The sequence below is a fragment of the Salvia hispanica genome, chromosome 4 (genome assembly GCF_029641045.1).
Source record: "Salvia hispanica isolate PSC_SH4W2 chromosome 4, Shi_PSC_v1, whole genome shotgun sequence".
In the NCBI taxonomy this organism is placed as follows: domain Eukaryota; kingdom Viridiplantae; phylum Streptophyta; class Magnoliopsida; order Lamiales; family Lamiaceae; genus Salvia; species Salvia hispanica.
The window spans coordinates 55,973,103-56,109,457 of record NC_142695.1 but is presented as its reverse complement, the minus strand read 5'-3'; the positions used below and the strand labels follow the sequence as shown (position 1 = coordinate 56,109,457).

General features: G+C 37.7%; 9 protein-coding genes, 1 non-coding gene and 2 pseudogenes across 20 annotated transcripts; 3 read left to right on the top strand and 9 right to left on the bottom strand.

Moving 5' to 3' along the window:
• Positions 1–55,165: 55,165 nt before the first annotated feature.
• Positions 55,166–60,685, bottom strand: LOC125195893 (putative late blight resistance protein homolog R1A-3). Its single transcript, XM_089056939.1, has 5 exons — positions 59,966–60,685; positions 59,602–59,681; positions 59,319–59,370; positions 59,055–59,268; positions 55,166–57,788 (listed from the first exon to the last, which is right to left on the bottom strand). Exons 1-5 carry the CDS (start codon positions 60,658–60,660, stop codon positions 55,215–55,217), a joined length of 3,615 nt encoding a protein of 1,204 aa, XP_088913065.1. The 5' UTR covers positions 60,661–60,685; the 3' UTR covers positions 55,166–55,214.
• A 369-nt stretch (positions 60,686–61,054) lies between these two features.
• On the top strand, positions 61,055–63,736 carry LOC125193732 (uncharacterized). The gene is made up of 7 exons (XM_089056938.1): positions 61,055–61,069; positions 61,128–61,199; positions 61,402–61,728; positions 62,026–62,210; positions 62,625–62,680; positions 63,228–63,288; positions 63,468–63,736. The coding sequence occupies exons 1-6, from the start codon at positions 61,055–61,057 to the stop codon at positions 63,236–63,238; spliced, it is 666 nt and encodes a 221-aa protein (XP_088913064.1). The 3' UTR covers positions 63,239–63,288; positions 63,468–63,736.
• Positions 63,737–76,623: 12,887 nt separating this feature from the next.
• On the bottom strand, positions 76,624–78,212 carry LOC148929577 (uncharacterized). Its single transcript, XM_089056937.1, has 2 exons — positions 77,174–78,212; positions 76,624–76,661 (listed from the first exon to the last, which is right to left on the bottom strand). Exons 1-2 carry the CDS (start codon positions 78,210–78,212, stop codon positions 76,624–76,626), a joined length of 1,077 nt encoding a protein of 358 aa, XP_088913063.1.
• Positions 78,122–81,038, top strand: LOC148929576 (uncharacterized). 11 transcript variants are annotated; one of them, XM_089056314.1, is made up of 7 exons: positions 78,122–78,260; positions 78,493–78,594; positions 79,028–79,336; positions 79,429–79,560; positions 79,657–79,761; positions 79,843–80,330; positions 80,439–81,038. In XM_089056314.1, exons 6-7 carry the CDS (start codon positions 80,269–80,271, stop codon positions 80,794–80,796), a joined length of 420 nt encoding a protein of 139 aa, XP_088912440.1. In that variant the 5' UTR covers positions 78,122–78,260; positions 78,493–78,594; positions 79,028–79,336; positions 79,429–79,560; positions 79,657–79,761; positions 79,843–80,268; the 3' UTR covers positions 80,797–81,038. The 11 variants fall into 11 exon arrangements, with proteins under 11 accessions (XP_088912440.1, XP_088912439.1, XP_088912436.1 ...); XM_089056313.1 differs by having other exon boundaries at positions 78,493–78,618; XM_089056310.1 differs by lacking the exon at positions 78,122–78,260 and adding an exon at positions 78,268–78,419 and having other exon boundaries at positions 78,493–79,336.
• A 7,919-nt stretch (positions 81,039–88,957) lies between these two features.
• Positions 88,958–89,894, bottom strand: LOC125197274 (putative F-box/LRR-repeat protein 23; annotated as a pseudogene).
• A 9,156-nt stretch (positions 89,895–99,050) lies between these two features.
• On the top strand, positions 99,051–99,733 carry LOC148929575 (dirigent protein 21 pseudogene; annotated as a pseudogene).
• A 5,881-nt stretch (positions 99,734–105,614) lies between these two features.
• LOC148929574 (signal recognition particle RNA) lies at positions 105,615–105,917 on the bottom strand. Its single transcript, XR_016129997.1, has one exon.
• A 330-nt stretch (positions 105,918–106,247) lies between these two features.
• Positions 106,248–107,742, bottom strand: LOC148929573 (putative F-box/LRR-repeat protein 9). Its single transcript, XM_089056936.1, has 2 exons — positions 107,345–107,742; positions 106,248–106,743 (listed from the first exon to the last, which is right to left on the bottom strand). The coding sequence occupies exons 1-2, from the start codon at positions 107,740–107,742 to the stop codon at positions 106,248–106,250; spliced, it is 894 nt and encodes a 297-aa protein (XP_088913062.1).
• Positions 107,743–113,475: 5,733 nt separating this feature from the next.
• On the bottom strand, positions 113,476–114,348 carry LOC125195430 (putative F-box/LRR-repeat protein 9). The gene is made up of 2 exons (XM_089056935.1): positions 114,017–114,348; positions 113,476–113,947 (listed from the first exon to the last, which is right to left on the bottom strand). The coding sequence occupies exons 1-2, from the start codon at positions 114,346–114,348 to the stop codon at positions 113,476–113,478; spliced, it is 804 nt and encodes a 267-aa protein (XP_088913061.1).
• A 7,482-nt stretch (positions 114,349–121,830) lies between these two features.
• Positions 121,831–123,129, bottom strand: LOC148929572 (putative F-box/LRR-repeat protein 9). Its single transcript, XM_089056934.1, has 2 exons — positions 122,735–123,129; positions 121,831–122,452 (listed from the first exon to the last, which is right to left on the bottom strand). Exons 1-2 carry the CDS (start codon positions 123,127–123,129, stop codon positions 121,831–121,833), a joined length of 1,017 nt encoding a protein of 338 aa, XP_088913060.1.
• Positions 123,130–125,676: 2,547 nt separating this feature from the next.
• Positions 125,677–127,494, bottom strand: LOC148929571 (putative F-box/LRR-repeat protein 9). Its single transcript, XM_089056933.1, has 3 exons — positions 127,468–127,494; positions 126,561–126,988; positions 125,677–126,417 (listed from the first exon to the last, which is right to left on the bottom strand). Exons 1-3 carry the CDS (start codon positions 127,492–127,494, stop codon positions 125,868–125,870), a joined length of 1,005 nt encoding a protein of 334 aa, XP_088913059.1. The 3' UTR covers positions 125,677–125,867.
• A 2,147-nt stretch (positions 127,495–129,641) lies between these two features.
• Positions 129,642–131,258, bottom strand: LOC148929570 (putative F-box/LRR-repeat protein 9). Its single transcript, XM_089056256.1, has 2 exons — positions 130,749–131,258; positions 129,642–130,493 (listed from the first exon to the last, which is right to left on the bottom strand). Exons 1-2 carry the CDS (start codon positions 131,246–131,248, stop codon positions 129,920–129,922), a joined length of 1,074 nt encoding a protein of 357 aa, XP_088912382.1. The 5' UTR covers positions 131,249–131,258; the 3' UTR covers positions 129,642–129,919.
• Positions 131,259–136,355: the final 5,097 nt, after the last annotated feature.

Here is a 136,355-nt window from a genome sequence, read left to right as displayed (position 1 = left end):
CATGCATATTCGATGTAGATTCGATTGTTACCTCATAATCCATCATTGGATTGACGTTGCTAGCTGCACCACCCGGAGATCCTTGGTTTATCGACCACGAATCTTCCTCACTATTCCCTCGTCCTTGATTCTCCATCCGTGTGGGCGGATCTTAGAAAACCAATTAAATAACTTTGAACGGATCTAGGGAAACCCAATACAAACACGAAATTGTCTAGATCTAATCCTATGAATTAGGATAGATCAAGAACAATAATCAAAAACCCTAATTCTCCCACAACTATGGCTCGAAAATCGAGACCAAGAGGAAGAGGGTGGAGGCGCCGATTTCTAAGCACTAGGGTTAGGGTTTGTGTTGTCTTGGATTGTATGCTAGGGTTTCCCATTCATTCATTATTTATAGTGGACCTTATTGGGCTAGTAAGGGGATCCATGGAATGACTTAAGTGTTGGGCTCACTGATAAGGCTCGTTTCATGCATCGGTTTAGGGTTAAAATTCTGTGCATTTGGGGCACTAATGTGCGTTATTGAGTTCAGGTGCGTAGTAAATCTACCAGGCCTAGGAGTTGCTGTAACCTGACCTGGCAGATGCAAAAGAGATGGATTGAAGCAAAAATCGGAAGTCGTCGCTCGGACCTGGGAGAATCAAAAGTGGGCGACAGGAGCAGAGTGGAGGAAGAGCAGATCATTTTAAAAGAGTCTTACTCAAGGGCAAGAGCGTAAATTCACCAAGGGATACCCTAGGGATCAGAACCTCACCTATATAAAGAGCTCAACCTTGAAGAGCAAGACATCCACGAACAGCCACTTTTCGATGCTTTTCCTAGCTCTAGTTCCACATTTAATCTTTTCCATCTCGTCTACTGCACACTTGGATATGGAAAGCTCTGGCCACCGTGGTTCTCATCGTTGCCGTTGTCATTTTGCTGTGTAACACCGCCTCGTGGAGGCGAAGAAACAATTTCATTTGCTTTCGTTTAGTACTTTGTTGTTTTTTTTAGTTTCGCAACTCTTGTTTTCACTTAGATCTGCTGGATTCAGACTCATTAGCAGTTATTATGGAAAGCTCTGGCCACCGTGGTTCTCATCGTTGCCGTTGTCATTTTGCTGTATAACACCGCCTCGTGGAGGCGAAGAAACAATTTCATTTGCTTTCGTTTAGTACTTTGTTGTTTTTTTTTTAGTTTCGCAACTCTTGTTTTCACTTAGATCTGCTGGATTCAGACTCATTAGCAGTTATTATGGAAGTTCATGTTTGCTTTTGGTTGGATATCTCTGAGTTTGTGTTAATCTTTTGTGCTTAGTTTTCGTTTTTTTGGTTTGTTGTTGGATGTTCGGAGTTGAAGTCTATTGCATGTTGATGGAGGTTGGGGATTTGTGTTTGGAGATGTCTGGAGTTGTTGAGATTTGACGCATCTGAGTTGGAGTTTCGCATATTGATGTTTGATGTTTACGATTGTGCATGATTATGGCTATTTGCTTTCTGTTTATGCATCCTTTAGGTCCAGTAGCGTAGATCTGTTAATTTAGGCTTTAAATTCTTGTTTTACACTTGAATCGGAAGTTTGCTCTGTTCTCATGGTGCTTATTAATCTGTTTTTCTCTGCTATCCTCGTTCGATTTCCGAAGAAGATGAAGTTGTTGGTAGTTAGAAACAGATCTGCTTTGTGTCAGCTACTTTCTGCATGTACTTTACTTTTTCTGCATTTCCTCCAGATCATGTCAGTACAATCTGAATTGTCCTTTTACTTTTCTGCATGCTTTTCCAGTACCTGGTAGTTTAGGGAAATTTGCTTTGCTCTTCGCTTTATGCTTGTTTACCCAAATTTGGAAAGTCTTTCTAGTTAAGTTTCTTCCAGTCATGCATGCTCCGTACGTTTCAGTTCTTAGACCCAGTAGGTCTCTAGAGTAGCTCAATTCTCTTAAACCCAGTAGATTAAGTTCTCAACCCACAAAAATTGCGTGGCAGCAGCTAACCCTTCCTTTCCAAAATGTCCGCAAATGCAGTTTCGTAGCACCTTCGTCCTCGTGGGATCGATCCTTTACTTCCATGTACTAGTTGTAGTATAGTGGGTTGAGGTTTTGAGAAGAATAGAGTGCACCCAACGACCCCTTTCTGATAGTCTCAAGATCGCCTAGATTTGGAAGCCTAGCCAAATCCCTTGGACCTGTTAGATCGAGTGACATCACACCACACCTGCACTGCACGCTATCACCTCTAGTAACTTCTCAAATGGCGCCGTTGCCGGGGACGCATGGTGTTATTTATGTATTTGCGAATGTTTTGGTGTAAATAATTTATTTAATATGCTTCTTTTTGTTTCTTTTTTCAGTTTATGAACAAGAGCTACCGGTTCGGACACTGGAACAACTCACCTGGTTGGAGAAGCGCCCAAACTAGTTGGCGGGTCAAGGAAACTATATTCCCAGTCACCACCAGATCGGGGCTTACAACAGGGAATCCAGTTCAACTGAGTTCGGAGAGCGACGAGGAGTCAACTTCGTCAGTAAAAAAAGAACCAAAGTCAGAGGAGGAAAACGTTGAAGACATGGCCAATGCAGGCGATGACGACCCTGAGATCGGCTGGCTCACTGCCCATTTAGACGGAGAGCCTGCCCAGGCCATTGTCTCTACCCAGCGCCAGAGGGCAATCGACATCAAAACTAATGAGCTGAGCATTCTCCCCACTTTCTCGGGTCGGAGGAATGAGTGTCCCTAGTTCCTCAATGAATTCAGTAAGCTTTGTAGCATTCAGAAGAGGCCCAACGATGCAACAGAGGAGGATTATCGATTGCGCGCGATCCCGTTCGCGCTAAAAGGGGAAGCTAACACGTGGTTGTTACGGCTGCCACCCGACTCAATCAATACGTGGAAAGACTTCAAGTTGGAGTTCCTGGATTACTTCTTCCCTTCTAACAAAACGAATGCTCTCAAGAAGGAGATCCAAGAATGTAAGCAGGAATATGATGAATCGCTGAGTCAGTATTTGTCTAGGTTCAAGGGGTTGCTCGACGCTTGCCCAAACCACCGGATGATGGAAGCCGAAACCTACTATCTATTCTGTGAAGGGGCGAAACCTGAGTCCAAAGATCTGATGAACACCGCTAGTGGAGGAAATTTCACCAAGAGGAAGGTGAGCGAGGCCCGAGAGATACTGGGAAGATTAATTGATGCAAAAAAAGCATACGATTCACCTCGTACTATTCTAAGGAGAGGGACTGCGGATGCAGTCACAGTGCAAAATGAAGAAAGGGTGGATGCCTGAGTGGATGCAAGGATGGATGTCAGAATGGAGCAGCTCGAGAAAACTATCCTAGCTGCCCTAGGGAAGAATGAGTCACCGGGTCCAACAGAGAAAGAAAAACAAGCACTGGGTCCAGAGGATGGTTACCATTATTGTGGATCTCAAGGAGGGATGGATTGTCCAGCCCATATAAATGCAGTAGGAAATTGGAACCAAAATAATCAAGACAACAATTGGAACCAGTGGAGAATCAAAGACGCTCCATGGAGGAACAATCCATGCTTCAGATGGTCCGAGGGGAATCAAAACCCTCAACTCCAGATTACTAACTCGGAAGGAAACCAGGGAAACCAAGGGAACCAACCCAACTGGTCCCAAAGAAGTCAAGAGGGGCAAGGCAACTGGAATCAAGGAGGACAAGGTAATTGGAGTCAAGGAGGTCAAGGACATCAATCCAGCTGGAACAATAGGAACCAAAATAACCAAGGAAGCTCATATGTACCCCCACATCAAAGGAACAACAACTATCAGGGGCCAGGGAATCAGTACAACAATAACCAAGGAGGTCAAGGGAATTTTCGACCGCATCAAGGGGGTGGACCGAATCATGGTCAAGGGCCAAGTGGTAGTCAACCCAACACTCGGGTCCAGAGGAATTGAAAGAAAAGAAGAAGGAGAGGCGGGAGAACCTTCTAAGGAAGATCCTACCAGCACGATAAAGAGGGTGAAACCTTTTCCCTACAGAGGGGATGCCAAGAAGAAAAAGGACAACCCCGTGGATTTCATGGAGATCTTTGGAAAGCTGGAGATCAATCTCCCGTTCCTGGAGGCTTTGAAGCTTCCCCCGTTCAGCAAATTCATCAAGGAATTCGTTGCGGGCAAGGCAAAATCTGACGGGAAGATCGTGATCGGGGAGAATGTGTCTGCAGTAATTCAGAAAAGGATAATGCCTTCGAAGCAAACTGATCCAGGTATGTTTACCTTACCTATCACTATAGGAGGTGTCAGGATCGAGCATGCAATGTGTGATTTAGGTGCATCTATTAATGTGTTACCGCTTTCCATATACAAAAAACTGGTAGGAGCGAGAATGACTGGTACGAAAGTGGTGATCCAACTAGCTGATAGATCATGCATTAGCCCTGAAGGAGTGTTAGAAAATGTGATAGTAAAAGTCCATAATTTTTTATACCCTGCTGATTTTCATGTGATAAAGATGAGTGAAAATGAAACAGCTGAGTCTAGTGGCGTTCTTTTAGGGAGACCATTTATGAGGACCGCTAAAACTATAATCGATGTTTTTGACGGCACCATCTGTTTGGATTACCATGGGGAGAAATTTACTCTCAGCATTGACGAAGCCATGAGGAAACCACTAGACGTGGAAAACCTCCATTTTGTTGATGTCATTAACCCCCTGGTCCAGGAGTTTCTTGAGACCGAACTATTGCAGGAACAGGTGGACACCTCGGAAATGACTGAATCCATGAGGAAAGAAGTTGCAGGATGGTGCGAAGCAATTATGGGACAAGGGCTATCTGACGGAGAGATCACAAGGGCAATAATGGATTTCTGCGGCAAGGCCAGATCCCCTGGGTCCAAGGAATCAGTTCAACTGGCCAGTGTGGAAAAGTTGCCAGAGTTGGATAAGCTGGTCAAGAAAGGTCTGGAGAAAAATCCACTACCCCCTGAAGTACCCTCTCCAAAGAAGGAATTGAAGAATCTTCCTCCGGGCCTGAAGTATGCTTACTTAGGAGAAGGCGAATCTCTGCCTGTCATAATCAACAGCCTTCTGACCCAGGAGCAAGAAGTTAAGCTATTAAAAGTGCTGGGGAGGAACCAGAAAGCAATAGGATGGACTCTGTCTGACCTAGTGGGGATCAGCCCCGATCTGTGCATGCATCACATCCGTTTGGAAGAAGGAGCCAAAGCATATCGAGATCCACAAAGAAAACTCAACCCCAATATGAGGGAGGAGGTCCTAAAGGAAATATTGAAACTGCTAGCCCTGGGGATCATTTACTCTATTCCCGATAGTGAATGGGTGAGTCCTGTCCACATGGTGCCGAAGAAATCAGGAATACAAGTATTCAAAAATGACCGCAAGGAAACTCAATGCAGCCACACGCAAGGATCATTTCCCACTACCCTTCATCGACCAAATGCTGGAGAGGTTGGCGGGAAAGCAATACTTCTGTTTTCTAGATGGTTATAGTGGGTACTTCCAAATATATGTCAATCCAGAGGATCAGGAGAAGACAACATTTACCTGCCCCTTTGGAACATACGCTTACCGGAGAATGCCTTTTGGTCTGTGCAATGCACCTGGGACGTTTCAGCGATGCATGATGAGCATTTTCTCGGATCTACTGGAGGACTGCATAGAAATTTTTATGGATGACTTCACCGTCTATGGAGACTCTTTCGAAGCTTGCCTGGGGCACCTAGATATTGTTTTGGAGAGATGCAGGAAGAAGAACCTGGTACTAAACTACGAGAAGTGTCACTTCATGGTCAAAGAGGGGATAGTGCTGGGACATGTTGTATCAGAGAGGGGAATCGAGGTAGATCAAGCGAAGGTGGAAGTTATCTCTAAGCTTCCATACCCAACGAATCAGAAGGAAATTCGTGGATTCTTGGGACATGCAGGGTTCTACCGAAGGTTCATAAAAGACTTCGCAAAAATTGCCCAGCCCCTCACACGACTTTTGCAGAATGATGTGGAGTTTAAATTTGATGATAAATGTGAAAAAGCCTTCCAGCTACTCAAGGATCGTTTGGTCACGGCCCCGATAATCCGCTCGCCCAACTGGGATTACCCCTTCGAGGTGATGTGCGATGCAAGTGATTATGCCATAGGAGCAGTTTTAGGTCAGAGAATCGAGGGAAGAAGTTATGTCATATTTTACGCCTCGAAGACTCTCAACCAGGCCCAGAAGAATTATGACACCACCGAGAAGGAAATGCTGGCAGTGGTGTACTCATTTGAAAAATTTAGACCATATCTACTGGGGTCAAGGGCCATAGTGTTCACTGACCATGCAGCCATTAAGTATCTTTTAGCCAAGAGGGAATCAAAGCCAAGGCTAATCCGATGGGTGCTGTTATTGCAAGAATTCGATTGGGAAGTCAGAGACAAGAGAGGGACAGAGAATAGAGTGGCGGACCATTTAAGCAGAATTACCCAGGGAGAAGATGAGGAAGCCGTCCCCGATGCTTTTCCAGAGGAACACTTGTACTACTTAGGGGAATCCACTAGACCAATCAGATGGGTAGCAGTATTAGCATTAACTGGACCCGAGGAGTCAGAGATACGGAAAGGCAAGCTGAATGACGAGCCTTGGTTTGCTGACCTGGCGAATTATTTGGTCACTGGAGAACTACCTACCGCACAAGAAGTCACTAGGGCCCAGAGGATGAAGATTAAAAGCGATTCCAAGTACTACTTTTGGGATGACCCATACCTCTGGAAAATGGGTCCAGATCAAGTAATAAGAAGGTGTATTCCAGAGTGGGAACAAAGAGACGTGCTAAACCATTGCCATGCACTGGCATGTGGTGGACATTTCGGCCCAAGGAAAACGGCGAGAAAAGTTCTGGATAGCGGGTTCTACTGGCCTTCGCTGAATAGAGATGCTTATGAGTTCTGCCAGCACTGCAGTAGGTGCCAACTGACCGGAGGGATTTCTAGGAGAGATGAGATGCCACATAATCCAATAATAGTTTGCGAGATCTTTGATGTTTGGGGCATGGACTTCATGGGCCCATTCCCATCTTCGTATGGAAATACGTACATATTGGTTGCTGTAGATTATGTGTCCAAGTGGATCGAGGCCAAAGCTACGAGTTCGAGCGACGCGAAGGAAGTCTCAAGATTCCTGAAGGCGAATATATTCAACCGGTATGGCGTGCCCCGAGCAATCATCTCCGACCAAGGGACTCATTTCTATAATAGGACGATTGAAGCGCTGATGAGAAAATATGGAGTCCACCATAGGTTATCTACTGCGCATCATCCCCAGTCCAATGGACAGGCTGAAATCTCGAATCGAGAAATAAAGGGCATCCTAGAGAAGACAGTGAATACCTCAAGAAAAGACTGGAGCAAACGTCTAGAAGACGCTCTCCGGGCCTACAGAACCGCTTACAAGACACCAATAGGAATGTCACCCTACAGATTGGTATTTGGAAAAATGTGCCACCTGCCCGTGGAGATAGAACACAAAGCATATTGGTCAGTCAAGGAAATGAACATGAAGGCTCATGCCTGTGAGGAAGAAAGGAAGATGCAACTGCAGGAACTGGAGGAATTGAGGATTGAATCATACGACTCAGCCATGTGGTATAAGGAGAGGACCAAACTCTGGCACGATAAAAACCTCCGGATCAAGGAGCTGCAGGTTGGACAGAAAGTACTCCTTTTTCAATCAAAACTCAAGCTCATGCATGGGAAGCTGAAGTCAAAATGGATAGGGCCTTACACAATCGTTGGCATTCGACCGCATGGAGCAGTGGAAATTCAGGGAGTCAATGCTAACTCTGTTCCGTTCCTTGTTAATGGCCATAGAGTGAAAGTGTTTAGGGATAGTTCGGAGTTGTGTGAAGCGGAAGAAATTCCACTCCACACACCTTCCAATATTGCCTAGTAAGCATTGTTTAAATATTCTTCGGGAATTACTGGGTCAGGTAGATAGAGTAAAATTTTCGATCAGCCGACTAGACCGGTTAATTCCCAAGAATATTTAAACATTTAGGTGTAAATAACATGAATAAGTTTTTTTTTATGAAAATACAAAAAAATTTATATACTTCTAAAACCCAAAAAGATTTTTGAAAATTCTGATCGTCTGTGGAAATGCACAAGTATGAAAGGCTCATTTCTTTGACCCAGAAGTTCAGAAAATTTCGTTATTTTTACTAAGTGTTTCGTGTTACCAGGTCTGAGGGAAGTGAGAAAAATCAGGGGGAAGTTTGAAATTTTGAATTTCAAAAAAACTGGCGAGGCGTACGGTTGCTTGCGTCAGAGACGCGACCGTTCGCCTGCAGCAAATCATAATATTCCTTTCCTTATTTTTATTTTAATTTTCCTTCATTTTCTTTATTTTCCTTTTTATTTCCTTTTTCCTAAAATAACTTCCCTAAAAATCCAATAACTTCCCTCACCTAAAATTATTTTCTCACAACTCCTAATTCCCAAACTTTCTTTTCTCTCTGCAGATCCGAGAACATCAACCACCACCGTAAAACAACCGCCGCAAAACCATCACCGTTAACCACAGCCGTATACAAACATGCAGAAAAATCAAGTGTCACGCACAACCCGCGGGAAGAACCCGCCGAGGGAAAAACCCAAGAAGAAAACAATGGAGGCGGCGAGTTCGACTCCTGCGGCCGAAAAAGCACCCACGCCACCACCAGAAGAAAACCCCACTCCACCGGAAGTTCCACCACAGCCCATGCCGACCGAAGCGCAACCGCAGCCAGACGTCGAACAAAAGAATCCCGCCGAGGCGAAATCCGACAAAGCCGAACAAGATCGCGAGGAAATTATATGAGAATTCATGAGGAAGTTCGGGAAGGGGCCAAAGGCGAGCAAGTTCTTTGCCGAAATGTCGGAAGCATGCCGGATACAAGAAGAGGTACTTCCTGCCCTAACCCCACTTACAATTCCACCAAGACCCCATACATTAATAGAAACACCCACTGCACAAGCCCTAACCACACACACAGAAAACCCCCAAATCTTACCCGAAACCCTAACTCAAGAGACGAACCCCCCGCATACGAGTCCCCAAAAAGAAACTGAGTCCTATGCCGAACCCTCTGTACATGAAGAAGGAACTGAAGAGGATGAGGGTGATAGGATGGAGACAGAGGAAGCGAAGAAAGAGGAGGGAGGGGGTAGTCTAGGTGAGCAAGAAGATATGTCGGATGTAGAAGCCGCTGGGTCAGGGGATGAAAAGGAACAGGAGGAGGGTAGAGAGGGTGAGGAGGGCGATAGAACAGAGGAAGTGGGTCAGGAAGAAACTGGGGATGTGGAAGAGACGGAGGAACAGGGTGTGGATGAGACTGAGGACGAGGGGAAGGGTAGCGAAGGTAGCGTAGGGGAAGAGGGTGAGGCAGTTGTGGACAAGGAGGCTGAGAAGGAAGGTGGAAGTTTTGATGAGGAAACTGTTGTAGAGGGGACTGAGGAGAAAGGAGAGACTGAGGGGGAGGATGATGAGAAGGAGGAAGAAGGAAACGGCAATGAGCAAGATGCCGAGGAAGTTTGTGACGAGGTCGAGACTGATATAGTCGTGGTGGACGACACGACCACTGATGATCAAGAAACTCCGACGGACGAGAAGACGACGAGGAGGACATCCCGTCGGAATAGAAAGCAAGTGGATGAGGCAGAGGCAGGCAGGTCCAAGCGCCTGAGGCTGGAAGATATTGAGGAGACTGGGGATGATATCCCCCAGGTCCAGGAAACTTCGCCAGCCGAGGAGGAGATCTCTCCTGAGGCCTTAGAGACGAGATATGAGACAGAAAGGAAGAGAAAGGGTAAGCATGATGCTAAGCCCCAACAGAAGAAGTCTCGCCCCGCGAACACCACTGTGGTGATTAGCGAGCCGGAGGCGATCAGTGTGCCGTTTGCCCATCCAGCAAATGAAAAGGAGGCTGAGATACCAGCCGGTGAAGAAAGCCAGTTTGAGATGATGGGGGTCCTTGTGACCAAAAGATTGTTGGAAGCCATGGTCCAGTTTGAGGACCCAAAGCTGCAGAAGGCATGTGATGGCCGAGCTACGAACGGGAAGTCGGCGAAGTCCGGCAAGAAGTTGTGCCTCTCGGACCTGGAGGAATTAGGAGTGGAGAAGAAGTTCATCTCCTACTTCAAAAGCATCGGGTTTGAGTGGCTCCTCAACCACAGCAATACGGAAGTGCCGGTAGCTCTGGCCAAGGAGTTCTTCACATCATTCAAGTTCAAGCAATCTACAGATCTCGACGCGGACACAATCTCTTTCAGGATATTCAACGAAGAGATGGAGATGAGTATAAGGGAGTGGTCGTTGAGATTGGGACTACTGACATCCGAGGAAGAAGAAGAGGGAGCGTGGAATGAGAGAGAGATCGGCGCGCCCAAAAATACAGCTGGCTTCGATGCTGAAGAGGTCTGGAGGATGGTTGCCCACAAGAAGGTGGCCAAGTTCAAGACAAGTGCATCAAAGGGGATGCACATCACTGACCCTGTACTCCGATTGGCACAAGTATATATCGGGTACAATCTCTTGGGTCAAGTGGGTGCAACCCTCACTACTCCAGAGCTATATTTCATGTGGTGCATGCTGAACAATGTGAAGGTCCACCTCGGGTACTGGACTGCCTATGCATGCCAGAGAGTCAGAACTCACTCCGACCGCCATCTCTATACGTGCAACATGCTGGGAGCATACCTCCAGAGAAATGTGTCAATGAAGATAGCCAACTCAGTCACCAACATGCCAATGTGTTGCGACCCAGGGTACTTCGATCTTCCGTTCTTCTTCAACAAGGGATTGACGATAATGAAGGACGGCGTGTTGAGATTTTATGAAGTAGGGAAAGCTGATGGAGTGAAGATAAAGACAGAGAAGGCAGATGATGAAGGTGAAGAGAAAGTGACAAATGAAGGGTGGCAGAAAAGAATGGAGGAGACGATGTTGAAGCTGGGAGCAAACACGGTGCAGCAACAAGAGATCTTGCTGAAGCTGCACCAAGAGGCGGTGGCACAGAGGGAGATGATGGCCGCGCAAGCTGACAAGATGGCCCAGGCCGTGGAGACAATGATGAAGATGGTCACTGTGGTTGACCAAAAGATCCTCCGGGCCCAGCAGCAGCGCATGCCTCCCATGTCAACCGCAGCATCTCAGCAGCTGATCTCAGGAGTCACCCCAGAAAAACCAGCCCCCAGCGCCCAAGGAATGCCGACAGAGAAGAAGAGAAAGGACAGTGAGACCACAACCAGCGTACCAGTGAAGAGGAATACCCCCAGGCCAGGGGATGATGAACCCAAACCCAGTCAGAAGAAAGCAAAGACGGTGCCCAAGAATTCTGGTCCCGCAGGGGACCAGAGCCAGAATTGAACCCCCCCCCCAACCAAGTAATTTTAAATTTTAGTTTTTTTTTATGTTTTAGTTCGCTTTTTTTTCCAAGCATGCCGTTTTTATGTCTGTGAATACTTGTGTTATTAATATGTATATATGTGTTAGTTATCTTCTCCCACTTAGCCCGATGCTCGGTCTAAGTGTGAGAAGTTTGTTTTTTTAGCATGCTTTTGTGTCTGTTCATTTGTGTATCTTCTCCCACTTAGCCCGAGCATCGGGCTAAGTGTGAGAAGTTTGTTTTTCATATATAATATGTGTTTTGTGAGTCTGTAGGTGTCGCACTAACTTAGCCCTGTTTTCCACTTCACAAAAATGCTTGGGGACAAGCATGGTGCAGTGGGAGGGGGGAGGGAGTTAGTGCAAGTTAGTGTCGGTTTACTAGGTCTAGGAGTTAGCAGTAGTTAGTTAAGTAGGAAATTTTGTGTGTATGCATAACTGGTAAATAGAAAGCAAAAGCCCCTTAGTGAGAGTAATTGAAGAGAAAATGCATGTCAACTTTGATGCCCTTTTCCTTAATAAGTCAAAATCGGTTTGGATGAAGTAAGGACGATAGAACATGCCTCGACTGATCTAGTTGTGAAGCCCTCCATAAAAGCGAGTTATAAGCCTTAAACACTTTATACTAACACATAAAAGAGAGGGCTGCCACTTGATGCTTAGGGAAAGAACTTAGAAGGAGAAAATTTTTGGTGATAGAAGTAACCCCTCGGGCCTAGGGGAATGGTACTGGAGGTATAAGCTGGACGAAGTCCAGGGTCTAAAAAGGAGGAATAAACTGGACAAGGTCCAGATAAAAAAAAAAATAAATAAATAAATTTGGAGTTATAAGCTGGACGAAGTCCAGGGTGGAAGGAGAAAATTTTAATAAGAGCTAAGACAGGGGAACCATCTGACCCGAGGCATCAGTGGTATGGCATATAAAGAGCGAACGATCCTAACATCCCTGGTGAGGAATGAGTGATCGAGCGAATCCAACAGTTAGTGAAGTTAGGGGCTATCTTGACGAACTGACAAACCGATTAGATAGAAGAAGGGGAGGGGATGATTCGGAGACTGTAGGTTCTTGAATTGACCTTAATCTTGTGGGGATGACTGCTAGAAATAAACCAGTTTATGCATTTATGTGTTTATGTGTTAATGTTTGTTTTTATCTTCTTTCTTTGTCTAAGTCCTTAGCGTCTAGGTCTAGTAGTCTGAGTTTTTTTTTAGTAGTGGAGTCGGTCAAGGGGAAACCATGCATTGAAACGCGCCTTATTCTTTTTTTTTTTTTTTTTTTTCTTGTCTTCATACTTGAGGGCAAGTATGGTTTAAGTGTGAGCAGTTTGATAAGGCTCGTTTCATGCATCGGTTTAGGGTTAAAATTCTGTGCATTTGGGGCACTAATGTGCGTTATTGAGTTCAGGTGCGTAGTAAATCTACCAGGCCTAGGAGTTGCTGTAACCTGACCTGGCAGATGCAAAAGAGATGGATTGAAGCAAAAATCGGAAGTCGTCGCTCGGACCTGGGAGAATCAAAAGTGGGCGACAGGAGCAGAGTGGAGGAAGAGCAGATCATTTTAAAAGAGTCTTACTCAAGGGCAAGAGCGTAAATTCACCAAGGGATACCCTAGGGATCAGAACCTCACCTATATAAAGAGCTCAACCTTGAAGAGCAAGACATCCATGAACAGCCACTTTTCGATGCTTTTCCTAGCTCCAGTTCCACATTTAATCTTTTCCATCTCGTCTACTGCACACTTGGATATGGAAAGCTCTGGCCACCGTGGTTCTCATCGTTGCCGTTGTCATTTTGCTGTGTAACACCGCCTCGTGGAGGCGAAGAAACAATTTCATTTGCTTTCGTTTAGTACTTTGTTGTTTTTTTTAGTTTCGCAACTCTTGTTTTCACTTAGATCTGCTGGATTCAGACTCATTAGCAGTTATTATGGAAAGCTCTGGCCACCGTGGTTCTCATCGTTGCCGTTGTCATTTTGCTGTGTAACACCGCCTCGTGGAGGCGAAGAAACAATTTCATTTGCTTTCGTTTAGTACTTTGTTGTTTTTTTTTAGTTTCGCAACTCTTGTTTTCACTTAGATCTGCTGGATTCAGACTCATTAGCAGTTATTATGGAAGTTCATGTTTGCTTTTGGTTGGATATCTCTGAGTTTGTGTTAATCTTTTGTGCTTAGTTTTCGTTTTTTTGGTTTGTTGTTGGATGTTCGGAGTTGAAGTCTATTGCATGTTGATGGAGGTTGGGGATTTGTGTTTGGAGATGTCCGGAGTTGTTGAGATTTGACGCATCTGAGTTGGAGTTTCGCATATTGATGTTTGATGTTTACGATTGTGCATGATTATGGCTATTTGCTTTCTGTTTATGCATCCTTTAGGTCCAGTAGCGTAGATCTGTTAATTTAGGCTTTAAATTCTTGTTTTACACTTGAATCGAAAGTTTGCTCTGTTCTCATGGTGCTTATTAATCTGTTTTTCTCTGCTATCCTCGTTCGATTTCCGAAGAAGATGAAGTTGTTGGTAGTTAGAAACAGATCTGCTTTGTGTCAGCTACTTTCTGCATGTACTTTACTTTTTCTGCATTTCCTCCAGATCATGTCAGTACAATCTGAATTGTCCTTTTACTTTTCTGCATGCTTTTCCAGTACCTGGTAGTTTAGGGAAATTTGCTTTGCTCTTCGCTTTATGCTTGTTTACCCAAATTTGGAAAGTCTTTCTAGTTAAGTTTCTTCCAGTCATGCATGCTCCGTACGTTTCAGTTCTTAGACCCAGTAGGTAGAGTAGAGTAGCTCAATTCTCTTAGACCCAGTAGATTAAGTTCTCAACCCACAAAAATTGCGTGGCAGCAGCCAACCCTTCCTTTCCAAAATGTCCGCAAATGCAATTTCGTAGCACCTTCGTCCTCGTGGGATCGATCCTTTACTTCCCTGTACTAGTTGTAGTATAGTGGGTTGAGGTTTTGAGAAGAATAGATTGCACCCAACGACCCCTTTCTGATAGTCTCAAGATCGCCTAGATTTGGAAGCCTAGCCGAATCCCTTGGACCTGTTAGATCGAGTGACATCACACCGCACCTGCACTGCACGCTATCACCTCTAGTAACTTCTCACTCACCCATTAGATAAATTACTAATTAAATCAAATGACCCATGATTTAATATATTATCAATGGAATATTATTTTATTCCACTAAAGAATAATATTGCACTCCCACTTAAATCACCAAATTACAAATAACTTGGGTCCATTTTATTTTATAATATTTCCCGCGTTTAAGATTATCTTGATCCGTCAATTTAATTCTTTTGTCTGCTATGTGACTAGAATTAAATTAATTCTCCAAAGAGTTTTTCTAGTTTGAAACTTTATTTATTATTCGTGGAATAAATTCCAACTGCGCAGTTTTCTGAATAATAAATTCCTTTTTCAAACACCTCTTGGGGATCACCCCTTAGGGATTTAATCATACCACACTGGGCACGCGAATTCTATAAAATAATATTCCAATACCTTCATGTTATTCAACTACTACCACCCAAGATATCTTGAACTTGAGTTACGTACAAACTCTCACATATTGATAAGTCAAAGTGGCGTTTGATTGAATAAAAAATATTGATATTAATATCATAGACTAGAAAATACAAAACTTTCTGAAATATATTCTTTCAGTAGATAGCAATAAAGAATACATCTCGGATTAGATCCTTTCAGTGCTTTACCACACCGGTGTTACTAATCTCTTCTTAGGTAAGAGAGAATTATCACAAACACCGCAACCGTACCAATAGGTAGCCAAAGCCTATCTAGGTTGTGAATACGTTTTTCTTCTTACTAGATCTGGCCAAGTCCCCTACTGGAAAACTCATGAGGAGATTCATCGAATTTCCCTACTTGACCTTCTTAGTAAAAAGCCTTAGACTTGTTTATCATATTTCAACAATAAACCATTATATTATATTATTTATTCTCATAATTAGGTAAACAAGTGGATGTGGCGCTTCTCGTATACATGCACAAGCTGACTGTACAAGGGCATGTACGCTCGAAGCATCTTTTAGTATACAAACCCCAACAATACCTTGATAGATATTGAATAATGCCTTCTTGTCTCGTTTCCTTGCATCTCTGAGGGCATTCTTCTGGTTGTTCGTCAGTGCATCTTCGGCTTCTTGGGAAGCAGGTTCGGTGTCGCCGTCTTGAACAATATCCCACAACTCTTGTGATTGCAACAAGACTCGCATCTGAATACTCCAATTTCCATAGTTGTGTTTCTCCAATTTGGGAATTTGGGGCTGGACCATGTTCAACGTTGCTGCCATAGGTAGGATCGAGTGGCTCTGATACCAGATTTGTTGGATATTTGACACACAAAATATAGAAACACTCAACAAATATGAATATGGAGGATAAATATTTATAGATTTCTCACGAAAAGATTACAAAATACAATCAAAGTGCTTCAGCACTACAAAGCTTTCTTCTCTCTTTCTCACTTGAGCTACGGCTCTTTTCTCTCCAACTCACTCACTTTTTATTCTTTCTTGATTGATTTTATAATGAACTACAACTACCTACAACTACCTATTTATAGATTTGAAAGATAATAAAGTAGTCAACTATGTATGGCTAACTATTATACACATACATGCTACGTCACCTCCTCATAATCATTCTAAGAGACAATTTACTTAGCCATGAAGAGATTAAAGATTGATCACTCATCCCACCGCCATGTGACGTAGAGAGATTGTGGCCTTCTCTTAAGCCATGAAGAAACAAAATTTCATCCACATATGATAAGTAGGTGATGCACCTACTTCATCACTTCCACCGAGCCTTTTCTTAATATTGAAGTAATTGAATTTAATAACTCAACAGATAGTACCTCCAGTATTGAAATTAAGGAATTGATAGGTTGAGTTTAGAGAACAAAGATTGAAACATAATAAAATTGGAGAGAGAATAAAGTTTTTCCTTAAAAGGAAATGGAATATGCAGAGGGGTAACTAGTAAGGATTGTATTTTCATTTTTTGAATTAGTAATGCTTGTATTAATTATATTTGCATAGGTCTTGCTAAACATTCTAATTTTGGATGAAGGAGAAGCGTCTTATAGATTAACACTACTACAAAATCACTGATATAGTCTTTTGACAGATCAAGTAAGCTCCGATGCCTTACACTCGCATGGTATGAGAAAATTGATATTGGTTTGACTGATGCAATAGAAAAGCTCCCATGGTTGGAAGAATTGCACCTTATCAGAATGCCATCTCTGAGTGTAGAAGAATTTGAAAGCATAGGCATGTCTTGCCCCAAGTTGAAATCATTTACATATATAGATCATTGGCTTACGGATCACCCTATTGAGGGAAGATTTGGCACTGACCATGCTGTTGCAATTGGAGAAACCATGCCTAATCTGCACCATCTCGGACTTTGGGGGCAACCCATGACGAATCAAGGACTGGAAGCTATTCTCGATGGCTTCCCCCATCTTGAATCACTCGATCTTCGGAGATGCATTGGTCTTGATCTGGAAGGTGCTCTGGGTAAAAGATGTTCTGACTACAGTATTAGTGATTGGGTTATCAAATATCCTGCGTATGAAGATAATAAATCTGAATATAAATATGAATATGAAAATGGAAATAAATATGAATGTGAATATGATATTGACTATGACGGTTGGCTTATTTATAAGAGTATGATGAATATGTTTTTTATATAACTTTTATGTCATGTTGGTGAACTATGATAGTACTTCCTACTTTGTTTTTTAAATGCTTTATTTGGCAGCATATTTTATTCTATCTTTCTCCTTCTAATTCCTTTGTTTGGATCTCGATTGAGTTTCTTGGCATTTAAATTCACAAAATTTGTCAATTAGTGACATTATGATACGAGCCCGAGACCGTGTGCCCGTATTGTCTCTTTATACTACATTAAATTTCCTAATGTATCAATAGAAATACTTTAGAAATACTACATTAAAGTGATACTAGTATTTAAATTAAATACTTTCTCCATCCAATAAAAGTAGAGACTCTTTCCATTTTTGTATGTCCTAAGAGAGCAGTGAGCAGCGAAATCATTCGTAGATGGAAGAATTATACAGCTCGGCATCAACATGAAAATCGAAAAGCTTTAGCTCGACCAATTGTCCTGGCTACGATCCACTGCGCAACGGAAATACAGCTCACGAAGACACGACCCTTCGTGTTCTAAATCAGAAGTAAGAAATGATGAAAGTGAACAAACGGAGTAGTTTTTGAAGTGAATGACCGTTAACAACGGTCAAATTTAACTAAGATGAGGCATCTCGGTTTGACTTCAATTATTGAGATTAAGATCAATGTTTTTTATGTCAACCGTCTAATTCTAACTTTTACTCCATTTAGTAGTACTACTATGAAAAGAAAAGTCACGTGAGAACATGATAAGGGCATCCGCAGCGTGGCTCGCCACCGGTTCGGTCTCGTCCCGGCGAGACGCGACGGCGGCGAGACCGCGTTGCAATAGATATCTCGTCCTGACGAGATGGGACATCCCATCGCGCGTCGCGCGCGGAAGGGGCGGCCTCGAGCTGTCTCGCCACGCACGCGGGCCACGTGGCGCACGCTGGCATGCGGCGTGATGCTCACTCGCCGGCACGCGAGTGGGCGACGTAATAATGACGTCATAATTCGATTTTTTTAAAAAAAAATGATTTTTCGAAAAAAAAAAGGTAATATGACCGTTCAACGGTCGATTTTAAAAAAAAATTTATTTATTTTATATTTAATAAATACTCTTCTCATTTTCCATTTTACACACAAACACACATCTATTCTTCTCTATCTCTCTTTCTTTCCTCCCCAATCACTTCTATAAATCATTCATTTATATTTTTCTTCTCCCAAATTTAATTCATTCATGGATCCATTTGAGCAAATGCATCGAATAATGGACGAATCGCTAGAAGAAGATCGACGTAGGGAGGAGGAAGCCGTCGCGTCTCCTCAAAGGCGACCCCGGACTTACATCCATCGTAACCGGGAGGAAGCCGCCGCAAGGTTGGAACGTGATTACTTCAGTCAGAACCCGGTATGTGGAGATATCTACTTACGTCGTTGTTTCCGTATGTCACGCGCGTTATTTTTGCATATCGCGAATACATTGGTGGCACAGGAAGAGTACTTCAAAAAAGGGTTCGACGCTGTTGGTCGTCTTAGTCACACGACGCTCAAGAAATGTCCTGCAGCAATTCAGTCATCTTGCTACTGGACAAACGGCGGATTCGTTCGACGAATACCTGCTCGTCGGAGAATCCCCTGGGAGACTTTGTTTGTTGAACTTCTGCAAAGGCGTGTGGGCAGCCTTCACCGACGAATTTCTGAAGAAGCCAACCACCACAGATTGTCAGTTTATGCTCCAACTTCACGAACAAGCACACGGATTCCCCGGGATGCTTGGGAGCGTCGATTGTATGCATTGACAATGGAAGAATTGCCATGTGGCGTGAAAGGGGTCATACACGAGCGGCCACAAAGGCACCCACCCCACCGTTATACTCGAGGCCGTCGCCGACTACCGGCTATGGATTTGGCATGCGTGTTTCGGAGTCCCCGGCTCGAACAACGACGTCAACGTGCTCAACAATTCCAACCTCTTTAGCGAAGTTTTGAATGGTAAAGCGCCGGCCATCAACTTCATCGCTAACAATCGCCAGTATAAAATGGGGTACTATCTTGCCGATGGCTTCTATCCGAAGTGGCCAACCTTCGTGAAGACGTTCAACAGGCCTGCGAACGAAAAACAGTCTCTTTTTGCGCAGAACTAAGAGGCTGCTCGCAAGGATGTGGAGAGAGCGTTTGGGGTTCTCCAAGCTCGATTTAACATTATCAAAGCCCCGGCTCGTACGTGGTATATGGATAATATGGTCGACATCATGTATACGTGCATAATCTTGCACAACATGATTGTCACCGATGAAGGACCTGGGGTGGGAAATTGGTTCGATCCTGAAATCCCGGGAAGCTCTACCGCAAGTAGTCCGCCACAAAGTGGAGTGCATCCGTCTTTGCAAGAGCGGTTGTCTATTCGGGCAAGGACACGTGATTCTACCGCCCACGCCCAACTCCAGGAAGATCTAATGGAACACATTTGGGCAAAATTTGGCAACCGTTAGATGATCGTCACTAGAGAACTCCTTCTACTTCTTTGCCTCCATTTTTTTGTGATTTGAAATTAAGTGTGTAATTTGTAATTTCTAGTCTTTTAAATTATGTCTTTTTTATTTTTTTAGGTATTTAAATTGTAATTTTATTTTATTTAATGAAGTGTGTTTTTATTAATTGAATTTGTTGGAAATAAAATTGAATGAATAGTTAAGGTATGAGATGGTTAAGAGATGGAGGGATACAGGTGTTGTCTCTTAGTTAAGAGATGAGCTGAAAAGTACAGTGAGGCCATGAATAGTTAAGGAATGAGATGGTTAAGGGATGAATAAGAAATAGGGATGTGGATGGCCTAAGTTCGAGTGACCCGCTCGTCTACGAGCTCATCCGTTGACTTGCAATGGCTGGACGAGCTCGAACGACGTCGCAGACGATCGATCGTCCGGAAAAAAATTGAGCCGTTGTGGATGCTCTAACATGTTAGAACAAATTTAAGCATGGAAGATTAACCAAAGTGATAAAGAATACACGTAAGCTATGGAAAAAGTCTATTTCCTACATCCCACAATAGATGACACATTTGGGTAATAGCACTAGATTTTAGGAAATATTCCCTCTGTCCTATAGAAATAGACCTTTTAGGGCTGACACGGATTTTAATGTGCAATTGGTAAAGTAAGAGAAAAAGGAGTTTAGAGCGTCTCTGGTGGCGCCCCTCCTACTAGGACTTCCCACAAAAACTGTCTGCCACGTCATCACTAGCCCTTCCCATTCCACTGCCACATCACTAGGACTTCCACTAGGACTTCCCGCAATTATTCAATTTACGGACTTAAAATTTACGGAATTAAAATGTCAACACGGAATACGGAAAAATTCATTAAGAAAATTACATAATACTTAAAAAAAATACATAATTTAAAAATAAAATTACATAATACCCTCGGCTCTCACTCCTCTTCGTCCTCGTCCCCGCCCCCAATGTCGACACCATAATCATCAATGGGTGGCATTCCTAAATCGCGCCGACATGCATCAACCACATCCTTGCACATCCTTTTATGCACAGGATATTGCGTGCTAAACCACTTACTCGTGCTCTGCATCAGGGTCTTCGTTAGCTGCGCGCGGGCGAGACGGTCGTTCTCTGGGCCTTCTGGGGCCTCCGATTCGACCTCGTAGGACCCGCTGCTACTGCCGCTTCCCCTCGCCATCCGCTACGCAGCCTTTTGCCCCATCGGGCGACGACGACGGCGAGAGTCTGATCGTGGTAGCGGGGCCACTCCCTCGGCTTCAGGGAGCTCGTGCGAACCAGCACTGCTGCTGTACTCACCGGATGATTTGATCTTCGTCCGCTTCCAGCCCGAGTCGACACCAATCGCAAACTTTTGCATTCCCTGACCACGAGAAACGCCTCCCATTTTTCAAACTCTTTGAACTTCAATTCTTTGTCGGGGTACTGGGCCAAGGCTCGTTTCTTCACATCATCCTCAGACATGCCGCCGGTTGCCATGCGCATGTTGTTTTGGTAGAGGGCGGCAAAACGACTGAGCTTAGGCCTCAACCGAAGCCACTGTTTCCGGCATTGCTCGGGAGTGCGAGGCTTCGCCCCAGACGATTTGACTATGAGGTAGGCCTCACTAATGCGATGCCACATTCGGTCAACATATTGGTTCGGCCCGACATAGGTATCCTCTACTACACCGATCCATGCCCTCGCAAGCGCGACATTTTCCCACATGGTCCAGATCGTCCTCCTCTCCGGCTCATCCTCACCCTCTTCCTCCTCTTCCCCCGTGTGCAAGGAAGAGCTCGGGACTTTGCCCTTGCCCCTACCCCCACCCCTGGCCTTGCCCTTGCCTTTGCTCCTGCCCCTTGCAGCAGGCTCTGCCTCACCAGGAGTCTCGCGGATCGGCGATAGCCCCAACTCCTCAAAAGAAAAAGTCTCGAGGCCGGCGTACTGAGCCTCCGGAACAGTGGGAATCATCGGCCAACAAATCTATATATGGACGATAGACAGATTCCTCAGGCGTCATCGGGCTCCTGTGCTGCATCGACCCACCCACCGCCATATTTGGCGGCGTACCGCCCATCCACACTGCCCCGGGCATCATCCCACCCACCCCCTGTTAGGTTTGGTATACTGAAAAGCATGTTTCGAGCAAGTTTCGCTCGAATAGAATCTTGCTTGTATACGTAAAACTCTATAATCCACTTTTAACCCGATTCAGTATTATTCGAGCAGTTTCGCACGAATAGAATCAATATATTATTACATTGTGTTTGCTTGTGCATTTAGAAGATGTTTTATAAACATTTGAATGTATAAGAAGCAAACAAAGTCTAAGTCTTTTGCTTAGTAGACTGGTTGTGGGCGTCGTCCACTTTAAGGTAACACAGTCGGTTCTATGCAATGCTTTGCAAAAGAAAAAGAAGAATTTCACAACCCAGATAGGCTTAGACTACCTATCGTGAAAGGTTGCAATGTCAGTCCGATTATTTCTAAGCCTTACTGAAATAAGATGACGTTGGTGTGGTATAGCACTGAATGGATCTAACAGCAAGACGTGTCTTTATGCTATCTACTGAAAGACTAGGTCTTGATAAAATGCTATTTCTTAATCTACATACGTTAGCATTGAGCATACGGTATTGATTATGCACTACTTTGACTTATCAAATGGTGCGGGTTTTTCGCAACCCAATAATCCTGATATATTGGGTAGTGGTGATTAATATCTAGCGGTGCTAGGATTGCTATTATGTTGAATCGCGCACGAGGTGAGTCTCGTTTGATAATGTCCTCAAGAGGAGCTCGAACAAGGTTTTATTATTCGGGAAACTGGCCAGTTGGAGTTTTATTACTCTATGAATAATAAATAAGTGTTTCTTGCTAAGTCCACTCTTGGAATTAATAAGATGTTAATTAATTAAGTCCATAGCAGACATTAATTAATTAATGGACATTTATATCTTAAGCGCGGGAAATAAATAATATAAATAATGGAAACCCGGATTACTTGTAATTTCGGATTTGGATGGGGAGTGCAATATTACTTCTGTAGTGGCTGCTCGTAATATTCCAATATAAGCTTATATTAAATTGGGGTTCAATTTAATTAGTAAAAAGCTAATTGGGCGAGCCCATATCCAAAACCTTCCATAGATCCCTGTCTGGGCCCATAAGGAACTTAATATAAATAGGAGAATAAAGGAGACAGAAGAATCACAATTTCATTTTTTGAGATTTTCGAAAATTTCAGCTCCTCCAGCTGAAGAGATTTTCGAATTCTACTCCTTTTCCCAAAAGGATTTCTTCTGTCTTCTTTATTTAAGTCCTAGTATTCTAGTGAGATCAGCCCACACTGATATTGGAATACAGTTCGGGAACCAGAGAGAAGATCCGTGGTCTAGTATTGAAGATCATCACGTGGAGAAGGCGCGAGCAATCGTCGATTCTTTGGAGAATCAAATCGGTAACTCTAAACCGTAGAATTCATGTTTAGGATTTACTTTCTATGAGCATGAATTATTTGCGTTCTAGCATGCAATTATCTGTTTAACATGTGAATTGATTAATCGCATAATCGGTCAAATAGATCCGTATCTGATTTATTTGTTTTGTACAAGTCTTCCGCTGTGCAAGGGGCTACAAACCCCAGCAATTGGTATCAGAGCCAATTTTTGGCTCTGATTATGTGGATTAATTTCATGTTATGTGATTTGATTGAACGCATGTTTAGGACGACAACGAGAGCACATTCGGTGAGGACGCGCAGCCGGCGCTCGCGCCGGGGCTGCGCGTCACCGAACACGCAAGTCTTGATGTCGAGAGCTAAAGATTTCTTTATGCGTTTTTCCCCTAATTGTTTGTAATGATTATATGCAATCATTGCGTGCTTGATTAAAAGTTCGATTGTCTCTTGATTCTAATTGGAATTGGCGTGAACTTGGTTTAATCAACACATACGTGTATTATCTTTGTGATATACATGAGTCTTTCAAATCGACGGCAAATTCAAGAACTGCTGCGCGTTCGCCGCCTTCGGTGAAAGCTGGTCGGGAATTCGCGACGGCTGCGGAGAGGTGTCGACGCGGCAGCGTCGGAGATCACCGGGCAGCAGCGCCGGCGGCTGTAGGGACGACGTCGCACAAGCGACGACGTAGCAGCAGCGCCAGAGGCGCTGAAACAGCAGTGGGCAACAGCGGCAAACGGACAGCGACGGTGCGACGTCACTGCGACAGCAGCGACGGCATCTCGCGGTGCAGCGCCGGAGCTGCGACATCGACGCAGCAGCGTCGGAGATGTCCTGCAGCGGCCGCTATGGGTGGAGTTTCGGGCAGCGAGAGGTGCAGATTTCAGTGGGAGTACGTCGGCGCTAGATTAGGGCTTACCCTATGCGCGACGCTTGCACGGGTAGACGTCGCATTGCCTCGTTCTCGTGACTTCGCTTTCCAAAATTGATTAGGATTTCCAAATCCTTGGATTCAATTTGGAAATAATTCAAGATTAATATGAAATAAGATTTGAATATATTTTTGTGGATTTTATATATTATGTGAGATTTAATTATGAATTAAATCATGGATTAATTAGATTCTTTCCTTATTTAAATGGATTTATATGGATTTTATTCCTAGATGAATCCTAGTTATATTTGGAAAATAATAATCTAAGTTTTTATCTATATCCTATAGATTTATGTGGATTTAATCCTAGATGAATCTTAGTTGGATTTAGATAATGATAATATTATTTTATTCTTATCCTATGAATTTATATGAATTTATTCATAGATAAATTCTAGATGGATTTGGAGAGTAATAATATAGAATTTTATTCTTATCCTATGAATTTATATGGATTTATTCATATATGAGTTCTAGATGGATTTGAATAATTATAATATAATATTATCTAATTCTATGGATTTATATGGATTCACTCCAAGTTAAATCCTAGATGGATTAGGAATAATATTAATATTAATTTATTTTATCCTATGGATTTGAATGGATTTAATTCTATTAAGACAAATCCTAGATGGATTAAAATAAGTGTTAATCCAAGTTATCCTTATCTTTTGGATGTATCTCCTAGATAGATTAGGATAAAGATATATATAAGAAAATCCTTATTTAATTGGATTTAGATGAATTTATTCATCTAAGAAATCCTAAGTAATATTTGATATATTCTAGATATCTATTCTAAATAGAATTAAGATTTGTATAAATCTGGGTTGGTAGGATTTTATTTTTATCTTATGGATTATGATGGAATTGTTTCTATCTAGTAATATCCTAGTGTGATTTAAATAATGATAATCCTAGATCAACGTTATCTTGAATTGAAGGATTTGATTTTATCTAGAACAATCCTAAATGGATTTAGATAGTTAACACTATCTTGATAAATCCTAAATGAGTTTGGATAATTATTATCCAAGATAAAACTTAATTATTTAATTGATTCTCCCTTGACTAGATTAAATAATTTTTGATAATTATCCAGTGTGTTTAAATGCCATGCATTAAATGGACTTATCTGTTTATTTGGTGTTTATCTATTTTAAGTGGATTATCTGCTTTATCTGCTTATGTGATAATTATGCAAAAACCATATAAAAATATCTAAGTGATAATTACAACAAGTGCGTTCTATACGGTCTCCATCGATTGGTTTGCAAATTTATGAAGCCATTTTCTAATATTATCGCCACCCATGCTGTGGGGACAATAATCCTAAGAAATAGCAACTTCATAAGGGCAGACTTCTCAAACATAAATAGTATGAACTAGAAAGTGGTTTCTAATATTATCGCCACCCATGCTGTGGGGACAATAATCCTAAGAAATTACAAGTTTCAGAAGTTCAAACAGAATTTATGAGATAGCTTGGTTTTGTTATCAACACATGAGCATTGTTATGGGAGTGTGTTGTAGAAACAGGATTCTGTAATGCTAAATCTGATGGTCGAGCTTAGGCAACATTTGGCGGCCATGCCGTGCTGCGGTCTCTGGACTATTCGTCGGTGTTGTGACCAGTAAAATTGCTAAAATTTTAATGCGTATTGACCTCTGCTTGAGGGTACAAAATTTTAATTTTACAGTTGCAAGATACATAATTGTTTTGTGGTTATTTGTGATTATGTATTGAGCATGAGTATGTGATAATAAGTTTATTTGCCAAATCTTCATTATGTCATTTAATATTTGTCTGCGATCCTTAAAGAAAGTAAACTCGAATGCCGAAATTATGTAGACAGGAAACGAAAATGGATAAGATTCTCATCGCTATAAGCTTGGAGTTTATACTCAATAGTTCATGTCCTCCATTTCCTCGACATAATTCCATGAAGAATGTTCGAGAATGCATTATGCATGTACTTGACAAGCTCTTTGAGGAATAAGGTCGAGCTACTTTCCTTTAAGTAGCTCGATAAGTCTTGGTAAACGACGATGAAAGATGGATATCAATAGAATCTGTCAAGATGATTCGATTTGGAATATCCTAGAGTGACAGAATGTTTTGAGGATCTTTTGATCCCTCAAATAGTTTCTGACACAAGTCATCGCCTAAAGTAATAAGAAATGACTACAAGAAGGTTTAACTGAAAAGTAGAAAATCTTCAGATTAATAGTCGTTATATTATTGTTAGAGGAAAGTAACATGATAGATGACGAATTCATAAAGGCTGCATTTTTTTTAAGTCCTAGTTCATTTGAACAAAAGACTAGATATGAAAATGGGAGAGCCTGAATTGTCATCAAAGTTAGTTTAAAGCGAGAAAAGATGCTTCGTGAGTTGGATTGACCTATTTTATAGAAGGACAATGACTTACATGACAATGCAACTTCTAAGTTAGAGATCTTGATCCAGTTAGGTTTTTGTTGCAGTGGGAGCTATTAATGCTCTAGTATTGTTTTATGGTTGATGCTTAAGGCATCATAGTATTAAAATAATATAAGTGCGACAAGGTTGAGTATTAAACAACACATCAACTTCTTAATCATTCAATGATAAAGCATTTATGGCTCTTAGTCTTAAGGCCATGAAAATACTTAGCAATTGTTCGAACTGATCTAGACTATCAAAATTTTAACATTTCGTTAAATAGCTTGAGAGTTGAGAAAGTCTGCTTGATGCACTATGAGTTAGAATCATTTGATTTATCAAGAGATTCAGAATACTTATAGAAGTGCAACATAGAAAGACTAGCAAGTCTCAATGGTTTACACCATAAGGAGACGAGCAAAGGGTTATGATCAGTAGTGGGAGTATAATCTCCATTAACGAATCCAAGCATTCATCTAATGAATGGGATAGTTATGAAAGAAGGAATCGAAGTCTTTCTAAGACAAGTTTGATTAAGTGATGAGTTGTACTCATTAAAATCTTATCATTGATGGGATAAACATTAAAGAAACTACCAACATCAGTACCTTCTACAAAACACAAGTTGTGGACTAGAGCGTCTCTAGTCTAGCACATCTCAAGGTGTAATGTTGTTCCAACACGTGTCGGAAAAGTGTCCAAGAAATTGGAGTTGAGTACTGAGGCATGTTTTAAGGTTTGTCCCAAGTGATGTAAGGTTATAAGTTCTGTAATCTTCAAAGATATAATTCTTGCATGAAGATCAAGAGATGAACTTCAAGCCTAACAGCGTGATAACTCTCTAAGTAAAGAGAGAGATATCGGTTTTTCCACATTACCAAGAACTCATACCATTAGAAACTTTTGCACTAATAAAATCAACTTCAGTACCTAAGATTGTAAGAACCATGTCGTAATGGGAGCGTTCCACTGGAACACAACAAGTTCATGGGTCTAAGAGTGTCGTAAGACTCAGTCTTAGATTAACTTGAACATAATCCCTTTAACTACAATGTAGTATTGGTTAATTTGGATAACCATCTTTGAAAAGGTGATAGATTCCATATTACAATCTAAGATAGACAACATATTTTACAAGACTTGCAATACTACCTACAGGCTGTGTCAGTCAGTGGGAGCAAGTATCTTTGCAAGTGTAAATGTGGATCTCAAATGGCTAGACAATGACAATGGGTTATGCCCAAAGAGAATTATCTTCTCGCTATCGTTGTGCCAAGATTTATTTGATCATATTGTCTATTAGAACTTACATAAATTAGAATGTATGTGTTATGATTGTCAAGGCAGCCTTCTATGAATAGAAGTCTTGAGGAAATCATCTACTAGGACATTCTAATGGATATGTAATTAAGGGCAAGAAACGCATGATTGGAAGCTAATATAGGCCTTCGTGGTCTTAGGAAAGCATCAATCAGAGTATATGTGTTTTATCAAAATAGTCAAATATTTGGAATTTGACTTGTGTCCTTATTAGTGCTATAAGCACAAGGAAGTTGAAAGTGCATTACATATGGTATTATTGGTACTCTACGATGATGAAATCTACAAAAGTTGCAAACAACTAAGATTGGCATCTGACGTAGGAAACTGGTTGTCTACCCAGTTTAAGATAAATGATTTAAGAGAAGCTAATTACATTCTTAGCATCTAAGTCCTTTTAAGATGCTAGAAAGAATGTTGAGATTCTCTTAGGAATCCTATATCTACACATTGCTTGGAACATTTAAGCATTAGAATTTCCATGCAAGGGTTTTACCTTTCAAGATGGAATTTTCTTGTCTCTAGTCAAGTGTCGTTTGACGCTTAGTGAGATCAAGAATTATGAGACTAGTTTCGGAGATAGTTGTCTCATGTATGCTATAATGTGTACTAAGTTTGATATTAGTTGTGCTTATGCATGACAAGTGTATATCATATTGACCATGGCAAAGGACTTTGATTGAGGTAAAGAGTATACCATAGTGCTTGAGAAAGACTAATTGCTATATTCTAGTTTACCAGTCATTCATGTAATGTCCTTGGGGTTACACTGACTTAGTTTTATGACTAATCAGTGATCGAGTAAGTCATCCTCTGAAAATGTGTTCACCTTAGGAGTATCTTCCTAATAGCTTTAATCGTAAGTTTGAGTATGCCTATGAGTATTACATTTGGAGTATGACTCTAGTGAAGGCTAACTCAAGGGACACACGAGCTAATAAAGCTAAGCAATCACATAGAGAGATGAAATTAATTAAAGATCAAGTACGCAGCAAAGACATTATGGTGGAAGAGATATGATCAGAGAACAACCAAGCAGATTTTTCACATAAAATGCCTTTGTGGCATCATGTTCAAACATGATGTGAAATGAATGGTGGTTCGATATATCTAGTACCAAGACCTGCTTTGTGTATAAGTGGGAGAGTTTTTGGCAGTGGGTATACTCGAAAGCATGTCTTGAGTATAAGTGGGAGATTGTTAGGTTTGGTATACTGAAAAGCATGTTTCGAGCAAGTTTCGCTCGAATAGAATCTTGCTTGTATACGTAAAACTCTATAATCCACTTTTAACCCGATTCAGTATTATTCGAGCAGTTTCGCACGAATAGAATCAATATATTATTACATTGTGTTTGCTTGTGCATTTAGAAGATGTTTTATAAACATTTGAATGTATAAGAAGCAAACAAAGTCTAAGTCTTTTGCTTAGTAGACTGGTTGTGGGCGTCGTCCACTTTAAGGTAACACAGTCGGTTCTATGCAATGCTTTGCAAAAGAAAAAGAAGAATTTCACAACCCAGATAGGCTTAGACTACCTATCGTGAAAGGTTGCAATGTCAGTCCGATTATTTCTAAGCCTTACTGAAATAAGATGACGTTGGTGTGGTATAGCACTGAATGGATCTAACAGCAAGACGTGTCTTTATGCTATCTACTGAAAGACTAGGTCTTGATAAAATGCTATTTCTTAATCTACATACGTTAGCATTGAGCATACGGTATTGATTATGCACTACTTTGACTTATCAAATGGTGCGGGTTTTTCGCAACCCAATAATCCTGATATATTGGGTAGTGGTGATTAATATCTAGCGGTGCTAGGATTGCTATTATGTTGAATCGCGCACGAGGTGAGTCTCGTTTGATAATGTCCTCAAGAGGAGCTCGAACAAGGTTTTATTATTCGGGAAACTGGCCAGTTGGAGTTTTATTACTCTATGAATAATAAATAAGTGTTTCTTGCTAAGTCCACTCTTGGAATTAATAAGATGTTAATTAATTAAGTCCATAGCAGACATTAATTAATTAATGGACATTTATATCTTAAGCGCGGGAAATAAATAATATAAATAATGGAAACCCGGATTACTTGTAATTTCGGATTTGGATGGGGAGTGCAATATTACTTCTGTAGTGGCTGCTCGTAATATTCCAATATAAGCTTATATTAAATTGGGGTTCAATTTAATTAGTAAAAAGCTAATTGGGCGAGCCCATATCCAAAACCTTCCATAGATCCCTGTCTGGGCCCATAAGGAACTTAATATAAATAGGAGAATAAAGGAGACAGAAGAATCACAATTTCATTTTTTGAGATTTTCGAAAATTTCAGCTCCTCCAGCTGAAGAGATTTTCGAATTCTACTCCTTTTCCCAAAAGGATTTCTTCTGTCTTCTTTATTTAAGTCCTAGTATTCTAGTGAGATCAGCCCACACTGATATTGGAATACAGTTCGGGAACCAGAGAGAAGATCCGTGGTCTAGTATTGAAGATCATCACGTGGAGAAGGCGCGAGCAATCGTCGATTCTTTGGAGAATCAAATCGGTAACTCTAAACCGTAGAATTCATGTTTAGGATTTACTTTCTATGAGCATGAATTATTTGCGTTCTAGCATGCAATTATCTGTTTAACATGTGAATTGATTAATCGCATAATCGGTCAAATAGATCCGTATCTGATTTATTTGTTTTGTACAAGTCTTCCGCTGTGCAAGGGGCTACAAACCCCAGCACCCCCGCCATATTTGGCGGCATACCGCCCATCCCCGCTGCCCCTGGCATCATCCCACCCATCCCCGCCATATTTGGCGGCATACCGCCCATCCCCGCTGCCCCGGACATCATCCCACCCATCTGACTCATCCAAGTATACATATTGTAGAACATTTGAGGAGTTATCCCCGCCATTTGGGGATTCATCCCCGCCAAGTTTCCCTCCGTTCCGGTGGGAATCGTGGGTGTGTTTCTTCCGCTCGTGGTGGGGAAGTTCCTATTGTACTCCATTGTAGTAGAAATGAAATTTGTAGATTTAGAGAGAGAAATTTGTCAACACAAGTGGTGTGAATGAAATGAAGTTCAATGAGCCCTATTTATAGAGTTTTTTTTTTTTTAAATATTTAAAACTCAGACGTCCGAGTGGGACGTCCGACCTTCGCCACAGTGGCGGACGTCCGCTCGGACGTGGGGGTGACGGGCGAGCCCATGGAACGGGCATATGGCACGGGCGTGGGCGCCCTTCCCGTTCACTACGGCGGACGTCCGGTCGGACGTCGGCGACGTCCTACCGCGACGTCCGCCATTGGAGACGCTCTTAAGTATTTGAAATTATGTAGTGGATGATGAGGCCTATAAATATTAAAATAAAAAAAGAAGGAAAAATGTTTCCATAAATGAATACGAAGTATTTTTATGGGACAGATGAAAAAAAAATGTGATATATTTCTATAATATTGAGGGATTATTGTTTTGTGTGTTTGGTGGAAAAAGAAAATAATATAATTTATTAATATATGAGAGAATTTTTTTTATAAAAAGAAATATGCTTAAATAATGTTGCTATTAATATTGTACGTATTGAAAATTGAAATAAGTGGCTCCTCGGTTACTCTGCCTCGATCCCTTAATAATCAAGTTGTCAAATGGAATGCATGAGTTATTGAAAATTGAAATGAGAGGATTCTCTATTCACCCGCCCAAGAAACCCTTTTTATTCACACGGTCAAATCGAAACAAATGAACTGGCTCTTTTTAAATTTTCTCAGACGTCGGGTCCTTCAGGATTCTATTTTTCTTTATATCATAAAAAATCCAGGAATGATGCTAAATGACCACATTATAGCCAGTTATACAGAATTAGTTTAATTAATTTAAAGGTATTCGAAAATTAAAGTTATTTAAATGTCCTTCCCTATTTTTAGTCTTTGTTTCCCTCCAAATCATCATTGGTAGATAATTCACCCTCTTTAAAATTTTAAATTTTGAATTAAAGATTTCATTAAATACTACTCGACATAATAACAAATTTAATTACTATCCTCGTTATTTACTACTCCATTTAATAGCAGATTCATTAGTACCTAATAGCGATTGAAAATTAAAGAAAATATTCTATCCTCATTATTTCTTGTACTCCCTCCGTCCCACAAAGATTGTCCCATTTTTCCATTTCCGTCCGTCCCACAAAGTTTGTCCCATTTCATTTTTACCATTTTTGGTAGTGGACCCCACATTCCACCAACTCATTCATACTCACATTTTATTATAAAACTAATACTTTAAAAGTAGGCCCCACATCCCACCAACTTTTTCAACTCACTTTTCATTACATTTCTTAAAACCCGTGCCGGGTCAAAGTGGGACTATCTTTGTGGGACGGAGGGAGTACATGTTAGTAAGATACGATGGCTGTCATTTTAGTAATTCTAAGATTTTTCTTTCTTAATACTATGAAATTAAATTAGAAATTAACAAAATCTATTTATAAAATTAAAATATATAACTACGAATATTAGTTGTAACTCTTAAAATAAAATTTTATAATTGTATTAGTAAACTCATTAAAGAAATTCAATCCTATTGGAAATTACAATTATGGTAATTTTTAGAGTTCAATTAGATTTGTAAGCTTAAAAAAATTCAATATGCGGTATGCCAACAAATATGCAACATATTTATTTCTTTGCATTTTTAATATTATCTTAATTTTTGTACTATATAGATTTATTTTATTTTTTCTGATATAATTAATTTTACTATGGAACACTTTTATATTTTAAAATTCAATTAGATTTATAAGCTAAAACACTCATAAATCCGATTACAATATCATCAAGTATATATTATTTTTTATTCTGTAATTTATTTTATCTGACACTTTTACTTTTTTGTTAATATTTTAATTATTTTCTAAAACACATATTTTCTTTAAATACTAAAGTCTAATATAAATTATTCTAAAATTAATATGTGATGTCGTAATTAAAGTATGTTAAGTTCTTGATTTAATTAAAATTATATTCCCTTCCTTTGTCCTATAAGAATATGAACTCTTTCTTTTTTAGTCCGTCCCTAAAAATATGTACTTTCTAATTTGGAAATTATGTTCTCTCTAATGAGGTGAGACTCATTCTCACTGATAGTACTTTATTTGCTTTTTCTCTCTACCTTTCTCTTACTAAACCAATTTTGCATTTAAACTCGTGTCGATTCCAAAGTGCATATTATTCTTTTTTGTTTGTCTCGAATTCGGTCAGGGGGAGTAACCAGGCTCGAATTCGGCTCATTCCTTTTTGTTTGTCTTCACGCTTGAGGACAAGCATGTGGTAAGTGTGAGCAGTTTGATGAGTCGTGTTCTAAGCCTTGGTTACTGGTCAGTATGTCGTGAAATACATGTATTATCTGCAAAACAGTTGTTTAAGTGTGCAGGATTGAAGGATCCAAGTCAGTAGGTGACGATTCGTGTGACGCAAGTGAAAAGGGCACTAGAAGGGTGCGATACTGACCAGAATGCATGCCAGAGAAAAGGCTCGAGATGGAGAAGGAGGATAGCTGGGATGATTATTTCACAAGGGGGCAAAAAGGTCAAAATGCGGGAGAAGTCTACCCTAAAAGCAAGGGCAAGCCTCCCTATAAAAGAAGACACTTGGAGAGAGAGTAGGAGTTCGGCTCGGAGTTTGAAAAATCACTTAGTAGAATTCTCTCTAAAAGATCCATCCTTCAGCACTATCTTACCTCTTGTTCCTCGCCACAGCCATGGTCACTTGACGTCCGAAGAGTCTGCCGGAGAAGCCATCAGTTCGCCTTTCCAGCCAGTTATCACAGTAGTATAGTAGTATCATCGCCCGGAGTGGCACAAACAATCTTAATCGCTTTCTTAGTTAAAGTTTACTTGTTTCCATCGCTAGTTATTCTGCAAACACTCATCGTTGTTGCTCTTTTGAAGTACTTTGTTAAATTCCAGCTTTTACATTATGAAGTTTCTATTTCGCATGTCACTTTGGTTTGAGTTTGCTTCATTCTGCCTAGGGAAGTTAGATTTAGTCATTGCTTTCCATTTCTAAGTGTTTCTATTCGGGAGTTGTTGATTTGAAGTTGTAGCTAAGTTAGTCAAATTTCGTGTGTGAGTTTCTTTTCTGCGCCATGATTACCACCTTGCATGCCAGTCAGTAGAAGTAAAAGTCGCAGTTTACCGTTTAATTCAAGTTTAAGCATTTTTATCGATGGATCTCGAGTTTGAATTCATGAATCTGAAGTTTAGTTATGGTGTCTGTGTTCATATGATTTTTGTCAATACTTGGTGAAGAAGAAAACGTCAAAATCAACTTTAGTGTGAACCACTTTTACTTTTAGGTTACTTTTTACTTTTGTTCCCTACTTTTCAGAATGTACTGCCCAGATCTGTCAGAAAGCCCCAGCCATCAGATACACATTGTTACCTAATTTTCCTCTTTTAGTAACTGTCTACTTTCCATATGTCTCTGATACACCTTGTCCCCTATTCTTACGAACACCCCCACATGTCTGTTATTTTTCCCGCCTACTAGTCAGTAGAGTACTTCTTTATTTCCTGTCTAGGTAAAATCTCAACCCAAGCGTGGTAGCTAACCAACACACCCATGAAAGTCGCCACAGTTATCTAAACGTATCCATCCTCGTGGGATTCGACCCTTACCTCCATTATGCTAATCAGTAGTAGTGGGTTGAGGAAATTTGTTTGAAGTCAGGTCTTGGTCGTCGTGACAACGACCCAGCTAGGTTCGGGAATCTCTTCCTGATCAGTTGGATACACTCCAATTTACTTGCAAAACCATCGAGGACACAGAACTGACGATCATCACGTCTCTGCATAAGCCTTAAACACCTTGAACTTGTCAAAAGCTTCAGACTTAAAACGCATCAAATAAACATATCCGACTTTCGAGTAATCATCAATAAAAATGATGAAATAGCGAAAGCCGCCTCTTGCCTCGGTTGAAATTGGTCCACACACATCAGTATGAACGAGTTCTAGTGCTTCCTTGGCCCTATTACCTTTCACTCTAAAAGGTCTTTTGGTCATCTTGCCTTCCAAACAGGATTCGCACGTGGAAAATGATTCAGTATCTAGTCCTTTAAGAAGGTCTTGTTCCACGAGTGTTTGAATCCTCTTTTGGTTGGCATGACCAAGTCTAAGGTGCCATAAGTACGTTTCGTTCATTGAACTTGAAGGTTCTTTTCTTTTCTTTGAAATTTTTGATGCATTATTGAGTTCTAATTTGCGATCATTATATTGTGTAGATACGATTGTGTACAGATTGTTTTCCATGATACCACGACAGATATAAGAACCATCTTTCTTAATAACACAACTGTCATTAAAAGAAATCGAATATCCATCAAAAACTAATTTAGAAACTGAAATTAAATTTCTTCTAAAAGAAGGTATCAACAAAACATTCTTCATAATAAAAAATCTATCACTACTAAAACGCAAATAAACGTCTCCCACTGCAACGGCCGCCACTTTAGTAGCGTCGCCCAGCTGGACTTCGATCTCTCCATCATATAACCGTCTTGTCACCTGCATTAATTCAGGATCAAAACAAATATGATCAGTAGCTCCAGTGTCAATAACCCAAGTATGAGAAGAAGTCGAAGCCAAACATGACTCAACAACTAGAGCTTGGTGCATACCTGTAGCCTTGCTCCTTTTAGGGCAATCTGGCTTCCAATGCCCTTTCTCTCCACACTTGAAACACTTTCCGGTTTGCTTCTTTCCCGACCTCCTCTTTTTCTTTCCCTTAGCATCTTTAGGTGCGACCTGGTTTGTCACTTTCTTCTTTCCTGCGCCAGGCCTAGGGCCAGAGGAACGATGTGATGAACTAACCATCGCAACCTTAGCTTGGTTCATGAGATCTTCCGCCGACTGAAGTTCAGTCAACAACTCAGCCAAGGTGTAATTCCTTTTGTTCATCTCAAAGTTGAGCTTGAACTGCGGGAAGCTAGGGGCCAGACTCTGAAGGATAATAGTAACTTGGGACTCGGCATCAATGACGCCTCCCAAAACCTCAATTTGATTGAGATGGCTCATCATCTCGAGGAAATGATCCCTCACAGACGAGCCTTCCTTCATAGTCTTGCACATGATACTCCGAAAGGCTTGAGACTTAGCCGTTCGATTCTGAGTACCAAAGAGATTCGTGAGATTTTCCATAATCTCGGTGGCAGTTGCCATGGCTGCATGCTGATGTCTAAGCACTGTTGACATGGAGGCCAACATATAACACTTAGCCATCTCATTCGCCTTGTGCCACCGTCCATGGGCATCTCGCGCTGCCTGCGCGGCGTTAGCCGCCGGCACTGGGGGCCGAGGAGTAGTGAGCACAAACTTGTACTCATCAGCCGTGAGAACGATGTCCAAATTTTGTTTCCATTCTATGTAATTTTGGCCCTCGAGTTTGTTTTCTTTAAGAATTGCAGAAAGAGGATTAAGAGACATGTTGACGATTTAGGTTGCACTGCAAAACAGAATATTTACTATCTGTCATAAACTTATGTGAAGAAATTGAGTAGATTAAACCATAAAACTTTTCAAATTCTCACAAAATTAAAATTAAAATTTTGTACCCTCAAGCAGAGGTCAATACGCATTAAAATTATAACATTTTTACTGGTCACAACACCGACGAATAGTCCAGAGACCGCAGCACGGCATGGCCGCCAAATGTTGCCTAAGCTCGACCATCAGATTTAGCATTACAGAATCTCGTTTCTACAACACACTCCCATAACAATGCTCATGTGTTGATAACAAGACCAAGCTATCTCGTAAATTCTGTTTGAACTCCTGAAACTTGTAATTTCTTAGGATTATTGTCCCCACAGCATGGGTGACGATAATATTGGAAACTATTTGCTAGTTCATACTATTTACATTTGAGAAGTCCACCTATGCTATTTCTTAGGAATATTGTCCCCACAGCATGGGTGGCGATAATATTATAAATTAGCTTCATAAGTTGTGGACCAATCGATGGAGACCATATACAAACTTAGTTCGTAATTATCGCTTAGATATTTAAGTTATGGTTTTTCATTAATTATCCTTAGCCTTAGTGCAGATTAAAGGCTTAATTAAATTCTATTGGTATTTAATTTACTGGATAATTAAATCTTTTATAATCTTTTAAACATCTTATTAAAGGATAATATATTAATTACTAAAGTTTAATCCATATTCATGTCTTCTATAAGATTTATCTAAAATAAATGATTATTTATATCTTTTACGGACATGAATAAATAAACTTAAATTAATTCCTTATTAAGATTGGGAAGAGTATATATTTTATTATTTAATGAAATCTTACATATCTATCCTTATTAGGATTTTAGATATATAATATAATTTAGGAAACTATTTAATTATTCTCATCTATATCATCTAGGATATAAAATATTCATAGATATAGAAAATAATCAAAATATTCCTAAAATCTAGGGAAATCTTCCCAAAATATTTTATTTCAATTAAATAATAATATTTTAATGATTTCTATTAATTTAGGAATTAAATAATCAATAAAATAATATTTCATCGTTATCTCGTGGTCGAGGTTGGCACGATCCACGTCGATGATGACCTGCCGGAGTTCGACCGCCGGGCCGGCGAGTTCGCCGCCCAGCCATCTCCGGCAGCCCGCGCAAGGCGGCTGCTTCCTTTCTCCCACTGCGGTGCTAAGGCGCCGCTTTCTCACTTCCGTCGACGATACTCCGCGCGCGGCTGACGCCGCGCAGCTCCGGCGACGTGCTCCCTCCGACGGCGATCCTGCCCAAACCAGCGACAACCGCACGCGGCGGTGTAGCTCTCGGTTCAGCCTCGCTTAGGGCTGGGTTCGACTAGGGTTAGGTTTAGGGTTTAGGCTAGGGTTAGGGTTCCGGTTTGGAGAAACCGCCACTACTCTCGGACGAGCAGCGGCCTCCGACAACCACCGCTATCGCCGTTCGCCGCATCATCCGAGAAGGAGGCCCCGCGGTCTTGCCGGCGGCGTGGACGAGCCCACGCTCGTGTTCGCGTCGCCAGATGATCGCGCCCTAGCTCCCACTCGATCGGCGATTAGTGCTTGGAGATCACCGGATCTAGTGGTCACGCCGGCGGCGCACACGAGGCCACTCTCGCCCGTGCGTCGCCGGTCGATCACCCTCCGTACTCCCACTTTCACGACAAACCTAGATTGGATCGCGTGTCGCGCGATTCGTCTCGGCGCAAGCGCCGACGAATCGCACGTCTCTAGCGTTCCAAAATTTGAGTTCTTTGTTTCGATAGTTCTTGAGTTCATCATGCATAAAAATATAACAACTAAAAACAAGAACATGCTTCGAGAACAAAAACGCATGCATACATGAATTTCGCGAAATTTAAATCCAAATAATCAGAGCCAAAGACTGGCTCTGATACTAATTGAAGGGGTTGGCAGCGGAAGCGCGTGCAAAAATCAATTACATAATAATCAGATCTATTTAGCGGATTATTTAGACAAATTCTATTCACGAAATTATCCCACGTATCATGCTGATAACTCAAATAATAACATGCTTTAAAATAATAGAAACCTTAAACATGTTGTTCTAAGGTTCAGCCATTATACCTTGATGATTCTCCAAAGAATCGAAGATAGCTAGCGCCTTCTCCACGTGAAGATCTTCAGTACAAAACCACGGATCTTCTGACTGGTTCCCGGACTGTGAACTGATATCAGGGTGGGCTGATCTCACCAGCGCACTAGGACTTAAATAGAGAAGACAGAAATCCTTTCCCTCGGAGGAGAGAAAATTTCGACTACTACTAGGAGTAGGGGGCCGAAAATTTTGAGAAAATAATTAGTGTATTTTCTGTCTCCTTTATTCTCCTATTTATAATAAGTCACATATTGGGCCCAGACAGGGATCTATGGAAGGCTTTGGATATGGGCTCCTCCAATTAGCTTTTTACTAATTAAATTAAACCCAATTTAATATAAGCTTAAAATTGGAATATTACGAGCAGCCACTACAGAAGTAATACTGCACTCCCCATCCAAATCCGAAATTACAAGTACTTCGGGTTTCCAATACTTTATGTTTATTTCCCGCACTTAAGATAGAAACATCCATTAATTAATTATTGTCTGCTATGGACTTAATTAATTAATATCTTATTTATTATTCATAGAGTAGTTAAACTCCAACTAGCTAGGTTCCGAATAATAAAACCTTATTTCAAGCTTCTCTTGAGGATGTTATCAAACGAGACTCACCTCGCGTACGATTCAACATAATAGCAATCCTAGCACCGCTAGATATTAATCACCACTACCCAATATACCAGGCTTATTGGGTTGCGAAAAACCCGCACCATTTGGTAAGTCAAAGTAGTGCATAATCAATACCGTATGCTCAATGCTAACGTACATTGATTGAGAAATAATTTACGAGACCTCGTCTTTCAGTAGATAGCATAAAGACTGTCTCGCTGTTAGATCCATTCAGTGCTATACCACACCAACGTCATCTTATTTCAGTAACGCTTAGAAATAATCGGACTGACATTGCAACCTTTCACGATAGGTAGTCTAAGCCTATCTAGGTTGTGAAATTATTCTTTTTCTTTGTTTAGAACTGACCGTGTTACCTTAAAGTGGACGACGCCCACAACCGGTCTACTAAAACAAAGACTTAGACTTTGTTAAATTACTTATACATTTAAATATGCAATTAACATCCATTAAATGTAAAATATAACAACATTATGACAAAAATAATCTGTTTATTCATTTGGAAAATAAAATGAGAGTTTTAACAGTATTCAATCACTTGAAAGGTGATTTCTAATATACAAACTCTAACATTTACTTCACCGAGATGAAAAAATAGTTCACTATAAGCAAGGATCACAAACACTTCACTCTAACCATGGAATACTTCACTCTATGCACGTTTTACTTCACTGAGATGAAAAAATAGTGCATTATAAGCATGAATCACAAACACTTTACTCTAACACTAACACTAGAATACTTCACTCTAAGCAAGTTTTACTTCACTGAAATGGAAAAACAAAGCACTATAAGCATATATCACAAACACTTCACTCTAACACTAGAATACTTCACTTTAATCATGTTTTACTTCACTGAAATGAAAAAACAAAGCACTATAAGCATGATGACAAACATTTCACTCTAACACTAGAATACTTCACTCTAAACAAGTTTACTTCACTGAAATGGAAAAACAAAGCACTATAAGCATATATCACAAACACTTCACTCTAACACTAGAATACTTCACTTTAATCAAGTTTTACTTCACTGAAATGGAAAAACAAAGCATTATAAGCATAGATGACAAACGTTTCACTCTAACACTAGAATACTTCACTCTAAGCATGTTTTCCTTCACTGAAATGGAAAAACAAAGCACTATAAGCATGGATGACAAACACTTCATTCTAACACTAGAATATTTCACTCTAAGCATGTTTCACTTCACTGAAATGGAAAAACAAAGCACTATAAGCATGGATGACAAACATTTCACTCTAACATTAGCATACTTCACTCCAACATTAGAATACTTCACTCTAAGCATGTTCCGGTCAGAAACCCTAGATTCAATGATTCCTCATCCGATTTGCCGGTAAATAATTCAACTTAAGAATCAGAAGATGCGGTTCGATTGACGCAGACAGAAAAACCAAAGGGAAAAAAGGAGAAATAGAATCAATGAAACAATAGTCATTTAATTTAACGAAAAGCTTCGAAACTCAAACATATTAGTGAATGCTTGTTAATCAGAGTTTTACTCTATTAAAGAAATGGATTGAAATCGGAATGAGAAATATAAATCAGTAGAAGAAACCAGTTAAACAACTCACATTTTGAAAAAAATTTCTGATTTGAATCCACCTGTTTGACGACAGATTGCAGCGACAAAATTTCGAGAATGGAAGAGAAGACGGGAAGAGGAGTGATGGCGGGAGATGAATTCTGAAAATGAGAAATTAATTCAAATGTTAACCCTACTTTTATTTGTGAAATGTCCATTATAACCCCGCCTTCTTATAGTGAAGTAAATCTGTGATAGAGTGAAATGATTTCTCCTTCAAATTCAAAAATCACATGTGTTAATACTAGCCCTTGATTTTTTTAATCTCGTGGCTGTGATTTGTTCTCTAGTTATGTACTTAATGGGCACTTGCCCTATATCACTACTCTATAGGAATATGTTACAACTATTTTAAACCTTAAATAAATAGTAGTAGTACAAAAGATGAATTGATAAGATTAAAATATACTCCCTCCGTCCCAATAAATATGAAACATTTAGTTCCTGGCACAAGGTTTTATGCAAGTGTTGTTTTGTGAGTTAATGAAGAGAGAGTAAAGTAAAAGAGAGGAAAAAGTAGAGATAGTGATGTTTCCATTTTAGAAAACGTTTCATTTTTAGTGGGACAACCCAAAAAGGAAAACGTTGCATTTCTAATGGGACAGAGAGAGTATTTTCTTTCTATATATTATAAATTTATAATTCTACTAGATGATTCAGGATTTAAAAAAGAAAAACAATTATAACTCGTCTACATAATTATGCAATTTCTTGAATTATTTAGGACTTATTGATTAATGAATGTAATCAAATACAAACTCTAAATATTGTACAAACTCTAAACTATAATTTGGACCGTTAGAAAATATCAACAGATGATAAAATAGTAGCAATAAAATATAAGTTTGCATTTTATCACTATCCAATTGATCAATATATATATATATTAGTATTTTTAACATAATAGATACTCTGGGAATGTTACGGTGAATATTTACTAGTAGTCGGTTTCATTTTGTTTTGGAAATTAATTTGATTTTGATTGAAAGTGGAAAACAAAGGTACATAGACATCATTTATAATGACTAAATTAGATTGAATCTAACAATTCAAATTGAATATGAATAGTTTGAGTAAAGCCTTGCGATTATAGAGTAGCATATTACCTCAAATAAAAACTAAATCGTATACAATTTTCACCTATCACAATTTATACCACTCTCGTACTCTTTCGATTCATCTCACTCTATTTGATAGTATATTTCTTGTCCAATGTATAAGATTTTATACAATGTTATTTCATAAATTAAATGCATTAAAAAAGGTAAACAAAGTAATGTTTTTGTTCAAGAAAATAATTCATGTTATATCTCATAAACAAAAATGCTTCGAATAAAGTGGGATGGAATGAGTATTATTTTTCATTCAATCCACGTATCCCAATAAAATTTGCATCTTTTAATTTAATTTAATAAAATTTGCATCAATATCATCATGTTGGTTTAATAATTAAATTCAATTTATCTCGTGTGGTTTGCGTGTTATTGTATATTTTGTATTGGAACATAGTTTACTCAATGCTCAACGAAGGTAGCGAGCTTGTGAGTTTTCAATTTTCATGAACGAAAATGGCAAATTAATAGAAACAAAAGGGTAACGGCTTTTAAAGTCACCAACTTTCCATGAATTCTTGTTTATCCCACAAACTTTTAAAAGTTCGTGTAATGTCACGAACTATATTGTCGGTTGCCATTTTTCCATGTCAGGTTTTCGGGTCTGATTCAAACTGTTCGTTTCCTATTAAGACAATGTCCAAATTCTTTTATATTACTATCGTTATCTTCGTCTTTGAAATAACATCGCGTGGGTACCTTGTACGCCTCAATCGGAACTCGGATGAAGAAGTTATGGCCATTTGATGAAGGTTGCGACCTTTGTGCGACCTTGTACTATATTAATGGTCATAACTTCTTCATCCGAGTTTCAATTGAGGCGTACAAGGTACCCACGCGAAGTTATTTCAAAGACGAAGATAACAATAGTAAGATAAAAGAATTTGGACATTGTCTCAATAGGAAACGAACAGTTTGAATTAGACCGGAAAACCTGACATGGGAAAATGACAACTGACAATAAAGTTCGTGACATTACACGAACTTTTTAAAATTCGTGGGAAAAACCAGAATTCATGAAAAGTTGGTAACTTTAAAAGCAATTATCCCAAAAAAAAATTATGAAATCTACTAAAAAATTTGGTCTGTCGCACTACTTTATAAATATATCTACTCTTTTTTGTTGAGAAAAAAAAAGTGTTTTCGTTTAAAAAAATAGAGCTATAAATAAACTTCGATGTCGATTATATGTGCACTATAATTTTGATTTTTGAATGCTTATATAGGTTAGACAATTATGTTATTTTTGTCTAGACCTGTCAAAACGGGTAGCCGCTGATATCCGATCTGAAAATTTCAGCTACCCGATCCCGAATTTCCCAAAATCTAATATCCGATACTCGATCCGAAAATAATTTCGGGTATCCAAATACCCGACTCGGGTATCCAATCCGGAAAAATCGGGTATCCAATCCCTATTTTAAATTTAAATTTAAAATTTTTAACAAAAATAACTACAAACTTCTAGAAATACACACTTGTAGTGGTTAGAATTTGATACAAACTTGAAATAGTTCGAATTTAAGAGAAAAAAACTACTACAAATTTTTAGAAATAAAAAATTCATAAACTATACTCCCTCCGTCCACAAAAAATAGATCACTTTGTGTATGACACGGGTTTTAATGTAGAATTAGTAAAGTAAGAGAGAGGAGGAGAAAAAGTAGGTTTAGTAAGAGAGATGGGGAGAAAAAGTGAGTAAAGTATGAGAGAGGGAAGAAAAAAGTGGGAAAAATATGAGAGATAAACTTTCCATTTTAAGAAAGTGATCTATTTTTGTGGACGTCCCAAAATGGCAAAAATGATCTATTTTTTGTGGACGGAGGGAGTAGCATCCATCATTCATCAATAATAAACATCACAATTCATATTCTAACCCTAAATGTGACTTAAGAGTGAAAGATTTTCAGAGTACATTTAATTTTTTAATTAATAGACAAATACATAATTTATTAAATTTTTCTAAAAAAAATTAAAAATAGGATAATTCGGGTAATTTGGGTATACCCGATCGGGTATCGGGTTATCCGATACCCGATAATCCAACAATCTTAAACCCGAACCCGATCCCGAAGAATCAGATATCGGATATCCAATTACCCGATATTTCGGGTTTGGATATCGGGTATCTAATACCCGATATCCATTTTGACACCCCTAACTTTTGTGTTTTGGGTTTATAATTGTGAATCATATTTATAGTACTAATTATGATTTGTTTGGAGTTTGCACAAGTGTTTAGGGGTGGGAATACGGGTATCCGTGGATATCCGACCCGAAAAAACCGGGAACCAATACCCGAAAATTATCTAAATATTTATCCAAAATCCGACCGATATATTTTCGAATACTCCAATACCCATCTTGGGTATCTGTACCCGACGTATCGGGTTCCCAAATACTCGACTCTTTACATGTGTTAATAACTAATAAAAAAATTTAAAATTTATATACTAATATAAATATAGTAATATTTTGTCACGACCGCATTTTCTAAGGACAGAAAACACGGTTGATCGCGACTAATGGGGGATTAAAGAAGCGGGGAAGAAAGGGGAAAACAACACAACTCGGCCATAGCTCGAAATAAATGAGAATAGCTCGAATAAAATTAGAGTATCATTTCAATAATGAACAACTCGAAACGAATATTATCTCAATAACACATGAAATCAAAAGAAAAATTGTTTAGCGGAAGCATTCGAGAGTAGAATAATATTATGTATGAAGACATAATATATATTCGGAACTATTTATTAGCTATCTTCCTCACTTTCATGCTCAACATCCACTGCTCGTCACAGCTCAAAACCTGCACATATGGAAAAAACATGCAGGGCTGAGTACTTGATGCACTCAGTGAACTCATGCCAAATATATTTTCATCAATAAAGTTATGTCAAGCCACCGTTGAGTAAATCTCGGGTTTTACTTTAAAAAAAATGCCGAGAACAATAAAATCGTTTCCATCGTAAAACTTGGTTGCGCAACCATCTATCATAATCATCATCCATCATCCATATCTATCATAATCATCATCCAATCATATACCATATCTGAACCATCGTGAAACGAGAATGTGGCAACAAACTCGATCACTGGACCGGCCGACCCAAAAAACGGCTCATGATCCCTATCAGTGCACTAGTAGGGGTTCAAACCCTAGTTAGACTCGAATTCATTAACTATAAAAGTCTAGTAGGATGTTATCCTAGTAGACAATCAGATAGGCAATTCAAAACATAAAAATACAGCATGACATAACATTTAAACCACCCTTATATCACCATATTCATATCTTTGGAAAATAAATAATTTAAGAAATAAAGCCCACCTCATTTGCTTATTCCGTCATCTTGACACTCCGTTCCGGCTTTAAAATAGCGTGCAAGAAAATCACCTTTTTTTGAATATAAAGACGAAACAAAAATCAGACATTAAGAGAATAAATTATTTAAACACAAAGCATGCATCCTATGTGAAGTTTATTTTACCCTTCAATCTTTTTTAGGAACTTCTGAAATTATCCGTGACTTCAAAATTTCGTCTTCATCTCTATTTCATCTTTCGCGGCCGCCCGAGCCGACGCTGGCGTCATCGGCAGGCCATTCGAGCTCCCAAAATATAGTTCAACTGCCATCGGCCTCTCTTCCTTTCTCATAGCTCAAAATTGAAAAGAACTTCTCTCCCATTGTTATGACAAATAGGGCAATTGTGAATCGAGAAACAAAAGAACGTAAATAGACACGGAATTTACGTGGTCCACCAACGTTGTGTTGGCTACGACCACGGGCAAAAACGGAGAACAAATTGTATTATGACTGCGGTTTTCAGATACAAATTGGATCTGTCAGATCTCAGATCACAGAATTATGTGCTCTACTCCCATATATATAGGCACACATGAGACAGACTGGGCCTAGGAAATATAATCCTATCCCAATTAGGAAACCTAATCCTATACAAATTCAAGGCATACTAACAAATCTCCACCTTGACTTGAATTCTCCCTTGCAGACGCATCATCATAACACCAGACGAACAAATTTCTCCATTCTTGCCTCAGATTTGCCCTCCACGGGCAACTAATAGCTCTTCTCATCTCTTAGAAAATGATACCTCACATCAATATGCTTAGTCCTTTCATGATGGATTTGATCCTTGGCTAAACAAATAGCGCTCTGACTGTCACAGAACACAACAGCTTGATCTTGATGTAAACCAAGATCACCAACTAGCCCTTGCAACCATATTCCCTCTTTAGCAGCTTCTGTCAATGCCATATACTCTGCTTCAGTAGTAGACAAAGTAACTGCAGCCTGCAAAGTTGCTTTCCAACTAACAACAGAACCACTAAGAGTGAAAACATAACCGGTCATAGATCTTCTACTATCGACATCTCCAGCGTAGTCAGAATCAGAATAACCAGTCACTAAACAGTGAGTACCACCTCCATAAATGAGACCAACATCAGACGTACCTCTCAAGTAACAAAAAATCCTCTTCACAGCCTGCCAGTGCTCCTTTCCAGGATTTCCCATGAACCTGCTAACAATGCTGACAGCATGCGCTATATCTGGCCTAGTACAGACCATGGCGTACATCAAACTCCCTACTGCATTAGAGTACGGGACTCGAGACATGTACTCCTCCTCAACTTCAACTTCAACATTACGCAAATCTAGCAAAATTTTATTCAAAATTTCCAGATGATCCCGAAGGGGCGTACCTTCCTGCATGCGTAACCGAAACAAACGTTGCTTCAAGAGCAATTTGTTGGTTAGAGACTTCGTCATGTATAGACTCTCCAACTTCGCCCAAAGAGCAGCAGCCGTCTCCTGATCCGCAACTTCGATGATAACATCGTCAGACAGGCTCAATATGATGGTCGAGTGGGCCTTTTCGTCTAGGGTTGTCCACTCCTTATCATCCTCTGTAGCCTTCTTTGTTTTGAGCGGCTCCCACAAACCCTGCTGCTTTAGCAGAGATCGCATCTTGATCTGCCATAAACCAAAACTATTTCTCCCGGTGAATTTGTCAACCTTCACGTTCAGAGCAGACATCTCGATTTACCAGACAAAACCCTCGCAGCGGAATTCAAAACCCTAGTTCGAAAACCAAGGCTCTGATACCAGTTTGTTATGACAAATAGGGCAATTGTGAATCGAGAAACAAAAGAACGTAAATAGACACAGAATTTACGTGGTTCACCAACGTTGTGTTGGCTACGACCACGGGCAAAAACGGAGAACAAATTGTATTATGACTGCGGTTTTCAGATACAAATTGGATCTGTCAGATCTCAGATCACAGAATTATGTGCTCTACTCCCATATATATAGGCACACATGAGACAGACTTGACCTAGAAAACATAATCATATCCCAATTAGGAAACCTAATCCTATACAAATTCAAGGCATACTAACACCCATCTTCTCTCTAACATCGTCACCACCATCCACTACTTCTCTCTTCTCTGTACCTTTAATCTCAAATGGAAACCTTTGCTTTATCTTCTCTCTTCTCTTTCCCTCAAATCAATTTCAAACACAAGGGTCCTAGCAACAAACTTCTTTCCCTCATTTCTCTCTCACTACGCCTGCGTCGTCCCTAGGCTTTTGTCACCGTCGCCGACTCCACTGCGGTTGTTACTGCTGTCCTCGCGTACCACCCGCCGCCACCGAGATTCGCCATTCGATTCATGGCACCGTCGTCACGCCTCGTCATTGTCGACCTGCACTCCCTTCAGCACCGCCGCCGCTGCCGCTGCCGCTGCCGCTGCTGCTGTTGCCATTCATCCGCCGTCACTGTCCAGTTTGAGGAGCAGCCAACAGTCCGTCTCTTCCTCGAAAACAGTCAGCGACAGCTCCTGCCCGTCGCTGCTCGAGCGACTCCATAACGCCACTGCCACCATCGCTGATGTACGGTGGCCTGCGCTGCCCTCTCCTCTCTTTCGCGCAGTCTTCTGCACTGCATCGAGACCAGCCCCTCACCGCTCCAGGCTGCTGCTCGCCCTCGGTCAGAATGCAGCGCCGCTGCTGTCACGGTCCAGTTGGCGTCGTCTCGGGCAGCCTCTGTGTTAAATATTGGCCTACAATATTTGACTTTTTGTCAAAAATTTTCATACCACATCGAAGGGGAGTTAGAAGCTGGGGGGAGTAGCTGCCTATAAAAGGAGCACTCCTCCCTCATTTGTAATACATCCTAAATTTGTAATCTCTTCTTCGTTTAAATATAATCGGGCTCTGCAGAGGGTGCTCGGAGACGTAGGCAATTTGGCCGAACTCCGTTATCAAAGTTTCGGGTGTATTCTTTCTTTATTACTTATTTTGTTCCGCATTTATTTCTGGGTTTGCTTTTCTGCTGTTATATTGTATTCAATATTATTTGCGGGTTTGTAGTAGTGTTTTGTACACGGACTGATAAATTCTTTTTGGAGTCTGGTAATTAAGAGAGGACAGTGTCCCCACCAGTCTTTCCAGAGAATTTATTTGGGGAAGTAATTTTATCGAGGTAGACCCCATTGGGTTAACTCTAAAATTACTGAATCGGTTCATTTCACTATTTGAGAGAAAATTTGCCCGGTTTTCTCAACAAGTGGTATCAGAGCCAAGGTTCGTCCTTGGTTCTATTTGTTTGTAATATTGAATACTTTATTTTGAGTCTGTAATGGCGGGTAATGATCAAGAAGTCAAGGCTAGTTCGTCATCATGGTCGAGGCTTCCACTGTCAAATATGAAATTGACGGTGGAGATATTTGACGGTACTGGCCATTTTGGTATGTGGCAGGGGGAGGTTCTGGACTCTCTTTTCCAGCAGGGTCTTGACATTGCCATTGAAGAAAAGAAACCAGAAGATATAGATGATAAAGATTGGAGTACCATAAATCGGTTAGCTTGTGGAACAATTCGGTCGTGTCTGTCCAGGGAGCAGAAGTATGCTGTCAAGAATGAGACTTCTGCACATAGATTGTGGAAGACACTGGAGGACAAATTTCTGAAGAAGAGTGGTCAGAATAAGCTCCTTATGAAGAAAAGGTTGTTCCGATTTGAATACCGGTCAGGTACCACTATGAATGAACACATTACTTTGTTTAATCAGTTAGTAGCAGACCTGCTAAATTTAGATGTGAAATTTGAGGATGAGGATCTGGCATTGATGTTGTTGTCGTCTCTTCCTGATGAATTTGAACATCTGGAGACCACATTGCTCCATGGTAAAGAGAATGTGTCTTTAGATACTGTATGTTCTGCTTTGTATAGTCATGAATTGCGAAAGGCAGATAAAATGAAAGGCAAAGCAGTTACAGATGAAGCATTAGTAGCAAGGGGTCGTCAACAAAGCCGATCAAAGGAGAGAAGAGGAAGGTCCAAATCGAAAAGACGAGCTGCCAAAGATGAGTGTGCTTTCTGTTATGAGAAAGGACATTGGAAGAAAGACTGCCCAAAGTTGAAGAAGAAAGAAAAGGCTTCGCAGGATGCAAATGTTGCTGAATGCAAAAATGATGCGGAGTCGGATTGTTCTTTGACGGTTTCACCTACAACATCGCATCCAGACGAATGGATATTGGATTCAGGTTGCACCTATCATATGTGTCCCATCAGGGAGTGGTTCTTTGATTTCGAAGAACTCAATGGCGGACTTGTTTACATGGGAAATGACAGTCCATGTAAGACAGCCGGGATAGGCTCAATCAAGCTGCAAAATCAGGATGGATCCACCAGAATTTTAAAGGATGTACGGTATGTGCCCCAGTTGAAGAAGAATCTCATCTCATTGGGGGCCTTAGAATCTAAAGGCCTAGTTGTGATGATGCGAGATGAAATTCTTAAAGCAACTTCAGGAGCATTGGTGATGTTGAAAGGCGTGAGGAAGAACAATTTGTATTACTACCAAGGTAGTACAGTTGTTGGGACAGTAGCAACTGCAACTTCGAGTAACAAGAAGGATGCAGAGGCGACGAAGCTTTGGCATTTGCGATTGGGACATGCTGGTGAGAGATCATTGCAAATTCTCGCCAAGCAAGAATTGCTGAAAGGTACGAAGTCTTGCAAATTAGAGTTTTGCGAGCATTGTGTTCTGGGAAAACAACGAAGAGTGAATTTGGCACTGCAATCCATAATACAAAGGGAATTCTGGATTACGTGCACTCTGATGTGTGGGGACCTGCCAAGACTCCGTCACTTGGAGGTAGACACTATTTTGTCACTTTTGTTGATGATTTTTCCAGAAGAGTTTGGGTGTACACTATGAAGAGCAAAGATGAAGTACTTGGGATTTTTCTAAAATGGAAAGCTCAAGTTGAAAATCAGGTGGGAAGGAAGATCAAGGTTCTCCGATCAGACAACGGTGGAGAATACAAGAGTGATCCTTTCCAAGATGTATGCCAGGAGTGTGGCATAGTTCGGCACTTCACAGTGAGAAATACACCACAACAGAATGGAGTGTCAGAGCGTATGAACCGAACACTAGTGGAGAAAGTTCGTTGTATGCTGTCTAATGCTGGGCTAGACAGGAAATTTTGGGCTGAGGCCATCACATACGCTCAACACATTTTCAATCGTTTGCCATGTTCTGCCATTGATGGCAAGACTCCTTTAGAGGTATGGTCCGGTAAACCTGCAACTGATTATGATTCTTTGCGTATTTTTGGTTCTGTTGCATATTATCATGTCACTGAATCAAAATTGGATCCACGTGCAAAGAAGGCTTTGTTTATGGGTTTCAGTGCTGGTGTTAAAGGATATCGGTTATGGTGTTTGGAGTCTAAGAAGACGATTGTAAATAGGGATGTTACCTTTGATGAATCTTCCATGTTGAATAAGGTAAATCCAAATAGTAGTGATACTTCGCAGCAGGTGGAGTATACACCGAAGCAGGTGGAGTTCGAAGATGCAGTTGTGATCCCGACTACGAACACCACAAATGACTCTCCTACGGAAGAAGAAGAGTCAGGTGATGAAGAGGTTCCACCCCAAGAACCTTCGCAGCAATCAGAGCCAATTGCAGTCAGGCGAACGAGGCGGGAAAATAAGAGACCTGCTCGTTTTGCGGATATGGTAGCATATGCACTTCCAGTTGTTGATGATGTTCCAGGTATCTTTTCGAAAGCTATTGAAAGTTCAGAAAGCGATGGTTGGAAAGGTGCTTTGGAAGAAGAGATGCAATCTCTTCAGAAGAATAAGGTGTGGAAGCTGATGCCATTGCCGAAAGGCAAGAAGGCAATTGGATGCAAATGGGTTTTTGCAAAGAAAGAGGGATTTCCTCACAAAGATGATGTTCGCTACAAAGCAAGATTGGTAGCTAAAGGCTACGCCCAGAAGGAGGGAATTGATTACAATGAGGTATTTTCACCTGTTGTTAAACATTCCTCCATTAGAATTTTGTTGGCTTTGGTAGCGCAGTTGAATTTGGAGCTAGCTCAACTTGATGTGAAGACCGCGTTTTTTACACGGTGATTTGAAGGAGGAAATCTATATGACCCAACCAGAGGGATTCAAGGTTGCTGGTAAAGAAAACTGGGTTTGCAAGTTGAACAAATCGTTGTACGGATTGAAGCAGTCTTCAAGACAGTGGTACAAACGGTTTGACAAATTTATGAAGGGTCAGATGTACACAAGAAGCAAATACGACCACTGTGTGTATTTGCGCAGACTTCAAGATGAGTCCTACATCTACCTACTCTTATACGTTGATGATATGCTAATAGCATCAAAGAGCCAAGTTGAAATTGACAGATTGAAGGCTCAGTTGAGTAAAGAGTTCGAGATGAAGGATTGGGGGGAAGCCAAGAAGATTCTCGGCATGGAGATTACAAGGGATAGAGAGGGAGGCAAGCTTTGGCTGACACAGAAGCAGTATTTGACCAAAGTACTTCAGCGTTTTGGTATAAACGATGATTCCAAACCTGTAAGTACCCCCACTTGCTCCTCATTTGAAACTTAGTTCTCAGTTATCTCCAAATACGGATGATGAGCGAGAATATATGGCGAAAGTTCCCTATGCTAACGCAGTTGGAAGCTTGATGTATGCAATGGTGTGTACAAGACCCGACATTTCACATGCCGTTGGTATTGTGAGCAGATACATGCATGATCCAGGTAAGGGTCATTGGCAAGCTGTGAAATGGATTCTGCGGTATATCAAAGATACTGTAGATATTGGTTTGTTGTTTGAGCAGGATAAATCACTTGGTCATTTTGTAGTCGGATATTGTGATTCCGACTATGCTGGTGATTTGGATAAGCGAAGATCTACTACTGGCTATTTGTTTACTTTAGCGAGTGCGCCAGTTAGTTGGAAGTCTACCTTGCAGTCAACGGTAGCTTTGTCTACGACAGAGGCAGAGTATATGGCTATTACTGAAGCTGTAAAGGAGGCAATTTGGCTTCATGGGTTGCTGAAAGAATTGGGTGTTGGTCAGAAACAACTTGAAGTATATTCTGACAGCCAGAGTGCTATTCATTTAGCAAAGAATCAGGTCTTCCATGCAAGGACGAAGCATATTGATGTTCGCTATCATTTTGTGCGGGAAATTCTAGAAGAAGAGGAAATTGTCATCAGAAAGGTTCCGACTTTGGAGAATCCTGCAGATATGTTGACCAAGGTGGTGACGAGAGCCAAGTTTGAACATTGTTTGGACTTGGTTAATATTCTGCGATTTGGAGCTGGCGCTTGACTGCGCCAATATGAAAGCACCGCGAGTCGGTTTGTTTGGATGGAGAAGATTTGTGTCCAGTGGGATTTGAAATTTTGCCAAGGTGGAGATTTGTTAAATATTGGCCTACAATATTTGACTTTTTGTCAAAAATTTTCATCCCACATCGAAGGGGAGTTAGAAGCTGGGGGGAGTAGCTGCCTATAAAAGGAGCACTCCTCCCTCATTTGTAATACATCCCAAATTTGTAATCTCTTCTCCGTTTAAATATAATCGGGCTCTGCAGAGGGTGCTCGGAGACGTAGGCAATTTGGCCGAACTCCGTTATCAAAGTTTCGGGTGTATTCTTTCTTTATTACTTATTTTGTTCCGCATTTATTTCTGGGTTTGCTTTTCTGCTGTTATATTGTATTCAATATTATTTGCGGTTTGTAGTAGTGTTTTGTACACCGACTGATAAATTCTTTTTGGAGTCTGGTAATTAAGAGAGGACAGTGTCCCCACCAGTCTTTCCAGAGAATTTATTTGGGGAAGTAATTTTATCGAGGTAGACCCCATTGGGTTAACTCTAAAATTACTGAATCGGTTCATTTCACTATTTGAGAGAAAATTTGCCCGGTTTTCTCAACACTCTGGACTCACCAGCAGCCCCGTTCTCCGTCTCTGCTGCCCTCAAGTCCGCCGCTATGTCGAGTTCAGACATGAATTGTTGTTCGGCAGTCCCGAACCCGCCTGAAAACTAGGATTGAATCCTTCTTCCAAAGTTAGTTTCTTGAAACTTGTATATGAATTGGTGGAGGTGGAATTGTTTGTAACAGCTTCTTTCTTTCTTTGCTACAAAGTGAACTATGGATATATTTTGTGTAGGTGCGTAGCAGCGTGAGTTTCACTTTTGCGAGATGAAGAAATAAGAATGATGAGTAATTGAGGTGTTAAATTTGGTGTCTTTTGATTTTAGAGTGAGGGAGATCAGAAGTCACGGCGCTGGAGTAGAAAAGGCGCCACTCTTGGGCTCAACAAGTTGATTTGATGATTAGGCTCAAAAGATTGTAAATTAATTCCTTAAGCCCATGTTACTTGTAAATAAATTAACTGGGCTTTATATTTATTCTATAAATCCAAAATAAATAGATTCCAATTAAATCCTTTAGCAAGGCCTAAATAAAATTTTCGGCTTGAAAACTTGTCGTCCTTTCGAGAATTAAAAGATAGCAAAAAGTCGGGGTGTTACATATTTAAATTGACTAATATCTTTAATGTTGCATATATTTTGTAGTATAAAACTATAAAAAAATGAGTCACTTTTATTTTAAAATATATGATTATATTTATGGGGATTGGTTATGCAATATGTAAGTAATATAATAAAATTTGCGCATTTAATTAAACAGTAGAAGCAACCAATAATATAATTCAAAAGTCAAAATGATTAACTAAAATATAAAAACCATATGATCTGGTTATGCAATACGTAAAACTTGAGAGTTTGGAGAAACCGTGACTTAGAGTAAGAGAGATTGACTTATTTATATAAGTTTAGAGAAAGTTAACCTAGTAATTTTTAATTAGTAAATAAATTAGCCTAGCTCTTAAAGCCCAAAATGGCTAAACCTAATTAAAAATTGCTTTAAATAATAAATTGGATATTTGGGTAATAACCGATAACTATTCGGGTACTCAATACCCAATTTATCTTAAATTTCAATATCCAATCTCATACTCAGTCCCATAAAATTGAATATTGGGTATCCGATACTCGGCGGATATCGGATCGGTTATGGGTAAACCCAATATCCGATATCCATATTTTCACCCCTAGAAGTGTTAGTGATTGCCATTGAGAACCCAAAACGTATCATCTTCTTGGAATGGACATTTTTGTTATAAAAAAAGTATTGTTGACTAATACTCTCTCCGTCCCTGAAAATTTGTCACCTATTTTTTTTTTGTCCGTCCCTAAAAATTTGTCACCTTTCACTTTTACCATTTTTGGTAGTGAACCCTATATTCCACTAACTCATTCTCACTCACATTTTATTATAAAACTAATATATAAAAGTAGACCCACATGCCACTAACTTTTTCAGCCCACTTTCTATTATATTTTTTAAAATCCGTGCCGAATCAAATGGTGACAAATTATGGGGGATAGAGGGAGTACATTTTTTGTTAAAACTTACAAAAAATGTACATTATATTCTACAAATGTGTACTAGCCAATCTACGTAGTCATTAATCAACTTCCTATATTTCAAACAGGCAAATTCAATTTTATTTGTGGTTCCATGGAAAATGATTGGCAATATCTTTTAGATCTTAAACCTACAAATTGCCACAGAAAAGTAATCTAATTATAAGAAGTTTAAGTTAAATATTTAATATCACACCAAACCAAATCTTTACTTTGATAAAATTATAAAATTATTGATTTTGTTTACATTTTTATTGCAAAACTATATCATCAGTTAAAAATAGAAAATTTTATATTCTAAAAATCATGAAGACAAAATACTACTACACAAAAAATTGTCTCTAACAAAGTTTTTTTTATAAAATAAATTAAAAATCATATCACTAACATCACTAAAACAACAAAAAATTAAATACAAATAAACATTTGTTTATAGCCATGGAAGAATCTCCCTCCACCGTCACCGTCGACTCCCTTCACCGCGCCACCAATCTCCGGCCATTCTCCCTCTTCTCCGTCCCTCTTCTCCACAATGAGAGCAAGCAAACAACACTGACAGAAATATGAGCTCATATGTAAATCCTCTTTTGCACTCCAATTGTTTATCAAATGAAAAAAGATTTGAAAACGAATTACATAAAATAAGATTGAAAACAAATTACATGTTTATTACACACAAATGTCTAATTGATCTCCATATAGATCCTCACGTTCTTCAACTATCTTTTTCACTGATGCCACAGCTGCTTCACTGCACCGAAACAATGAAATCGATTTCAGTGTTGCTATTTCTCCAACTTCAGATGGGATTTCCTTGAGTTCGGATAAAAAATTGAGACTAAGCTTCTCGAGAAGTGGAAAGTGCGAGATGTCTGACACAATCCAATTTACTAGACCTTCACATGAATACAACTGTAGAAACTTGAGCTTCTGGAACTGGCCTTCATTTGTTTCCCACTTGCCGGTTCTGAAGACACCATATTTTAATACGAGCTTCTCAAGAAGAGGTAACGAACCGATTTTAGGTAATATGTCTTCCAACTTAGAGCCAAACTTCGTGACTAAAACATCTTCAACATACAACTTCTTGATAGAGTTGGGGAAATTAATCCTCAGCAAAAAGTTACCACTTTGATTAAAGGTTCTCCAGCGTAAGCTTTCCAATTTATTGAAGCATTGAAGATAGCTTAGACAGTTTTCTCCCTCCTTTTGATCCGAATAGAACGCTAAATGCAATTTCTTCACATTGGGAATTCTTTTAACCACCTCCTCATTCAATAACAAATCCTCAACTCCTTTGAGTGTTTGCAGATTCTCCATAATGACAATGTCACTATCGTCACTAGGAGGATTCGGGAGAATCAATTCGATCGCCGGAAATTCAAGATGCCGAAGTTGATGCAGTTTCCAAATTTCATTTGGTACATGTAGATTCCGAAAAGATGAACAAATAATCAATGTCTGTAGATTCCAAAGAAGATCAATTGAACTAGAGAATCTGGACTCATCATGAACACTTATAGCAAGGTACCGTGAGTTCACCAATTCAAACACATTTTCTAGGAAATAAGCATCATTCTTGTAAACATACCCCCTAGAAACATGTGCCCTGAATGTCCTCAACAATCTAAGATCGCGAAACGGCAGAACTTTCTCATCACTTGTTGTTTTATCATACTGACATATTATGGAACGAGTATGTGACAACGATCCAACCAACCTTCCTGTTTTAAGAATGACTCGACGCTCCCTAATACTGGCTGGAGGATCATCTCTTATGACAAAGTAAAATCTTTCTCTTTCAGCTTCTTTTAAACACAAATCTCTCAACAAATCATGAATTTTACAATACTTAATGTTTCCTATAGACCCCAATTCATCAACTAAAACAAGATTTCGATCAGCCAATTCCTTAAAATACTCTCGTGCAAGTGTTTCCAAACATTTTCCACTCCTCGGTTTTAAAAATCCTTCAGAAACCCATAACTTATCAAGCATTGACACACGGATACGGTAATCTTCCTCGAAAACACCCAGATACAAAAAGCATGGCTTTAAATAGTTCGGCAGATATATATAGCTCATCCTCAGTATTTTCAAGCAAAATCCATCGTTACTGTTAATAACAATTGAATTTAAATTTTGCTCTATACGCTCCCAACTTTCTTTTGTGCGCTCAGATTTTGCCAAAAGACCTCCTATCGTAGCAATTGATAAAGGAAGTCCTTTACAATTTGCTACAACATTCTTTCCAATCTTCTCCAACTCAATTGGACAACTTTCTTTCCCGAACACGGTCTTACAAAATAAATCCCAACTACTAGCCTCATCTAGAAATTTCATGGCAACTATACAAGACTCATTCAACTTTGAACTCAAGTCAGACAGCCTAGTTGTTACGATTATTCGACTGCCATTTTGGTTATCAGGAAAGAAAAATTTTATCTTCTCCCACACCTCTATGCTCCACATATCATCCATTATTACGAGATATCTCCTACCAAACAAAAACTGGTATAATTTTTGTCCCAATTTATCCTCACTCAAAGCACTACTTGAATCTCCACTTGCTCTAAAAAGAACTTTTCTAAGTATTTCTCTAACATTATAAGTTTGAGAAATCGTAGTCCATGCACGAATATTAAAGCGCTCCTTAACAAGTGCATTCTCAAATAGATTCATGGCAAGAGTGGTCTTACCAATTCCACCCATCCCCGTGATGGGGATGATTTGGAGGTTGAGTTGATTTCCAGCGAGCTTATCTAGAACTTCAAAAAACACTTCTTTAGAGCCCACGATCACGTTTTCTTTCACAGTGGGAGAAGACTCCGACAAGGCAGCAACGGGTTTCTGCTTGGTCTGAGCTTCAATTGCAATGCTCATCACCTCTTTGTTGATCAGATCCATTTCTTCTATCACTTTCTGAAGATTGTGATAGAAGTCATGATCTTCAACGATTATGCATCCATTGTGAATTTGATCGACAATATGGGATTCGATAACATCCTCAGCCGCGTAAACTGCATCAGCAATGCGACGCTCCAATGGATCAGCTTCGTGGCTCTCAGCAAAAGGGGAAATATAGCCATCAAGAAAATCCTGCAAGAAGGTAATGTTTTGAGTGAGGGATTGAACTTGTGTTTCGTCGATAGAAATGGGAGGGGAAGGATGTTTCTCGAGGGTATTGATGATATGCATAAGAGAAACCAGAGCTCCATAAGCAGCCATGATTAACAACTCTCTCTATGTGAATGAAAATGAAGAACTGTAATAGATAGAAAACTTATCTTGTATTGTGAAGGATGCATATGTGGCATCTTGAAATCCACAAAAAATGCTGCACTTATCCTATCGAATATGTACATTTTAATTTACATGGATCTTAGTTACACTCCCTCCGGTATCGTTAGAAGTCCCATTTTTTATTTGTGAGGGTTTTTAATAATTATTTGACTCTTTAAACAAAAGTGGAAAAAGTTAGTAGAATTTGAGTCTATGTTTATTATTGATTTTATAATATAATATGAGTAGAGTGAGTAAGTAGATTGTGGGTTTACTTGCCTAAAATAGTAAAATAGTGGAGGCTGTTGGGAGGTGGCCACCTTCCCGGCTGGAGAAAGATGTAGCTGACCGTGGGAGAACACCATCTCCACAACACTTGGTGTTCAGATATGGCTAAAGTTCAAAAGAACTTAGACTGATCAGTCGAACTTTAGCTCATAAAGAATTTAGTAAGCTCGGGCGTTTTAAGAGAAAACTATAAGTGTTACTGTGATGGCATGAAAATATTTTCAACAGATATGTTTATATTTCGGCAATGTGTTCACTGAGTATCTTTGTACTCAGCCCTGCATATATTTCTATATGTGCAGGTTGAGGTGATGGTGGGTGAGTAGAGTTTACGATTTTCATTTTATTTATGTAGAGGCTCTCGGAGGTGCATGGCTCCATACATGTTATCATGTTCATCTCGCTACATACTAAGGGTCTAGATAACATTGGCTGTTCTTCCATATTGTGATAAATATCTATTGATGAATAAGGTTTTAAATCAACAGCAGTCTGCCTGCCATGTGGCCCATGGCCATCGGCATGCCGCCTCACTCACCACCGCCATTCCATCAGCCGCGCCTCGGGTCCGACCCAATAAAGTGCACCGTTTTGTGTACCCTAACGCCATTTCAAAACGCATTGGCATGACTTATCCAAGAATAACTACTCTTATAAAATCTAGTATATACCTCTCAACTTTTAGAAATTTCAGATACAAAACTATCAGCAGCAAACCTTGCTCCAAAATCCCATTTTTTTTAACTACAAAAAGACGTTAAAATTCACAATAATCTTACTCAAAATTGTGTGGAAATTCACAAATAATATTAGCTCATTTCTTCTCTAAATATATGTATATCACAAAAGGGATATTCAAAAATATGATTCTTTTTCAATATTCAAAATCTGCAAAATCCATTTATCATGAGTTTCATCCTATGAATAAAACAGATACACTCTGTTTCTCAGCTCCAACCAACTGCAACCCCCACTCTTCTTGATCCCCTTCCGGCTCATCACATCTCTCGTCTTCATCGCATCGACCCATCTCCCTCCCAAGGCATTGCTATTTGACAGCAGGACATATGCCCCAGGCTTCGCCTCCGCAAGCTCTGAGAGCTTCTTAGACACCCTCGACCCCAACTCTTTGTCCCTGTCGGTTCTGCAGCCGCTGAGCAAAGCAGACTATGCGTTCTCCTCGGGTTCACATGGCATGCTCACCACGCACGTGTAGTGCTCTCCATCGAGTCGAAGTAAGCAAGCCCATTTTCGACTAGACCACAGTGAGAGCAAACAACAACACTGACAGAAATAAGAGCTCATATGCAAATCCAATATTTATCAAATGAAAAACAAGATGGAGAACAAATTACATAGAAACACAATGCATGATCTTACAGTAGAGCATAAGTAAGAAATATAATGCTTGCTCTTAAAAATTACAACTCTAATACATTCTGAGCTACCTCGGTCTTGACAGTTTTCGGCATCTTCTAGTACTTACGAACACAAAGGTCTAATTGCTCTCCATAAAGATCCACATGTTCTTCTACTATCTTTTTCGCTGACGCCACAGCTGCTTCACTGCATTTATACAATGAAATCGATTTCAGCCAGACAACTTTCTTTCCCAAACACAATTTTACAAAATAAATCCCAACTTATCTATAAATTTCATGCTAACTATATAACACTCGTTCAACTGAGAACTTAAGTCTGTTAGCCTAGTTGTTACGATTATTCGACTCCCATTATGGTTATCAGGAAAGAAAAATTTAATCTTCTCCCAAACCTCTATGCTTCACATATCATCCATTATTACAAGATATCTCCTACCGAACAAAAGCTGGTATAATTTTTGTCCCAACTCATTCTCAGTCAGATCACTACTAGAATCTCCACTTGCTCGAGAAAGAACTTTTCTAAGTGTTTCTCTAACATTATAAGTTTGAGAAATTGTAGTCCAAGCACGTATATTAAAGCGTTCCTTAACTAGTGCATTCTCAAATAGATTCATGGCAAGAGTGGTCTTACCAATGCCACCCTTCCCCGTGATGGGGATGATTCGGAGGTTGAGTTGATTTCCAGCGAGCGTATCTAGAACTTCAAAAAACACTTCTTTAGAGCCCACGATGACGTTTTCTTTCACAGTGGGAGAAGACGCCGACAAGGCAGCAACGGGCTTCTGCTTGGTCTGAGCTTCAACTGCAATGCTCATCACCTCTTTGTTGATCAGATCCATTTCTTCTATCACTTTCTGAAGATTTTGATAGAAGTCATGATCTTCAACGATTGTGCATCCATTGTGAATTTGATCGACAATATGGGATTCGATAACATCCTCAGCCGCGTAAACTGCATCAGCAATGCGACGCTCCAATGGATCAGCTTCGTGGCTCTCAGCAAAAGGGGAAATATAGCCATCAAGAAAATCCTGCAAGAAGGTAATGTTTTGAGTGAGGGATTGAACTTGTGTTTCGTCGATAGAAATGGGAGGGGAAGGATGTTTCTCGAGGGTATTGATGATATGCATAAGAGAAACCAGAGCTCCATAAGCAGCCATGATTAACTACTCTCTCTATGTGAATGAAAATGAAGAACTGTAATAGATAGACAACCAATCTTGTATTGTGAAGGATGCATATGTGGCATCTTGAGATCCACAAAAAATGCTGCACTTATCCTATCGGATATGTACTTTTTAATTTACATGGATCTTAATTTAACTCCCTCTGGTCCCTATTAGAAGTCCCATTTTTTATTGTGAGGGTTTTAAAAATTATTTAACTCTGTAAATAAAAGTGGAAAAAGTTGATGTTAATTGATGCACGCAGGCTTGGGTTCATGTTCTTAATTATGGAGTAAGATTAGGGAAGATTATTTTCGATTTTTAGCGAATTTTGTTTATGAGGATACTGTTTTGCTAAATCTCCCAAGTGTGTGTGTATTCACTCAGTATGAATCAGAACTGTGTAATCAAATAGTTTTTTGATATGATCATGTGCGACTAGAGATCCAGTGAGGAGTTAGAGAACTAACGGTTACACTTTTTTCCATTTAAACTTTCTGTTGCAGGTGCGATATTTGCTGGAGCCAAATGTGGTACACTGTCACACTCCTCTTAGGACTTGTTATTTGAGTGCTCTTATAGGTTCATGTGTAGGGCACAAGTAGTACATTATTTCTTGTATTCTATTTCTGCATATCTCTTTAGAAGTCATATCCTTTTGACATTGACAGAGGACTTTCTGTTGGCATGTTATCTGTTGGCATCGCGTTTACCCATCGTCCTCCCGAAGCATAGCTATTCAACAGAAGGACATACGCGCCAGGCTTTGCCTCCGCATGCTCTGAGAGCTTCTCAGATGCCCTCGAGCCCAACTCCTCGTCATGGAAAGGACTGGTTGATGGTAAAGGACTGGTTGATGGTAAGACTGGAAATCTATACTTCTGGAACCCAGTGACCAACGTCACCCAGTATGAGAAACCTGTTGCCTCCCCTGTTTTGAGCTCGGCAGTTGTTAGTGATGCTTTGGGTTCATCTGCTCAAAAGGACTCACAGTGCCGTGATGAAGGCAGAAACAACAATGCTGGTTCATTGAAGCCTGCTTCAGATCCGGGAGCTGATCAGGTGCTTCAAGTTTTTATATATATATATATATATATAGGGTAGTGTTAAGCTACTTTTACACCTTAGAGTACTATTTCCTTCCTTATATCATCCACTAGATTATAGTAGTGGACGGTCAAGATCAATCTTGGTAAATGGATCCCGGCTTGCATTATTTGTCATATGTTGTGCATTATGAGGGTGTATTAGTAATCACACCATAGCTCAGAAACGTTTTAAAACGGAAAGGCCGAGAAATTAGCGGGATTTTGTTATTCCTTCCATCTGCTCATTCTCTCTCACTCCATCCCATCAAAGCACAACTTCTCCCCTCATTCAAAGCCCAAAAACCCTAGCCGCCAAAAGGGAAGCTGCAGATTCCGAGCGCCGCCGTCAATCGTGTCAGTGAATCGCGACGCCGAGCGTCGATTCGGAGTCACCGAGTTCAGGGTTTTGTACGCTTGCGCCGGTGGACGTCGATTCAACGAATTTATACAGAAAAGGTGTGTTTTTAAGTCTTGATTTGTAGTTTGAAACACTTCAAATCGCGGTTTTTTTGTCAGGTAAGGCTCCGCACAGTAATCGTCGTTCGTTTTTTTGGGCGATGGAGTTCCTTTTTGCTGTAATGCACAAAACTTTTGTTTTTTTTATAAAAAAATTACAAATTTCTGAGTAGCAGTGGTTGGGTTATCCCAATTTTCAAGTATATTCATGGTTTCTATGTTGAATTTTGTTTGGTCTTTGAAATTGGCATTTGAAACGTACTGCAGTGGTTGAATTTGCTCTAAGACTACAAGTTTTCTTTTACATCTTTTGTAGGTGATAGATTTTGGACAAGATTTGGGGGTTTGTTGACGAATTAACTTTGGTTATGGTGTAAAATCTAAAGTGTGTTCTGTTCTTCTTGCGTTTGTTAGTGTGGGAATGTCGAAAAGATGGCGCCCCTTCAGAAGCCAGCTAACGCAGGCCGAACGTGAGAATGCCTTGCCTTTTAACTAATTTGATAGTATTTTTTTACACTTATTATAGTGCATTGTTCAGTATTTGTTATGCATTTGTGTCATTATTATTTGCATTATAATTCTATTTTTTCTCTGTTGAATTGTTGTCACATTATTAAGCGCATTAGCTGCATTATATTGATAGATTTCACCATTGTTGATGTATGTGCTCTGTAATAGTCATTATTAGGTTGGAATTGTGCAGTATTGGTTATTTGGAATCACAGATGTACATTATTAGGTTGAAGTTATGCATTATTAAATGGTCTATTAGCATTACTGTAAGGTCATACAGCGGAAATTTTAACAATGACATAGTATGATGTTGTCACTTATTATGTTGCATTATTCAGTGATTGTTGTGCATTTTTATCATTATTATTTGCCAGAACTGAAAGTAATGTTATTGATCTCGATCCTGTAAAATTGTGACGTTTTCAGTAGCTTTCTGAATTTTTTCTGGGTTTGTAGTGGATTTCGATCCGGGACTGAAAGTGATGTCGATTTTGTGTCTTACAGAGAACAAATGACGAAGAGAGGTAGAGTAGAGCATACAATACCCCACCAACAGACTACGAAGGTTACATACTAGTGCCCCTGTGTTGATGCATTATTTATAGGTTTTGTGAATTATGAAGGCTTTTCTTTGCATTATGACTGATACTAAATTAATATTAGCCATTATTAGATTATTATGTTGCATTACCCAGTGGACATGATTGCATTATGTTTCTGATTTATTGCATTATACATTGACAGACATGTGTTACTGTGAGTTAAGTTATACAACCAGAGATATGCCACCGGGTTTTGGAAGGAGAGGCCGCCAAAGTTCGTCTTCGAGAAGTGGGTCGAAGATTACGAGCTGAATTGATCACATGAGTAGTCATTGAAACGCTCTTTAGTTTATTTTGAACAATGTGGTTTTTTTTAGGATAGCACATTTTGGAATGAAAAAAGACAAATTATTTGTTGGTCAATTTTGAACAATACTTAGCTCTTGCTAAATGAAACATATTGTGGTGCTAGTGTGTGCTGTCGTAATCAGAACATATATAATGTATGTAATGAGCCAAGTAATGCCAATGTATTGATTAATAATGTCAAAAAGGGTAAGACGTTAACAGGATTTTACTGAACTCTTGCTAGGCTGGCTATGCAATAATGAAACAAATGATTCGAATAATGTACAGAATGTGCTTAATGATGCAGAAATAAAATCTACAACAAGTTCTGTCGTGGCATGTAATAATGCACATAATCATGAACGATAATGCATGGAACAAGAAGGTTAATAATGCAAGGCTAATAAAATATTTTTAATATAAAGTTCATCGCTACAACTATTTAATGCAAACTATATGTATTCAAAATGCACATTATCAGAATAAAATGCAAATGTAGTATGCATGGAATGTTCACTGTAGTATGTACAGTAGTAAGTTAACGGCTAGAACAAAAAAATGAACAATTTTTTCATTTATAATGCACATTAACGTGCAAAAAATGCAAACGTATTACCCCTAGAGTGTTTACATTGGTAGGATTACTAACAATAACATCAAGCTTTCTTCTTTCCCTTACTCAGCTTTTTCTCCTTCAACATCTCCTTAAGCATAGGACAATTTCTAGAGTCGTGATGCCCCATCTCATGGCACGCCTCACACTGTCTTAGAGGCCTAGAAGCGTCCTTCAAAGCCTTTACAAAATATGCATTACAAAGTCTATTATATGCATTATAGAAAGATACATGTCCCTTATGTGTATAGGTTAAGAGAACTCCATAACCCAGACGAATTGTAAACCATATAGTATGATTTAATGAAACTCGTTCACTTTGAAGAAGACAGTGGTACTTAGTATATACTAAACCCTAGCCCCCAATGGTTCACTGCACGGGCATACACATCGTAGAAGGCGAAACAAAAATCCAGAGATTTGAACTTCTGCCCAACCACAGGTTTCAAATCATTCGAGCATTCAGGTACACAACCACTGCACACGATCAAAAAAAATCTCAGCTAATAAACAATAGCCCGTGCATTATCTATCAAATATTTTACAGGTATACAGTAATGACTCTACATTATATGTATCTTAACACACAGCACGAAGTGTAATTAACGCGTCTCCACCATAAACAATACAAAATAAAACGTGCATTATCTATATAATTATTTACATTATACTGTATTAAATCTACATTATTTGTATCTAATAACACAACACTCTATATTACTTAACGTGTAAACCAAAAGCAAAACCCAAAAAAATTGGAAGAAGTTTGGGTTAGTATGTGCAATTTGAAAATTAACGAAACTTTGATACAATAAACTATGACTTATCTGAAAGAATTACCTTCGTCCAAATAAGCTTCATCTATAGTGGAAGAACCACCTTCTTCCATTGAATTAACGAAAAACGCACACAATGCAGACGTCCGGGAACAATTGAAAGAGAAGAAAGAACAATGATAGAGAAGAAAGAACAAATAAAGAGAAGAAAAGAACGATGGAATTCTGGGAGAAGAAGAAATAAAATCAACGCAATATTTGCTGAAGAGAAATTTATGGACTTTCCATAACCACCTAAATTGTCATTACCTTTTAAGCCCTTTTCGTTATTTTTAATTAAAAAAAAAATGCACAATCAGGCCTTAATTTAGGCCATTAGATGTTAATAATGAAAGGATGAGATTAAAAAGGAAAAAGCATATAACATAGGAAAAGCATTTGAATACACCTCTATATATATATATATATATATATATATATATATATATATATATATATATAGGGATGTATTCAAATCCTTTTCATATCTTTTGTCCTTTTTCCTTCTTAACCCTAGCCCCACGATTTTGTCATCTGACGGTTAAATTAATGTCACGTGTCATTTAATAATGCACATTTTCATTCTAATAATGCACAGCGGCTAATAATGCAACATCATAGACTAATAATGCACATTTTCATTCTAATAATGCATAACGGCTAATAATGCAACATTATAGACTAATAATGCATTGATCACAACCATCCAATTCAAGGATCCAAGGGCTGAGATTAAGAAGGAAATAGGACACTTAGAGTGCAAAGGAGCCTAATGCACCCCTATATATATATATATATATATATATATATATAGGGGCGCACTATGGTCCATAAGACAAATTCTGTCAAAAATCAAAGCAAATCTCAGCCCTTGGATCCTTAGATTGGATGGTTGTGATCATAATATCCGAGCTACATTATTACACTAAGAGCGTTACATTATTAACTGGGCTACATTATTAGACTGCACAGTCTACATTATTAGACTAAAGCGCGTTACATTATTACTCGAGCTACATTATTAGACTACACAATCTACATTATTAGATGACACGTGGCATTAATCTAACGGTTACATCACAGGATCCAATGGCTGAGATTCGCTTTGATTTTTGACAGAATTTCACTTATGGACCTGATCACATCCCTATATATATATATAGGGTTCTGTTAGGAATGAGATTTTTGGGCGTAATTGAGAAATCAGATGCAATCTCAGCCACTAATTCACAAGATTAATTTAATGTCAACAACTATCACATTATGTCAACACGGGGTATAATTGTCTTTTCATTAATTTGTGTTTGAAATCATTTTCTAAAATCATCTCTAAAACTCTAGCTGCAAAGTCTTCAAATCTTCAACATTCAAATCTTCATATCTCTTCAGCATTCAAATCTTCATATCTTCAAATCTTCAAATCTTCAACATTCAATAAAATAACACTTATTAAAATGTCAACAATTAAAAAATAACACTTAATATTCACATATCAATACCGAGAATATCGAATGTCAACAACTCGTATTAAAATGTCAACAACTAACAAATAACACTTAAAATTCACATATCGAGAATATCGAATGTCAACAACTCGTATTAAAATGTCAACAAGTAACAAATAACACTTATAATTCACTTATCAATAGCGAGATTATCGAATGCCAACAACTTGTATTTAAATGTCAACAACTAAAAAATAACACTTATAATTCACATATCAATAGTTAGATTATCGAATGTCAACAACAATGTTTTACATATAATTATGTCAACTACATTTTTCATAAAATTTATGTCAACAACAAACGTTATTATGTCAACGAGCTATATAATTCATGTCAAGAATAAACATTTTCATGTCAACGACCTATATAATTAATGTCAACATCAAAGTTTTATATATAATTAATGTCAACAACAACATTTTACGTATAAATTATGTCAATAACAACGTTTTACATATAATTGACATTGTATATATATAGTTGACATTGTTTTCGTACTCAACAACAAACATTTTCATGTCAACAACTTATATAATTTATGTCAATAATAATATTTTAGGCAATATCACAAACACCTTATCCACAACTCACAAATTCCAGCAATACAATTGAATAAAAAACTGCATCCATATATTTCACAAATTAATCGTAATTGTTCTTATATAAGATGGAACACCGTTTAATATTTCTCCAGCGGCAAGATTCGATCCACATCGAAACCGCCACCAACCGCCTGACTCAATTCGACCACATCACCTCTCTGTAGCTCGCAAAGGAGCTCCGACGTGGAGCCGGCGATAGGCTTCACATAAATTCGAATACGCCGCTAGAGGCGGCAATCGACGGAGGAGAAGAGATGGCGTGGAGATGTGTGTGTGAATGTGATCCTTTTATTTTGAAGTGATCTAAAGGAGATGGAACGATCTAACCTTTTACGTGCAATTCTTCAGATTCTCTCTCCTTTTCCCCTTTTCAACTTTTGCAGCATCACTTTATGCTAGTTTACCAATTCCATCAATTACACCTTCAATCACCTCTCTCTCTCTCTCTCTCTCTCTCTCTCTCTCTCTCTAGAAATTGATTTAGCCATGGATTCCGGCAATAGCGGGAGTACGCAATTCTCCAACGGCGGCGACGATCAGGAATTCGATTACAACTCCTCTTTTCCTCACAATTTCACCTCAATCTCGGTGCCGCAGTTTCTCTCTCATCAAACCCCCAATTTCTTCGACAGTAATCTCCCGCAGAGTCTCAATCACGCCAGCAACTGCGATTTGATCTGGTCGAGGGGGGTGAGATCCGATAATCAAGCCTTCTCCAGCCTCGGGAGCTCGCCGCTGCCAAATCTGACTCCGGTGACGCCGCAACAACAGTAGAGTAACCCTAAGATGCGGACGCGAGCGTAGAGGCGGGCGCCGACAACCGTAGTCACCACCGACAGGGGATTGGGCCGGTGAGGTTGTTGTAACTGAGATCGAGGCTGGTGAGGGAACGGGCTAAGGTCGGGGAGGGGGCTGGAGATGGAGTTGCGGCTGAGGTCGAGCCTCTGGAGGGATTTGGCGGCGGCGATTGGTGGCGGGAGAAGGAACTGGAGAGATTTTGGAGATTGGGAAGGGAAGGCGATGGAATGGAGGTGAGATTGGCAAATTATTTTGAAATTGCTATTCTATCCTTTCATAATAAATTAATTTTAAATATTTTTTGTGTGGCAAAATCTGGACCACTCATTTAATAAAAATGAGTGGCTGATATTGCATCTCATTTCTCAATTACTTTAAAAAATCTCAATTGATCATGAACCTATATATACTCCCTATATATATATATATATATATATAGGGTAGCATTAAGCTACTTTTACCCCTTAGAGTACTATTTCCTTCTTAATCACATCCATTAGATTAAAAGGGTGGATGGTCTAGATTAAGATTTCATAACTAACTCCGTGTTGCATTATTTGGTGGAATTGGTGCATTATAGGGGTAGAAATGTAAACAAATCATTTACACCACACGTTTAAATACTGCAGGTCCTATAATTAAGCAGAATTTTCCCTTCCACACTCTCTCACTCATTCCAAACGCCTCCCCCATTCCAATTTCGATCAAAACCCTTTCCCCCAATTCCACTCCTAGACAAAACCCTAGCCGCCGAGAAGAGACCACCAAAGCGGTTTTCCACGATGCTCTATCTCCGTGAAAACCTTTTGGCCAAGTGAATTCTACGTTTCTCAGTCGTTTTCAGCCTTCTTCGTCGGTGTACGGTTGCTATGGCAGTGCAGATCTGGTGAAAACTGAATCAAAGCCTGCGATTTCGGGTAAGTTATGAAGCTTCGACTTTTTTAGCAAAGTTATTATGGTGGGTTTTTCTATAAATCAGCATTTCGTCTTCATTATTATTATTTTTTTTCTGTAAATCAGCACTTCTATCCTTGATAGTGGAAGTTTGATAATTTGCAGTGCATTACTGATTTTGGATTTCGATTTTGGTTTGCTACATTACTGATTTTGGATTTTTCAATTGGGTTTTTCTTCATTATTGATTGATTGATTTGTTGTTAATTATTGTGTTTAATTTTGTGGTATTTGTTCATTAGCATTTATTTGGGTTTATATTCATCAATGATTCTAAATCCTTGATAGTGGAAGTTTGATAATTTGCAGTGCATTATTTGTGTATTTCTGTTAAATTGTGAATCGATTAATACATTATTTGTTTGATCATGTTGCATCATGTAATCAGATGCGTACATTAATTGTTCAATTTTGGTGGATCATATTAATGTACATCATTTAGCCAGTATGTGCATTGAACGGTTCTGTTTTGGTACATTATTCATACTATTTTGTACATTACATTAGTTTAATTTGATACATTATTCATCCAGTTTTGTTGCCTTTCAATCACTTCATTCCAGTACGTAAATACAGTTTCTCCGTGGCGTGCCGTTCTTTCTCTCTACAATATCTATCACCACCGCTACGGTGCTGGTATGGTGTAATAAACACATGGAATAATATAATAAATTATTTGAATGAAGTATGTGTAGAAGCATTTGAAGTCCTACTGGAATGAAGTAAAAACCTTATCCAATGAAGTAATAAAGTTTCTGAATGAAGTAATAAACTCACTCGAATAAGTTGCATTTTTTAATGTGAATAAAGTAAAAACTCATGTCAATGAATTCGAATGAAGCATATGTTGAATCATTTCAAAACCTACTTGAAGCAAGTAAAAACATGTTGTAGTTTCAAGGTATTACGTACGAAATGAAGTAATAAACCTATACAATGAAGTAAAATTGGCTTGTAATGAAGAGCGAAAAAAATTTACACAGCAACACATCTCATCAAAAAACTAGATCTAATGGCCCAGATTTGGTTACTAGTTCGGTCTTTAAGAAGGGTTCGACATTAATTACAACTCCCTCTCTCTATATATATAGGGTTTTGATCTATGCATAACTAGATTTAAATAAAGAAACGCGGAACGATATCATACGTAGGGCATTTTTAGGTCATAGTTAGTTTATGTTTAGGTCATGCTAGCAAATCATGACCTAAAATGATCTTACCATGATATTAAACCCAAATCTTATAATATGACATAAAACTGCTTAATTATGACCTTCCGTGTTTTTGCATAATTATTGACCATTAGATCATCTAATCCTATGACCAAGATCTGGGCTGCATTTTTGGGTTTAAGGGCATTCTTATTTTGATCATCTCCCTATATATATATATATATATATATATATATATATATATAGAGAGAGAGAGAGAGAGAGAGAGATAGAGAGAGAGAGTCCCATTATCCACAAACCCACTCTTAAAGACCGAACCACCGAACCATACCAAATTAGGGCTTTTAGATCTAGTTTTTTATGGATGAGATTCACAAATTTATAAATTATTTTCGCCTTCATCACTAGTCTATTTTAATTCATCTGAAGGTAAATAAATCATACTAACACGTTACAAAGATTTAACTTAATTCCAGAATATATTACTTCATTCCAGTAGGTTTTTATTTCATTCTAATAGGATTATTACTTCATTCCAGTACGTAAATACAGTTTCTCCGTGGCGTGCCGTTCTTTCTCTCTACAATATCTATCACCACCGCTACGGTGCTGGTATGGTGTAATAAACACATGGAATAATATAATAAATTATTTGAATGAAGTATGTGTAGAAGCATTTGAAGTCCTACTGGAATGAAGTAAAAACCTTATCCAATGAAGTAATAACGTTTCTGAATGAAGTAATAAACTCAATCGAATAAGTTGCATTTTTTAATGTGAATAAAGTAAAAACTCATGTCAATGAATTCGAATGAAGCATATGTTGAATCATTTCAAAACCTACTTGAAGCAAGTAAAAACATGTTGTAGTTTCAAGGTATTACGTACGAAATGAAGTAATAAACCTATACAATGAAGTAAAATTGGCTTGTAATGAAGAGCGAAAAAAATTTACACAGCAACACATCTCTTCAAAAAACTAGATCTAATGGCCCAGATTTGGTTACTAGTTCGGTCTTTAAGAAGGGTTCGACATTAATTACAACTCCCTCTCTATATATATATAGGGTTTTGATCTATGCATAACTAGATTTAAATAAAGAAACGCGGAACGATATCATACGTAGGGCATTTTTAGGTCATAGTTGGTTTATTTTTAGGTCATGCTAGCAAATCATGACCTAAAATGATCTTACCATGATATTAAACCCAAATCTTATAATATGACCTAAAACTGCTCAATTATAACCTTCCGTGTTTTTGCTTAATTATTGACCATTAGATCATCTAATCATAGGGCCAAGATTTGGGCTGCATTTCTGGGTTTAAGGGCATTCTTATTTTGATCATCTCCCTATATATATATATATATATATATATATATATATATATATATAGAGTCCTATTATCCACAAATCCACTCTTAAAGACCGAACCACCGAACCCTACCAAATTAGGGCTTTTAGATCTAGTTTTTTATGGATAAAATACAGAAATTTATAAATTATTTTCGCCTTCATCACGAGCCTATTTTAATTCATCCGAAGGTAAATAAGTCATACTAACATGTTACGAAGATTTAACTTCGTTCCAGAATGTATTACTTCATTCTAGTAGGTTTTTACTTCATTCTAGTGAGCTTTTACTTCATTCCAGTAGGTTTTTACTTCATATCAGTACGTAAATGTGGTTTCGCCGTTGCGTGTCGGTCTTTCTCTCTACAATATCTATCACCAACGCCATGACGCTAATATGGTTTAATAAACACATTGAATAATGTAATAAATTGTTGGAATGAAGTATGTGTAGAAGCATTTGAAGTACAGAATGAAGTAATAAACCTATATAATGAAGTAACATGGGCTAGTAATGAAGAAGAAAAAAATTTCGCAGCAGCATATCACATAAAAAAAACTAGATCTAATGCTTGTCGGTCTTTCTCTCTACAATATCTATCACCAACGCCATGGCGCTAATATGGTTTAATAAACACATTGAATAATGTAATAAATTGTTGGAATGAAGTATGTGTAGAAGCATTTGAAGTACAGAATGAAGTAATAAACCTATATAATGAAGTAACATGGGCTAGTAATGAAGAAGAAAAAAATTTCGCAGCAGCACATCTCATCAAAAAAACTAGATCTAATGGCCCAGATTTGGTCTCTAGTTCATTCTTTAAAATTGGTTCGACATTGATAACAACTCTATATATATATATATATAGATGCATATTCTATCACCTGCATTGTTTAGTACTAGTAATTTAGTACCATTTCTTCACATTTTTATGCATATGATTTAACCGATAATGCTTGATTCATGTGTATTATATAATGGCCTCACAGTGTATAGTTCCATTTATTTGCTACTATGAGTTAGTCTGCCAGAAACAAACCACATCATATGCCGAGCGATCAGAATGTGGCAAAAAGTGAGGTGCATACACCTATTGAATCTAAAGGTGCAGAAACTGGGTTGTCTGTAGAGGAATATTGTCGTCGTCATGAAATTACTGTAACTGTAAGCATTCTTTTATCTTGTTTGTGTAATATTTGAATACTCAATTTTTAAAGAAGTGGCTTTGTTCATCTTTGGCTTCTAGTTATTTTGTACTTGGTCTATATTAAAGATTAATCTGTATTCCTCATTTGTCTTTATGGTTATTTCCCTATGTAATTATCTTTTGTTTATTTAGTTCTGATTTGTTGTTTGTTAACTTATTTTTCAATATACCTGAATTTATTTATTGTATTCAATTGCCTAGAGAGGAAATGTGCTCCGACCATTCATCTCATTCCAATCCACTGGTTTTCCCTCAGAGATTTTAAGAGAGGTATGGGCACCACTCTTATCTCAAGAATTACATAGACAGATGCTCTCTAATGAATCAGAGTTGTCTATCAAATAGTTTTTTGATACGATCACGTGCAACTAGAGATCCAGTGAGGAGTTAGAGTTACACTTTTTTCCATTTAAACTTTGTGTTGCAGATGCGATATTTGCTCCAGGAGGAGCCAAATGTCGTACACTGTCATACTCCTCTTGGGACTTGTTATTTGAGTGTTCTTATAGGTCCTTCAATTCATGTGAAGGGCTTCTTAAGTCGCTCTGAGGAATTACATTCTTGGTGATTTATAAGTTGTAACCTGGCCTTTGGTCAGAAGAGAAGAAGAATCACACACACTCTCTCAACGATGGTAATCGAGAGAGGTAGAGCAAGAGAGGCTAAACATTGTATGTAGAGAAGAAGATTGTCGTTCTCTGTATTTCTGTGTATATAATTTGTGTACAAATATTCTCCTCTTATAGTGGAGGAATGTAACTAAGTAAGGAATAAATCAATCTATTCTAAATTACATATTATCATATCAATCACCATATCAATTAGGTGATATCCCCTGATTTTCTCCATTGTGTATCTTGATATGATTCATTTCCTTGTGTATTTTGATACTCCCCCTCAAGTTGAACGACGGCATTTCTGATGTTTAACTTGCGCAGAACTTCTTTGAATACCTTGGGATTCACCGCCTTGGTGAGTATGTCCGCAAGTTGCTCTTCTGACCTGACGAAAGGAAACTCAATCACTCCTCCGTCGAGTTTCTCTTTGATGAAGTGACGATCAACCTCCACGTGTTTTGTTCTATCGTGTTGGACTGGATTTTCGGAGATGCTAATTGCTGCCTTGTTATCACAAAAAAGTCGGCTTTTCTGAGTTGGAGGAAAGCCTATTTCGGTTAGGAGTCTCCTTACCCATATAATATCCATTAATCCACTTTTAATCCCACGAAACTCTGCTTTTGCACTGGATAAGGCAACAACCTTCTGTTTTTTGCTCCTCCACGTGACTAAATTACCTCCCACAAGGTAAAGTATCCTCCAGTAGATCTCCTGTCAACCGGATTACTTGCCCAATCGGCGTCGGTAAAACCATCAATTTCTAGGTTTTCTCTCTTCCCCAGAAATACTCCATGGCCTGCGGTTCCTTTCAAATACCTCACAATTCTTATGGCGGCTTCCATATGATCTTCTTGAGGTTGATGCATAAACTGGCTAACTATCCCAACGGCGTATGCAATGCCAGGCCGTGTATGAGAAAGATATATTAACTTGCCTACTAATCTCTGATACTGTTCTCTGTCTGTTCTTTTTGCTCCTTCTGTAACTCTTAGTCCATGGTTGACTACCATTGGTGTCTCTGCAGGCTTGCAATCCAGTAGGCCTGTCTCTGCTAGCAAGTCTAGTACATATTTCTTCTGTCTTAGGAAGATTCCACGTTCTGATCTTAGAACTTCGATTCCCAGAAAATACTTCAATGCTCCAAGATCCTTCATTTCAAATTCCTTGAAAAGGTTCATCTTTAGTTCTTCAATCTCTTCTACATCATCTCCAGTGATGATCATATCATCGACATAGATAATTAGGCACGTTACCTTATCTTCCCTCTTCTTCAGAAATAATGTGTGGTCGGAATGACTTTGTTTGAAGCCATATTTGATCATTGCCTGACAAAACCTCCCCAACCATACTCTTGGGGACTGTTTTAGTCCATACAGAGTTTTCCTGAGTCGACAGACTTCTCCGTTTCTAAACTCCCCCGAATAGCCTGGTGGAACCTCCATGTATACTTCTTTGTTTTTCTCAAGCTCCCCGTGAAGAAAGGCATTCGTAACATCGAACTGATAGAGCGGCCAATCTTTACTTGCTGCTACCGACAGTAGGGTTCGGACAGTATCCATCTTTGCTACTGGAGAGAAGGTCTCTGCATAATCAACTCCATACACTTGAGTATATCCTTTAGCCACTAATCTTGCCTTGTATCTCTCGATTGAACCATCGGCTCGCCTTTTGATAATGAAGATCCATCGACACCCTACGGGTTTCTTCCCTTCTGGCAATAAACATTTTTCCCACGTTTGATTCTTGATGAGTGCATCCATTTCTTTTTTCATGGCTTCCCTCCAATGTTTGTGCCGCATTGCCTCCTGAGCTGATTGAGGTACTTCTTCTTCCTCATAGAGTGCAGTCTCGAATGCTCGTGCCATTTCTGTGAGTTGCTCTTGAGCCAAGCTAGCGACCGAGTATGTAGTTTTCCTTCCCTTCCAATCTGGGGAGTACCTCTTTGGAGGAACACCTCTCGTACTTCTTGAAGGCATATCATACTGCCTAGCATCTGGTCTTCTTTCCTCAATGTTCTCGATAGTCTCATTCTCCTGTTCATTAGTTACAATATCTGTACTATCTTGGGGTACACTATTACAATCAGAACTTGTTACCTCAGGATCCGAGAGCGGGTTTGGCAGTTCTGGAATGTCACTTAGCGCCTCGTTCTGTATTGTAGGAATTAGTGCCTCGTTTGTACTGATAACTGTCTCAGATGGACTGACCTTAGGGACCAAATTTGGCGAAAGATTTTGATTTTCCTCACAAGTATCCCGACGGGCTTCTCCCCCTTGACTAGTTTCCCTCCGGGTGTGGTTTTGATTATATGAAGGCAACCAATCAAGTGAGTCGTCTCTCGGTTTATCTGAGTTATTCTCCCCCTGACTCTCGGATTGGTTGTAAAAGTACTCTCCCTCAATGAAATCACCATTCATGGTAGTATATAAGGTTCGTGTTTTTGGATCATAGCATCTGTAGCCTTTCTGGTTTTTTCCATATCCCAAGAAGACGCATTTAACAGCGCAAGGTGAGAATTTGGACCGGTCTTGTTTTGGAATATGAACAAACGCTGTACACCCAAACACTTTAGGTTCCATGGTAAGGGATGATGGTATTTGGGTTTGTGTAGCTAGGATTTCGAGAGGAGTTTTGAACTCGAGGATTTTTGTTGGGAGGCGATTAATAAGGTAAACAGAGGTGGCGACGGCTTCTGGCCAAAAGGTTTTTGGAATTTTTGATTCAATAAGGAACGCTCGTGTGATCTCTAGGATATATCTGTTTTTCCTTTCAGCTACCCCATTTTGTTCAGGTGTATGTGGGCAAGTGGTCTGATGGACTAACCCTTTTTCCCGAAAGAAGTTTTGCATGGCGGAATTAACAAACTCCCCCCCATTATCAGATCTAAGGATTTGGATGGTCTGTTTATATTGAGTTTGTATAAGTGTATAAAATTGAGTAAATTTCTCAAAAACCTCTGATTTTGTTTTTAAAAAATAAACCCAAGTCATACGTGTAAAATCATCTACAAACAACAAGAAATAACGAATACCTAAACCCTAAACCCTAAACCCTAAACCCTAAACCCTAAACCCTAAACCCTAACAGGAGCAGGGCCCCACACATCAGAATGAAATAAGGAAAAAGGAGTTTCTACTCGAGTATAATTTAAAGGAAAAGGATGTATGTGGCTCTTGGCCAAAAAACAAGTCTCACAATTCATAGTAAACGAAGAATTAATCTTGGGAAAAATCATACGCATATATCCTATAGATGGGTGCCCTAACCGGCGATGCCAAAGCCAAACTTGTCTTTCGGTCAGCCCATGTGTTAGTAGTGCAGTACTTTGTTGAGTTCCCTCATCCACATAATACAGTCCGCGTCGCTCAGTGCCATGCCCAACTGTCATCCCCGTCTGGGTATCCTGTAATAAACAAAAGTGAGGTTGCATCAGTAATTTACAATTTAATTCCCGAGTCGCATGACTTACTGATAGCAATTTATGAGATAATGACGGAACATATAGGCAATTGGATAAACGTAGTGTGGATGAGATATTAATAGTGCCAGATCCCTGAACCGGTGCAAGTTCCCCATTGGCTGTCTGTACAAAGGTTTTCCTAGATTTTGAGATACTTAAAAAATCAGATGGATCAAATGACATAGTATCTGTCGCTCCACAGTCAAAAATCCAATCATGATCCCGTTCCCCAATATCGGATATTCCAGAATTTGCGAAGGCTTGGAAGGAATTATGGCATGGTATAGGTGGTTGATTTCTCAAACTCGTGGGATCAGAGGGTAATATATGGCATTCTGATGGGTCGGGGTGAAAATTAGGCTTATGCAGGGGGGCTAAATAATAACTATCACAAATATGGGGTAAAAAATGTGATTTCAAGTTTTTAGAGGGATTCAAGTTAAACCCCTCTGTACCTTTCGCCCAAACCCTAGATGGGTCATTCTGGGCCGCCGTCGCATTCTCTGAGCTCTCGGCCCTAGCCGCTGCCCCGCCCCCTGACGCCTCCGTCCCGGAGTTCCACACTCTAGCCACCGTTGCCACTGCCTTGTCCTCATCTCGGACGCTATTTGGGTTTGGAGCACCATTGCTGCCCGTCGTGAAATCGATGTGGGTAGCTCGGTCTCCGACTACAGTGGCTATCGCCGCCCGTCCTCCGCCGCGACTCCGTTGCTGGCGTGCCTTCTTCATCTCCTCCCACCACTCCGGATACCCGTGAATCAAAAAACATGTTTCTCGGGTATGTTTCTTTCCTCCGCAATGACTGCAAGTGAGCTTATTCTTGTCATCTTCTCCTTTGCGGTTGGCTGGAAGGCGAGGCGGTGGGTGAGGCGGTGGGTTACTTGTTGGGCGATTTCGGTTGAATGCTCCGAGGCCAATTTCGACGCCGGACTCCTTTGGCTCATTGGTCTTCATGACCTTTTCATTTGCCGATTCTCGTCTGATAATACCGTAAGCTTCTCTCACGGTTGGTAAGGGGTCCTTGTTCAATAATTCCCTCTTTACAATATCATATTTTTCATCCAATGCCCACAAGAACTGGTAAAGTCTATGCCTTTGTGTATTTTTGTTGTATTTCTCGATTGCGATTGGGGTATCCATGGGATTTGGATCCTTCGCGTCAATTGAGATCCAGAGGTCCTGGAATTTTACCCAGAGGGCCTCTAATGTCATATTTCCTTGCTTCATTCCATATGCCTGTCTGTGCAGATCGCTAACTTGAAAAGGATCGGCGCCGCTCCCGTATGTGATAGCCAGTCCCTCCCATAGATCTCGGGCTGTTGCATACTGGGATACCTCACTCATCAAGTTGGCTCCAATGTTGTTGATTATCCAGTTGAAGCAGCAATGATCCCTTTGCTGCCATCTTGGATAGTTCGGATCATCGGTTGAGGGAGGGCCTGAAACTCCAGAGATGTGAGAAGTTAGGCCCTTCCCCCCAATCGCCCTTTCCATCAAATTTGCCCAGAAGGAGTAATTATCTCCATCCAATTTTGCCGAGAGGTGAATTTCCCCCAAATATTCAGGCTGGGCAGAGGGTTGGTTTGGTGCTTGGGTTGGTGTTGGTGTTGGTGTTGGTGTTGGTGGGGTTATTGGTGGTTGGCTGAAGCCTAGCCTCAAGAGTTCTACAAGTTGTGCAGCAAACTCTGCTGGAAAAGCCATGTTTGTTATTTGTGTGGTTTCTGTGGATTCGGTTTTGAAATCGTCTGAATCTGACATGTTTGTGGTTTTGCAGATTATGAAAAAAGGTCGGGAAAGGTATGCCTGGGACGGTGATGAGATTTTTCTGAGTCCCAAACCTGCTCTGATACCATCTCAACGATGGTAATCGAGAGAGGTAGAGCAAGAGAGGCTAAACATTGTATGTAGAGAAGAAGATTGTCGTTCTCTGTATTTCTGTGTATATAATTTGTGTACAAATATTCTCCTCTTATAGTGGAGGAATGTAACTAAGTAAGGAATAAATCAATCTATTCTAAATTACATATTATCATATCAATCACCATATCAATTAGGTGATATCCCCTGATTTTCTCCATTGTGTATCTTGATATGATTCATTTCCTTGTGTATTTTGATACACTCTTCATCACATCAGAAAATATTGCCTGATTTCACTAGAGGATGCTTCTTCTTCTTTCCTTGGAAACTTGGAAACTTTCAATAGTGCATTACCTCTGCTCATAGAGATCCTGGAGTTTATTTCTCATTTGTTTTTTTTGTTCTACTCTGCCCCCTTATCTCTCTCTCTCTCCCACCACAAATCCCAGGCACAACAAGCAGGTTTTTCTGCTCCAACTCCAATTCAGGCACAATCATGGCCAATTGCTATTCAAGGTCGTTATATAGTAGCCATTGCCAAGACAGGATCTGGGAAGACTTTGGGTTACTTAATTCCTGGATTTATTCATCTGAAAGAAAAGCGCAATAATCCTAAAATGGGTCCAACTATTTTGGTGCTATCGCCAACAAGAGAGTTGGCAATGCAGATACAAGATGAAGCAGTGAAGTGTGGGAAATCATCTAGGATATCTTGCACGGTATTACTTATCCTGGCTATGTTAAAGGAGTATTTTCAGGCATGATGTCCCAACTTTAGTTGAAATATATTTATAGCTCTCAGCTCTGTGTTGAGAAGTATTTTCAGGCATAGATGCATGATTCCTTGCAGCATCTGCTAGGGAACTGGACCACCTTGAAGATGGTTTAGTGAAGCCTTCCTCGAGTGATTCAGATGGACAAGAAGATGGTAAGAGGAACTCCGTCGTGAAAGAGAGGAACTTGAGATGCACAAAAAAAAGAGGTATGATTCATGTAATTGCTTGGTGATGGTTTATGGACGAAGAATTCTGCTCTCCAACAAAGGATTTTTAACATCTTTGCTTTCATTTAAGCAAAGAAAGCTAGGCTGCAAGCAGATGCCAAAGCTGCAGAAGATGCTCATAAGTGGGCTGCAGCTGAAGAAAAAAGGAGAAGGGAGCTGGAGAGAGAAGCTCTGCTCAAGGTTTGATTACCCCACACTTTAACTCAAATCTTATCCCTTATTCTCTTACATTTAAGCCTATATTATCGTGTAACGCTGCAGATGGAGAAGACGGTTGAAATCAACGAGAATTCTCATTTTCTTGAGGACTTGGAAACGTTGAGGACAGCCCCTACCGAGCAACTAGCACTAGCTAGCATTGACGATGAAACAACTCCACAGGATGGGTTTATGAGCTTCAAGTTCGGAAGTCATAATCCATTAGAGCAGCTTGGATTGTACATGAAGATGGACGACGACGATGAGGAACCAGAACCCCCAACAACCGATCCCAATCCTACTACATGCTCGATGTAGAGGAAGGTGAGATTGATACGCCTGCTCATTCAACTCTCGATATTCTTGGTCTTCAACTTCGAAAGTCACCCAAAAAAAAAGTCCTGAAAATGAGAATGATTCCAACCTTATTTGTGTGGGAAATACGTATAGCTGTAGTAAACTACGACTTTCCAACGGGAGTCGAGAATTATGTACACAGAATTGGAAGAACTGGTCGGGCAGGTTCCATCACCTTCTGATAGACAGGACAAGTATGTGACAGGACAAGTATGTGTTCTTTACTTTCTTTTTGATGGATTATTGATTATCTGAAGCATATATGTGGCACTCAGTTCAGTATCTTCTTCGTATTCTCGCAGGTATGGTTCTGGATCATTCGGTCATGACTCAAATGCTTCTGGAAGCTTTCATCAGAAGAGCTTTCACGAAAGCATGATGGCTGCTTCCAATAATAGAGATAGAAGCCGCAGCAGAAGCCCCAACCGGAATTCAGAATGGGCTAATAAGAACTCCAGCGCAGAGAAATTTGGTGGAGACGCCACAAGCCAGCGCAGTATTCACGAAACTATGATGGCAGCGGCTCAATCAATTAAATCTGATGCTGCAGCCATGCAATCAGGAAATGGACTTGACCACGGACATAACACTGACCACAAAGAGGATGGCAACGATGCACCAACTGAACCATCGAGGGAAGATCAACCTGTTTGGGCCTGACCCGACATGCTAGGTACTCTTGCGTTTTGTTAATATGGAATGTGTGTCATGGTCGAACCCCTGACATGCCCCCATAAACTTTTCTAGGGTGGGCAAATGTTTGCTGTACATGTTTTGGTGCACAACTTAACATGTTCTTGACAGTCTCTTTTGTTGCTCCACATGATCTCTAGTGATAGCATTTTGCTACTGATATTATGTTTTGCTCCACATGATCTAATGATGGTATTTTGCTACTGATATCCATGTTGTGTAGTACATATTTGGATTGTGTATTTTTTGAAACCCCGGTCGGAATGCACGTTTACTAAGGCGAAAATCAAGCCTGCAACCAGCTTTTTGCAGGTTTACTAAGGCGAAAATCAAGCCTGCACGTTTACTAATAACAAGGAACTTTAAGATTACATGAAACCAAAGATCTTCTCTTTGTAAATCCTCTTTGCGGTCAAATGTTTATCAAATTCAAAATGATTGAATAAATTATATAGAAACGCAATACTTGCTCTTACAGTAGAGAGCATACAATAAATTATGTAGAAACACAATACTTTCTATTACACGGTTAAAAATTTGATCACTAATAAGTCATCCTGAGTAGCTCGGTCTTCACGGTTTTCAACATCTTCTAATCACAAACATGAAGGTCTAATCGGTGTCCATATAGATCCTCGTTTTCTTCCACTATCTTTTTTGCAGATACCACAGCTGCTTTACTGCAATAATCCAACGAAATCGATCTCAGCGTTGCTATTTCTCCAACTTCTGATGGGATTTCTCCGAGTTTTAATAAATGGCTGAGGCTAAGCTTCTGGAGAAGTGGAAAGTGGGAGCTGTCCGACACAATCCAATATTCTAAACCGCGACACCGCCACACAGATTACCGGATTGACCTTCAGCGTGAGGCTTGGGCTCACTCCCCTGCACCACCATTCCCTCGGCCATGCATCAGGTCCGACCCAATAAATTGCACTGTTTGCGTACCCTAACAATGGCATTTCAAAAACCCATTGGTATGACTTAACCAAGAATAACAACTTTTTAAAAATCTAATAGGTACCTCTCAACTATTATGAATTTCAGATACAAAACTATGTGCAACTTCTTGATTCAAAAATAATGTCAGAACAATTTTCAAAAATATGATTCTCTTTCAATATTCAACATTTGCAAAATTAAACAGATGCACTCTGTTTCTCAGCTCCAACCACTCTTCCGGCTCATCTCATCTCTCGTGTTCATCGCATCGACCCATCGCCCTCCCGAGGCATAGCTTTTCGCCAGGAGGACATACGCGCCAGGCTTCGCCTCCGCAAGCTCTGGGAGATTCTCAAACGCCCTCGAGCCCAACTCCTCGTCCCCGTAGGTTCTGCAGCCGCTGAGCAGAGCAGACCACACGTTCGCCTCAGGTTCACACCGCATGCTCGCTATGAACTCCTCCGCCTCACGGAGACAACCCTGCTCGAGATATCATGCTCACCACGCACGTGTAGTGCCTGATGTTGTGTATCTTCTCCATCGAGTCGAAGTAAAAGCAAGCCCTTTTTCGACTAGACCACAGTGAGAGCAAGCAACAACACTGACAGAAATAAGAGCTCATATCATATGCAAATCCAATATTTATCAAATGAAAAAAGATTGAAAACAAATTACATGGAATCACAATGCATGTTCTTACAGTAGAGCATAAGTAAGAAACAGAATGCTTGCTCTTAAAAATTACAACTCTAGTACATTCTGAGCTACCAGAGGGATCCGGGAGGATCAATCTGTATATCCTAAATTCGAGATGGCGAAATTGATGGAGTTTCCAAATTTCACTTGGTGCATCAATCACAACAAACAATCACTGTGTGTAGATTCCAAAGGAGATCAATTGAGCTAGAGAATACGGATTCTTTATGAGCACCGATAGCAAGGTAACGTGAGTTCACGAATTCAAACACATTATCTAGGAAACAAATGTCATTATCAGAAGTTGCTCTGAATGTCCTCAACAATCTAAGATCCTGAGACGGTAGAACTTTGCCATCCTAATGTGCTGCTTTGTCGTAATCATATATTATGGAACGAGCATGTGCCAAAGTTCCTATTAAAAAATATATGTATATCACAAAAGGGATATTCAAAATTATGATTCTCTTTCAGTATTCAACAGATGCAAAATTCATTGCATTTCTCTCCATTTATCATGACATTCATCCTGTGAATAAAACAGATGCACTCTGTTTCTCAGCTCCAACCAGCTGTAACTCCCACTCTTATTGATCCCCATCCGGCTCATCACGTCTCTCGTATTCATCGCATCAGCCCATCGCCCTCCTTAGGCATAGCTATTCGACAGCAGGACATATGCCCCAGGCTTCTCCTCCGCAAGATCTGAGAGCTTCTCACACGTCCTCGTCCCTGTAGGTTCTGCAGCCGTTAAGCAAAGCAGACCACGTGTGATGTGTAATTTTAGGTCTTTTAAGTCAAAATAGATTTGCACTCAAGTTCACAAAATTATCCCTAATATTACCACCTAACTGCAAGAATACAGCTTCGTGTGTAGTAATTTAAGGTGTCGATCCTTAGGGAAGGTAAGTTTGTTTAACTCCAAATAAAAAAAACAGTAAAGATGAAGGTTTTTGTTTGAAGTTTGTTTTCTCAAAATAATGACAAAGAAGTTGAATTTAAATTAACACAAGTGAGACAATTGTTACTCCAAATTCCAAACTCCTTAGGGCATGCTTGGTATGATGGAATGGAATGGTGGAATGGAATGTGATTCCTACCTCCATTCCATTCATTTGCTTGGTGTGATGGAATGAATGAGTGAATGGATGAAAATGCAAAGGAAATTTAAGGAAATTGACATTTCATTCCTATCTTCATTCCATTCCACCCTCCATTCCATTCCACCCTCATTCCATTCCATCATACCAAGCATGCCCTTAGTGTTTGCAGATTCTCCATAATGACAATGTCACTATCGTCACTAGGAGGATTCGGGAGAATCAATTCTAACCCTGTAAATTCAAGATGCCGAAGTGGATGCAGTTTCCAAATTTCATTTGGTACATGTAGATTGTTCCAAAAATATGAATTAATAATCAATGTCTGTAGATTCCAAAGGAGATCAATTGAACTAGAGAATCTGGACTCACGACGAACATTGATAGCAAGGTACCGTGAGTTCACCAATTCAAACACATTTTCTAGGAAATAAGCATTGTTATTATAAACATACCCCTTAGAAACATATGCCCTGAATGTTCTCAACAATCTAAGATCGCGAGATGGCAGAACGTTCTCATCCTCACTTGTTGTTTCGTCATACTCACATATTATGGAATGAGTATGTGACAAAGATCCTAACAACCCTGCAGTTTTAAGAACGACTCGACGTACGCTAATACTGGCCGGAGGATCATCTCTTATGACATGGTAAAATCTTTCCTTTTAAGCTTCTTTTAAACACAAATCTCTCAACAAATCATGAATTTTACAAAACTTAACGTTTCTAGTTGATCCCAATTCATCAACTAAAACGAGATTTCTATCAACCAATTCCTTAAAATACTCTTGCGCAAGTGTTTCCAAACATTTTCCACTCCTTGGTTTTAAAAATCCTTTAGAAACCCATAACTTCTCAAGAATTGACACACGGATACGGTAATCTTCCTTGAAAACACCCATATACAAAAAGCATGGCTTTAAATAGTTCGGCAGATATATATAGCTCATCCTCAATATTTTCAAGCAAAATCCATCGTTACTATTTATAACAATAGAATTCAAATTTTGCTCTATACACTCCCAACATTCTTTTGTGCGATCAGATTTTGCCAAAAGACCTCCTATCGTAGCAATTGATAAAGGAAGTCCTTTACAATTAGCTACAATAATCTTTCCAATCTTCTCCAACTCAATTGGACACCTTTCTTTCCAGAACACAGTCTTACAAAATAAATCCCAACTATAAGCCTCATCAAGATATTTCATGCCAATTATACAAGACTCGTTCAACTGAGAACTAAAGTCAGACAGCCTAGTTGTTACGATTATTCGACTCCCATTTTGGTTATAAGGAAAGAAATTTTTTATCTTCTCCCACGCCTCTATGCTCCACATATCATCCATTATTACAAGATATCTCCTACTAATCAAAAACTGGTATAATTTTTGTCCCAACTCATTCTCACTCAGATCACTATCTGAATCTCGTCCACTAGCTCGAAAATAGTCTACTTTTGTCATTTTGGTCCGTCTCTAAAAATTAGTCAATTTCTATTTTTGAAAACTTTTTCATCATACATTATAGAGTAAAGTACTATTTTGGTCCTACATATGACCGACGCAGGCAGTGAGGAGGGAGCGGGTGTTCAATTGGCTCATCAAGAAAGTCGAATCCTCCATTGACGAACTCGACCACCTCCACCGCCCAAGACTCTGACTTTAAGCAAAATGACCTCAATTCCAACACTCCTGGGTCTCCAACCAAGCCGGCGCTATCTGAAAATCAAATTCCGAGCTCCCTCCCTCCATCTCTATATTCCGACGCCATCGCAGACACCTTCATGTCCTTTTTCCCGGTGGGCGGTGAGGCCAGCTTCTCCGCTTTGTGAGTGAAATTTCTTTTTTTTTTATTTTCTATTTTTTTTATTTAATTAATTATGTAGTATTAGCATACTAATTAGGTCAAAATTTCACTAATTGTTTTTAACAGAAACGTCACAAAAAAGACCTTACCGACCACGATTTCATTTGTTTAAGACTCGATTTTTAAAACGTGAATGTTCTAGAGCAACTTCATATTTCGGTCATATGTTTAGGACCACAATAGTACTCCATCTGTTCTCTCATAGTTGATGCAGAACTTTTAGGCACAGGGTTTAAGAAAGTAATGGTTAGCGTGTTAAGTGGATAGACAAAAAAGCAAGAAAGAGAATAAAATAGAAAAGTGAATAAAGTAGAGAGAATAAAGTAAGATAGATGAAAGTAAGAATTAGAAAAAATATTAATTATTAGCCTATATGGAAATGACTCAACTATGAGTAACTTTCCAAAATGGAAAAATGACTCCACTACGAGTGAACTTTCCAAAATGGAAAAATGACTCAACTATGAAGGAACAGAGGAAGTACTATACTCTATATTATACAACTAACAATAGTTCAATTATTTTATCTTTATATGTCTCATACTTACCAATTTCTGATTAAAACTCGTGTTGTTATAAGTATCTATTTTTAGAAGAACGAGAGAAGAATACATGTTCTAATTTTACTTTTGTATGAAATGGTCTAAATAATTGGGCCTACTCTAAAAAGTGATGAGAGTTAAAATAAATTATAGATTAATTAAGAGTAATTATAATTATAATGTTCATTTTATTAATTATAATTTCATTATATTTTTTAAAAAAAAATTATTGATAAACATCAATAAGATTAATTTTAAAATATTTAAAGATAACTTCAAGAACAAATATTTAAGTTAGAAAATAAACTATTTAAAGTAACTATTTTTTAAAAAATATTTATTTAAATATTTTATTTATTATTAGACTAAAGGCCAAAAGTGGTCTTAACATATGACGATTTTATGATTTTGGTCCAAAACATTATCTTTTGAATTTTTTGGTCCTCCACAATTGAAAACGGGCTAGATTTAGTCCTTTTTGGACGGCACCGTTAAAAATTGACGGTCAACGCATTTTAAAGCTATTTTGACTGGATTATGAGTTTAATTAGAATATTTAATTTATTTAAAACTAAATTAAGCATCAAACTCCATATATTATAAGCATTTCAAATTAGCTGAAAAAAAAAGAAGAAAATATAGTAAGAGGTGAATCTGCAGATGGGTCTGTTTTCACTTTTTCACCTTTTTCTTGTTGTTCTTGAGCTGAAACAATCCCATCAAAAATGCATCGAACAATTTGCTTCTGGGATTCCAGCATCATTTCGTTCTACTCCATCTCCATCCTCGCTGCCTCCATCTCTCGCCATCTCCATCCTCACAATCCTTCGCCCAACATTTTTATCGACGCCACGATCTCCCCCACCGCGCTCCTCAACTTAAATTAATTTGTTAATCATGAAAATCCCATTAATTTCATTAATCCAAAAGCAATGAAATAATAATGATTTGATAAATGAACGTTTACGTTGTGTGTAGCTAAATCACTGAAATTTCCGGCAATTGCTAGAACCCAAAAATTCAACTAGAAAGAACACCAATTCAACTGGAAATTGTCACAGCCTCACCAGAATCGACCCTAACAATCGAACCAAATCGAAGATAGAACAAAAAAAAATCTAACAAAAATGGGCTGACTTCCTCTAAAATGGGACATAGAAATTCAACGAAAATGGCTCAGATTTACAACAAATTGAACTTGGAGAGGCAATGGTTGCAAAGAAACTTCCTTCTTAGTTTGCCCAGCCAAGCAACGACCACCACCCAGCTGTTTTCATGAGACCGTGCTCGTGAGAGGTGTTTTACTCTAGAATTTCTAAGTAATCGATCGGGATTTGAGCTCTGGAATTGAATCTCTTATATTTGACACCGTCGGCGAATCCTAATTTGGTGTTGTTTTTCAATTTGAACTTCAATTTCACAATATTCTGATCCAGCAAAGACTTCAGTCGAGATCCGTCGCCGGAACCCTCTTGCTTCTGCTCGATTGGCGGTGGTGGGGTGTCGTTCTCCATCGCGTCCATGTTCTCGAATAAGAACTACGACGAGAAGTACCTCCCGCCGCCAGTATGGTGCGGGAACGCGGCGGTGCGCCGCCTCTCCGCCACCGCGCAGAGCTTTTTTTAGATAAATGATTAATAATACTTTAGCTTGTAGGAGTAGTTAATAAAACATAGTACTTAGTTACCTAATCCCATCAAAATAGCTTAAACATGAATTTACCGTCAATTTTTAACGTGCCGTCCAAAAAGGACTAAATCCGGCCCGTTTTCAATTGTGGAGGACCAAATAATTCAAACGATAATGTTTTGGACCAAAATCATAAAATCGTCATATGTTAAGGACTACTTTGAGCCTTTACTCTTAAAACAATGTTAAAGTTATATACACGTGAACTACTTCCTCTGTCTTTTAAAAATAAGAATTTTTAAAATAACACAAATTTTAATATAAAATTGGTAAAGTAAGAGAAATAAAAAGAAAATATATGAGACAAACTATTTTTAAGACCGGAGAAAATACTTTTTTATAAGAGACAACTGCTTGAAAAGTCATAAACTTTTTCGATTTTTTCAGTATTTCCCATGAACTTCAAACATACTCCCTCCGTCCCAAGATAAGTGACTTGTATTCCTTTTTGGGGTGTCCCACTATAAGTGACCTATTTCCATTTTTAGCAAAAAATCATCTCTCTTACTTTATTCTCCACTACTTTATTCTCTCTTCTCTCCTCTACTTTTCCATCTCTCATACTTTCTCTCTCCACTTTAACTTATTTAAATACCATTCCTTAAATCCCGTGCCCAAAAGAAGTAGGTCACTTATCTTGGGACGGAGGGAGTAGTACATAATGTCGTGAACTAATCCGATCGGTGGATAATTCCACCCAACCCAATCCAAATATTTTCTGGTAAGATTTTACTGATATGGCTGGCCTGAGTTCCTACGTGGAAACAACTGATATGGCTGGTCTGAATTCCTAAGTGGAAACAACGGAGAATTCATGGGAAAAATAGTGAGAAAGTTCAAACCTACATTTTGAGGCGGCCAATAAGCATTAAGTCCAAATTCGAGCTTCACCTTTTTTATCCAACACTTCTTATAAGATTACCAAACTTCATCGATTTAGTTTTTTTTTCTTGTTCCATTTGAATCATCGAATTATCAAACAAAATCAAAACACTAATTAACATACTAGATTTTTTCCTCTTAACCCATGGATCGGAAATGCACATTAACATCAAACCCGAATTAAAGTGAGAATCTAGATTGTGAAGGTATATAATGGGGACAGTTCAAAACAATTGAGTATTGCATTTCTTTTGTTTTATGTAGTAGTTCTATTTGAATTTTAAAAAAAATGATGGATCTCAAATATGATGCCAGCAACAATTTGATTAAAACAAAATAACATAATAGTATGATGGTAATGCAAAAGCAATGCAAAATGAGGACAGAGTCATTAGCTGTATGTTGCTACTAAAAAAAGACAGAAAGAATCCATTGAGATTATAACCAAGCAAAAGGGGAGATATAATGAAACCTCCAAAATGCTGCCTTACAACTTGAAATCAACTAGCAACACAAACGCCTACTATAATGTTAGGAGTGGTATTTGTGCGTATAGATTTAAGCCAAAATCGATAGAAGAAACCTTTACCGTCTACCATGGCTCCTCCGGTGCCAAACCATTTACCGTAACACCTACATAAAAAGTGAAGACATATCTTGAAATCTCAGGCACCTTAACATTTTCATCTAATAAGGTTTGAAATCGTAAGAACGAGCACAAATACTCCACAACCATCATCATCATCGAAGCCATCATCAGACCAATCAGGCCTGCACAAATCTGTCAAATACGATGATGTAATGACATCCCAACCTTCATATCCGGGATCTTCAAGCAAATCAGGATCACTAGTGTTACCGTCAGTAGAGAGTATCAGATCTTTTATTTGCTCAATACATCTGTTAAACAGAGCTTCATCTAGATCAACACCAGAGCATCTTCGAAGATCGAGTGATTCAAGGTGGGGGCAGCCATCGAGAATCGCTTCCACTCCCTTGTTCCTCATATAGAGACCCCAAAGTCTGAGATGACGCAGATTAGGCATGCTTTTTCCAATTGCAATAGCATGCTTAGTGCAGAAATCTTCAAAGTCCTCACCTTCTGGAAAATATGGATGCTCGTACAAATGTTGGTTATATGTAAATGATTTCAACTTGGGGCAAGAGATGCCAATGGATGCAAATTGTTTGGGTGTGAGTGATGGCATCCTGATAAGGTGTAACTCTTCCAGTTGAGGGAGTTTTTTCATCATGTCTGTCAAATCAGTTACAGTTTCCTCATACCATGCGAGTGTAAGGCATCGAAGCTGACTTGATCTGTCAAAAGAGAAGAACATAAGACCATATCAGTGATTCTGGGTTCTAAAGAGAAAGAATTGGAAAACCACAAAATAGAGGTTCTAAAAGTAAGAATCACCACACTGGGAATATTTAGGTTGTACAAACAGGCAACAGCAGTAACATTAGGAGCAAAATGTTCAAATAACAAATTGAAATCCATAATGTTATTATAAAATCAGCATAATTTCATCATACAAGCTTAAAAATTCACATAAACTATTTATAAAGCTTTTCTCAATCTCCACCTCCAATCCATCTCCATGTATAAATGACAAGAATAAATAATGAGAATAGATGTAGCAGAAAACATACCAAAAGCAGAATTACAAGGGCAGCACCGTCACCATCAACGGCCGCAACCAATTCGCCGACGCCACGAGGGAGCTTTCCGTCGTCGGCGGGGCCGGGGCTTTCCGGAATGCTCGTGGATATGCAATTACAAGTAGCTATTCTTTTGAGGAGGTCAACAACTACAGTGTGCTCGAGTACACGGTTTATGTCACCACTCCATCTCTACCGTGTTGATGCTGTCGTTTTATTTCCACTTGTGTTTGGGTTATTTTGGTTGAATTATGTGTGAATAAATGATGTCCACAATTGCTTAATTATGATAACATGTGTGTTTTGAAGGAAAAATAAAAGTCTTCCATGATGTGGAATCGTGACTCGTGTTCCGATCGATTGATCTGAGGGGAATCGTCGTACCAACTGAGTTAATTTCGAGATGTATGGCACGATTACTAGTGCATGTTTGATGTTGCAATGAAGTATATGTTCCGTTTGGAAAATTTGTTTTACAAATCATAAATGGAACTCAAAACGGTAATATTTGAATTTATATATAAACGCTCAATGAGTATCAATGTATAACTAAGTTAAGGTCATAAAGGGCTTTTCATCCATAGATATTGCAATAATGGGAGATGATACAAATAAGAATGCATTTAAATTTAGAAATGCAGCTCAAATCTTGGTCCTATGATAAAATGATCAAATGGTCAATAATTAACTAAAAACACAAAATGTCATTATTAATCAGTTTTAGGTCATTTTATAAAATTTTGGTTTCATGTCATTTTTAGATTATTTTAGGTCTTCCTTTATTAAAATGATCTAAAAATAAACTAACAATAGCCTAACAATGCCCTACATATAATTTTGTTATGAGTTTCTATATTTAAATATAATCTTGCACGGATCAAAACCCTTAGCAATAATTGTACGATTTTTCTTGTGCTATCAATCGTGGAATTTATATGTCGAAAAGATTGAAACGCAATTGTTGTATTCCGTGGAAATTAAAATAAGGAAACGTGCTTTGTTTTGTTTTCCTATGTGAATGTGTGTGACTAGCTTGGTCAATTTTTTTGTTATAGCTTGTGGTACAATTATCTGGCATATTATTCTTATTTAATTTATTGAGAGATCTAACTTATTAAGATGTCTAAGTAAATTATCTTACTTGCGTGGTTTTAAAAATCATACATGAAAAAAGTTAGTAGAATTGTGAGTCCTATAATAAAATATAAGTTGATTGAATTAGTAGGATGTGAAGCTCCTTTACCAAAAATAGTAGAAAATATTCTAATTAAAAAGGAATGGACGAAAAAGGAAACTGATGCCAATTCATAAGGGACCACATAAAACTAAGAATAATATTCATATTTAAGCTGGAAAAATTATTGTACAGAAAATTAGAATATCCATTGCAATAACGGTAATCTTGACCTTAATTGTAATCAATTAGCTAGTCATGTACTCCCTCTGCTCCCTAATATATGTCTCAATTTGACATAACACAGATTTTAACAAATGTAATAGAAACTGAATTGAAACAGTTAATGAAATGTGAGTCTTGCTTTTATATATTATAATTAAATAATAAAATGTGAATAAAATGAGTTAGTGAAATATATGGTCTATTATAAAAAATGGTAGAAGGAAACGAGACAATTAATATGAAATGGACAAAAATGGAATAATTGAGACACGTAACGGGTGACTGCGAGTAGTTCATCAACATAATTAGAATACAGCATTTACTATAGTAATAGACTAATATCCCTGGTATAATATTTTCTTGGAGCTATATAGTCTTTAAATAGAATACTCGATTTGTACGTATCCTATTTTATACTCCTATGTAGGTAGTAATCAAAATTAGTTTCTTTATACCCCTAATAGGGATGTCAATGTAGCCCATAATCCGTGGGCCGGCTGAATATCCCGTCAAATTTACAGGGTTAGGGCTGAAAATTTCTAGTCCAATTAGCCCGCATCCGATTAATCCGCGACCCGTTAGGGGCAGACCCGAAAACCCGATGAGCTGGCCCGAAAACCCGATAAAATTTCTATCGTTCTATTTGTTTGACTCTAATTCGACACTTCATTGATTATTTTATAATATAGATTACTAAAAAAATAACTTTTGATTTTATATATTAAATTTTTATTAACATAATAATAGATATATAAATTATAACCTTCAAATTCACTAAAATTAATATACATTTTCGTGCATAGTTGTCATTTTCATTTTGTGAGGCAGTTAATGCTTCTTATTCATAGCACTTGTCAACACATAAATTTATAATTAACACATTGTCAATTAATCGTACTCTATTTAAGGAGAAGGAAATGTGATTCTTAAGGAGTACTAAGCTATGTGGATAATATAATGCCATCATACAAGCTGAAATTTTTATAGAGATTGTTAAGGCTTTACTCTACCTACACAAATTTTACAAGAGAAATGCTCATTTCATTTCTAAAGAGCTCATAAGTCAAAACCACATCAAGCAAAGTTTTGTAGTTGCCACATTAAATTCTTGGTAACAAATATATAAACACAATTACACGATGGCTTTGAATAAGATCTAGATAAATTAACCACATCCATTGACTCATAGCATCCAAATTTCAATATTTTGCAACCATTTTGTCAACTATGTTTTTGCCAAAATTAGTTCAAAGGCACACAAAATTCTAGAGAAATACATCGCCAAAATTTCAAGACTAGAAATAGTTCTCGATAACCATCAAAGTTCATCGCAACCATCCTAATACTCCCTCCGTCCACGAATAAGAGTCCCGTTTTTCCATTTTGGTCCGTCCACGAATAAGAGTCCCGGTTCATAATTACCATAAATGGTAAAGAGACCCTACATTCCACTAACTCATTCCACTCACATATCATTTAAAACTAATATATACAAGTGGGACCCCTATTTCACTAACTTTCTTCCACCCACTTTTCTTATCATTTCTTAAAACCCGCGCCATTTAGAAATGGGACTATTAATCATGGACGGAGGGAGTAATAATCAGGATCATACTCAAAATCACTAGTATAGAATTCAACATTGTCGAAAACAGATAAGTCCTCATCGTCCCGTTCATCACGCTAAACAATTGGTTCCATTAAATCGAGCCACAGATCTTTTATTTGGTTAGAACATATCTCGACAAGAAGTGACTCGAGGTGGGGGCAGCCATCGAGAATTGCTTCATGAACCTCAACTTCTTCTTGACCTCGGGTCCGTACAAGGGCAGCACCGTCACCATCAACGGCCGCAACCAATTCGCCGATGCCACGAGGGAGCTTTCCGTCGTCGGCGGGGCCGGGGCTTTCCGGAATGCTCGTGGATATGCAATTACGAGTAGCTATTCTTTTGAGGAGGTCAACAACTACAGTGTGCTCGAGTACACGGTTTATGTCACCACTCCATCTCTACCGTGTTGATGCTGTCGTTTTATTTCCACTTGTGTTTGGGTTATTTTGGTTGAATTATGTGTGAATAAATGATGTCCACAATTGCTTAATTATGATAACATGTGTGTTTTGAAGGAAAAATAAAAGTCTTCCATGATGTGGAATCATGACTCGTGTTTCGATCGATTGATCTGAGGGGAATCGTCGTACCAATTGAGTTAATTTCGAGATGCATGGCACGATTACTAGTGCATGTTTAATGTTGCAATGAAGTATATGTTCCGTTTGGAAAATTTGTTTTACAAATCATAAATGGAACTCAAAACGGTAATATTTGAATTTATAGATAAACGCTCAATGAGTATCAATGTACAACTAAGTTAAGGTCATAAAGGGCTTTTCATCCATAGATATTGCAATAATGGGAGATGATACAAATAAGAATGCATTTAAATTTAGAAATGCAGCTCAAATCTTGGCCCTATGATAAAATGATCAAATGGTCAATAATTAACTAAAAACACGAAATGTCATTATTAATCAGTTTTAGGTCAATTTATAAAATTTGGGTTTGATGTCATTTTTAGATTATTTTAAGTCTTCCTTTATTAAAATAATCTAAAAATAAACTAACAATAGCCTAACAATGCCCTAGATATAATTTTATTATGAGTTTCTATATTTAAATATAATCTTGCACGGATCAAAACCCTTAGCAATAATTGTACGATTTTTCTTGTGCTATCAATCGTGGAATTTATATGTCGAAAAGATTGAACGCAATTGTTGTATTAATACAACAATTGCGTTCAATCTTTTCGACATATTCCGTGGAAATTAAAATAAGGAAACGTGCTTTGTTTTGTTTTCCTATGTGAATGTGTGTGACTAGCTTGGTCAATTTTTTTGTTATAGCTTGTGGTATAATTTTGTTAATTTATTGAGAGATATAACTTATTAAGATGTTAAATAAATTATCTTACTAGCGTGGTATATCCCTCATTAATTGATACCGTCTAATGAGTTTTAAAAATCATACGTGAAAAAAGTTAGTAGAATTGTGAGTCCTATAATAAAATATGAGTTGATTGAATTAGTAGGATGTGAAGTTTCATTACCAAAAATAGTAAAAAATGTTCCAATTAAAAAGGAATGGACGAAAAAGGAAACTGATGCCAATTCACGAGAGACCACATAAAACAAAGAATAATATTCATATTTAAGCTGAAAAAATTATTGTACAGAAAATTAGAATATCCATTGCAATAACGATAACCTTGACCTTAATTGTAATCAATTAGCTAGTCATGTAGGCCCTCCGCTCTCTAATATATGTCTCAATTTGACATAACACAAATTTTAACAAATGTAATAGAAACTGAATTGAAACCGTTAATGGAACGTGAGTCTTGCTTTTATATATTATAATTTAATAATAAAATGTGAATAAAATGAGTTAGTGAAATATATGATCTATTAAAAAAATGGTAAAAGGAAACGAAACAATTAATATGAAATGGACAAAAATGGAATAACTGAGACACATAACGGTGACTGCGAGTAGTTCATCAACATAATTAGAATACAACATTTTACTATAGTAATAGACTAATATCCCTGGTATAATATTTTCTTGGAGCTATATAGTCTTTAAATAGAATACTCGATTTGTACGTATCCTATTTTATACTCCTATGTAGGTAGTAATCAAAATTAGTTTCTTTATACCCGCTAATAGGGATGTACCACAATCCGTGGGCTGGCCCGAATAGCTGCCAAATTTATAGGGTTAGGGCTGAAAATTTCTAGCCCAATTAGTCCGCATCCGGTTAATCCGCGACCCGTTAGGGCCAGACCTGAAAATCCGATGGGCTGGTCCGAAAACCCAATAAAATTTCTATCGTTCTATTTGTTTGACTCTAATTCGATACTTCATTGATTATTTTATAATATAAATTACTAAAAAAATAACTTTCAATTTTATATATTAAATATATAAATTATATATTAAATTTTTATTAACATAATAATAGATATATAAATGAGAAACTTCGAATTCACTAAAATTAATATACATTTTTGTGCATAGTTGTCATTTTCATTTTGTGAGGCAGTTAACGCTTCTTATTCATAGCACTTGTCAACACATAAATTTATAATTAACACATTTTCAATTAATCGTAGTACTCTATTTAGGGAGAAGGAAATTTGATTCTTAAGGAGTACTAAGCTATGTGGATAATATAATGACATCATACAAGCTGAAATTTTTATAGAGATTGTTAAGGCTTTACTCTACCTACACAAATTTTACAAGAGAAATGCTCATTTCATTTCTAAAGAGCTCATAAGTCATAACCACATCAAGCAAAGATTTGTAGTTGCCACATAAAATTCTTGGTAACAAATATATAAACACAATTACACGATGGCTTTTAATAAGAACTAGATAAATTAACCACATCCATTGACTCATAGCATGCAAATTTCAATATCTAGCAACCAATTTTGTAACTATGTTTGTTGCCAAAATTTTCCAAGGCACACAAAATTCTAGAGAAATACATCACCAAAATTACAAGACTAGAAATAGTTCTTGATAACCATCAAAGTTCATCGCAACCATCCTAATAATGATCATGATCACACTCAAAATTACTAGTATAGAATTCAACATTGTCGAAAACAGATTAGTCCTCATCATCCCATTCATCACGCTGACCAATTGGTTCCATTAAATCGAGCCACAGATCTTTTATTTGATTAGAACATCTCTCGACAAGAGCCCCTTCAAGATCAAGGCCGGCACTTCCTTGAAGATCAAGTGACTCGAGGTGGGGGCAGTTATCAAAAAATTTCTTCCAGTCCCTTATTTGATTAGGCATGGTTTTACCAATTTAATAATGTTACTAATTTTGTGAATAAAGAATGCCAAAAAGATCCATATCAAACTCAACGTAAAAAAGGTAGATACATAATAGGTAGATTGAAGCCTTGAATATGCGGCCATATACACCATTTGAAAAAAAAACAAAGTTGTACACAAAACAAACATAAAAGTGAAGACGCTTGATATATCAGAATTTTCAATACAAGGAATAGTAATAATATATGTAAGCAGCTTTAGCATTATGTAATGCCAGTGCAGTTGGGTAGAACTCTCCTTCTTGTTCATGGGGTACCAGGTTCGATTATGTTTTGATATTTTGAAATCTATTTCTTCTATTTTGTATTCAATTATGCTTTATTTGATTTATACATTAGCAAATTTGATTTTAAAGTATTTCTTTTATTTTGTATTCAATTATGTTTTATTTCATTTATACATTAGTAAATTTGATTTTAAAGTTACACGCATAATTCATTTGTGACTTGTTTTCTTATTTTCTTAAATTAGTAATTTTTGTTAGTTTTCTCATATTCATTTATGTTTTATGGATTTTCTCACATAAACTTTTATTGATTTTTTTCCCTTGTAATTTTATACATAAATCATTTTAATTAGAATCATAAAAGAAAGAATTTTACACTTTAAGATTAAAAAATGATTCTTCAATTTCATAAATACTGTAAAATATTACTATATAATATTAATAAAATCAATTTTAATGTGAAGCCTATTATTATAAAAAAAAATCTATAATAGTAAATGATAACTCTTTGATCTAATATGAAAATATATCATAAAATATTACTCCTAGTAGTAAAATATGTGCTATGCTCTATGAATCTATTCACTAATTATTTTTTCCATTATCTATTTTTCACGTGAGGCTTTTATGTTGCTCTCGTTAGAGTTGTTTCCGCATATTTAGCACTGAACACACTCAACAAATTTTAATGGTAATTTGGGCCTCCCATGTTAAAATTCTGGCTCGGCCACTAGTAATAACCTTCAAAATCTCATTAACCATGTGACACTAGAATCAGAATCAGTGGATTCAGTGTCATCACCCCTATTATAAGGTTCCTGGATCTTCAGATCTCTAATTTGATCAGAACATCTTTTGCAAAGAGAGCTCATAAGTCATAACTACACCAAGCAAAGATTTGTAGTTGCCACATAAAATTCTTGGTAACAAAAATTACTCAATGGCTTCGAATAAGATCTAGATAAATTTACCAAATCCATTGACTCATAGCATGCAAATTTCAATATCTAGCAACCACTTTGTAAACTATGTTTTGTTGCCAAAATTAGTTCAAAGGCACACAAAATTCTAGAGAAATACATCGCCAAAATTTCAAGACTAGAAATAGTTCTCGATAACCATCAAAGTTCATCGCAACCATCCTAAAAATAATCAGGATCATACTCAAAATCACTAGTATAGAATTCGACATTGTCGAAAATAGATAAGTCTTCATCGTCCCATTCATCGCGCTAAACAATTGGTTCCATTAAATTGAGCCACGGATCTTTTATTTGGTTAGAACATCTCTCGACAAGAAGTGACTCGAGGTGGGGGCAGCCATCGAGAATTGCTTCCAGTCCCTTATTTGATTAGGCATGTTTTTTCCAATTTAATAATGTTACTAATTTTGTGAATAAAGAATGCCAAAAAGATCCACATCAAACTCAACAAAAAAAAGATAGATATATACTTAATATGTAGATTGAAGATATGAACATGCAGCCAAATACACCATTTGAAAGAAAAGCAGAGTTGTACACAAAGCAAACATAAAAGTGAAGACGCTTGATCTACCAGAATTTTCAATACACCGAATAGTAATAAAGATACGGAGATATTCCTAAAAATATGCACATATTATAAAACCCTCTTGTGTAAATTTTACTTTTCAACTGTGATAGATACTATTCTAAATTTCTAATTAAGTTCTTAGTAGTCCTGCAAATTGAATAAAACCCTCTCGTATAAATTTTACTTTTCAACTGTGATAAATACTATTCTAAATTTCTTGTTAAGTTCTTAGTCTGTCCTACAAATTGAATTAAATTAAATAAATTAAATATGACCCCTCTTATTCATTAGGCGGAAACAAATATCAGACACCGAAAGCTACTATACAGTATACACTATATATACCCAAGTTATTGTGTACCAAATTATAGTATCAACTTAATTTATTCTACCTAAAAGTGGATTTGAAAAATTATATCTTATATTTTGTTTTATTATTGAATCTCATAACTTAATCATAGATGGATAATCATATGATAAAAGTCATAGTCAATCCCTTCTAAGTTTCAATTGAATTAATCTCATATAGATGGATAAATTAATAGTCAATCCTTTCTAACAGAATTAATCTCACATCATAATCCTAAATGGATAATCATATGATAATGTCTCATACCTCAGTCCTAGATGGATAATCATAGAGTAATAATGAGTCATAGAGTTCATCAAATTTGAAACCATGCATCTATATAAACCCCATTCATCATCTCAAAACATATCCGCATTCAACACCCTCACCAAATTAGGGTTTTCTCCGAAAAAAAAATATGAAGAACTTAACAACATTCAGTCTTCTCTTAACAATAGCCACCCTCCTCACGGCCACGGCCACCGCCACCGCCGGAGACACCCCATGGTTCCAAACCTTCTGCCAGGGAAACATAGCCACGACCAAGCTTCATTTCTACGTCCACGACATCCGCGCCGGCCCTAACGCCACCTTGTTCACCGTCGCCAACTCCTCCATCACCAACACCTCCCCCACCGGCTTTGGCCGGGTCAACGTCTTTGACGACAAGGTCACGGTGGCCCCGGAGCTCGGCTCGGAGGAGGTGGCTAGAGGTCAGGGCACCACCACTTCCATGGACCTAAATGTCCAAGCATTCTCCATGAACCTCAACTTCTTCTTGACCTCGGGTCCGTACAAGGGCAGCACCGTCACCATCAACGGCCGCAACCAATTCGCCGACGCCACGAGGGAGCTTTCCGTCGTCGGCGGGGCCGGGGCTTTCCGGAATGCTCGTGGATATGCAATTACAAGTAGCTATTCTTTTGAGGAGGCCAACAACTACAGTGTGCTCGAGTACACGGTTTATGTCACCACTCCATCTCTACCGTGTTGATGCTGTCGTTTTATTTCCACTTGTGTTTGGGTTATTTTGGTTGAATTATGTGTGAATAAATGATGTCCACAGTTGCTTAATTATGATAAGATGTGTATTTTGAAGGAAAAATAAAAGTCTTCCATGATGTGGAATCGTGACTCGTGTTCCGGTCGATTGATCTGAGGGGAATCGTCGTACCAATTGAGTTAATTTCGAGATGCATGGCACGATTACTAGTGCATGTTTGATGTTGCAATGAAGTATATGTTCCGTTTGGAAAATTTGTTTTACAAATCATAAATGAAACTCAAAACGGTAATATTTGAATTTATATATAAACGCTCAATGAGTATCAATGTATAACTAAGTTAAGGTCATAAAGGGCTTTTCATCCATTGATATTGCAATAATGGGAGATGATACAGACAAGAATGCATTTAAATTTAGAAATGCAGCTCAAATCTTGGCCCTATGATAAAATTATCAAATGGTCAATAATTAACTAAAAACACAAAATGTCATTATTAATTAATTTTAGGTCATTTTATAAAATTTGGGTTTGATGTCATTTTTAGATTATTTTAGGTCTTTCTTTATTAAAATGATCTAAAAATAAACTAACAATAGCCTAACAATGCCCTACATATAATTTTGTTCTGAGTTTCTATTTTTAAATATAATCTTGCACAGATCAAAATCCTTAAATAATTGTACGATTTTTCTTGTGCTATTTATCGTGGAATTTATATGTCGAAAAGATTGAAACGCAATTGTTGTATTCCGTGGAAATTAAAATAAGGAAACGTGCTATGTTTTGTTTTCCTATGTGAATGTGTGTGACTAGCTTGGTCAATTTTTTTGTTATAGCTTGTGGTACAATTATCTGGCATACTTATTATTCTTATTTAATTTATTGAGAGATCTAACTTATTAAGATGTCTAAGTAAATTATCTTACTAGCGTGGTATATCCCTCATTAATTGATACCGTCTAATGAGTTTTAAAAATCATACATGAAAAAAGTTAGTAGAATTGTGAGTCCTATAATAAAATATGAGTTGATTGAATTAGTAGGATGTGAAGCTCATTACCAAAAATAATAAAAAATGTTCCAATTAAAAAGGGATGGAAAAAGGGATGGAAGAAAAAAGAAACTGATGAGGGACCACATAAAACTAAGAATAATATTCATATTTAAGCTGAAAAAATTATTGTACAGAAAATAAGAATATCCATTGCAATAACGATAATCGTGACCTTAATTGTAATCAATTAGCTAGTCATGTACTCCCTCCGCTCTCTAATAGTATGTCTCAATTTGACATAACACAGATTTTAACAAATGTAATAGAAACTGAATTGAAACAGTTAATGGAACGTGAGTCTTGCTTTTGTATATTATAATTTAATAATAAAATGTGAATAAAATGAGTTAGTAAAATATATGGTCTATTATAAAAAAATGGTAAAAGGAAACGAAACAATTAATATGAAATGGACAAAAATGGAATAAGTGAGACATATAACGGGTGACTGCGAGTATCTCATCAACATAATTAGAATACAGCATTTACTATAGTAATAGACTAATATCCCTGGTATAATATTTTCTTGGAGCTATAGTCTTTAAATAGAATACTCGATTTGTACATATCCTATTTTATACTCCTATGTAGGTAGTAATCAAAATTAGTTTCTTTATACCCCTAATAGAGATGTCAATGTAGCCCACAATCCGTGGGCCGGCCGAATAGCCTGCCAAATTTACAGGGTTAGGGCTAAAAATTTCTAGCCCAATTAGCCCGCACCCGATTAATTCGCGACCCGTTAGGGCCAGACCCGAAAACTCGATAAAATTTCTATCATTCTATTTGTTTGACTCTAATTCGTCACTTCATTGATTATTTTATAATACAGATTACTAAAAAAATAACTTTCAATTTTATATATTAAATTTTTATTAACATAATATAGATCTATAATTAGAAACTTCAAATTCACTAAAATTAATATACATTTTTGTGCATAGTTGTCATTTTCATTTTGTGAGGCAGTTAATGCTTCTTATTCATAGCACTTGTCAACACATAAATTTATAATTAACACATTGTCAATTAATCGTACTCTATTTAGGGAGAAGGAAATGTGATTCTTAAGGAGTACAAAGCTATGTGGATAATATAATGCCATCATACAAGCTGAAATTTTTATAGAGATTGTCAAGGCTTTACTCTATCTACACAAATTGTACAAGAGAAATGCTCATTTCATTTCTAAAGTGCTCATAAGTCATAACCACACCAAGCAAAGATTTGTAGTTGCCACATAAAATTCTTGGTAACAAATATATAAACACAATTACACAATGGCTTTGAATAAGATCTAGATAAATTAACCACATCCATTGACTCATAGCATCCAAATTTCAATATCTAGCAACCATTTTGTAAACTATGTTTGTTGCCAAAATTAGTTCAAAGGCACACAAAATTCTAGAGAAATGCATCGCCAAAATTTCAAGACTAGAAATGGTTCTTGATGACCATCAAAGTTCATCACAACCATCCTAATAATAATCAAGATCATACACAAAATCACTAGTATAGAATTCGACATTGTCGAAAACAGATAAGTCCTCATCATCCCATTCATCGCGCTAAACAATTTGTTCCATTAAATCGAGCCACAGATCTTTTATTTGATTAGAACATATCTCGCCAAGAGCCCCTTCAAGATCAAGGCCGGCACATCCTTGAAGATCAAGTGACTCGAGGTGGGGGCAGCCAGGGAAGGATCCAGAAAATGATGATTGAAGGGGCAAAAATACATGTGGGGATATTTGAAGTGTTTGAGGAGGGGCATTTAAAGAAGAAACTAATATTAATTTTTTTCTACAATAGAATTTGTACATAGATATAAAATTTTGAGGGAGCGCATTTGCCCCTCCTCCTTGCACATTAGATCCGTCTCTGGGGGCAGCCATCGAGAATTGCTTCCAGTCCCTTATTTGATTAGAGCATTCCCAATGGTCCGACGATAACACTCGGCAATTTTTCGCCGAATATTGCCGAGTTATCGCTGACCGTTGGGAGTGTTTCGGCATTTTTCGGCGTTAATTCTACCGAATTAACGCCGACTCCCTCTGCATCGCCGAGTTATCGCCGATTTTTTTTTCCAATGGCTATAATTCCAAACATATATATAATTCCTCCTCCTCCTCTATTCATCACACAGAATCTTCATTCTCTCAATTTTTCAATCTGATTATCTCAATCTTCAATCTTCAATCTTCAAAATTATGAGTTCAAGTAGGAAAAATTCCCGAAAAGGTAAGGGCAAAGAGTCGAATCCGCAAATTCCCAACCCCACTGATGAAACAAATCAGCAGTGGATGATCTCGTTGTTATCGATGAGTTCTCCTCCTGGCCAATTTTCATATGCGGGTCCGTCCCCATTGCAGATTTTCTCCGTACTTCCAGTCTGCCCTCAGCATGCCCTCTCCAGCCGACGATGTGTATCGCCCCCAGATAGTCACATCGTTATTTACATCTAAAAATCAAAACTCAATAAGATAAAATAATGAGCATAATGTTGAAATTTTTGTAGAAACAACGACGAGATTGTTAGATATTGTGTTACCAAATAAATGTTAATATTGGAAGATATTATGTTACCAACTTACTAGGGAAGAAATTCGAAACATAATCTCACAGCTACTGAAACTCGAAAAAATGAATTAATTATAATAAGAATGTATAAACAGAAGGGATATACACTATCTATAGACAAAGAAGTCATTCCAATAGGTGTTTGAAAATAATAAAATTGGACAATAACAAAAGCAGAATGGAGTTATAAGCTGTACATTGATACTAATCAAAGACAGGAAGGGGTCATTGATATCTCACTACATACCAAGTAAAATGGGAGATATAATGAAGCCTCCAACAACATCTCATTACAACCATCAAGACTAGAAATAGTAATAACCACCAAAACCTTTACAACAAAACTAATAATAATCTCCTTCAAAATCATCACAACAATAGGAATGCTCAACATTTTCAGAATCAATACCATAGTTATCCTTCCGTTTCTTTATCCAATCCATTAAACTGATAGAGTCAGTATGGAGCCACAAATCTTTTCTTTCCCGAGCAGAACTTCTTCGGCCAGAATCAGAGACTTTCTCAAATGCGGAGCATAGCCGAAGATCAAGTGATTTGAGGTGGGGGCAGCCATCGAGAATAGCTTCCAGTCCCTCATATCCCATCCCATGTTCACAAAGTCGGAGATGGCGCAGATTAGGCATGGTTTTTCCAATTGCTACCACGTCCCCTGAAAACTCTGTATCTTCAACATCAATGAAACAGTTGTGATATGAAAACGATTTCAACATTGGGCAAGCAATCCCAATGATTTTTTAGGGTTTCGTTTTCGCGGCTTCATGGTGTGAGTGTTGATTTGGGGAAGATGGTTCGATTGTAATTTTAATAAGCGCTCAATTTGTAGGAAAAGATAGTTTGCATTTTATTTTATTTTTTAAATTCTCCCTAATCGTTTATATTTGGAGGGAAATATAAAATATATAATTTATTTAGAATTGCCATTAATTTTAATAAAATACTTTGGCTTTTAAATTATACTCCTACATACTCCATATTCTATAAATTTAAACTAATGAGATGATTACAAAAAATTTAAAAAGTTAAGATACAGTACAAAATTGATAAAGTAAGAGAAATAAAAATAAAGGGCGTTAGTGGAAAACTGGTCTCATCTCACTAGAGAGAATAAAATTTCCTTGAAAATTTCTAATTTTGAGGGGGAAAAAATGAATAAAATGCAATCTAATAATATAAATAATAACTACATTAATTGATTATAGCATGAAATATTATATTTATAAAAATAACGCACAATACAGAATAAATAGTTTGTACATTATTTGGAATTAGGAATTGATATAAACGAAGATATTTCCTTTCCTAAGAAAAACTTTTATCACAATCAAAATCACAATCAAGATCAGAGCATAAACGAAGATCAAGTGATTTGAGGTGGCTGCAGCCATGGGCAAGCGTTTCCAGCCTCTTATACCCAATTGAATATTCACAAATTCGGAGATGGCACAGATTAGGCATGCTTTTTGCAATTTCCTCAACATGCTCTGAAAACATTTCCGTCCTTCGATAACAATTGTGATATGTTAATGATTTCAACCTTGGGCAAGCAAAGCCAATCGTTTCAAAATCTTTAGGACTCGTTCAATGTCTTGGAAATAATGAGAAATGGGCTCAAAACCATACAAATATGACCGTTCAGTGTATTGGTATAATTTCTGCTCAGCCCGACCAGAAATTAAAGGCCCGCACTATTCCTATTGGTTTTTGGCTGAAATCAATTCTTCCAAAACACCTAAGATTTGAAGCCACCTCGGGAAGCACACCCAGAAATGAAGTTAATTTTCCTCTGTTACCCCTCTCATTTTTTTATTATCTGCATTCTCTCTCTTGTTTTGCCGTCACCGCACAAATCTCATATTTGAAAAGCTTGTGAGCATTTTAGTCTTTCAATAATTTAATTTGAATTACTGATTTTGTTTTAATGGTAAATGCATACCCATCTCTGAAACACTAAACAGTGGGAGCGAGATGACATTTGGTGGGCCCAACCACCTCAATTCTAATCCAGATTTATATCTCTTGAACCCACCTCCAAAGCACTGAACACACCCTTAGTATTGAACAATGTCACATTCATAAAAAGGTGCAACTCTTCTAATTGTGGCAGTTTTTTTTATTGCTTCATCAAACCCATCTTCAAAGCCTACAAGCTCTAAAAGTGTAAGGCATCGAAGCTGGCATGATCTGTCAGAAGGGTAGAAAAGACATGAGGAATAGCAATACATAAAGGTTGCCGATTACACAACAATCACATGATATATTGAAAAAAAATCAACTAGATTCAAGAATAGGACAAAAAATTGGTTGTTTAATTGGGCCAACACATCCGACTTTAACGGGCAAGCGACACACCGACCTGTTATCCTTCCACTGCCGAGAGCGGGAAGTGGTCGTTGCTCTGTGAAACCAGCCTAACGCGGTGCCCTCCACACTATGAGCCAAGAAGCCCATGCCTTCGCACAGGCCCCGTGGCCCAACTCCCAGCTTGGAACGGGCAGGCCAGAATAAGCACCGCAAAGCCCAACCAGTTGGTTCAGGCCAATATCCAACCAATTTTATGCCCCCACTTGGGTTATAGGCCAACGTTACTAGGCCCAGCAATATACATGCCAATTTCATTCATTTATATATTATCACAACTTATACTAAGATATCGATGTGGGATAACACAAGAAACTTTGAAGTTACTAATTTTGGTGAATAAACATCTAAGAGAGATCAATGATACTACATCTTGGTGCGAACATCAAGATCAAGACCGACATCTCCATGAAGAACAGTGAGATGTAAATAGCTCGAAAAACAAAATGCAAGAATGGTTCCAATTAAAACCACTTGAAAAAAAAAAAAAGTTGCATCATCCTTCACCAAACTAACATAAAAGTGAACCATCAAAATCTTCAATCCTAATAAAATCAGGATCAAATTCTTAGTCACTGTCACAGAAGTCGCCTTGCAAGAAAGACAAGGCATCCAAGTCAAAAGGCTCAGGGTCATCAACAGGAATATATTTTATTTGGTCAGAACTTAGTTTGCCTAGACCCCCTCGTGGATCAAATCCGGAGCAATGCTGAAGAACAAGCGATTCTAGGTGGGGGCAGCCATCGAAAATCGCTTCCAGTCCTTTGTTTTCAATCTGAAGTTTAAAAAATCCGAGATGACGCAAGTTAGGCATGTTTTCTCCAATGGCTACCACATGCTCTGTAAATTCTTCGTAATGAGCACCCAAAAGGTTGTTATACGTAAATGATTTCAACATGGGGCAAGAGATGCCAATGCTTTCAATATCTTGAGGATTGAGATTTGGTATCATCATTGTAAGATGCAACTCTTCCAATTTTGTAAGTTTTTTTATCGCTGCAGCGAAAACACTCTTGTCTATTATACGATACACATTGATTGTAAGGCATCGTAGCTGACTTGATCTGTTGATTATAGGAGAAGAATATCAAAACCAAAAACCAGAGGAAACTTGTAAGAAGAAAGCATGGGAAGCACACAAAAAATATTGCAAGTATTAATAAAATACAATTGCAAGAAGTTGGTTTCCAATCATATAATTTGTTCTTCTAAAGCTATATATTTAGATTTAAAACTTTTAGGTCTATACATTGCTGCAAAGCATTAAATGACAATCATATATTACCAACATTTTAATGTTTATAGCAAGCCTTTTTAGTATTCACTAAATAGTGAGCACAAAAGTATTCACTCAACTTATGCCTTGGATCAAACATTGAAGTTGTTCCAAGAAATAAGTTATCATGTGGAAATAAAAATTGAAACACAATTACTTGCATCAGAAAATTTTAAAAACTAACAACAATTTATGACACAAAAGAAACTGTTGTTAAATTAATGATAAATTAACTTAATTTTTGGGGTTTTTTATGACGTTCTCATTTGCATTCTCTAATTTTAGTTGGATAATAATAAGAATGTTTTTTGATGCGTTACTATGATATTTAGAAATCAAATTAAAGCACAAAATAAACCAAACACCAAAAATAGTAAGCACAAAAGTACCGGTCAGCTGCGTAGTTTATCCAGCCATCGACTTCACAACCGGAAAGCTTTAGCTCAAGCAATCGTCCCTGGCTACGATCCACTACGCAACGGCAAATGTTCTCCGGATTGTAGCTTTCGCAGAGTCCATGATCCAAATGAATAACGCGCCACATAGCGGGATTCTTGCAGACTCTCCACCATGTAGCGCACACTTTCTGCGCACTCTCCAGTATCTCGACAACATCCAACCTTTGCAGGATATTCGCTGTCAAATCCTCGGGCAACTTGATCCATGGAGGCGATAATGGAAGCGGAGGCGTGGCTGAGGATGATGAAGAGGCAGCCACCATGGGAATTGCAGGGTCAGTTTGGATCATCAGCTCGCTCAATTCCGATTTTGCTCCCTTGCTCAACATATTCAATAATTAATGGTTAGGAAAATACTTGAGATAGTTCATGGTTGTACTTATATACACTCTCTCCATCACATAAAAATATGAGTAATGGAAATGACTCACACAATTGGTAAAGTAAGAGAGAAGAAGAAGAAAAGTATGACATGGTAAAAAGAAATGAAAATAATGATAGTTAAATTAATATTAATGGATAGTGAAATTCATATTATTAAATTGATATAACTTTCTAAATAAGCTATGCACATATTTTATGGGACAGACGAAAATAGAAAATGAACACATTTTTATAACACGGAGCTAATGACAATTGCCATGAATGTACTATTGAAAACTGAAATAAGAGGCTCTTCGATAACTGCCCACGACCCTTCTTATTCCTGTTCTATGGAGTAATTAAATAGGGACAAATTCAATAAATGAGTTTGAGCGACTCATATAAATGTCATTTTTCCTTGTGCATTTAAAACGATACATTTTCAACAGACATGTTGGCTTTTATTTGATTGAATTGAATGAACAATATTCTTTATTTGAAATCCGACGGTTGGTATAAGTGGGTGATTTCAATATTGGGCAAGCGAAGCCAATGATGAGAAGGTGTAACTTTTCCAATCATAGAAGTTTCTTGTTGTATCATAGTTCCAATTGTGGAAGTTTCTTTCATTTAATATAGACATGATCAACAAAGGATTCTTTGTGAATAATAATTTTGGTCCATAATTGTAAATATAACAGAATTTTGAAGATGATTTTCAAAATCTATAATTTAACTTTTGTACAAGCTTGTTAAAATATGATCAATAATGCTATGTGGCCACAATGTGGCTGGCCACACAATGGCAGTTTTGTAAATTGTTGAAACAAATAATATTATAAAATAATAGTGTTAGATAGTGCTCAAGTATTTTTACATAATCACCCTTATCTTTTCAATTTTAAAGAAAGAATATATATTTAATTTCAAATTTAAATTTGAAATCAATCTCTCTATACTAATTACAACTCCATTTCCCAAAAATAGTTATTATCGGATTCTTAAAAGCGATGGCCAATTAATCCTCAACTAATGAAGTATGTAAGTTAAGTTATTGCATATATCAAAAAATTTCTCTTAAGTCATCTTTTTATTTAGAAAAGTTTCGCTATAGCCAAATCATTTTTATAGTGTTATAATTAATATTTTTTCACTCTTTTTTTTTTCTTAATTTGATCTTTATTTGATTTATTTTTCATTTTTTTCACTTTATTATCTATCTTTAATACATTAAACATCAATTTCTTAAACTTTTTGCCAAAAAAGAAGTGTCTCGGCTAGGAAGAAACATAACGAGTCACATTTACCGTAACACTCCAAAATGGATTCAGTCCAACCGTATAATTATGATTATATTATAAACTAATTGTGATTCTAAAAAATAATATTTAAAATAAGTAGTAAATAAATAAGTATACGAGTAATATAATTCTAACATGATTTATGTTATGATTTATAATATGGTGTAGTATCTTAATTAATACTATGCGTATGTATTAATGTTGTATAACGTTATTATTATGGATTAATAATATTATGAATTATTAATGTTGTATATACTATACCATATAGTATGATGTTATTATAATTAATTCTATGAATTATCATAGTTAATATTATGAAATTTTATAATATGCTAATCTAATAGTTGTACTACTTATTGTTAGTGTAGAACGAGAACTTGCTAAATTAGGCCATTAGTGGGGGAAATTGAAGATTCATTCAATTAATTGGAGATGTGGTTGATCTAAGCTTAGATTTATCAATTTATTTAAACTAAAAAATCATTTAGAAATAAAATTGATTGATTCAAATTGATTAGTTGGGGATTCATTTGATCAATTGGGAAAAATAAACATTGGATACTTTTTTAGTCTGTCCCACAAGAGTATGCACTTTTTAATTTTTTTATATTTTATTATCTATAATAAGATAAGACTCATTCTTCACTAACAATGCTTTAGTTTTTATTTCTATCACTCTCTTTGCCTATTTTACATTAAAATTCGTGTTCAATTTAAAGTACGTATTCACTCTTGTGGAACGGAGGGTGTGTCATTTCCTGTTATACATGTACTTAGTACACAATACTTACTAATAGTATATTCTATAAAACTATTTTATATTTTAAAAGTAATAGCAGTAGATAACATCAAAACATGGCAGTGTACTATTCATACGAAATTTGTAAATCAATACAATAATTTTAAATAATTTTAATGCAGTTGTGTTTTACTTTATAGCACTTATATTAATCTATCATATACTATTAGTATTACAGAATACAGAGTACTCCTATTATTTAGTTTTTAGTGCACAACGTGACACACACTTAAGACGTGTACAATAAAAAGAATTTAAAATATTTTTAATTATAATATTATATTACTAAATATACTTAATATTCTTAATTTTTATTATAAATAATAATCTGAGAGAATAAGAGTAATAGGTATAAAGCGTTATCGAAAGTTAAGGAAAATATTGATGGAAGAATTAAGGAAAGGGGTAAAATAGTCTTAAAATTTTTGATACTTTTCAAGTGCATTAAATTTGATTGAAAAGTCAAATTATGGCCAGCCATAATGTGGCCATTTAGCACCACTCAAATATGATATAGGGGCTGAGGATGAAACGGCCTTGCAGGATATTCTCCGTCAATTGAGGTTTCGGCGTTCCTTTGAGTATGATAAAGTATACTGAAAAAATGATTGAATAATTTAACGAGAAGGGAAAATAAGAAATTTAGCGTAGTTGGTTGGTGATATCGAACATAATTGTGAAGCTGAATTCGAAAATAGAGGTTACGGCGTTTCATACACAATTGAACAAAAATGTAAAGACAAGATCGCACATAGGCGGTGAACCATCTCATTTGAGTGAGAATAATGATCTATATTGATTTCATATTATAGTCATCGTTGAGATTAATGATTTTGATGTATAATTATATTGTAAATATACGACCGAGTTTGAAGTTGATTTATAAAATCCAAGATATTAGTGCAAGCATGTTAACTATGTGACTGAAAAGTGTTGCGAATTTAAAGGCTAAGAAACTTTCAACACAACAAAGGAACAAACGGGTTAATGTCGTCAAAACTATAGAACTTAAAAAAATAGATTAGAGTAGCTCAAATTTGATGCCAAGTCCAACAACTATATCAATAAAACAAAAACAACATCGTCATTCACCAACCTATCATTTTCAAGACTAGAAATAGTAAAAACCATCAAAGTTCATCGCAGCCATCCTAATAATAATCACGATCATATTCAACATCACTGTAACAGAATTCAGCATTGTCGAAAACATACAAGTAAGTACTCATTATCCCAATCTTCAAGCTGAAAACTTGGTTCTAATAAATCGAGCACAGATTTGATTAGAACATCTTTCGCCAAGAGCCCCTTTAAGATCAAGACCGGCACATCCTTGAAGATCAGGTGGCTCGAGGTGGGGGCAGCCATCGAGAATTGCTTTTAGTCCCTTATTTTCCATAAGATGTACAGAAAGTCGGAGATGGTGCAGATTAGGCATGGTTTTTCCAATTGCTACAGCATATTCTGAAAATTCTTGAGGCTCCCAAGAGTAGTTGTAGTAGGTGAATGATTTCAACATGGGGAAAGAGATGCCAATGCTTTCAAAAATTTTGAGAGTGAGCACTGGCATCACAATAAGGTGCTACTCTTCCAATTGTGGGACATTTTTCATTGTGCAAGCCAAAGCAATTTCATGATACCATGTTCCGAAAGTGTTAGGCATCAAAGCTGATTTGATCTGTCAAGGATTTGAACATAGACTATATCAGTTATTCTGGAAACCCCACAAAAATAGAGGTTCTAAAAGCAAGAATCACCACACCATAAATATTTAGGTTGTACAAACACCAGAGACAGCAACACAAGTGCAATTAATAAGAAAATCTTCAATTATAACACCAAAATTTCTTTGTTAGCATGCCTTTTATTTTGGTACTCTTGAAGTTTCACTAAGTTTTACAGTAAAACACAAAACTTACAAGTTTGAAATCAACATATATAGTTCTAAGTTGCCAAAACTAGTTCAATATCTTAAGAACAATTGCTCAAATCTTATTTTTAAAGACAAAACACAAATGTACTAATTATTAGACATAATCAATATTAGTACTAAACCATTAATATCTCACTAGATACGAGGCAAAATGGGAGATACAATGAAACCTCCAACAAAATCTCATAACAACCTTCAAGACTAGAAATAGTACTAATAACCATCAAAACTTCCACAACAACTAATAATATTCACCTCGAATATCATCACAACAATATGAACGATAAACATTTTTAGGATGATAATCATAGTTATTCTTCCGTTTCATTATCCAATCCATTAAACTGATAGAGTCGGTATGGAGCCACAGATCTCTTCTTTGCTGAGCAGAACGTCTTTGGCCAGAATCAGAATCAGAATCAAAATCACTACAAGTGACTTTATTGACTTTGTCAAGTGCGGAGCATGGCCGAAGATCAAGTGATTTGAGGTGGGGGCAGCCATCGAGAATCGCTTCCAACCCCTCGTATCCCATCCGATGTTCACAAAGTCGGAGATGGCGCAAATTAGGCATGGTTTTTCCAATTGCTTCAGCATGCTCTGAAAATTCTAAACCTTCTGGAGAATATGCATCTTTGCTCAAACAATTATGATATGAAAACGACTTCAACATTGGGCAAGCGATCCCAATGGTTTCAAACTCGTTGGATATGAGCATTGGATTCATCATAAGGTGCAACTCTTCCAATTGTGGCAGTTTTATTATAACCAGAATCAAATTTTCTGCGGTTGCACCATAATTGTCACACACTAAAACTGTAAGGCATCGAAGCTGACATGATCTGTGGAACATAGAGCAAACTAGACACTCAGCAAAATGAAAGAATGGAACCATGAATAGAGGTGCTAAAACTAAGAAACAACACACCAGGAACATTGAAGCTGTACAAAGAGCAGTAATACCAAGAAATAAACAATCACATGAATTACTGAAAATCAAAATTCAGAAAGGTTGAAGAATAATACTCCCTCCGTTCATAGTAGTAGAGTCATTTTGCCATTTTGGCACGTTCCATAGTAGTAGAGTCATTTCCTTTTTTTGGTAAAAGTAAATACATTTCTTTCCACCTACTTTACTCTCTCTTACTTTATTCTCTCTACATCTCTCTACCTTTTTCATTTCCTACTTTATTTTGTCGTTTACTTAACTCATCTAACACAACTTTTTCTTAATGTCCGTGCCGAAAAGAAATGCCTCCACTACTATGGAACGGAGGGAGTACTATTATTTCAATGTTTATGTCTAGGAAAACGATAGTGTTCATATAGTTATTAACGATAGCTTAGTTAATATTGATATAGTTGTTAATTTCATGATTTGAAATTAATTAAGAGTACTTGGTTATGATTATCAGTACACTTCCTTACACCACTGTTTGGATGAATCAGTATTTAATCAAATTAAACTTCTTAGTCTTTCTGACAACAACTCTATAAACTAGTAATGAATAGTACAAACAAAATACGAGTCTAAAAAATAAAATAAAATAAAATAAAAGTCTCATGATTAATGCTCACGAACTACATAAAAGTCATCCTTAATTCATAAGCACGCATCACATAAAATTGAATCATCTTCACTCAAGACTCAACAACGTAACTATCACTCAAGACTCAAGATACAAGACAATTTCTCTCGAAACGACAACTCAATCTCAGAATTATCACTTATTAGCTCAAAACATCTTTTGCCTAAATCCCCTGGCAGAACACGATAACAACGTCCCCCGAGATGAAGCAATTCAAGGTGGAGGCATCCGTCGAGAATCGCTTTCCGTCCATTCTCACCGAAACGAAAATATTCAGAAAGCTTGAGATGCCGGAGATTAGGCATGGTTTTTCCAATTGCTACAGCTTGACGTGAAAACTCCAAAGGCATGCCCCAGCAGCGTGTATATGCAAAAGAGGTCAACATAGGGCAAGACATGCCAATGGTTTCACAATTTATGGGATCAAGAGTTGATGTTATGAAAAGATGCAACTCTTCCAAATGTGGAAGCTTTTTTATTGTCTCTGTCAAAGCATTTCCTGCTGGATTACAGTTTGAAAGTGTCATGCTTCGAAGCTGACTTGATCTGTCAAAAAGAGAAAATTAACCTCCAAATATTGTTGTTAGAGCAAATTTAAGGAAAGAAGAATTCTACCGCTGAGCTATGTAGTTGAGCAACACAATCCCTTCAAAATAGACAAGCTTTAGCTTGACCAATTGTCCCTGGCTACGATCCACTGCGCTACGACAAATCATTTCAAATTTGTTGGCCGCGCATTGTCGAGAATCCAAATCAATAACGCGCCACATGGCAGGATTCTTGCAGACTCTCCACCATGTAGTGCACACTGCCTGTGCACTCATCAATATCTCTTCAGCACCCAACCTTTGGAGGATATTCGCCGTCAAATCCTCTGGCAGATCAATCCATCGAGGCGGTGGTGGCGCGGCTGAGGATGATGAAGAGACAGCCACGTTGATAGACATGTTCAATATTTAGGGCTCTGTTGAATATCTAAATCTTGGTGTGGTGTGGATATATATTGGTGGGGTGATGAATAATTAATTAATGCATTGTTTTGAAAATTGAAATAAGTGACTATACCTATTCCTGATTTCAATTCAATTAATAAGACAAATTGAATAAATGAGTTTGAGCTTTCAAGGTTAATTAATAAGGATTTAGAATGAAGTGAAGACTCATACGGCGTCACTTTAATTATCAAAGTGTGATTAGGCTCTTTTATTATACGCGCTCCATCCCAATCACTTTTTATACTCAGTTTTATAAAAATGATAAAATAAAATAGGGAATAATGGTGATAATATGTCTCAATTTTCATAAGAATATTTACTTTTTTCTTTTTAGTTCATCCCGCAATATACGTTTTCTAATTTTGGAAAGTCTTTCCTTTCTAATGAGATGTGACTCAATTTTTACTAACAATAATTTAATTACTTTTTTTCTCTGTATCTCTCTTACTTTACTAATTTTGTACAGTACTTCCCTCCGTCCCAGCCTAAGTAAGATGTTTCATTTTTTGACAACAATCAATTCACTTCTCTCTCTTACTTTATCCCCTTATCTCTTCTACTTTATCATCTTTCTTACTTAATTCTCTATTTCCTTTTTTTACTTTACTCACTCTCTACTTTACTATTAATAGTTTAAATTATATTAAACACCACTACATAAATTATTGTGCCACCAATGAAACAAGCACTACAAAAAACACGCTAATTACCAACGGCAAAATCCGTGGGTAAAATCAAATTATCCGTTGGAAAACTGTGATACTAAGGGATTACCAAGGGACACCAGACGTGAGAAAAAGGCACGTCGCAAATTTTTTTACCAAGGGATATTTGCCGTTGGAAAAATTTCCAACGGCAAATCCCTTGGTAAATCTAGGGTTATGGTTTAGGGGATTTCCAACGGCAGTTGTCCGTTGGTAACTGTAGATTATGGTTTAGAGAATTACCAACGGTAGTTGACCGTTGGTAATAATGCAGAAATTTTATACAGCCCCATTTCACTTTTCATCATGCCCAATTATACAATATCATGCTTCTAGCTATATAATTAAATCTATAACAAATAAATAATGACCAACAAAATAAGAATCACAATAGATAAACTTCAGAATTCTTCACCAAAACATAACCAATATTGTACGAATCAAAAGGAAGCATAGAGTATCAAGTTTAGAAGTTAGTTTGTGAGACATCAATTCTAATAACTAATTGCAGCAGCAACAGCATCATCATCATCAAATCTAGCTAGTAGCATCATCATCATCAAATCTAGCTAGTAGCATCATCATCATCGTCGTCATCATCAACAACAGGAGTGTGACTTGATTGTTGGGGTAGCTTGGACATAAACCGCTTCATCATCTCTTCCATCTCCAGTTTTCGCTCGCGTCTTTCCTTAAGCAATTCTAGCTCCATTTTAGCCATCATTTCCTGTTGCAATCCATCTCGTATTCGGTCCACAATGGAAGGATCCAAGCCAGCTGAGGGGTTTTGTGTCGAGTTGTTACACATGAGGCGTTTTGCAAAGTTTCCTGCCCCTATCATCCTCTTTTTCTTGTCGAGCTTGCCTCCAAGAACATCATCTATGAAAATCTTGCTCAAATTTGGATTGTCACCCTTTGTTGCAGCAATAGCTTTCACTTTCGCCTAAATAATAACAAATTTATACGTGTAAAATTAGCATTCAAGGATATTAAGACCTGAACAGTGGCCCTTCGCCACAAGCAAACAGATGTCTGCAGGATGTCGCATCACTCCATCATCTGGTGAAGAAGCATGCCAACGCATTTCGTGTGCGGTAGTTTTTGATGCATACAATCTCTGTAGTCGAGGGATGAGAGGAAAATAGTACATCTTTGCAGAGGAAAATAGTACACTTGTTTGTTCTTGTGGGATTGTACATGTTCTTTAAAGCGCGAACTCCCACAGTATCTGCAGCTCTGTAATTCACTATCATCCCGCCAAAAAATCATGCAGCTATTTGGACAACAATCAATCTTTTCAACAGGTAATCCCATGCCACGCAACAACTTTTTCGTGCTATAGAAATTATTTGGTAATAAGTTCTCATCGGGCAAACCCTCTTTTATCAATTCAGTTAGCCGATCATAGCATCTCTCTGGCCAGTGATACTCTGCCTTAAGACTCATTAATCGAACCACAAATGACAATTGTGAATGCCTCTTGCAACCAGGCCATAACTCACTATCTGCAGCATTCAACATATCATAAAGTTGCTTGGCTTTGTCATTCGGTGGCTCTTCTTCTATGTCCTCTTCATCAAATTGGGAATAAGCGTCAAATACCATTGTGTGGTATGTAGTAGATACCCCGGCATCAAAATTCATATCTGTGGTGGCAGCCGATTCTGATTCCACTAAGCTTTCGCCTTGAAACCTCCATATGTGGTAATTTTTAACAAAACCAAACCTAGAAATGTGATACTGAACTTCATCTGTATCTCTGTAGCACTTGTTATCACATTTTTTACATGGACACCTTATTTTATCTATGTCCATGTATGCAGGTTTACTACTTGCAAACTTGATGAAACTGTCCAGCCCCTCCACAAATTCTGGATTGTAATTGCCACTAGGAAGAAAACGGCTATACATCCACTCACGATTTCTACTCATTGTTGTAATCCTAGTTAAACAGGTTTACATTCACTTAAATCAACTTAGCGCATAAGTTCACTTGAACAATTTCTCACACTTCAAGTCAAGCTTCAATACATATATACATGTCTAAAGCATGATAAAATCAACAAATGGCATACAATAGCACAAAATCAACATATCCAGTCACTTCTTCACAACATCGGGTCGATGGAGCCGGCAAAGCTCCACCCCAGCCTAGCCACCAATTTCTAACACCCTAGGCATGCTCCTAAATAATGAATACAATCATGGCAGACATGTTCCAAGATAACTAAAATAAAAATAAAAGAGATTTACCTTTAGAGCTTATATCTTCACTTTAACTTTAATCTCTAAATCTCCTAAATTTGCTCCTCAAATAAAATCTCAAACACAAATCAGATTTTTTAGTTCCTACGACTCCTGCAAAGTTAATACACACAATAAACTTTCAAACGGAAGTATACTTTGATATCCCCAAATCTCCACAGTTAAACTTTCAAACGGCACAATACAAGAGATGCAATCTGGAAAACTAGTTACTCATTATGATTATTAAGATGCAATAAACATAAATATTTCAATCAGGAGATGAATGTATTCATCTATAACTAGCCATATCTTCTATGTTTCATCAATAACTAGCATTTTCTTTCTGAACAGTAACAAACTTTTAAAAATAAACTGCATCATTTGCACCAATATTTCAACAGCTTCATTATTTTACTTCAGTAGGTGCCATAAACATAAATTCATTGGTATGTTGCGCATAATGAGCAAAAGTCACAACATTTCCAAGACCTGCTAGAGTACTTACATGCTGATATGATATTTCCAATACGGCATGTGTTTCTTTCTTGGTCCAATAAGGGCTATAATCAGTAACTGATTTCACGAAGGATTAATTATAAAGTATAAAGTCTAAACCACCTTCAACACTGTTTATTTCACAGCATCAGCGCCACCGTCATGCTTACCAAACACAACAAGTTTTAGCATACACGAAGAATGTTGGTTTTCATATGTGTAATGACTAGCAAGTTACAAATAGTCCTAAGATCTCCAAGCTCACATAATCAGATTGTAAGAGCAATTAAAATGAAATCCGAGTCTAAATTATTCCATAAATGCATCTCATGTAATTGGTTTAAAATGAAAATAAAAGAATCCAATGTTTATCTGTTCGTTGATTTCACACAATGTGAATTTAGTGGCCCACTGATTATGTTCTAGACCCTAACGATTTTCTCTTTTTTTCTCAAGTAAACGGTTGATATAGATATTTTTTCTACTTTCTGGCACACACACTATCAACAATGATTTCTCAAGCAAGTGGAACGATAGGAAGATTAGAAAAAAGAAGGATCAAAGAAGAGGCAGTCTTATTCGTCTTCTATACACACTCAATTCCAATTCCAGCAAGTCACTGTTACACAAAAAGGTAAACAACACACCATTCTTATAATTCCTTTGTATCAAACTAAAACATCATAAATAAGGCAGTTTTGCAAATAATGGCAGTCTCAGGATTAAAGGCAAAGGCTTGAATGTACCTAGCATATGTTGTAATTCTAGAACAAAAATCAACAAATAAACCTGATTTTTTATTCTTTCAACTCAAATTAGAAAAAGTAAGAAAGAAGAATGAGCACTTATCATTTGACAAATCAAACCAATAATCAGGTACATTTGACAAGCATCACCAAAATCTCAAGTTATGACAAAATCTTAAGTATAATGGATAAATCAATTCAGCTGCATATCATCAAAATCCAATGATGTTCAGGTTACTGATTGAAGCTACATATCATCAGTGGCATGGCTATTCTACATTATATATAATGGTGTTATGAATTACATGTCAAAAGACAAATGCAGCTAGAAATTAAAAAGAAGCAGCCTGAAATATTCTGGTTATTGTTACTTTAACTACAAGAATTATACTAGTACTTCGTATGAGTATCATAAATCTCTCTTTCAGGGGAAATGGAATGTCATCTCAGATATTAGTTAACAATCGCTGGAATGTAATAAAAGTCAGTATTTTGCAATAGTGTTCCTCACCGTGGAAGTTGCATAAGTAGGCCCAAATCCTTCTATCAGAATTAAGCCTTGCTCCGAAGCCTAGTCCATTGCCTATAGAGCATAATCAAGTAGCAGATGAGCACAAAATAAAATGGTACTACATCTGTTCTTCACTGTCCATTTATTTTTTACACAGGTTTTAATAAATGTTATACAAGTGCATAGGTGTTATGTAAGGGCTTGGTTTTATGTAAATAAGTTTATATGGTAAGGAGAAAATACACGAAACTGGAATAAGCAATGTTTTGGGGCACAAACTAAAATTGCATTATGGGCAGTGGTTTTGAGGGACTGAGGGAGGTTTATTTTTAAAAAAGAAAAAGCCCAAGTACAGCCTAAGTGAATCCACTCGAGCAATTTTGATAAGCCTCGTGCTAGATTTATCAGCAATTAAGGATGCAACTGCAAACTGGAAAAAACTGAACTGAGTTAATACTTTTATCACTCGATTTTTAACTTTTACATTTTATTTTATTTTAAGCCAAACTAGTCCCAAATCAATTATTAATGCAAGGCAATTAAAGAAATAAAATGCATGAGTCCAATGTTGAAATACTGAATTGGAAGAATCATCGACTACAGGGGTAAAAAGAAAAGGTTATGAGAAGAGTTAGCAAAACCATGTGATTTATGTGATACATAAATTAACATCAATATAACAAGCCAACTTAAGGAAATTGATGATTACAAATGTGTATTGTGTCAGTGTAATATACCTTGCTTTTGACATGTAACTTATAACACCAAAACCAAAAGAAATCATAGAATGAACCATCTATATTTGATCAAGCAGCTGACATTTTCTCCTCATTCATTCTTCGATGGACCAAAGAGTTCAAATAAAAGCAAGCAAAAGCAAGACTATCTGCCAACATAATTAAAGTTAATGATTAGCAGCAACAAATAATCATTAGTACAAAAAGAGTTCATTTATCAAAGCAGCTATTAGTCCATAACTTCTTATCATTACCAATGTCCTTTCCTCCTCAGTGGCAGCCTTGCGAATGTATTTGGACAGAAAAAGGGTTACACATGAGAAGTATAAAGAAGCTCTACTGAACAATGAGTTTAACTTATACGGTAGTATAAAGAAGCTCTTAGCATTAATAACAATGAATGCAAACACCACAATTTTTAAGTCCCGGCCAAAGCAATGCTACATACAGAGATCGCTAGAACATGAAAATCATACAAATAGCTAGAACATGAAGGTCATACAAATATGCTCTTTTGCTTCCCACTGAGAAGTTTCTCCGCTATCCACAAATCAACGTATCAAACGCAGAGATATAGCTTATGAGAGTCACATCAATGTGAAATAATTTCCATAGCCTTGATGGATTCTATTAGTTTGAGAGTTTTTCATAAACTAACGCAATGAGAAAAGGGCATTCTACTGTCAACTGAGAAATGTCTGTGAACACCACAACCTTCTAATGCAATGTATACTAATTCTGAACTAAAAATCAAATGCATCAAACTAGAATGACAGAGTTGGACGAGAATGAGAAAATGCACACCCACTCATGGACGAAAATTGACAGAGTTGGAGAGATAGAAAGAAATGCACAAATAAAGCAGAAAAATGTGGAGAATTCCCAAAGTAAACCGCAGAAAAGAAGAGAGGAATCACCAAATCAGTGTGGGAAAAAACGACAGCTCTCTCTCTCCTTCTCTCTCCTTCCTCGCAGTTAAATACACAAGCTTCAAAGCAATTTTCACAGATTGGAGATTGAGAACCGAGCAATTTTCACAGATTGGAGATATCAATTTCAGATTGGAGGAGAAACCGAGCAATTTTTGATTTCACAGAGCTGAGAAGTAGAACGGTCGAAACGGGGTAGAAGAGAGCTAGGGTTAAAGTAAAAAAGCGGAATAGTGCATTTTAATTTTCCCACGGATAATGGCCCTCGGAAATTAAATTCACAAATTAATGATTAAAAATGGAATATAGCATTTTAATTTTCCCACGGATGTTGCCCTCGGAAATTAATTCACAAATTAATGATTATTAAAATAATAGCTTTACCCACGGAAAATTCTGTTGGTAAAATAAACTGACAAAGTCCGTGGCAAAAACGTTGGAAATAACGTTGGGAAAGTTACCAGCGGTAAATCCCTTGGTAATCCTTGGGTAAATTCCGATGGATATTTTGTTGTTAGTAAATCCCTTGGTAATTAGCGTTTTTTTTGTAGTGAAGATTCAACTAACCACCACAAGGAAAATACTCAAAGCATTAAAGTTGAACAAACAATATGACTAATAGCAGATTTCAGGAATTAATAGAATGGATCTTTTTTATACTTAAATGGGAGGCAAATTGTAATAAATTATCGTATCCATACAAACGAATTAACAACTTCATAAAAGCATTTCGAGCATGCGCAATGTCTAAATACATCGTTTCATAAATAGTATTATCATTGTAAATGGCTAAATGCTTTTATGAAAGTCTTACCAGGAGGGGAATAGTGAGAATCCATTTAAATATAAATCACAATTCAAGTAACTCCAATAAAAAAATCACAACAAAAAGCACCATTAATAATAGCATACTCCATTTAAAAACATCTTGGAAATTTAAGTCAAACAAGACAAATAGATATATTAAGAGATAACAAAAGGATTGGACACAATTCACTCCCTACAACTTGGGCAACATTGAGACCAGTTTTGTTGCCTAAATGGCAGTTACATACGAGTAATATTTCACCATCTACGATTCGTATTAAGCCAAGAATAATCGACATTCCTATTACTATTAGCCCAATTATATTCGAAATCACTATCATAATCACTATCACCATTGGAGTAGTTGTCATGGTAGAAACCAAAGTAGGGATCGTAGTTAGGATTCCAAGCATCCGATGATTCACTGTCATAATCCCAATCACAGTGAATCATTTTCTGAATAGAAGGGAGCCTCAGATCATTTATTTGCTCAAAACATCTTTCACTTAAATCACCTCGTAGATCAAGACCAGAGCATTCCCCAAGATCAAGTAATTCTAGTTTAGAACATCCATCAAGAATTGCTTCCAGACCGTAATTTTCTATTCGATGTCCATTAAGTCGGAGATAGCACAGATTAGGCATGGTTTTCCCAATTGCTACAGCATGGTCAGAAATTTCACCATGCTCAGTCGAATTGTTGCTATATGTAAACGATTTCAACATGGGGCATGAGATGCCAAAGGTTTCAAAATCTCCAGGAAAAAGAGTATTAGACATGTAAAGGTGCAACTCTTCCAACCGTGGAAGTTTTTCTATTGCAAAACACAAATCATCTGTATAAAAGTCTACAAGTGTAAGGCATCGAAGCTGACTAGATCTGTCAAAAGAGACAAACATAAACCATATCAGTGATTCAGGTACAACAAAAAACGGAGGTTCTAAAAGCAAGAATCACTACACAAGGAATATCAAGGTTGTACTACTACAAATTAATTAAGAACACTAACAATGAGAACAAAACAGTCACATGATATATTGAAGGAGATAAAACACAGATGCTATGAATAAATCACCACAAATAAACTTTGATAATAATAAATCAACACCTCCATAAAACGTAGAGCAAAAAAAGCACGTTGAGCAAATGGAAGAATTATACCGCTCGGAGATGTAATGTGGCCAATCATATGCGGTACCGGTAATCTTTAGCTCGACCAGTTGTCCCTGGCTACGATCAATTGCGCAACGGAGGACGTTCTGAAATTCGCTGTACTGGCACCGCGGGATAGAGAAATCAATGACGCGCCACATGGCAGGATTCTTGCAGGCTCTCCACCATGTAGAACACACTAACTGCGCACTCTCCAATCTCTCTTGAGCGTCCAGCCTTTGCAGGATGTTCGCCGTCAAATCATCCGGCAGTTCAGTCCATGGCGGCGATAATAGAAGCGGCGGCGCGTTTGAGGATGATGAAGAGGCGGCCACCGTGGGAATTGACGGTGCAGTTTTGACTATCGGCTGTCTGGATTCGGATTTCTTTCCCGTGCTCAACATCTCCTATATCCTTAGGGTTTGGTTTCCATGAATGAGTATACTTTATATACATATAGAATTAGTGAATGATGATTGATGATATAAGTGATTACTCGGTTCAACTGCTCACGACCCTTCGTATGCTTGTTTTAATAGAATGGAAAAAATAATACAACTGGACAATTAATTTCGATGTCGACAAACAAAAATCTTGCATTTAATTGATTACGTCTAACAACACTGGACGTGTCATGTGATGTGTCATTTAAGTATACGTATTTTATTTGAGTTTACTAGATAAAGTAATTTTGATATTTATGAGGAGAGATAGAGTGGACTTTGTTTTTTAAATGTGGAAATAAAATATTTTAAGTTGGATAAATTAAAATGACAGTTCGACATTTTGAGTGGGATGGAGGTAGTACTATTCTCTATGTCTCTTAAATTTTGTCATAATTTCTGTTGAAAAAATTAATGAAATATGAATTTTAATTTTAAATACAATAGTAGTTTTGTAATAAAATGTGAATTAGTAGACTGCAGGATCCACTATAAAAAAAATGATAAAAAAAGATGATATGTAACAAATTTTATGAGATGGATAAGAAAAAAAAATTGACAAATTTTTAGAAACGGATGGAGTATAATTTTGAAATAATATGCACCGAAGTATGACTTGATAAGTTTATTCAGCAGAATTATCATGTTAGAACATTTAAGCACAATAGGTGTCAAATTTAAATTGCTACTACAAAAAAAGAGTACGCAATGTGTCTGAAAGAGTAAGCACGACAACAAAAATGGACAATAACATATAGAGTAACTACGAATATATTCAGAATCAATATCATAGACATAGTTATCCTTCTGTTCCATTATCCAATCCATAAAACTAATAAAGTCAGGGTTTTATGGATTGGATAATGGAACACTAATAAAGTCAGGTTATGGAGCCACAGATCTTTTCTTTGCTTGGAACGTCTTAGTCCATAATCAGAATAAGAATATCTCTTAGCAACTTCGTTGACTTTGTCAAAACCGGAGCATAGCCGAAGATCAAGTGATTTGAGGTGGAGACAGTCATTGAGAGTCGCTTTCAGTCACTTATATCCCTTTTGATATTCACAAAGTCGTGGATGCCAGAGATTAGGCTTGTTTTGTCCAATTGCTACCACATCCCCTGAAATTTTTGTAACTTTATAGTCTTTAACCAAACAATTGTGATATGAAAATGATTTCAACATTGGGCAAGCGATCCCAATGGTTTCAAAATCGTTGGATATAAGCATTGGATTCATCATAAGGTGCAACTCTTCCTAATGTGGCTGTTTCGTAATTTTCAGAACCAAATCATCTGCGATTAAATCATAATCATCATACACTACAACAGTAAGGCATCGAAGCTGACATAATCTGTGAAAAGATTAGTACATAGAGCATATTAGTTACTAAGCAGAACGAAAGAATGGAGCCATAGGTTCTAAACTACAAATCACCACATCTGGAATGTTTACTTTGTACAAAGAGCAGTAACGTCGATGACAAAACAATCACATGATGTACGCAAATCAAAATTAATGAGCATAATGTCATCATATAAGCTGAAAATTATATAGAAATAAGGACGAGATTGTTATAAGAAGAAGATAAACTAACTACATCCATTGAACTCATAGCATGTAAATCTCAATATCTAGCAACCAATTCTGTAATTTTTCGATGGCCTTGTATGACACATTTTAGCAACATTGTATGACAATCCCTACTATTAATCTATCATCATGATCTAACCTGCCAAAGTCAGTTCAAGCACTTAGCAATTTCTTCCACATTGATAACCTTGAGCTCGATCAACTGTCATTGGCTATGATCCACAGCGCAGCGGCAAATGATGTCAAATTCTGCTACGTCCATAGTCCAAATCAATAACGCGCCACATGGAGGGATTTTTGCAGACTCTCCGCCATGTACTGCACACTAGCTGTGCACTCCCCAGTCTCTGTTCAGCGTGCATCTTGCAGGATATTCGCCGTCAAATCCTCCGGCAGTTCGATCCATGGAGGTGCGGCGGAGGAATCCGGCGCCTTCGACATGCCGAATTCGGACTTCAACATTTTCGAATTATAGAAAAAAATTGAGCACTCCTTATTTTCTTAAATTTTCTTGTATATAGATTTAGTAGAGAAATTATTTACATTATCAATATTTTTTATAATTAACACATTCGAGGAAACTTAATTCAATAAATTTTCTTATGGGCAATAAATCATAGTCTATTTAGGGAGAAGGAAATGTTATGTGGAAATATAAACAGAGATACTGATGTACTAAAAATCAAAATTCAATAAGATAAGATAATGAGTATAATGCTGAAATTTTTATAGAAACATCGAGATTGTTAGACATTGTTGCCAAATTACTAGGGATGAAATTCGAAACTCGAAAAAATGAATTAATTATAAGAATATATAATCAGAAGGGAGTATACAATAGGTGTTCGAAAATAACAAATATGGACGATAACAAAAGCATAATCATCCTCAATATTGTATAACTGAAGGAGTTTGGTAGCCTCAAAATGAGGGCAGCGTCATAAGATGTACATTGATATAATAAAAGACAAAAAGGGGTTCATTGATATCTCACTACATACATACCAAGCAAAATGGGAGATTAGAGATATAATGAAGTCTCCAACAACATCTCATTACGACCTTCAAGACTAGAAATAGTAATAACCACCAAAACCTCCGTAACAACTAATAATATTCACCTCGAATCTCATCGCACCGATAGTAACGGCGAACAACATATTCAGAATCAATATCATAGCTATCCTTCCGTTTCTTTATCCAATCCATTAAACTAACAGAGTCAGTATGGAGCCACAGATCTTTTCTTTCCCGAGCAGAACTTCTTTGGCCAGAATCAGAGACTCTTTCAAATGCGGAGCATAGCCGAAGATCAAGTGATTTGAGGTGGGGGCAGCCATAGACAATCGCTTCCAGTCCCTCATATCCCATCCGATCTTCACAAAGTCGGAGATGACGCAGATTAGGCATAGTTTTTCCAATTGCTTCAGCATGCTTTGGAAAATCTGAATAACGTTTGCTCAAACAGTTATGATATGAAAACGATTTCAACATTGGGCAAGCGATCCCAATGGTTTCAAAATCATCGAAACCAAACCGTGGATTCATCATAAGGTGCAGCTCTTCCAATAGTGGCTGTTTCTTAATTCCCAAAATCAACCTCCTTAAATCGTAATCATCACACTGTAAAAATGTAAGGCTTCGAAGCTGACATGATCTATGGAAAAAGTAGAACATACATAGAGCATATTAGAGACTAAGAATGGGAAAAGTAATCACAATTATGTACTGGAAATCAAATTTCAGTAAGGTTGAAGAACAACACAAAAAATTAAAGAAATTGTAGAAAACGAATTGTACCGATCTGCTACGCAATTTAGATGGTCATACAAATCCCAAACGCCAAGTTTGAGGTGGAGGAGTTGTCCCTGGCTTAGATCAACTGCGCGACGGACAAGGAACGCGAATTTGTAATCCCAACAACGGCAAACGCCATTATGTTTGCAGCCCCCTTCACTGAGGCAAATCTCATAATCTATGCAGCCCCCGCAAAGGCAAATGTTGCCGAAATCGCGGGCGGCGGGACGGCGATAGTCCAAATCAATAGAGCGCCACGTGGCCGGATTCTGGCAGACTCTCCACCAAGTCTTGCACACGTACTGCGCACTCTCAATTATCTCTTCAGTGTACAACCTCTGCAGAATATCTGCCGTCAGATGCTCCGGTAGCTCGATCCACGGCGGCGAAGATCCCCTTTTCAATTTCTTCGATTTTTTAGGGTTTCGTGGCTACATGGTGTATGTGTTGATTTGGGGAAGATGGTTTGATTGCATTTATTTTAATAAGCGGTCAATTTGTAGGAAATGATAGTTGACATTTTAAATTTTTTTTTTATTTCTCCTATTCGTTTATATCTGGAGAAAAGTTTCACATTGTGTAAGAAATGGGAATGCAAAATCCATAATTTATTTATAATGGCCATTAATTTTAATAAAATTATTTTGGCTTTTAAATTACTATACTCCTACATAATATTCTATAAACTAAATGATATACACAAATGAACTACTGTCAGCCTTGTAAAATGAATTTTCAACATAAGTTTTAATATAAAATTGGTAAATTAAGAAAATAGAAAAAAAAGTGTGTTATTTGAAAATTGGTACCACCTTATTAGAGAGTATGGAATTTACCTTGAAAATTTCTATTTTTAGGAAACGAAGGAAATAATTTTTTATAAGAGACCACTGCTGAAAAAGTCATAAACCTTTTCGATTTTTCCAGTATTTCCCATCAACTTCAAACATAGCACATAATGTCATGAATTAATTCGATTTGTGTATATTCCCACCCGACCCAACCCGATCCAAATATTTTCTGGTAAAATTTTTCTGACTTGGCTTATCTGAATTCCTACGGAGACAACAAAAAATTCATAGTGAGCACTTCATGGGAAAGTTAAAAAAGGTAAGAAAGTTCATAAAATTTTTCTGACTTGGCTTATCTGAATTCCTACGGAGACAACAAAAAATTCATAGTGAGCACTTCATGGGAAAGTTAAAGTTCATAACTTAAATTTCATTAGTTTTCTATCTCCAACAATTAATTAGTACATTTTGAGACCAATAAGCATTAAGTCCAAATTCGAGCTTAATCTTTTTTGTCCAACACTTCTTATAAGATTGTCTAACTTCACCGATTTAGGATCTTTTTTGTTCCATTTGAATCATCGAATTATCAAACGAATTCAAAACACTTCCATATTAGAGTTTTTCCTCTTAACTCATGGAAATGCACATTAACATCAAACACAACAACAAAAAATTAAAGTGAGAATCTAATATGAGATTTCAAAGACACACAAAGTGTTGATGAAGTCCGCTTTATCGACCAAACCCAACACTTCGTTGTCGTTGATAAGCAGCTTAAAGTGAGCATAAAGTTGCTTATCAACAACAAGAAGCATTGAGCATTCTGTATGACATGGTCAATGTTAGAATTCGATAGGCACTATTATGCGTATTTGATTGTGAAGGAGTAGAATGAGTATTGTATTTCTTTTGTTTTTATGTAACTATTTGGATTAAAAAAAATGGATAGATAAGCTCAAATATGATGCCAACAACTAAAATAAAATAACATCATCGTTCACCAACCTAAGTATTTTCAAGGCTAAAAAGAGTAGTAATAACAATCAAAATTATCACAACGATCCTAATAATACTAATCACGATCATATTCAAAATCACTAGTCGAAAGCATCTTCATAATCATCCCAATCGGCACGCTGAACAATTGGTTTCATAAGCCAATCCGTTAAACCGATCCTCAGATCTTTTATTTGGTGAGAACATCTTTTTCCTAGAGGCCCTTCAAGATCAAGACCAACATCTCCATGAAGAACAAGTGACTCAAGGTGGGGGCAGCTGGGCAGCCAATATCTGTTGTAGACAGAGAAGTCAGTCCAATAGGTTTTTCCGAAAACAACAAAAAATGGACAATAACAAAAAGCAGAATCATCAAAGATTGAAGTCCTATAATCAAACATTGCTTATCTAATACAAATGCATTCAAAATGAGGGAAGAATCACATTGCTACAGATAGAAATCAGAAGGGGCCGCAATGATATTTCACTACACACCAAGCAAAACGGGAGATACAATGAAACCTCCAAAAAAAAACCTCAGTGCAATCTTCAATTCAAGACTAGAAATAGTAGTAATAACCATCAAAACCTTCTCAACAAAACCAATAATATTGACTTTCAATATCATCACAACAAAAGTAACCATGATTACGAACATACTCAGAATTACTATCATAGTTATCCTTCCGATCCAAATTTCCAATAGCCGATCTATAAAACTGATCAGGGACAAAAGTATGGCTTCACTGCAAAAATTTGACAAAACTCAGCTACTAGATTAAAGCACCAGATTTGATGTTAGACGTGAGCAGAGGATATGAAATGAAAGAATTATATATACCGATCAGCTCTAGCAACTCAAGCAGATGTTCAGACGCCAATCCTTAGCTCAAGCAGTTGTCTCTGGCTTAAATCAACTGCATGAAGGACAAGGTACTCGAATTTGTTGACCGCACAGCTGCAAATGGCTTAATAAAAACAATCCGAGTATGCACAATGTCTAAATCCGTAGATAAAGATTAAATTCCTCCAATTTTGTAGTAATAACCAAAATTAAATCTTCAAAGCATAAACATAACATCAAGATTATGTGAAATTCCTCACATTGGCTTCATTATAAGGCACAACTCTTCCAAGTGTGGGTGTTTCTTAATTCCTAGAATCAAATCATCAGCGATTATATCATAAACATCATACACTACAACAGTAGTGGATTGAAGCTGACATGTCACATGATCTGGGAAAAGAGTAGAACATATATAGAACATATTAGCGACAATGCACAACAACAGAATGAGACCATAAATAAAAGTTCTAGAACTACGGAATATTTGAATAAGAAAATCGGTACAAATTCATAACAAGATACAATCATTGATTTCAATATCTAGCAACAAATTTTGTTACCTCTCGACTTCCCAAAATTAGTTCAGAGACATAAGAGAAAAACGCACTGATAAAGAACCACCACCAGCTATTAAAATTCACAAAATTCTACAAAACTCAGCTGCTAGATTAAAGCACCAGATTTGATGGTAGTTGTGAGCAGAGGATATGAAACGAGAAAGAAATCTACCAATCAGCTAAGTAGTCTAGCAACTTAATTGACGTCCAATAAAAAACATCACAACAAGCACCATCACGTATAAAATCATCAGCATACACAACATCATTATCATAGTTATCCTGCCATTTCTTAACCCAATCCGTGAAACTGATAGAGTCGGAATAGAGCCAGAGATCTTTTTCAAAATATCTGTTGCCTTGTTCATCAAAACCAGAGCATCGCCTGAGATCAAGTGATTTGAGGTTGGGGCAGCCATCGAGAATCGGTTCCAATACATTATTTCCAGTAATATATTGACAAAGTCGGAGATGGTGCAGATTAGGCATGGTTTTTCCAATAGCGGCAACGTACTCTCTGAAATCTGGACCCCTGGTAAGACAGTTGTGATATGTAAATGATTTCAACATTGGGCAAGCAATGCCTATGGTTTCAAAATCATCGGGATCGACCCATGGCTTCATGAAAAGGTGCAACTCTTCCAATTGTTGCAATTTTGTTATATGTAGAGTCAAAGGAGTACTTCCTTCTTCATCATGACGTAGATACTCTACAAGCTTAAGGCATCGAAGCTGACTTGATCTGTCACAACATATACCAATTCAGTAATTCTAGGAAAAGAAATATAAGTACTAACCGCAAACACGAATTAGTAAAGTAACTTGTAAATTTAACGGATTTAACTAATACTATAAAAAGTAATCTGTGTAAAGAACTCGACATCAACAAACTTAATAAAAATAAATCATAATCTCCATTGAAACGAAAGCATTGAGATAAATTACTGCGACTAAGTCTAATTGACCAAAAAAGTGAGCAATAATGAAAGAATTATACCGGTCGACTACATAGTTTAGCAAGGCATCGAGGTTAAAACCGGCAAGAGTTAGATCGAGCAATTGTCCCTGACTACGATCCACTGCACAACGGGAAATGTTCTCAAATTTGTCGACAGAGCAGCAGCAAATCCTCTCACGTCTGTTGACTGCGCAACGGAAAATTCTCTCACTTGCGCAGACTGGGCAGGGACAGGTATAGCAAACACAGAGGCTATCAAATTGGCGGGCTTCGCAACGGCAGATGTTCCCGAAATCGCGGGCGGAGCGGCGTCGAATATCCAAATGAATGACTTGCCACATGAAGGGATCCTTGGAGGCTCTCCACCAGGTAGTGCACACAAACTGCGCACTCATCAGTATCTCCTCGGGGTGCAGCCTTTGCAATATATTCACCGTCAAATCTTGGGGAAGTTCGGTCCATTTCGGCGAAGGCGGGGCTGAGGATGAAGCGGCCGCCGTCGGAATTGGAGGCTCAGTTAGGATTATCGGTGATTTCATTCCTGCGCTGAACATCTTCAATTCGATTGTAGGTAGGTTTCGGTGTGTGGTATATGCTTATATAATTTATATGAAGTTATTGAAAATTGAAACAGGAGACTACTCGGTTCACCTATCTCGACCCTTCATATTCATGTTGCCAAATTAAAGAAAATGAGTTATTGAAAAATGAAATAGGAGGATCCTGTGTTCACCTGTCTCAAGACTAGGGGTGGCGAAACGGGTTATCCGCGGGTACCCATATCCGATTTTAGCTAAATTGGTTGTCCCAATACCCGCCCCGTGATATACTGGAATTACCCGAAACCCGTGTCGGGTATCCCGTACCCGGCATTGCGGGTACCCGTACCCGACCCGAAATTCGAATAAAAAATTGAAAACCATAATAATCGTCTATGTTCCCTAATTTACTTAATTAATAATGATGGAAAACTTTGAATAGATTAAGAATAAAAGTGAGGGGACTCTATAGCTAGTTCCGGTGAGTTTTCAACTGTATGTTCGTCGAAATATAAAATGTTTCAAAAGAACTTTTAGAAACATTTCATTTTCTTCACTCATTTTGAAAAAATAATAATATAAATACTCTTCTCTACATTATTATCTCTCTTACTTTATTTTTTCTCCATTCTAACTATTTATTTTTAATTTTTCAAAATGAATGTGTATATGGCTATTATTATTTAACTATTTATTTTTTTCTCTAATTTAACTATTTGAAACGCCTCTATTAATATGGAATGGATGGAGTATTAAAAATGATATATGACTTTGATACTAATAATAACGGGTATTAACGGGACTAACGGGTATACCCGTACGAGTTGTGGGTATACCCGCTACCCGCAAAACTCTAAAACACACTACCCGGTCCCGCCCCATTTCCCGTTATCGTCGGGTATAGGGTACCCGATACTCGGCGGGTAGCGGGTCGAGATGGGAAGTACCCATCACCCGCTACCCATTTTGCCACCCCTACTCAAGACGATTCTTATTTATGATTGGATATTGGGATACTAATTACTAGTATCAAAATTTACAATTATCAATGAACAATTGCATCGAATATGAAATGACTAGGGATGTCAATCGGGCTAACCCGTTTGGGTTCGGGCCCGTCCACTCGGATGGCCGGGCTATTTGGATGCGGGCCATTTGGGTTATTATGGATTTTATCATAAATTTTCAACCTTAACCCTAACATGTCGGGTTTTGGGCTAACCCATCGGACTATTCGGGCCTAAAAGCTTTCGAAAATAATCTCTTGTATCAAAATTTTATCTATAAAATGATTTTAAATTTCATATACTTTTTTTTTTTAGTTTAGATACATATAAAATCTTCAAATTTTCATAGTTTTCTTCAATAATAATACTTGGAAAGAAGCATTTTATCTCGATCAACTACAATATAAATTAAAGCTTGTGTTCGTGTCATTATCATGGCATTGTTCGTAACTAATTCTTTATGAAAATTAAAAATAATATCTTACATGAATCATTATTAAAATGACAAATATATTAAGATTTTGATGGATTAGTTCTTAATTTTGTCTTGATTGGCTTTGGTGGTGGTAAGACAATGATGAGACGGTGCAATAATGAGTTGAGGTGTAACTTGAAAGCTGATATTGTAAGTGTAGAATAAAGATTGAATAAGACTAATGATAGTGTAGAATGTAGATCGAGGATTCAAAAATATAAAAATCCTTAAAACTTAATATTTTATAATTAAAACTCACAACCCATCGGACCGACCCGCAATCCGTTCGGGCCAACCCGTTTAACCCACCAACCCATTCGGGCCAACCCATTTAGCCCGTTTTGTATTCGGGTAATAAAATTACAGCTCTAACCTGCTGATATTACCGGGTTGTTCGGGCCGGCTCATGGATTTCGGGTTGAATTGACATCCCTACATTTTACTATAAAATTAATTTATTAAAGTAGGAACCAATTCAGGAGGTGGTAAGGATCATCTGCGGCAAGTCCCGATCCATCTCCTAATACACACTCACAAACATAATAAATGATGGTGGGGTCCATCACTTATGTTTGTGAGTATGTATTAGGAGATGGATCGGAATTTGCCGTAGGTAATCCTCTCCTGTTCCTGGAGGGAGTATATTAATTTTCGTAGCATCGATGTTTTCTCCTTTACTTATTATATATTCTACTAAAGTTTTGAACTGCCAATTTCAATATCAGGGAAAGTCATTTCTAGGGATATCAATAGGGACAGCCCACCGGGTTTCGGGCCAACCCTATTCGGGTTGCGGGTCAATCGGGTGCGGGCTAATCGGGCTGTGATATTTTCGGGTTATAAAAATTCAACCCTAACCTTAAAAGCTCGGGTTTCGGGCTAGCCCAGCGGGCTAATCGGGTTGCTACCGATAAAATTAACATGTGTTCAATCCCATAAATAATGGTGAAAATTAGTTATATTTATAAAATGTAAATAAATTTGAAATATATGCTTAAACTCAAACATAAACATGACCAAATACTAATATTTGAGATTTATGCAAAAAATAAAACATAAACATCAAGAAATTTTAAAGCATGTTTTAGAAATTTAAATATATTTTTTAGTGAATTTGAAGTTTTTAATTTATATATCTATTATGTTAATAGAAATTTAATATATAATTTATATATTTAATCTATAAAATTGATAGTTATTTTTTTAGAAATCTATATTATAAAATAACCAATAAAGTGTCGAATTAGAGTCAAACAAATAGTTCAATAAAAATTTTATCGGGTTTTCGGGTCTGGCCCTAACGGGTTGCGGGCTAATCGGGTGCGGGCTAATCGGGCTGTAATTTTATCGGGCTACAAATTTTCAGCTCTAACCCTGTAAATTTAGCGGGTTATTCATGCCGGGCCACGAGTTGCGGGCTATATTGACATCCCTAATTAGTAATCTCATTAGAAGAGGTGCATCTTATATGGGAATTTGAACCGTTATTAATTAAAAATAGGAATAAGAAGGGTCACAAGTAGAAGTAGTTGAACAAGGAGCCGCCTATCTAAATACATGTTTTCATATCATCACATTCACCACACATATAAAAAAGCAATGTATATATACACACAACCATGATACATACATCTTACCCTAAAAATAAAAATATGTTGAACATGGTAAAGAAATCTGAATCCAGCACACTGGCGGCCTCTTCATTCTCAGCTATGCTTCCGCCGTCTCCGCCATGGACCGAACTGCCCGAGGATTTGAAAGTATAAAAAATCAGTAAGGTTGAAAAAAAGTGTGTATAACATGTATGTACGTACACAAGATACTTATCTCATTTTGTAAAATTTTTGTTAACATATATGCATCAAACAAGATAAAAACGCAAGTGGTATAAATAATACAGTAATATAGGAAGAATTCTACTGATCGGCAATGTAGTTTGGCAACGCACCCATAGGCAAGTGTTAGCTCAACCAATTGTCCATGGCTACGATCCACTGCATGCGCTACGGCAAATTCCAAATATGGTGCCAACTAAACCATTTGAAAAAACACAAAGTAGGATATTATCCTTCACCTAGTGAACCATCTAAATCTTACCATTTTAGTTCAAGACGAATAGTAAGAAACATCAAAATCCTCAATCCTAATAAAAATCTGGATCATATTCATAATCACAATAATAGGGAAGAGAAGACGCCGTAGTCGAAATAACCGATAGTCAGATCTTTTATTTGGTCTAAACATCTTTTGCCTACATCCCCAAAAAAATCAAGACCGTGGCATTCCCGAAGATGAAGTGATTCCAGGTTGGGGCAGCCATCGAGAATTGTTTCTAGTCCCCAATTACGAATAACAAGTGAACAAAATCGGAGATGGCGTAGGTTAGGCATGCTTCCTCCATTGGCTTCAGCATGCTCTGAAAATACTAAATAAAAACCACATTTCTTGCTAAACCCTAATGATTTCAACATGGGGCAAAAGATACCAATGCTTTCGATATCTTGCGTTGGATCCTTCAAAGTAAGATACAACTCTTACAATTGTCGCAGTTTTTTATTGTATCAATTAGTTCACTTTCTATTATAGAATAATTATCAAGTGCAATAGATTAAGTGATGTGATGTATTTTTTCTTTTAAATTTAAAATAAATGGAATAAGGGTGTTAATTAAATTGTAACCAAATTATACTTAAATTCCCTGATTTTCACTATAAATATTATGACACCCCAAAGAGGTATAAGGGTCTAATATCTTGGGACGGAAGGTGTATAAAACATGTGGCATATCAGTGATTAATTATGGGAAAATTAATATCCATTAAACTCTCCCAAACACTATTAAATCAATCAAAAATATCACAACAATCAGTATTGTAATCAGAAACACCATAATCACTAGAAAGATAGTCATCCTGCTGTTCTTCATAATAGTAGTAAATTCCATTCCTTAATCCAATCCACAAGACTGATCATAGAGTCCGAAAGACATAGATCTTTCCTTTCCTCAGAAAAACTTTTACCACAATCAAAATCACAATCAAGACCAGAGCATAAACGAAGATCAAGTGATTTGAGGTGGCTGCAGCCATGGGCAAGCGCTTCCAGCCCCTTATACCCAATTGAATATTCACAAATTCGGAGATGGCACAGATTAGGCATGCTTTTTCCAATTTCCTCAACATGCTTTGAAAACATATCCGTCCTTCGATAACAGTTGTGATATGTTAATGATTTCAACCTTGGGCAAGCAAAGCTAATCGTTTCAAAATCTTCAGTATCGAACAATGATGCACTCAAAAAAAGGTGCAACTCTTCCAATTCTGGCAGTTTTTTTATTGCTTCATTATACACATCATGATCGCCGCCTGCAAGCTCTAAAATTGTAAGGCATCGAAGCTGGCATGATCTGTCAGAGGGGTAGAAAAAACATGAGGAATAGCAATACATAAAGGTTGCCGATTACACAACAATCACGAGATATATTGAAAAAAAATCAACTAGATTGAAGAATAATGGGTATACAAATATACACAAGAGACACACATTCGCAAAATGAGCATAATATCATCATACGAATTCATCCATAAAGATAAATATTAAGCACTTCACATACTTGGAACACCGA

Bases quoted from the DNA above. Each gene is read 5' to 3' on its own strand.
- LOC148929577 (XM_089056937.1), bottom strand. From the start codon at position 78,212: ATGGAAAGGGCGATTGGGGGGAAGGGCCTAACTTCTCACATCTCTGGA. The intron at 76,662-77,173 runs GTACAGAGGGGT...TGTTTATTACAG, and splicing joins ATCTAGGGTTTGGGCGAAAG to GATACCCAGACGGGGATGAC.
- LOC125195430 (XM_089056935.1), bottom strand. From the start codon at position 114,348: ATGTCTATCAACGTGGCTGTCTCTTCATCATCCTCAGCCGCGCCACCA. The intron at 113,948-114,016 runs GTAGAATTCTTC...TCTTTTTGACAG, and splicing joins CTCAACTACATAGCTCAGCG to ATCAAGTCAGCTTCGAAGCA.
- LOC148929576 (XM_089056314.1), top strand. From the start codon at position 80,269: ATGTACACAGAATTGGAAGAACTGGTCGGGCAGGTTCCATCACCTTCT. The intron at 80,331-80,438 runs GTATGTGACAGG...GTATTCTCGCAG, and splicing joins CCTTCTGATAGACAGGACAA to GTATGGTTCTGGATCATTCG.
- LOC148929571 (XM_089056933.1), bottom strand. From the start codon at position 127,494: ATGGGAAATACTGGAAAAATCGAAAAG. The intron at 126,989-127,467 runs GTTTATGACTTT...TACACCATGTAG, and splicing joins ATACTGGAAAAATCGAAAAG to CCACGAAACCCTAAAAAATC. The intron at 126,418-126,560 runs GTACAATTCGTT...CTTTTTCCATAG, and splicing joins CTAAATTGCGTAGCAGATCG to ATCATGTCAGCTTCGAAGCC.
- LOC148929570 (XM_089056256.1), bottom strand. From the start codon at position 131,248: ATGAAATCACCGATAATCCTAACTGAGCCTCCAATTCCGACGGCGGCC. The intron at 130,494-130,748 runs GTATAATTCTTT...ATGTTGTGACAG, and splicing joins CTAAACTATGTAGTCGACCG to ATCAAGTCAGCTTCGATGCC.
- LOC148929573 (XM_089056936.1), bottom strand. From the start codon at position 107,742: ATGTTGAGCAAGGGAGCAAAATCGGAATTGAGCGAGCTGATGATCCAA. The intron at 106,744-107,344 runs GTACTTTTGTGC...TATAATCAACAG, and splicing joins ATAAACTACGCAGCTGACCG to ATCAAGTCAGCTACGATGCC.
- LOC148929572 (XM_089056934.1), bottom strand. From the start codon at position 123,129: ATGTTGAGCACGGGAAAGAAATCCGAATCCAGACAGCCGATAGTCAAA. The intron at 122,453-122,734 runs GTATAATTCTTC...CTCTTTTGACAG, and splicing joins CCACATTACATCTCCGAGCG to ATCTAGTCAGCTTCGATGCC.
- LOC125193732 (XM_089056938.1), top strand. The intron at 61,200-61,401 runs GTACACTGTCAC...CCCGAAGCATAG, and splicing joins ATTTGCTGGAGCCAAATGTG to CTATTCAACAGAAGGACATA. The intron at 62,211-62,624 runs GTGTGTTTTTAA...TGCGTTTGTTAG, and splicing joins AACGAATTTATACAGAAAAG to TGTGGGAATGTCGAAAAGAT.
- LOC125195893 (XM_089056939.1), bottom strand. From the start codon at position 60,660: ATGGCTGCTTATGGAGCTCTGGTTTCTCTTATGCATATCATCAATACC. The intron at 59,682-59,965 runs GTTGGGACAAAA...GTATAAATGCAG, and splicing joins AGTGATCTGACTGAGAATGA to TGAAGCAGCTGTGGCGTCAG. The intron at 57,789-59,054 runs GTGTATCTGTTT...TCATTCACATAG, and splicing joins GGTTGGAGCTGAGAAACAGA to AGAGAGTTGTTAATCATGGC.